The following is a 144,179-nucleotide window of genomic DNA, read 5'->3' as shown; positions in this document are numbered from 1 at the left end:
TACACTTTTGAGCTATTTTTTATACTAAAGCCCATGAAAACCTCGTTTTTCGGCGCATTGCAGCCCATACAAAATGTATGGAAAAAAATCGCCGATAGATCATTTTAAAACCTCACGACTATCAAAATATGGATCAACCACTGATCTCTAGCAAGAAAAAATCCGATGCACACTCGACCCCTACAATCGTCTGGTTCAGACATAGCGTGTGATGCTTTATCTTACTTTTTTTGATAGATCGCTGTAAAATATTAAGAATAACAATTCCATTCGAGTATATGTAAATATGAAAAAAAAAAGACGCAGAAATTATTGGTGTTAGGTTAAAGTACACTTATAATGATAAACAAATGTTTACATGAGCAGACGCAATTTTATATTATTTAAGAATGGCATGCAGTAATACGAAAATCATTAATTGGGTAAGAATCTACGATATGCAGACTCCATGTTGCTCCTGGAAGTTTATATATATGCTTATATAATTTATCTATATAAATAAAAATGGAATGGTGTTTGTATGTCACGAAATGGCTTGAGAACGGGCTATTGGATTTTGAAAGTTGTTCCATAGTCATGTTCCTGAAGTGTTCCGACGTGTTTGTATGTATGTATGTATGTATGTATGTATGTAGGTAGCCACCATCCTAGCTTGAGTCTTGCTCTGCATGCGGTTCCACTTAACAGTACAGTCATTTTTCATTATCAATCTGAATTCAACATTGTATGAAGGGCCAAAATGGGATGTGGCGGACCCGTAGGCAGAGACACTTACGCGAAACCCGCGGTAAATAGAGAATCTCCTTCCAATAATATGATCCAACGGAAAGTATAATGAAATTTGCAATACCTGTCAAGTTATCCACGGGATGGTTTGTTATAAGAAGGGCGCGTCAAATCCATTACAATTGTTGGGATAGAAGAACCCATCTACAAGGATGTTACGGTTACTTCAACCCTTGACTCCGGCTGGCGCTCCACTCCATTGTCCAGCTGTAACTTCAATGATGCCCTGATGCACCCTCCTAATATATCCCATGTTATATGATTCAATTAAATGATTGTTATGAAAGAAAATTTAATACAATAATTTAAAATATACAAAACATATAGTAAATCATGCTATAACTCGATGATTTGACCTAGAATCGATGAATGAAAGATGATTAATATTAAATACATAATAACAGATTGTTCCAACAAGCCTAAAAAAAATAAATTGACAATTTATGAATGTAGTTATACATACATAAATTTATATAGATAATTTAAATTCATAATACAGTTGTATGAAGGGCCAACAGGGGGTGTGGCGGACCCGTAAGTAGAAACACTCACGCGAAACCCGCGGAGAAACAGAGAATCTCCTTCCAACATAATAGTCTAATTAAAATCGCAATTCTTGTCCAGCTTTCCATGGGATGGTTTGCTATAAGATGGGCGAGTCACGGCGCATTCTCCTAGACTCCGGCTGGCACTCCACTCCATCGTCCAGCTGCAACTTCATTGATGCCCTGATGCTCCTTCCCAAAGCCCATCATATTGAATGAACAAAATTAATATCATGAGGTAAATCAAATTTTAGTTCATATACGGAAACGTTTATACAAATGAATGGAAATGTATGTGTATGTAATTAAATAGGAATAAAATTGCATAAAGAATCTGAAAAGGGTTCATTCAAATATTACGTAACGCAATTTTTTTCAATTTTGAACCCCCTCCCTCCCCCACGTAACAGCTTTTGTATGAGAAAATTTAAATTTTTGTATGGACCGTAACATCTTGCAAGACCCCCTCCCTCCCCCTGTTGCGTTACGTAATATTTGAACAATCCCAAATATGTAGTGCTGAAATACAAATGTGTATTACTGGTGCTCCTGAAAAAATAAAAATATACTCGTGTATTCTATAGCTACTAAAGACTGTAAAATTTACCAAAAAATTTAAATTAAATTGTCTGATTTGATGAAGTTGTTGATCCTGTCGTTTAATTTGTTTCTACTGTCATCTGTTGGTAGATTGCTGTCGGATGTGGAAAGCTGTATCGTAACTCATATTATTTAGTAAACTGAAAAATAATGTATGTCAAATAATAGAGGGTTATAAGTTTGTATAATGATAAGCAGAAAAAAATCCTGATATATTTTCTAACCTCCGTGGCGTGGCTTGCTGTAAAATATTGAGAATAACAATTCAATATACAAATATATATCTATTTATATACGCCCAATTGGTGTTGAGTCAGACTAGATTTGTAAAGATAAGTATAGGATTCAATTTAATTCACTTCAACCGATGTGACGAATACAACCTTATAAAGTCCATTCCAAAATAAGGACGAAATACCTTATGTAGAGAAGAACGACATGCTGGAAGATAAATAACTGTGTTTTAGTTAATATCTTTGATATGGAGATTCCATGATGTCGCTGGAAGTTAAAGAATGAAGTTAAATAATACACTATACATTAGTGTATTATTTCCGCTCCTATAACATAATACTTGAGCTAAATGAATATTGTTGTTGAACAGCGTATGTATATATATTTGGTTATTTAAAATAAATACTCGGATCCTAAGAATGATTTGTTTGCCGATCCACTTGGATGTCCTAATAAAGTCGCGAAACCGCTTGAAATTATTTAGAACATGGACAATAATCTGGTGCAGAACAACGTTTTTTTACAGAAGAAGATCCTGAAAAGGCAGAAGGTTATTCTGGAACACCTGAAATGAAACATTACATTACATAGTACAAGATTTAATAAAATAATACTGTCCAACCTTTATGAATCGATATTGGAAATATAATGTAGTGGAACAAAAATGCTTTGGAAAACTATTTCTGATAAAATTATGAAAACCTAAAACGCTTCATAGTACTAATAACCCCAATCGTGTCCCAATAGTTCCGATTGTACTCGAATGGTTGTCGTTTGGATGCCTTGTATTAAAATAAGTATAAGTATAATATAAAATAATATGATATAATATAATATAATACAATATGACACAATATAATATAGTAGGGGGATTAGGGGCATAATGAACACACGGGGCGAAATGGACACCCCCTGAGTCTCTGAGAATATGCATACTTCATCAAAAATTCACACACTGCATGAAATCTGTATTGGATTTGAAATATTTGACGGTATAAAAGTTTAATTTTTGCTTCCATTGTTCTTTGAAATTTGACTTAAAGTTTTTCTCAGTTTCAAATTGGCATATAAGCAAGGCCTTGGAAGAATCTGATTTTTGAGCAAAGTATCAAACCCAGAAAGATTATTTTTAGCTATTATGATTGAGGGAGAGCCTCTTTACATATCGGAACGATTGACGGTCATGAAATATATTGGAATCACTAAATTTCATGCAAGTGTTCATTTCGCCCCGATACCTTTTTACCACCGTTGTTTTTGACCCAATTTTCTATCTCGCTTTTCTGACATATGGTTTAATTTTTATTACCATGGATGAATATTCGCTCCCAATACGACAATTCGTCCGGTGGGGTGTGCTGCTGTCGTCATGATGATGGTTGACGAGAGCAATGTCAAACTCATTCATGGTTTCAAAACATTCGGAACAAAATATTTATTTTCACCGCTTACTTCACTTATGTATGAAATTGAATGAGATCGAATGGTAGAGAATTCATTTATCTACCCAATGGTATTTTTAGGGGTAGCGGAGAATGTCCCGAAGCGTGTTTTATTGAAGCGCAAAAATCGCTCAGGCGAAAGTTCTAACCTCACATATCCTGGTTTTCCAACCTCAAACTAGTATTCCAACCAGCCGGATCTCAATTTTTATGAAAGTAGTGCAATAATACAAAAAACAAACGTATGTAGAACATAGAGAATGGATATTCCTACCTTTTCCGCCTAACTGTTTCACTGTGAACCGTCTTATATCAGGAAAATAAACATTTTTCTCCACAGCGGCATGTGATGGATGCGTGAAAAATCAAATTTCTCATCATCTGACTAGTTGCGCTACCAAAGTATAGATGGCTAATTCTCCGAAGAACAACCTACTTCGAAAAGAAGGGTGAATTTATTATGAAAATGAGAGCCATAATATGCACAAAATTAGGATGTATTAAGGTGATTATATAACGAAGCCAAACATTGAATTTTCAAGTGCACAACACTGGAGAATCAGACAACAGTTCGCGTTGAAAATCAATCAAATTACTTGCTTGCTGGTGGGATAAACTTTCAACGCGGAGAGCTGTTTGGTTCTCAAGTCTTGTACTCTTGAAAATTTGAGGTGTAGCTTCGTTTTATAATCACCTTTAAGTCTTTTTTTGGACGCTGCTACTCACTTCTTTCACTCAGTTTTTTTAGGTGCAGGCCTTCCAGCATAAAGATCTTCTAAACGATTTTGTTTCGTAAACGATGGCAATAGAAGATCACCCTGATATTATCGCTGCAAGTGATGTTCTATGGAACCCGCAAAGACCAATATGATAGACAATCGTTCCGCTGTAGCATAGAAACGCTATTACACTCGTACATGTTAGAAAAACGGTGACCTCTGATCGCCGCTACAGCAAAAACTTTCGTTGGTTTGTGGGATCATTCAGCTGAATTTCGATAAAATAATCTCCAGAAATAGTCGTATTTGATTCCAGACGATGAATAAATGATAATGGATTCAAAGTGGTGAGTAGTTCCGCTAGAGACCTGACTGTTTTAGTACAATAAGATAAAAGAAGGAAAAATTTCTGATTAGAATGACAGCAAGATTAACTTCAAATTAATTCAGATTAATGCCTTAAGAATATCTTGCTTTAAAAAAACTTTTTTCTTATGAAAATATTAGTGAAGCTAGTCATCCAACGAAAATTTAAAAGAACAGCCTATTTAAGAAAGAAGGGCAAATTTCTGGTGAAATGCTTGCAGCTATTACGTTAATCACTATAACAACGTGATGCTATAGCACAATCTATATTCATAAGAAAAGAAAATCTTTGTTAAAATCAAAATTGAAAAATGAACGCCACCAAGAAGTTCTAATACCGGAGAGTACGCAGCTGTTCAGCAAGATCATATTGAGGGTATGGGTTTGAATTCCAACGGTGGTGAATCTGCATTGAAAATTTCCTTGACATCCCTGTGCATAGAGGTATATGTACAGGAATGGTAAATTGACAAGGAAAGCTCTCAATCAATGAAAGGATTGTTTTATTGGAAGCCCATTCACAAACTTCATAACGCTGGAGGGGGCAAAATGTTGTGGGTTGTTGTTCTCAAAATGTTACACCTCACACAAAATTTGTAGAATTTCCATATAAAAAGTGTTACGAGGGAGCGGGTAGGTTTAAAAAATAATAAGTTTTGGCGTTATTAAATTTGTGAATGATCCTTTGAACTACGAAAGTGCCCACTGAGCTGAGAAACAGGCACTGTCTCAGTAAGAAAAAAGAAGAAGATAGTTCTCAATCAAATATTTCGAAAGAATAGCTGACATATGAAAGAAGGGAAAATATATGATGAACATTTTAACAATGAATTTAATGCACCATTTATTTTTTATTTTATTTTTATTTACTTGTTCATATCAATGTAGCATAAGGAAAATTCCTTTTAAAGCGCTACAATTAGCTACCAGTTTACATAAGGGACGCATACATGAATGATCAATCCTTCATAAAAGTATGGTCAACATTTTGGCCCGCAAAACAAGTTACGGCACTGTATCTCATACTTTTCGGGGAAATGGCTCGTTCGGGGTAGTGGCGTTCGGGGTAATGACCTATTCAGGGTAATGGCTTTCGGGGTAGTGACCCATTCGGGGTAGTGGCGTTCGGGGTAATGGGATGGAGCCGTTTCTGGTTACCTCTTTGGGTGGTTCCTTTTAATTCTGCGTCACGTTTCGCAACGTTCCAATTCATTGAATTGCGTTCCATGTGCTCAGTGACGTTTGAACTCTTTTTAAATTGAACGATGTGCAAATTAGCGGGAGTCAAATTAAAAAGTGTTCAAGTTAAAAGCGGTCAACACAACGGTGGTACCCGGAAGATTTAGCGAAAGTTGGTTAATAGTTTGTAGAAAAGCTGTAATCTGAAAACGATAATGCATTTATGCCGTAAATTGAGTTTTACGCAACTCGAACGAGCCATGCAGCAGTAAAAGTTCGTTCCCACGGTCTGCTCGGTCAGAACCGAAATCATTTTGCTCAAGTGTGCAATGAATTGCTAAATTTTCCTTTCAGAGCATCCTATTCAAATTTACACTTGAACCGTGTCGCAAAGTGCGTTCAAAATTCGAATGCAATTCAGAAAATACCTGTGTTGCACTCCAAAATCACCCCGGGGAATCACCAGAGCACACATTCCGAACTAGGATCTCTGGTTTGCTTGGGACCCCCTGAGGTGGCGATTTTGTCACCGCGCCCAGCACGGTGTCCATCGGGGACCTTACCCAAATGGCTCAAAAAAATCCAAAAGTTAATGTGCAATACGCTTTTGTGTGCTCACTTCTGGTATCTGACTCTGAAAGGACCTCAATGAAGAATGCCCAGACTGAAAGGCGACTCTGAATGGAGTTCGGCCCATGCATGAATGAACTGTGGAGGAGTTCTACCTGTGCTGATTCGAACTCGAGCGAAAAAAGGACGATCCATGAAAAACGATCGACACAGAAAGAAAAAAACATGAAAAAGTACAATTCATTCATAACAAACACTTGGAAGCATTGAAATAGCAGAAGCAGAAGCGGTAGACAAGCTGGCAGACAGTCTCAGCTGGAAAATAATACGCTCATTATAGGGAATTGGGATCGATATCGGTTCGCTTCGAGGGTCGATCTTGCCGACAAAGCCTTTGAATTATGATAATAAATTAACTTCTATTCTATGCCTTACACAAAACACAAATTATAACAAAGTTTTTCTACAATCCAAAGTTTCGCTCTGAACAACCCAAAGGTGCAAAAGAAGCACGAAAATCGCTGCCAGACAGTTTGGAACCTTTTGATCGGGGCTTTGTTTACCATCGAATTTTGGTTAGCGTTCTCGGGAAAAAAGGGAAAAATTCCGTCTTTTCTATTCGCTGGAATTAAAAGTGACTCTCGAGCTGGAAATAAATCGGACAGGTCTTTATCGGGTCGTTTTGGTCGTGTTGAACTTAATGGGGATTAGATATTTTGTTTACTTTTCGGACCCTGGCACCGCACAATGGCGAACAACTGTCGTCGGCAGCGGATTTGTGGACACACGGGAGGACCGGTTAATGCGAGAACATTAATCTAATTGATGATCTGTTTACAGAAAATTAATTTATGTTTTTTTTTTCTACATTTCGTAGAGTTTTGAGAGAACTATGAATATATTGTGTACTCAAACCGTTATAGATCACGCTATTTTGTATGTTGATACTCAAGGGCTTAGCGAAATATTGTCAGTAGAATAGGTTCCTGAAGCCCTATCTCAATAATGTTTGTTCCTAACAAAACCTTCAACCGGTTTACATCCAGCAAATCGCAAAAAAATCAAATGCTGCTATTTATCAAGATTGTCACAACTTGTGAAACATTACCGATCATAGAGCGATACAGAGGAGAAGTTTTTCTTCGCTTGCTTTGATTGTGCTTCTAAATCGAATGAGAACGAATTCTTCAATGTATGTTAGCACTATATTCCCGATTTTGCGGAATATATGATTCCGCGTGCTTATTGATTACCTGGGTCGATATCACCTCAACTCGTATTTTTGATACGCAATTCAATTTGTCCAAATTGTGAAAATCGTGTTGACTAACACGGTACATCAAGATATAAAAAATCAATATTAGAACACTACCGTGTTATTGACACTCTTTTCTTGTTGATTCATGACGTCAAATAGTAAGAAAAAATATGTATAAATTTACGTCATATATGCCCGATATATTGAAGGTTGAAAACTGACATAAATTTGTGACATGAGTAACGTAATTTTTCTTCATATTGGCCTTAGTTATATACGGATCACAACATGGATGTAATTTCACTAGAATGGCGTATTTTTTAGTGCAATTTTGTCATGGATTTTTTTCATCTAGTTTTCTGCTTAACTTGAAATTTACATCATGTGTAAATAATAGTTATTTCATAGTGTGCAGAAACAAGAAGAATCTTCCAAGAATTTGTCATCATGTAGGTACCACCAATAGAGCGATAATGGCATGCCAAGTATTCCGAAGGCAGAATCCCGCACGTTCTCGGGCAACCAACGCCAACGTCAGAAGAATTATCTGCAAAACGTGCAACAATTGCATTCAACAGCTCCTTCTTCAGATCACCATTAGAACTTCGAAACACAATCGACCCACAGACAATGACGGATTCTCGACCGCCATAATATGCGCGGATGGCATCTCCGATCAGATTCACAGCGCAAGCTCGCTCCGAGACTCCGCGACGGCCTGGCGATGAATATTAATTAGCTTCCTCCGTTCGTTTGGTTTGGATTAACTTCCAAACCACCATTTTGATAATAGACTGTTGAGCAGTATTATGTGTACATGTGTGTGCTATTAACCCGTCATGTTTGAAATAATATTTTCATTATTAGCACAAAGCAAGTATTAACCCTTTCAGGACGGGTGGAGCATATTAACCCAGCTTAAGTGTTTTAGTTCTTCATTACCATTATTCCAAACATAACTTTAATTTCTTATGGGGACACGGGAGACCGTGTTATTTTCCCTCTCTTTCGTCTCACTCTAACAATAATCATCAAAACTTTGTGGAAGCAAATCTCGAGTTTTAGTGAACCGATGAAGCTGAGAATTTATCGGGTTGTGCACTACATATATAGAATCATAATGATACATTTTCGCATCGATATATGGAGTGGTTCTTGGGATTTGCTTCTTGAAATGGATAGGGTGATTATGATGACGTCCCGTGCGGCCTTATATTTATGTGTTCTGTGTTAGAAAACACTATCATACTTATTTGATAAAACTAAATTAAGCCTTTATTGACATTCTGTTAACAACACATTTCATTTTATTTACCGTAGCAGTTTAGAATTCCCACAGGTGAGTTAATTTCACCTGCTTATATAAAGCATTGATCGTGGCAATACAAGTTTGCTATGATTTTTGTCTAAAATTATTAATAATTTTATTCGACGTTTTTTTAAATGTTGCAACATTGGATATTCTATGTAACTCATTTGTACTATACCAGGGAGCAGTCTTCAAAAAATCCCTTTCCAAGAGCTGCTGAGATTAAAAATCACCAGAGCAAGATTTGTTTCGCGCGCATTTTTGGGTTAAATCCAGGCATGCAATGAATCATGCCACGTGTATGGGAGGATTGAATCCCAGGATTCAATCCTTGATCAATTGTTTGATGGTAATAGAAATCGAGTCAGCATTGATATTTCTGACAATAGTAACTGAAAATTACTGCCTGACAGGACGATTGGGATGAGTCTATCGTCAATTTTTGACAGCCTTCTGACCTTTGCTTTTAATCAGAGAATATGAATAAAATGCTATTAGAATTCTAGAATTGACTTCCTCAAGAGTATGTCTGAATTTACCAATCATAATGCTGTGACGGTCAAATATTTGACTTAATACACTTTACCAAGGCTGGTAATGACTGTCAGTAAGGCCAACCAGTAGGGTGGTTTTAATGCTTTCTTTACTACTGCGCTTCTCGTTCCATAAGTTTGGTTCTTCTCAATCTCCATTGAAACGTCGAATAATCATATTAGACACAAGGAATATGTTGTACTATTTCACTCGGGGAGCATGCTGTATTCTTATATCTATTCAATTGATCTCCAGTGTACTTCAATGATTCAATCCTGAGATTGAATCCTGACACAAATTCCGCACGCTTAGATTGAAAAAATCAGGATTCAAAACGATCCCGCTCATTGAGCTGAATTCAAAGCATGCTTGTTTGAATCTTGGAGCAGAAGGATGATCTTAGAAGACTGCCAGGGAGGGAGCTCAAGAATAATTTGGAAATTTTTATTTTGAATCTTCTGCAGAGCTCGCCTTCTGGTATTACACCAGCTAGCCCATATAGGTACAGGAAAATTTGTTTGAAGATCAAAAGCTTGGATTTCCTGTTAATAAGTGGATAAGGACATTTTACATACCTGTTACATTTGGCTTGAATGCCCTCAATGTGATTTTTTAAAGTGATTTTTTTACTCTAGCACGAGCCCTAGATACTTAAATTAATCTGACCAAATCATTGGAAACCCTCTCATCGTGACAACATGTTTAATTGAGGGTTTCAAAGAAAGAGCTGTTGGTTGCATTTTTGCAAGTATAAAGAAAAATATCCAAACTTTTTTGCAATCGACTACAGATGACACGCAGGCTTCGTCCTTTGGCGGAGAGGCCTGTGTCATCCGCAAACAAGGTTTTTTGACATCCCTGAGGTAGCTCAGGTAAGTCAGGTGTGAAAATATTGCATAATATTGGTTTCAAAATGTTGTCTTGAGGAACACCAGCTCTTACAGTAAGTCTTTCAGACCTGGAGGTCTGATAATTAACCTGAGGAGCTTCGTGGCCGTGCGGTTAGTGTCGTCAGGCAATGAGCGCATCGTGTCATGGAGAGCGGGTTTGAATCCCGCTGCAGCCATTGAAACTTTTCGTCAGGAAAGCTTTCGGCTGTAAGGAGCAAGCTTGTCCGTTGTCTAGTGTTAAGTTACAGTCTGTGCAGCTGCATCATTACGAGACAAACCAACTGCGATCAGCCTGAACCACACAATAGCTGCAGATCAGCCAGGAAGGCTATAGATAGCAGTGGAAAGAGACCAGACAAGCTGATGGTAAACAACCATTCGTGGCTACCTGCCTTGCTGGATGACCACTGCCATAGCTTGCGAGATAGCTGATGATAGCATGTGAGATCGTTGGAGAGCTGTCCATTTGATATCGCAGTGGTGGATATGCTTCAGGAGATGCCTCTCTCATGTTACGACTCTCATCTCCGAATTCGATCATTTGAGATCCCTACAGCAGGTTTAGGAATGACCTTTTGGTGTCGTAGAAATCAGTTTTAGATTGAACCTTCCCTCCGATAGCAGGCGCGCCGGTTAGAGGCCTACGCACGGCCGTATCTGAATGTTACGTGTTTAAGTTTAAGAAATCGATGTTAGAATAAGTCCAATAAATGTAGTCCGTTGTAGTTTTGTGTGTTTTTTAGAACAAATATAGTGTTTTAATTGTACCGCGAGTTCTTTATTGCCAAGGAAGAAGAATGCTCAGTGTTCGCTTAAAGGAAGCCTTCTACCGCAAAGGATAATTGTTGCCCACCCAATCCAACCACATACACTGGTCGAGTGCTGAGGAGCCATCCCACCCAGTCGAAGGAGGTGATTCCCCGGTTCCCCAACACCAATTTTACCAAAACAAGAACGTTTAAGTAGGCTTTAATCGCGCTTATCCTTAGGGTGCTCATCTTGCCCCGCTTGACCCTATCTTGACTTCTTACTAAGGCGGCTGATGGTCGGCTCAGGTGATCAGCTACTTAACACCTTTTCTTCACATTTGACACGTGCACTTCTCGTTTACTCCGGTTATCAGGAGCCAAAATTCCACGACCTAGCCGTTGTGACGATCCGCACTCTACTGCTCCTTCGACGCTTTCTCCTCTCCTCTTTTTCTCCTTCTCCTGGTCCTCTCATTTTCGCCCCGGATATGGGGTTACCCTCGTCGAATTTGCCTCCATAGGCGTTATGCGTTAGTGAGACATCATTGGCGATGGGCACTACATGCATAGTTTCACAATTGGGGGTGTTAGTCTTAATTGGGTCATTTGTACATGCAGGCCAGTTGATCCATTGTTACTGTAAACGGTAACATACGGAAGGCTGTGCTGGAAGTAGGTGCTACGAATGGCCATATTCTTGGAGGCGGCAAAATCAATTAGTCGTAGGCCGTTTTCGTTCGTCAGCCGGTGGGCGCTGAACTTTCCAATCATCGGTCTGAATTCCTCCTCCTGGCCAACCTGAGCGTTTAGATCTCCTATGATGATTTTGACGTCGTAGCTTGGGCAACTGTCGTACTCGCGTTCAAGCTGCGCGTAAAAAGCGTCTTTATCGTCATCAGTGCTTCCGGAGTGAGGGCTGTGCACGTTTATTATGCTGAAGTTGAAGAACCGGCCTTTGATCCTCAACTTGCACATTCTCTCATTGATCGGCCACCACCCGATCACGCTCCTCTGCATATCACCCATCACTATAAAAGCTGTTCCCAGCTCATGTGTATTGCCGCAACTCTGGTAGATGGTATGGTTACCTCTAAACGTTCGCACCATTGATCCCTTCCAACACACTTCCTGCAACGCTACGATGCCGAATCCACGGTTCTTCAGCACGTCGGCGAGTATGCGTGTGCTCCCGATGAAGTTGAGAGATTTACAGTTCCACGTACCGAGCTCCCAATCGCTAGTCCCTTTACGTCGCTGTGGTCTTCGCCGATTGTCCCGGTTCGTATTCTCTCGTTGATTATTCGTTGCTTGATTTTTTTACGGCTGGCTTGAAGGGGCTGACACCAACCCCCTAGATTTCCGGAGTACCATTCCCCCTAAATGTTCGGAGGACCATAGTGCGCAGTTTAGCTTAGAGTCCTTCTCTGGCACTCGGACGATGATCAGCCGCCCCTGACATGGGGAACAGACGCTGTTGTGAGCCGCTCCTAACATGGAGTACAGACGCTCAAGGTTTGCAGAAGCAAAAGCAAAAGCAAACCCCCCCTTCCCTGTCAGCATACGACCAAAGTTCCCACCGGGGGTTGGTTACCCGATCTTCCCTAAGGTTACTCGTACCCCGGCCAGTACCGCGAGGAGGTAGGGATAGGAGTTGCTGGGCAAGAGGCTAAGGACCGCACAAAGGGGTCTATTTTATTCCTTCAGGTACGCGAGGTACCAATGGTACGCCATGCCCAGCCATTTACCAAGCCATTTACCAACTGCTATATGTATGTAATTAGCTTTTAGAAAATCAAACAGCTCGTTCTCGGTACCATTCAAAGAACGAGAATTTTAATTTAAAACATTTAAAAAAAATTGAATCCATTCAAACGTAATTCGATAACAATTTTGTTAGTAAATTTTAAACCAACTTGGACTGCTTCAGCTATTGTGGTGGTTTTGAACATTGCATCAATCATTTGATTCAATTGTAAATCAAAATCAGAGGCAGACCTTTCACTTTAAGTAGGCATAGCACTTTCTGATGTTTTTTTTTTGGGATTATCTGTTAATGAAGAGGAGGGATAAGAGTTTCCTGCGGCAGCAGGGTTCTTCCATATTTTTTAAAACAATTAGAACGGTTATCCATAGGAAGAGAAATTGGAGAGGAGGAGTTGAAACTGCCTGCTACAATAAAGGCATACGAGTTTCTACTAAACAGCTCAAAGATGTATTATCATACGAGTTTCGTTGGGTATATCCATTCGAAATTGAAAGATTCGAACGGCTACCCGACGGAAGAAAATTATCATGTGAATGAGCATGATTAAAATTAACCTGATGGGTATGATTCTTAAGCAAGCGATTGTTTCTGAAAAATTAACATTATTGGAGATTTTACCTGGGGATTTCCGGAAACGAAAAACGCTACCGTTCATCTGCTTGATACGATCCTCGACGACTCGCGTACGCAAAAGTCTTATGGTTACCCCCGCAATTTGCGCATACAATCTTTTTGTTATCTTCCTCCACAGGACAAACGTATTTAGCGTGAGAAGAACCTTCGCAAATCGTGAATTTGGCATCCTTCCAGGATTGCTTTAGAAGTTCTTTCGGAAATATATTTATGAATTTTGCCAGGGAATCCTCTATGAAGTTCGCTAATGATTTCTTTGGTGATTCCTCCATGGATTATTCAAGAAATTGTTTTTTTGAATTTTTCATAAATTTTTCAAATAATTCTTCCAGGTTACTTCAAGATTTCAACCTGGAGGCATGCAGAGAAATGCTTTGTTCAATCCTCTGAATAAATATCAGTGCAATCTCTGGACGAAAAGTCTTTTGAAATTTTGTAGAAGCTTTCTGAAGGAATATTTAGAGTATAAAAAGAAATATTTTTTTTATTTCTTCGTGGAATTGCTGGCAGATTCTCTCGTGGAAATATTGGTGGGTTTTCAGAAAACAAATCTTGTAAACTCTTTGGACATTTTTTGCTTAATTCCTTGGAGGAATTTCTGATAACACTGAATTAATTCAAAGAAAAGAATTCATAGTAAAACCTTTAAAGTATTTTTTGCTAGAACCTCTAAATGATTTTCCTGGTGGAAATTCCAGCGAAACTCTGGTGATTTTAGTTGGATTCCTTTGAGAAAATTCAAGCAGAATTTTTTGAAGGAATTACTGAAGAAATTCTTAGGGTAATCTCTAATAGAATTTCTTTTTTGGATCCCAGGAGGAACTCTTGATACTGGTAGATTACCAAATTACTGGTAAAATCGTAATGAAAAATTTCTTGTTCAAAATCCTGGAAGAATTCCGTATAACTCCCACGAATCCCTGGAAATATTCTACGAGAAATTGCTGTAAAAAATCCTGGAGGAATCCCTTGAGGAATTCTGGAATTAATTCCTTAAGAAATCCCAGATGAATTCCGCAAGGAATTCCTTGAAAATTTCCGGTGAAATCCGTATAAGAAATTTTTGGTAAAATCCCTGGAGGAGTTCTTGGGATGCATTGGAGATATTCCGGGAAGAATTCCGAGAGGAATCCCTTAAGGAATTCCGAGAGGAATCCCTTAAGGAATTCAGAGATTAATTCCTTGAGAAATTCAGAGATTAATCCCTTGAGGAATTTCGGGAGGCATCTCTTCATTAATTCCGGGAGAAATTCCAATTTCTGGAGTAATCACTTGAAGAGTTCCTCAGAGAAGAACTTCTGACGAAATCCCAGAAGGTGTTCATGATGGAATTGCATGAGCATTTCAGAAGTATTCCTAATGAAATCTTAGAAGTATTCCTAATGGAAAAACTTCTAATGAAATCCCTGCAGAAACATCTAATGAAATCTATAGAAGAACTACTAATGAAATCGCTAGAGAAATTTCTATTGGAATCTTTGAAAGAACTTCTGGTGTAATCCCTGGAGAAATTGCTGATGGGATCCTTACGGGAACTCTTGATTGAATTCCTGTAGTAATTCCAGGTAGAATCTCTGGAGGAACTTTTTATAGGATCCCTGGAGGAACACCTGATAAAATTTCTAGAACAAATCCTATTGGAATCCCTAGAGAAACTTCTGCTGTAATCCCAAGAAGAACTTCTGATGTAATCCCTGGAGGAACTCCTATTGGAATCCCTAGGAAAACTCCCAATGAATAAAATCCCAAGAAGAAATACTGATGGAATTCCTTGAGGGACCCCTCTAGAGGGATTCCAGGCGAAATATCTGTAGTTACTCCTTATGTAAACCCTAGAGGAACTTCTGAAAGAGCTCCTGTAGGAATTCCAGGCGAAATCTCTTTAGGAACTCCTGTTGGAATCCCTAGAAGACTTCTGATGTTATCGCTGGAGGAACTCCCAATGGAATCCCTGGAGGAACTTCTGATGAAAGACCTGGAGGAACTCGCAATGGAATCCCTATAGGAACTCCTGATGTAATCCCCAGAAGAATTATAATCCCTGAAGGAGCTCCAGGTGGAATCTCTAAAATCCCCAGAAGAACTCTGATGGAAGTCCTAATGGCACTCCAGATAGAATCCCTATAGGAACACCTGATGGAATCCTCGGAGGAACTCCTGACTGCATTCTTGGAGAAGTTCATAAATACATTCTTGAAGGAACTCCTGATTCATTGGAGCAACTTTTTATGTGATCACTTGAAAATCTTCTGATGGAATCCCTAGAGAAACTCTTGAGAAAATCCCTGGAGGAATTCTAAGTGGAATATTTGAAGGAACTCCTAATAAATCCGCTAATCCGCTGGAGGAATTCCAGGAGGAATGTCTGATGGAATTCGAGAAACTTCTGATGTAAACCCTAGAAGAACTTCTGATGTAATCCATGGAGGAGTTCCAGGTAGAATCTCTGAAGGAACTTCTGATGGAATCTCTAGAAGCACTCCTGATGTAATCTCTAAAGGAACTCCTTATGAAATCCCTTGAGGAATTCCTGACAAGATTCCTGATGGAACTCCTGATGGAATCCCTAGAGGAATCCCCATGTAGAAAACCTGATGGAATTTTTTGAGGAACCCCTGATGTGATCTCTTTAGCAACGCCTGTTAATCTCTGGAGGAATTCCAGGTGAAATCTCTGAAGGAACTCATGATGGAATCCTTGGAGGAACTACAGATGAAATCTCCAGAAGAACTCTGAAGGAACCCTACTGGTACTTTTAAAAGAATCCCTATTGGAACGCCTGATGGAATCCCTGGAGGAACTCCTTATGGAATCCTTGGAGGAATTCCTGAATATATTCTTGAAGAAACTCCTGATGGAATTATTGAAGAAATTTCTTATGTAATCTTTAGAAAATCTCCAGATGGAATCCCTAGAGGAACTCCTGATGAAGCCCTATAGGTACTCCAGATAGAATCCTGTTGGAATGTTTCATTTCAACTTTGCCGAAATAATTAAAATTGTAGCGCCTAACGATGGGGTGTATTAAAAAACATTTTTTGTGATTTTTCGAAACCTCGCCTCCCCTCCATGTATGATTTTTTGTATGAAACATTATTTTGTTCTATATGGCAAGAAATATTTTTTCAAACCCGGCCAATCTCCCCGCTCTCCCCTCCCTTATATTCTTACGTAATTAATTATCGAACTCTAAAATGCAATTTCTACATCTACATACGACGACTAATTAGCTCCAATCGTGAAAACAATGCTTCAGTTTGACTGAAAATTTATGAAATCCATCACACACATTATTACTCATTATTGGAAAATTACGTTATTTTTATGGAAAGTTTAACTTAAATATTGGAATTTTCTACAACATGTTCATGAATTGATTGTCATTTAGAATTGCTCAGTTGGGTTTGTTTATTGCAACTTTGCATTTACTGCTATTGCTCTTTTTGATTTTTTGAATGGAAATTTTTGATTTATTGTGGGCGAATTATTATTTATTTATTGCAAATTTTGGCTTTTTTTGTGGAAAATTTATAATTATTTCTTGCTTTTTGTGAAGAAAATAGGGACATTTTGAGGTTTTTAAATGTAAAATTCGATATTTTTAGTGAGATGATTGTCGATTCTACTGCACTTTTGAATCTATTTATTGCTCAAAATTGTTTTATTTATGGAAAATTTTGTTTTTTCTATGCACTTCTCTATTTTTTTATGTAAATTTTTAACTTTTCTGTTGATTTTACCCTTGTTTCTTTACTGGCAAATTTTGCATTTTTTATGGAAATTTTATATTTTTTTAAGGGACGTTAATATTTTAGCCCTTTGTTCTTATTATTTGATAGTGTTGCTTGGGCATGGGCTATAACATCCCAAAAAATCCGTGTTGCTTTTTCTATAATATTTATAAAATATCTAGATAGAGAAACTGAAATCCGTACGTTAAGTGAGATTAGGAAAAAGTAGTCCTGAAAGGGTTAACTGCGCTTCCCCTTTTTCGGTATCTCTCCAGAGGAAGATGGCTAATGCAAATGTCAAACGCACAAACAACTGCTGCGGTATAGTCACATGCCTTCATAACTAGCTTGTTAACGATGTTGCAGCCAAATTTGAATATAAACCACAGGCAGCTTGCAGCTAGGAAAAAAAATCCATTCACCTCATTAGAACGGCCAAAGAGTTTGTTACCCACGGGCGCTGTTTGCACGCAAAATAAATTTAATTTCCAAGTGTCTACCAACTTTCAAGTACCTTTTTAATAGCAACAGTATGCGAATGGATTCGGGACTCGTTTTTCATTGAATAAATTTATGAACTCATCCCTTTTTTCCTTCGGTTCAATAGGCAGAGTTTTATTAGGGGATGAGCACGTCGGATCTATCATGGCGTCCTTATATGTACTTCCATCCCCTAGTCTCATCCAAGGACAACCCCATTTTGCTGCATTCTATATGTACAAACGGCCCTTACTAACAAATCTTGGGAACATATGCGTCGATTACCGAACGAGCACTCGTTCCCGGGACTGTTGATGAAAGGTAATAATGTTTGAGTAGTTTCCATCCCTTTGCGAGCATCGGACACAATTATTTTAATTTGAAAAGTATCCCGAAAACATTATCTGCTGCGCAAAGCAGGAGTTTTTGTAGACAGAAAGTCGCAACGCAAACGGACGACTCTCGAAACGGTGAATCGGAACCATTGCATTTGGCAAACAAGCGTATAAATTTCGAATCCATAAACTGTTGTTTCGGTTGCAATGGAATATACAATCCTGGGGTGATGTATAATGTTGTAGAGTGGAGGGAAACGTATCGTTGAAAAATAATAAATAAATTATCTCCGTAGGGAATGTACCCTACAACCTTAACGAATATAACTACGCCCAAAGTAGGAACGCTATTGAAATCAATGAAAATTACCGTTAATTTGACAAATTGTTTAGTATTTTTTCGCTACAGATAGCGTCCAGCTGCCATGCGCTAAGCATTTTAACCAAAACTTCAGTGACTTTGATTTCGTATACCGTCAAGTCACCAGTTGCCGTGTACATATGCCGACAGAATGTTTACATCATTTTTACAAACCTTATTACAAATTCAGTAATTATGTTTGATAGTTAATGTCGAAATTTCAAATCGATTGCTGATTATCAATCATGTGTCATATTAATTACTGAAAACCGGTAGAACTGATGGTCGTGACTAGTATTCAGCAGGTTAGATTGTTGAATTCCAGTAAACAATTCTAGAAATGTTGTACATCGGTAAAATTATTAAATACTGAAATGGTTTCAGCAAATTGAATCGTATTGTTTCATATGAAAACCAGCAACAAGTTATACTTGTCAACTGCAAGTGTTATAACGCACTTATTTCACTTGCCAATCAGCATGGAGTATTAAACAAAAAAATAACAAACATTCATATTTTATTGTATCTTTTTCGAAATATCGTAAATAATACTTATCAAAAAATATGAATACAAAAAAAATCAAATTAACTAAAGTAGTAATGCCTATTATGACTTAAACCAGCTTATGGTATTTTGAAAAACCTGAAGTTCGTATAGTATGTTTTATTGGTTGGGAATAAGAGTAAAAAACCTAAAAGTTAATACCATTAATTTCTATGAATAATACCGGCAAAACAAAAAACTCAAGTATTTCATTAATGAGTGCATAACAAAACGTTATATAACGTTTTTAACCAAACCATATTATATAAGTGGTATTTAATTTATTACATTGTTGAGTTGGGAATATTATCTTAGTGGTAAGGGCCAAAATAAAGATAGGTTTGAGAGTTTTAAACCTATAGGAGAAGAATTTTTTTGTCGCTCCTACAAGCGTTCCCTCATTCAAAAAAAAAAGGTTTTTAATAATAAACCAAGCTAGGGTAGAAGCACAGGTTTTGGCAATACGCCAGTTGTAGCCATAGTGGATTACACACCGTTTCACATAGCCAATCAGCATGAAACCTTTTGTGTTCAGTAGATCACATCACAGATTGACAGCGCTACATTCATTTACTCATCCGAATTGATTCAAAACATAAGCAAAACAACTAATTTTCCTTATAATTTTAACTCCCATACACCTTATTTGGCCAGGGTGATCCTAATTTGGCCACTCTTATAGGAAATCTATGTGATTAGCCAATTTAGGAACCGAAGTTAAATCTCTGGTCGAAACTGATTCTGGTGGCCTAAATTGACCAACGAGATTTTCAAAGCCGAAAAATAGTTTAAGCTCAGTTTCGATATTTTACATTCATAAAATGGATTGAAAGCTTGCATTTGATATATTTGTAGTATAAATATAGCTTCCCATATCATTTTTATTGACATTCTTTCTTAGGCTGGCCAAAACCGGTGCTTTTACCCTACTTGTGATAATTTTATTGTGAACGTCAAAAAAAAAGGACGCCCTCTAGGCTATATAACCGCCCCCAAAAAGTATGACGACTAAGTACCCAAATGAAGATAAAATATTTTTCAATACTTTATGTAAGGGCGTGTCTAGGCCTATCATAAGGATGCTTTGACGTGTATTAGTTTTTCCATAAATAGTTGGAATCAATTTTCGGCCCATAGCGGGGCAAAAGCTCGAGTCTGCGAGGCAAACGTTCGACCCATGTATAGAGCAAGGTGGGGCAAAAGTTCGACCTTAGTGGTATAATCAAAGTTTCCAAGAAAACAATAGCAGTTGAAACAGAATAAATACCATACAGCGAACTTTCAACATATAAGCTACAATTTTGCTGAACAAACTTGTGTCAAAATATTTACCCATTTTTTGTTATAATAGTTTCAAAATTGATCGTCTTATTCGAACTTTTGCCCCACTGCTGGGGCAAGAGTTCGAATCTAGTGTAGGGCAAAAGTTCGCTGGCTAAAACACAAAATATCGATACTTTCATGACAAGCATACTTTATACCAGCTGTAAACTTAAGTTTGCTGAAAAATACACACTAAATTTTCATCAAAAGGTTGCCCAAAACAGGGTTAATTGTAATATATTCAAAAATAGCAGTTTTTCGCAAAACTAAGTGGAAATGTAAAATTTTGATGACATTTTTCGCACGATCAGGCAAATTTAGCTAGATTTGAAAATAATGGGTGGATTTTGGGCAATTTGCATTTTTTCCGTGAGTTTATACATGGGTCGAACTTTTGCCCCGCTGATTCGAACTTTTGCCCCGCTATGGGCCAAAAATTGTTTCCAAGAATTTATGCAAAAACTAATACACCTCAAAGCATCCTTATGATAGGCCTAGAAACGCCCTTACATAAAATATTGAAAAAGATTTTATCTTTATTTGGTTCCATGCAACGAAAGTAAGACCGAAAATTACAATATTCACGTCGAAAAACAACAAATAGCCATAACTTTTCTAAATCACAATCAATTTTCATGATATTTGGATTGTAAGTCTCTTACTTGAATAGAATTCAAACCACCATGACATTTATAAGTTTTGCTTTGCATTGAGCTAGAAATCTTAAAAAGAAACTCTTGCCCCACTAGAACTTTTGCCTCACTCGAACTTTTGCCCCACTTTACTCTAAACCCACGGAAAATTAGTCAAATTTCCTGAAATCCACATATTTTCTTCAAATTTAGCGAAATTTGCCTGATCGTGCAAAAAATGTCACAAACATTTTACATTTCCACTTAGTTTTGCGAAAAACTGCTATTTTTTGGGTGTATTACAATTAACCCTGTTTTGGGCATTTTTTGATGAAAATTTAGTGTGTATTTTTCAGCAAACATAAGTTTACGGCTGGTATAAAGTATGCCTGGCATACTTTATACCAGCCAAAAGTTCGTTCAAGACAATCAATTTTGAAACTGTTATTACTAAAAATGGGTAAATATTTTGACACAAGTTTGTTCAGCAAAGTTATAGCCAATATGTTGAAGGTTCGCTGTATGGTATTTGTTTTGTTTCATCTGCTATTATTTTCCTGGAAACTTTGATTATACCTCTAAGGTCGAACTTTTGCTCCACCTTATTCTAAGTGATAAATTATTATGAATTTACATTAAACTTGTTCAACATACGATGATTAACGCTTTACAGGAGACTTGACTGTATATCTTTATTTTGCTGGGAATAACACATATTCACATGTTTATCAATAGCATGACCAATCATACGATTCATATGAAACGAATCTATGACAAAAGGTCGAAAGGACAGAAGGTCGAAAGACAAAAGGTCGAAAGGACAAAAGGCCGAAGAACAAAAAAGTAGGGACAAAAGGTCGAAAATCTTTTTTCAAAGAAGGAAAAATTTTCCACCATGCAAACCGTTTTCGACCTTTTGTCCTTTCAACCTTTAGTCTTTCGACCTTTTGTCCTTTCGACCTTTTGTCTTTCGACCTTTTGTCCATAAACCGTGCTAGTCAATCCGATGATCATGATTCGAATCTGGTTTGCACCCTTTCGGTTATTTTTTTGCGTTTTTTCCATAATTCCAATACATGACTAAAAAGACATGTGTGGAAGTTTTATTTTTTAATACATGTGTTGGTGATGCACGCACATGAAAAAAAATACAGATGCGATAACACTCAGGATCGATCCATGGTCATGAGCGTGAGAGCCGAATACTATACCACAGCCCTAAACCCGCTTGTTGGTATGCGAGGTGCAAAAAGCATATCAAGTTGCCCATTTGTACCGCAAAAACTGCTCGGCTCAATGACCGGATTATCTGCCTATCAATAGACGCTCAAAAACGTCATGTTGCTCAGAAGAACACAAATCCGGCATCAATAGACGCGTAAAACGTTTATAATGACGGTTTCAACTTTTGGGTGTGGAAAGCCAGTAAAAACGCGCTACAATTTTACTAACTAAGTCAGTAATGTTCATCAATCAAAACATGTTATGGTTTACTGGTTTTTTTTTCGGTTATCGTAAAAATTACCGAAAAATCCGTAGTTCCGTAAAATTTTACTAGGGTCGGTAATCTTAATTGGCAGTGTACTATTACCGCATGAGCCTGAAGATCAAATGATAATATATTTATTTATGATTTTTACAAAATATGATTGTAATGTGAATTGTCATCGTAGTTCGATCGCTTCTAAGTAAGGGACTTGCATTCAAAAAGAGAATTTAAAAATGATTGAGATTTCTGTCTTTAAATTGTAATTTTTGATCTCTAGAAGAAAAGTAAGACCTTATTAGATTTTATCTGACATAAGGCCTGAACTCGGAAAAAATGCACCATTTTTATCCGTGTGTATCTTTTTTGTCCGTGAGTAAAAATTGATGAAAGTCTGAGTATAACTAGATTAGAGTGTATTGTTTACATGTGAAAAATAACAATCATAACAATCGTTTCAGTGATTATTGAGATGGCATCAAAACAAGAAGAAAATCACCGAAGAATTTTGTGCGCCGTCATGGAAAATCCGACTGCGAGCATGAGATGGATCGGAAGACAACTGGGAATTAGGACAATATGGGCCTAAATGCCCTTTTAAGGATTTGTGTCGTTTTCTTCTAATAAGATCCACATTTCAAGGCCATTCGATGTCTTAACAGTAACTTTACAATATTTGCTAGCTATCACAATGAACACATTTCCCAAATGTGAGTTTTTTACGGGTTTAACTCGTGTCGAAAAGTTGGTTAAAAAATGGGGGTGGTTCAAAATGACCAAATGGGTGGGGTAGAATGCCATTTAGTATGGAGTTCGAAGAGTCAGCAACCATGCTTCCCCATTGCTCTGTGGCATGGAAACGCTTATTCGTTGATAAAGTCAACGGAAAACCTAAATATTTAGGCAAACAAGTGAAAAGTGTTGAATATCACCGGGAAATTAAGGAAAAATCTATGAGTTTATGTCCATGGATTGTAGCAGCACTTCTTGGGTACCTACCGTAATCCGCGGTAACATTGATCATTTTTCTCAATGCTTCTTCAATATTTCGTTTGAAACTGCAAATGTTGCAGGTTTTATATTTTTAAAACAAGTACTGCCACCATACTGTATTTTGTTTATTGAAAGATTTATGCATGTTAAAAAAAAATGTTTTAGGCGATTTTTTTATTTAGTTGATATGGGGTAACATTGATCACCTATATAAACAACGTTCGGTAATACTGAATATGTCGTTACTTACTTAAATCATGGCCTCTGAAGCTGAATATGAAGACCAAACGCTTACAAGTAATTTACTTTTTGAGTTATTTTAAAATTAAAAACATTTCGAACCACGGAATATGCCTAAAAGTAGGCAATTTCCTAAGGGAATTTTACATTCTTAACAGTAATTCGGTAATGTTGCCTAATTGAGCATACTTATAAAAGTTTTGACAATGGAATCGTTTTCGGCGACGTTATTTTTAGTGAAAATCACATTTTTCTTGCTTATATCGTTTGCAGAACTTATGTGAGACATGAACCTAACCAATTAAAATCATTATATAGAAAAGTTGACAAATTTACGCATAAGGTAAACGCAATTTTCACAAAAATATTACCATTTATTAGCTCATGAATATAAGAAAGAGAAGCACCATTCACGATTTGGAAATGTTTCATCAATAAATGATAATACGGACTTTATATGAGGTGAGTCATTCCGATCAATGTTACCCCGCTGATCAATGATACCCCGAATTACGGTAAACGTATTTGAACGTCGTTTGGCAAATTATACAGATTGAAACATTCTAGGAATGATTCAATGAATTGGACCATCTGTGCGTATTGGGCCATTTTCTCCTATCCATACAACTGTCTCTCGGGTGGTAAAATCTTTTAAGGAATCCCAGACGACCGAGCGGCGGGCTGGAAGTGGAAAAAATTGGAAGACAGCTAACCCTGTGATGGCCCGGAAGGTGTTGGATTATTTCAAGCGTAATCCGAACCTTTTGATTCGCGACGCGGCTCTGAAGGTCAAGTGTGCCGCCTGGTTTGTTCAGCCAACCATGAAACGAGCTGGGCTTCGTGTATTCAAGGTCCGGAAGGCACCGAACCGGCGTGATCAACAAAACACGGCGGCCAAATCCCGCGCAAGGAAGCTGTATCGAGAGTGATTAACGAAACCGAAATGTGTGGTTATGGATGACGAATCCTATATTAAGGCATACGTAAAGCACGTTGCCAAATCACGGTTTGATGTTTCAGAAGACATAAGGAACAAAAAAATGGACAAATTCGCCAAAAAATCTTTGCTCAGGCAGGCCATATGCCAATGCGGTAAACTGAGTAAACTGTACATTACAACGGGTACCATCAACAGTGAAATTTACCGCTCCGAATGCCTCCAGAAGCGTATGTTGCCCTTCCTGCGGTCTCACGGAGGCGAGATATTATTTTGGTCGGATCTGGCATCATGCCATTACGCGCGATCGATGTTGGATTGGTACTATGAAATTAACGTTGTTTTTGCACCAAAAACTGTCAACTCCCCGAATTCACCAGAAATTCGTCCGGTGGAAAGATTTTGGGCTATAATGAAGGCCAAAGAAAATCGTCCAAGGTGTTTAAAAACGAGCTGGAATTGAAGAAAACATGAATGAAAGTGACCAAAAAGGTTTGCTCCACCATTGCACAAAATGTAATGAGGGGTCTTAAAGGCAAGGTGCAGGCATTCAGCGAAAGAAAGGACATTGAATAAAGTAATTATGCTGAAACATAATCCATATGTATTAGTTCATTCCTTGAAAGTTTCAAGAAAATCCGACTTTAAATAAATTTTTGGCGAACACTTTTGTCTGGTGCACTGTATTTACAGGCCTTATGTCGCATTGATATTTCTCAGGAATTAACCCTGCGATTTCTATAGGCATGACTCGAATATGTTTTCTCAAAATTTTTCCAAATATTCAATATTCATTTTCATTTTTCATATATTTTCTTAAGGACGTCATCCAATTTACAATCATTTGTCTATGAAAACCTCTTTGAACTTTACATAATTTTTTTTTGTATGGTATTCAGTTGGAGCTGCCTGACAGCTTAACTTGTCAAGGCTGAACCCTCGGTCTGGCTTTTGCCAAGTTTCCCCTCTACCAGGACCAATACTCAGACGGACTAGGCAATGGCGCCCACATGAACACTGTTTTTTATTAGTATTGTGACGTGGTAGTTTTTGAAAAGTACCCATATTCCCTTGCTTCTGAAAAAAGGAAGCATTGTGAAAATCAGCAGCTCCATCAGAATTTGTTTAAAATAGAAGTGTAGTAGTGTCATTACTAATACTGTCTAGTCGAAATGGTTTTGAATAATTTGTCATTCAAGTGCTATTCTGATTACTCCTGTCTTTTACGTAAGATTAGAGTCTTATATGTCAATTGTCGTCAAGTCTTAACAAAATTAGGCTGTTTAGTAGTAGTTCTAGTTAATTTAATTTTTGTTGTTAAAAGTATTTATTGGTCATTACGTTCATATATCCTTAAAGAAAAAAAAGTCGCTTTCCTTGTCTGTTCAACAATTTTTCGAAACTAGCATGCCCTCCCATCGCGGCAAGGTCGCATAACCAAGGGGAGGGATCTTTGAACTCTACATAAAATTCACATGCAAATTTCAAAGGAGGTTTCAAAAAATTTTATATCTTCAATTTCCCCAACTACTGCTGAAGAAATTCCAGAGGCGTCGCGTCCACATGTGCAACATGTGCACTGCACAGGTAGCAACTCGTTCATCCTAACCACCTACAATATGTACTATTTTTGAAGTAGGATTCTATAATTATCTCAATAAAATTAACTGCCCATACTCGCATAACAGTCCCATATTATATGGGATTTCATATATAATGAGACTGTTATGCGAGTATGGGCAGTTAAGCCCATTTCAATTATCTCTATTACTGATAGCTTGCAACGCAATTTTCACCTATCAAAATATTTGCTGTTAATTTTTGCTATGCAAATTAAATGAAAAACATGTTTGATGCGGCGCGAGATCTGAGACCTAATATTCTCTACGTGCTCAGCGCCATGCATGCTACGCAACACTTTGTCCACGCTACACGTTGCTGCTGTGATGATGAAACCCAACGTGTGCACTCTCATCGAGAAACGCGCTGCCTTATATTGTACACGCAATTCTGAATATGTGGTAGAATGCTTTTTGAACTACAGATGCTAGTGTGTAAGTAGCTAAAGCGTCAACTCTGGCCGGTGCACAGTCTTGATACATCATCCATCAGTGCGAGCGTGCGGATAGGGAGACAAGAGAGAGAAATCAATCCACGAGAGAGATCCATTTTGTTCGCTGCCTTCGCGCTTTCAGCATCACCACGCTTGTGGTGTGAAGCACTGGCACGATTTTTCAGACGACTGACGGTAAGAAGTTTCTGTAAGTTTGGAACTCAGTATTCGCGATGTTTTTGTACAATACTGGTTAAAAACCTCGCTTTCAATATACAGTATTAGCGCGGTGGTACATGTGATGGTCAATAAGAAAACTAATTCAAAAACGGTGGCGCCCTCCGTCCCGTCATCGCCAGCATTTTCACGCTTGTGGTGTGGTTTAAAAGCGAGCATTTTTTATGATACGTGTACAAAGTACACGATGTGACCGATTTTGTATTAATTCTATGTAAGGATATGTGGGCTATGATCCCAACCCTGTATTGCAATATTAGCTAGAATCCAGTGTTTTATAAATTAAAACTGATTACTCGCAAAATTCGAATTATTTTCATACCGTTTTGATTCATATTACGGACACTTAAGGCTTCAGTGAAGTACCGTCAAACGGGGTGACTTGCAACACTTTTCAACTTCAATCAACCAAAACCATGATCTAAACGTCATCAAAAAATTTAAATTCCTCGTAGAACTTTGAATGGCGCCTACAGAATGGAATGACAGAAGATTGAATCGAATTATTTTGTCATATCAGAAGTCATCAAAAAGGTGGAATTTTTAATGTCCTTGTGCGGGGTGACTTGCAACACTTAATGCTAATTTAGTTTTTGCCAACAAAATGTTGATATTTTTTATTGGTCACACTTGCTAAGTATTGTTATTCATGTATTTAAAGCATTCGAACCAGTACAAGACCATTCTGAATACCTTTTTGTAAGAAAATAATTGAGCTTTTTTGTATGGGAAAAAGAGGCGTTAAATCATCAAGGTCCAATATCTTAACTGAACAATATTTTTGACGAGTATTTGTAGTTGATTGATGAATTTTAACTCTTTTAATTATAAAGAAGACTTAACAAAAGTTTTTAACATTTATAAAACTCTAAATTGCTTAGAAATAAAGTGTTGCAAGTCACCCCGTATAGGTACATTTATATAAAAATGATTTTTATTGAAAAGTTACTGCTACAATTTCGTAAAATAAAATTAGTCATAATTTCACTTATTAGTTATAGAAACACCATGTAGATTATTACTTTCGTAAATTAAATCTAACTCATGTTTTTAGGTCACGATTTTGAACCTCCATCAAGTATCAGTTTTCAAGACATTTAAAAGAATTATGTTTAATGTATAAACATATTTATAATAACAGCTTTAATCGTGGCCGTTACTTGAATTGTGAGTCAAACGTATTGAAGCACCGATTTAAAACAAATTTTCTTATGAAATTTGGGTTTTATAGTGAAGTTAAGTTGTAAATTACAATGTGTTGCAAGTCACCCCGCCGTTGCAAGTCACCCCGTTTGACGGTACAACTTATCACTACACATATTGATTGAATCGTTCTATACACAACTTTTGCGTAATCAGGCTTTGAGAACACTTAAATTTCGGATGGTGGGTGAAGATTTGGATTCCACTTCTTTAATTCACTCTAATCAATAAAAATGTTCGGCCTCTTCATGATTTTTATTCCGGACACATCCACACTTTCGCTTCATATTCCAGACACTTTGATTCGAATTCCGGACAGCTCTTGAAAAACACAATCAAAATAATCGAATCATTATTTAAACGTACTAAGCCGTTAGAAAGACGTCAAAACTAGTTGAACATTGTAAATTTTCATGGATTGCTATGTAAATTGTTTATAAAAACCATCTTACAAATTGGTAACTTTTTGGCGGCGCATATTGAAACATTTCGAGTGAAATCTTTCCCATACAAAGTAGAGTGTCCGGAATTTGAAGCTGTCCGGGATTCGAATCAAAACGGTATTCAATTTTACAATTTGCTCATAATAATGACTAATCGTTAAAATTGAAAAAGTGAATTGCGGGGTAAAGCCAGCTGAATTCTTCAAGAAAAAAATCTGGAAATTTTGAGAATTACTTGATAGAATTCATGTTAAATTTATGGCAGATTACCGGAACAATTATTTGAGGAAATTTCTGAAAAAAAAATATTTAATATATCATAAAAAATGTGGGTCGAAATTTTGAAAAATAATCTATGAAAAACATAAAATGATCTTGAAAATGCTTATGAGCCTCTTATGAGCAATTTCGTAGTTATCAATTTGAAGTTTTCTTTGCCAAAGTAAACATTTTCGCATTCGTATATAGTGTGGCAGGCACGATGATACTCTATGCCCAAGGAGGTCAAGGAAAGTTCCATTACGAAAAGATCTTGGACCGACCGGGAATCGAACCCAGACACCTTCAGCATGGCTTTGCTTTGTTGCCGCGGACTCTAACCACTCGGCTAAGGAAGGTCCCCATATGCTTACACCCTGTACTGCATAAATCAAACAAAATCGAAAAAAAACTAATGACGATTGGCAATACGCTTCGATCCCCACTTGAATCAAAGATCCTGAACTGAAAGCTGCTTCAATTTAATGCTCGGAAGTTTTGACTCAAGTATCGATTTGATTGTTTCAACACAATTTTCATCATTATCCATTTTAACTATGCACAAAACCATCAGCCCGGCGCAGTATGTCAATGAACGAATTTTCCTTGCAACTGGACTGTCAAGTATTATGACTCGTTTGAATCTGAAACGATGCTGTGGGATTATCGTTGAAGGGCTTTGAAAATGTTAATAAACGAAAGGTCGAGACAATCGAAAGCGGAACAGGGCTTATTTTTCTTTCAATTGAGTTCATTTACAACGGATTATTATAATCATACAATTTTTATTTGAGCCTCTTTTCGCATTCAATATATGAACAATATTTTATGGATAACCTTCAATATATGTTTTCTAGCAAAGTCTTCAAAGTTTTAGCACGATAATGATCTATTTACATTCACATTTTGATTGTACAACATATCTACAAATCACTGGGAAACCCAAAACCCTTCCCTTTTTCGTCCTCTAATGGAAACCTTTACTAAAATCCCACGCATGCTGCTGAAGTAACTGCACTTGTTCAATTGATGGCTTCCGATCAACCTCCGGCTGGCAGTCGCTTTCAACGTTCACGTCTTCACTGTCCGATCCACCTCCACAAGAAGATCCATGGCAGCAGCACTTTTGGGCGTTCTGCTGCTGCGATCGGCTAGGCGAAGACCCGTCGGCAGGAGCCATACTCGGACAGATGGGAGCATCGCCCTTCTTGCGCTTCACCCGTCGGTTCTGGAACCAGATTTTGACCTGCTTCTCGGACAAACGAAGGCGAGTGGCGATCTCGATCCGGCGCAGTCTTGTGAGGTACATGTTGCTGGAGAACTCACGTTCAAGCTCCAAAAGTTGGGTGCTTGTGAAGGCCGTACGGATCCGTTTGCTGGAGAGCTCATCGTCGATTGCGAAGGCCAGAGTATCCACGGGAGTTGGCGATGGAGTTGACGTTTTCACGGTGGGGTGTTTGGCGGTATTCAGTGGAGATGAAGGATAAGGCGAGAAACGTTCGGGAGTCTTCTCGCATCGGTACAACTTGCGGTAGTATTCCTCTTTGGGTGAAAGCCTTGGCGGTTGAACGTCGGTTGGCTGATACAGCTTAGGCGACAAATCCAGCGAAAGGTTGTGTGCTGGCGGCAGATAATGAGGATGAGGCAAATGCATCTGTTGTTGTTGCTGCTGCTGCTGTTGTAATCCAAGTGAGAACAGATAACTTCCTACGTAGCACGCGGAGTAAGGTAAAGTCGCCGGCGGAGTCACTGGTAGCTGAGTAAACTGACTGTAGTCGAACGGATTACTTTTCACTGGAGTTGATTTATCGCTGATCAGCGAATCCACTAAAAACGATCGCGACATTTTGTATACTTGATCGATTAGCAAAAGTAAGGCACGAAGTAAGGTATGCTTCTTGGCGAAGAGCAAAACGTGAACTGTTTCAAGGATGAGGGAAGGGATCGATTTTATAGCGAAAATTCATCCCCTCCGGATTTTCTTGTGTGCTTTCTCTTCACAAGGAAAGGTAACCAAAACGGAGGGTGTAAAAATATCCTTTTCATGAGGTGCATCAACGAACATTAAAAGGTAGCATAGAAAAGAGGATGAAGGATAATGAAAGAAGGGTGCAAGTCGTTATGCAGTATTGCCAGTGAGATTTATCTGTTAGCATATTGAAACGTGTTTTCCTTGATTGGAAATAATAATAATTATTTTTTTTACCCTAAACCACAATTCAATAAAGGAGTTTGGATAAAATTGTGTCTATATACATTGGTCAATAGAACGAAAATAAGTCTCGTATAATTTAGGATAACTTCCTGGAAGCCATTGGAAGCCACGTGTGTAGCACTTCGATGAAGTGAAGATCATTCTCTATCTACCAATGCACTATGGTCCAGAAAGCAGTTTTACGCGGAAAGACGCATTTTGAGCTTTAGAATTGAACATTAGACGAAAACGGTCTTCTACAAAGTTGTTTGTATTAGTTGAGCACTTTTTTGGTGATATTGAAAATTAGGGTGGACCACATTTTCATAGAAATTGTGTAACTAACTTTCTTATTTGTAGTAATTATATTATACATGCTTCAGCAAAGTTGTAGACCATTCAAATTCAAGCAATTTTGCAAAAAAAAAGTATTTTTGAATCTCTTAAATTGACCGATTTAGAGCTTTTTTCCTACGGTGACATAGAGTGGTCCTTAACAAAACTGGGTTTCTGGCTCTAGCGTTTTCAATTCAAATATCTCATCAAAGTAGTCTATGAAAAACTTTTAGAGTTTTGAAAAATGCGTAATTTGGAGAGTTAAGAAACTTGTTATCTCCTTTCGCTTGGGAGTTATTGTTGTTTTTCTCACAAAAACATGCCTACTTGAATTGTGAATATCTCTGATTGGGGCAAACCAATAAAAATATCTTTTGATGGCATTCAAAAAACAAAATTAAATGTATATTATATCAAAAAATTGCAGATGTGTTATTTTTGTAACTCTAATAAAATGCCTTGAAAAACAAATGATTTTTATCACAAAAACTTTAATAACCTTTGAACAAAAATAGATATCAACAATCTTTTTGCATGAAAGTTTGCGTTTTGTTAAGTTCTAAAAGCCGTTCATAGACTACTTTGACGAGAAGTTAATATTAAATAAACTAGAGTTGAAAAACTTGTTTTTGTTAGACCACCCTGCGACGATTGGGGAAAAATGTTCTAGATTGGTCAAATTTTGAGCTACAGAAAAACTTTTTTTGGCAAAGTTGATCAAAATTTGAAGTACTACTACTTTGCTTAAGAGTATATACCAGAGTATTTTTGCAAATAAAAAAGTTGAATATATTATTTATGTGATAATGTGGACCACCCTAGTTTTAAATAACACAGTATTGAAGCCTTCATTTTTATTCACAATTTTGTGGAAGATCATTTTTGTCTAAAATTTCATTTTCATGCTCAAAATGCAAAATTTAAAAAAAAAACATACGATGAAAATTTTTGAAATAGTTTTATAGCCCTATCTTTATTATTTCTGATTTCTCGTCAAATTAGTCTATGAATGACTTTAAGAACTTAACAAAACTCAAAAATGTTGATGATATCTATTTTTTTTTTCAAAAGTTATTGAAGTTTTTCTACTAAAAATCCTTTGTTCTTCAGGGCTTTTCATTAGAGTTACAAAAATAACACATCTGTAATTTTCTGATATAATACACAGTTTTATTTTGTTTTTTGAATGCCGTCAAAAGATATTTTTTATGTTTGCCCCAATCAGAGATATTCACAATAAAAGTAGGCACGTTTTTGTGAGAAAACCAACAATAACTCTCAAACGGAATGAGATAACGAGTTTCTTCACTCACCAATTTACGCATTTTTCAAAGCCCTAAAAGTTTTTCAGTATAAATACATCATTCATTGCAAAAGAGCTACAAAAAGGTCATCAAGTAGATTCCATCTATACGGACTTCTCGGCAGCTTTTGATACATTTAATCATCAGATAATTTTTGCCAAGTTTACTGCCCATAAACGCATACCTGCCCCATAGGAATTTAAGCAAACATGAGACTGATATGTGGTTATGGGCAGTTTAGTCGTCTCGGTTTCTGCGGATCTTTTCTTGATTGGCTGAAATCCTACTTGAGTGGTAGGAAAATGGCCATCAAAATTGGAGATTGCACTTCGCCATACCTCTGGAGTGCCACAAGGCAGTCATTTAGGGCCATTGATTTTTTTAGTGTACCTCAATAATGTGCATTCGTTACTTAAGTCGTTCAAGCTTTTATTTGCCGATGATTTATCGCTGTATTGTATCGTCGACGATGTCAACAACGCTCGATTCCTTCAATCCCAGCTTGATGCGTTTACAGGTTGGTGTAAAACGAACCGCATGGACATGCTGACAAATCCTCAGTAATATCATTTTCCCGCAAACGCTCTACGTTTAACCCTCTAATACCCAAATTTTAATTTTCGATCTAAACATCATTTTGAGTTATTTAAAATCGTTCTAAACACGTTTTGGACAATGATTTATTTTTATTCGAAAATTTATGAATTTTGGTTTTTGATTTTTATAATTTTTATTTTTGAACATCCCTATCCTTTATCATTTTTTCTTGAAGCCTCTTCTAGTTATTGATTTTTTGCAATAATAAAAATTCAAGTTTTTACAATACTTTTAAAAATATTAAATTTTAAATTTTTTTCTGAGATGTTTTTTTATTTTCCGTGTAATTAACGTAAAAGCAGGTTTGAAATTATTTTGATATCACCAGGCTCTTCTTCTGTGATAGGTTGATCGCAGAAAAATATAAAAGGTACGATTTTTTATTTTACACGTTAAATGAACCCCAGGCATTTTTAGGGTATATAAGAATACAATTTTTCAAACGATTTTAAAAAATACAAAAAAAGTTTCAAAAGTCATAAAAAACTTTTCTAATATGCGTGTTATGAGTCAAGATTTAAGGCAAAAATAAAATCATTTTGATTTCCGAGCTACGAAAAAATACACAAAATTCCAAAGTGTACCCCGTCTAAAGGCGGGGTTGGGTATTAGAGGGTTAATTCTGACTACAAGGTTGGATGTACTGTCCTTTGGAGAGAATCGGTGGTTAAAGATCTGGGTGTGTTATTGAACTCTAAGTTGTTCTTCAAAGAACACGTTGCTTTCGTAGCCTCCAAAGCATCTAAAACACTCGGTTTCATATCTCGTGTTGCGAAGCAGTTAAAAAACATTCAATGTTTAAAGACTTTGTTTTTTTCGCTAGTGAGGTCAATATTAGAATACTCGTCAGTAGTCTGGGCGCCCTATTATAAAAACAGTTTATTCAGCGCAGATTTGTACGCTTTGCCTTGCGCCATCTGCCATGGAACAATCCAACTAACTTACCCATTTACGAAGACCGTTGTAAACTGATTGGTTTAGAGTTGTTAAGCATCCGCCGTGAAATTTCAAAATGTTTGTTTGTATCTGATCTTTTGCAATTGAAAATTGATTGTCCACATTTGCTGTCGCTTCTCAATTTCAACGTACCTCATCGTCCTCTTCGTTCTAGTACTTTCATATTTCTTCATGGTGCTCGTACTAACTACGGATACGAACCGTTTTCCGCTGTGTATCGTTCCTTCATCGTTGCTCACATGAATTCGATTTTCATATCCCCCGTACTACGCTCCGAACAAAATTCTCTCAGATTATTTCAGAGTCTCATCAAAATTCTTGTTGACCTCCTTTTAAGGTGAAACAGTTTGGAATCAATTTCTAAGATTGCACTAAAACTTCAAAGGCACAAATCTAACGAAAAAACCATCCAACAACCGTACACTTCTTATTTTAGCTTTGTGCACTAGCAGAAAGCTTAAGGGGGCAGAATCCATCATGGATTCCTGAATTTTCAAAAGCAGTTTTTTCGTTCAAAATCAATAAAATTTACAGGAAAATGTGTTCACTGTATTCTATTCTACAACAGAAACACAGAGAACACATTTTCATCGAAAATTTGTTAGTGTTGAACAGAAAAAACTGCTTTTGAAGTTTCGATGATTACGATGACGGAGCGTTTGAACGTTAAAATAAGAAGATCAGAAACGTTTTCCAACTATTCCTCCTGTTTAGTGCCTTTGAAAACATGAGTAGGGACTCAAGTCGGCCATTGTGCCGACCATCTTTGGATTCCGAAATGTTTCACCTTAAGGCTAGCAAATTAAATCGTTTTTATGTTAATATTAAGAAAATAAGTGTATAGTATTAAGTTAAATTGTATCATTTGGATTGTATGTTTTTTTTGTTGGTACCGTAAAACGGGGTAACTTTGATAGTTTTTTCGAAGAAAACTTGAATATTTATGCATGCTGTTTCAAAGAATAATAATTTATATTTTTAAAACAAGTACTGGCATCCTAGCTATCGATTGCAGTTGATAGATTTCCAAAAGATTTATTATGAATGGATATATAATTTTTCATATAATCCAAAGTTGGTTTTCTGTTTTGGGGTAACTTTGATAATGGAGTATGAATCGAACAAAATTGAATGAATAACGAACATTTGTAGGGCATTGCATACCTCTAGGCGTTTAACGTTATATGGAAATTTCTGACTTAGATTACAAAAATGGTCCCAGTTTGTGAAAATGCTATTCGCTAAGAGATTTGAGACCGTATTCAAGTTCTATGATAACTAGGCTGTCAAAGATTAGTGGCCAACTATTCAAAACTACATCAAATAGTGATCGTAGAACAGATTGTTTGTAAGCGTTTCGAAAATGCTAAAATTGTGTCAATTTTTAATATTCGTGTAAAAAGCCTCAAATGCACTTGATTCCAATGAAATCAGCTTTAACATGAAGTGTCATACTAATACTCTTTACTTTTGCATTTGTTTTGCTTAACTGATTTACAGAAACTTTGTTATTTCGTTTAATATGTTGTGGGTCTCGCACTATCAAAGTTACCCGCATTATCAAAGTTACCCCGTTTTACGGTACCAAAAGATGAAAAGGATTTGCGCCCGTTTGAGGTAGAGCTGAGTTGCTGAACTCAAACGGGGTTTTCCCTGCTCCAAATAATATTATTATTAATATCCAATAATTCAAATATACATGAGTTGAAAGCGAAAAACCATTTTTTGGTAATAGATATCTTGAAGACCAATTGTTGCGTTATGGATTTCTTACATATCGGTTAACGTATCGATAATGTTGATTCGATAATATCGATATTTGCACAGCCCTGACCACGACCCACAAATGCTTATCGTTTCATTAATTTCCCATAGAATGCATTTAATCCACCATCGTTGACGATATGGCTTAATTCGATTTCATCTGGGATTAATTCATATTTGCACAGCACTTCGATACTCTTAGCCTTGATTTACTACTTTGGTCTATAATGATAGTACCGTAAAACGAGGTAATTTTGATAATACTGAACCCATAACATACTAAACAAAAATAAAAAAATAAAATTTATGTTTCCCAGTGAAGCAAACCGAAGGCATAAGTAAAGAGCATTAGTATGACACTTCATGTTAGAGTTATTTAGGTTGGAATCGAAAACATATTGGAAATTGATGAGATTTTAGCATATTTGAAATGCTTTCAAGCAATCTGTTCTACAATCATTATTTGATGATTTTTTGGAAGTTTGTCAAATATCCTCGATAGCCTAGTTATACTGGAACTTGAATTTGGTCTCGAATCTCTTAGCGAACAGCATTTTTTTTTTTTTAATTTAAGGCAATTTTTGTAATCAGAGTCAAAATTTCTTATAAAGCGTTGAACGCATGCAAGTATGCAACCCTTCATACACTTCTGGGAATTCATTCAATTTTGTTCGAAATTTACTTAGTTATATTCTAAAAACCACTGTTTTATACTGAAATTTTATTAAAAAAAATGTCAAGACATTAGAATCAATCGATTGAATGTCAAAAAAACAATTTTTCAGGTTTATAATGGTGTCTGACATGTTTGTTTAAATTGGAAAAACCTTTGTGGGTGATTTCTTCTATAATTATGTATTTTAAAGCATGAAATTTAATTCACATACGCTATTAACATTCTACAATCCAGTTTTAACATGCCACACAGTAGTATGATTGATTACCGGAAAGCGACTTTCGACATTATTTAAAATTATAAGGACTGTTAAATTTAAAAAGTGGACACTTCGTGCATGCTGTATCTTTTTAATTTATCAATGAAATTTCAATCGGTTTTCTGCACATCGTTCGATTAGTATTGTACAATGTTGTGATAAAAAAAATTCTCCAAAATAATTGCATTTTACACGAATATGGAACAACGATTTGAACGGTCGATTTTTAGATGTTATTAAAATTGATGATTGTCAGAAATTGGCTGGAAAATTCGACAATTTATGTTTTTTTATTTTAAAAAAAGGCTTGTTCTCCGAAAGCATCATCAATCAAAAGTCTGATGGAAAAAATCAAGTTATTATTGGAACAACAATTTTACAGATATAATAAAATTATTTTTCTCCTATATTTTTTAGAGGAAACTATTTTAATTTTTAAGGGAACTGATATGAGTAGAGTTTTTTGGTTAAAAGTATGTCCTGACGGAAGTCCTAATAAAGTATTAATATGAAAAATAACTTACACCTTCAAAGAGTTACTTATTTAGTACCCACGTCACATTTGAAGCACGATAGAAACACAATTGCTTTATTCTTAGAAGACCTTTCAAAGTATATTGACAGTCATCAAAATTGGCAACACTGCTGTAATAAAATCAATTTAATTTTCCAAATATTATTTATATATTATATTATTATTCTGAGATTACCAATTGAAATATTTGGAGAAAACCATTAACAATTTGCTGTAGATCGATTAATATGCGTACACGATTTTAAAAGTATGAGACTTTTTAGTAAAAACTACAATAAACAGAAAAATTTATACTTAAGAATATGGTTTAAACGCACGAATTAGCTCTCGTTTGTAAAAATATAGATTTTTTTTAGTAAACCAAACTAGTTTTGAACATGCTTTTTACTTTTCTCTTTTGCTGGGAGTGCACTATGGCTTATCAGGTGGCCAATAATAAAAAAAAAGTGATGTGCCCCAAATTTCAATTCTTGTTCGCCATTTCATTGTAAACATGTCTGCCAAGAAATCCCCAAAATATTAGGGCTTGATTTGCATTGCACACTCAGATATGAGGTGCCAAAGTTGAGCCTATGGAGAAAAACTTGTTTTTATTAACAAAAACTATGGTTTACTCAAATGAATATAACTTTTTTTCTATAATACTTACGTAAAATGTTTCTATACCATTTGAAAGCTTACAAAAAGCTTACAAAAAATAAAAAAAAGCTTCAAAATAGTGGCTTTTATGATGTTTTTTTTTAAACGCGGTTAAAAAAAATCGAATAAGCTTATAGTTAACACATCGAGTACTTTTTTGTCCCAAGTTGTCCCAGGTTTAAATTCAGTTCCAAGGGTACTTTGAGATGTAAACTAAAGGATCGTGAAGAATTTAGCTGCACAAATTTGCACTTTTTTAATTTAAGGCTTTTTTGAATTTTTCCAATATGTTTAACCATTTTCTATTGAAAACAGCGAAAAACTAAATCAGAAAATAACTGAATTTCGCTAAATCATTCAAATCATAATTTCTATGTAAGTTTTAATATTTATAATGGTTTGCACAACGTTAATTGCATAAATGGCTTATATGCATTATAAGTAACAAAGTTTAATATTTCGCAATAGGCCCTATTTAAAAGTTAGTCTCGAAAACTTGTTTTTGAAAATAAAACATCAAATTTGTATCATAAAGCTCATAAATACGACATGAGATGGAAAAAATATTTTTGGCCGCCAGTCTGTATGGAAACCGCCCATAGTGGAGTGAAAGGATGGTGTATCAGCAAAATTTGGCCATAAATAGGAAAATCGCTAAAGTTACCTAATGTCAGAGAATGGTGGAATATAATTGATTCTTTTAAAGCTATACCTTTAGTAGAATAGTAAAGAATACAAACATACTACCATCAGTGTACCAGTATCCGCTCATGTTCCAGTAGCCCGCTCACACTGAAAAAAGATAAGTTTACACAAAGTAAATTTGAAAACTATAGCCGCTATACGGTTCAAATCGACAAATTGAATTATACTGTGGACATATTTTCTGTTTATTTACTCATATTACCTTACTTTTTAAACTCGTGAGCGGGCTACTGGAACATGAGCGGGTACTGGTACGTTGGCGGTATTTGTTCATAAAAATTAGGATTTTTATTTGTGAAAAATAATTTTAACCTTTGGCGAACAGTTTATTTTAGGAGTTTTTGGATAAACTATTTAGCTCTTCAACCAAAAGCCGTTTTCTAAGATCTTATATTTTTAACGCATTGTAGAATAATAGTTGAACGATGCACACAAAACCGGTTTCGATTTTATCAATAAATAAAAAAGATATAGCATAAACATAGTGTCCACTTTATAAAATGAACAGTCCTTAAGTGCATTCAACAAAAACTGTTATGCAACCTTTCCACTGCAATCGATAACTAAGTGTTCAGGAGCAGCCCCACCCATTTCTAGCAACGCCAATGTAAATTGTAGGAATTTCTCTCTCTCTCTCTCTCTCTCTCTCTCTCTCTCTCTCTCTCTCTCTCTCTCTCTCTCTCTCTCTCTCTCTCTCTCTCTCTCTCTCTCTCTCTCTCTCTCTTATTAAAACCAAAGGAATCCAAAGTCTAGGCTAGTCAGTCGGTTCTCTGTTGCTTATAGGAAAGGTCGAGGATAGCCTACAACTCAACATGTGAAAATTTCGTGCCTTGGACAAGATCCCCCTTTCTTGGATGGAATAAAGGAAACGTACCTGCTTGGAATCTTCCAACTCCAAAGGACCCCTTCTCCGGCAGTGCTCCCCAATGAAACCCCAATCGATGTTGGTAAGGGTCCGGTAATCCAACACTAAGATACCAGTACCGTAATCCGGGGTAACATTGATCATTTTTTTTTAATATTTCTTGAATATTTCGTTATGAAATGCAAATGTTGCAAATTTTATATTTTTTAAACAAGTACTGGCACCCACCGCTCCTAGCTTTGTACTTTATTTTGTTTTTCGAAAGATTTAAACATGTTTAAATAAATGTTTTAAGTGATTTTTTGATTCAGCTGATATGGGGTAACATTGATCACCTATGTAAACAACGTTCGGTAATATTGAAAATGTCGTTACTTACTTGAATCATGGCCCCCGAAGCCAAATATGAAGCCCAAACGCTTACAAGTCATTTAATTTTTGAGATATTTTAAAATTAAAAACACTTCAAACCACGGAATACGCCTAAAGGAAGGCAATTTGCTAATGGAATTCTATGTTCTTAACAGTAATTCGTTAATGTCGCCTAAATGAACATAATTATAAAATTTTTGACAACGGAATCGATGATGCCATTTTTAGTAAGAACCGCATTTTCCTTGCTCATAACGTTTGCAGAACGTATGTGAGACATGAATCTTCGGTAGTGTCATCATTACCCATAGAAATCATTTTTTCGAAAAGTTAAGGTAAGGTAAGCGTAAGGTAAGCGCAATTTTCGCAAAAATGTTCACTTTCATTAGCTTATGAATATAAGAAAAAGAGGCACCATTAATAATTTGGAAATGTTCCATCAACAAACGATAATTCGAACTTTTTACGAGGTGAGTCATTCCGATCAATTTTACCCCGCTGATCAATGATACCCCGGATTACGGTACTTGTTTTCAAAATATTATATAAAAAATTTCAAAACAGAATACAGAAATAATTAAAGTACTTTCCAAAAATCTATCAAAGTTACTCCATTTTACGGTAAATTACGGTAAAAAGTAGTGTAACAGTATCCAAATTTGCCTCATTATTAGATAATGTTTTGATGACATTCTTGATAAATTAAAGTAAACTGATTTGACAAAATTGCCTTGCTTATTGAGCTTTACTGAATTCTAAGACGATTGTGACCTTCACTTGTTTAGTTTTGTTTAAAAATAACAGGTTACAAAAAATCAATTTAAGACAAGAATAAGTTGTTTTTAGAATAAATCCGGTTGGTAGTAAACAACGTTTCGAAATTTCATCCAAATAAAAATGGTCTTCTTTCAAAATCAACATTATATTTTGAATTTTTTTGTGTTTGTCACATATACGACAATTTTTATATGGAATTCCCGATTATTTAAAGAAAAATGTTTAGACAAAATTTACTCACTTATTGAGCTTTATTGACAAAGTTTTTATTTTTCCTTAAAAGTGCCCATCTCGCTATGTATGGACGGTTGGTATTAAATATTGTTACCTATTTGGAGACAAAATTATATTGAAATAAAATATGGCCATTTTTTTTAATTTTGAGAATCATTTATTTTTGTCAATGTGTTTGGATTGGATTTTTTAGTATTTTTTTAACATTAAGATAATTTCAAATAACACAAAATTTTATTGGTACGACGAGATTATTTTTAAAAACAAAAATATCGGGTGAAAAAAGTTCAGATCAATTTTTGAAAAAACTAGTGGCTTATTTTTTCAAGGTCTTCATCCAGAAAATTTCATTGAAATCTGAAAGAGTGCTGCCAGCTTAGAATACGATTGAGCGTAAAATGCGTTTTTTGAATGATTTTTTTTGTTGGATTCTCCTCATATTTTACCCATTTCAAAGAAAAACTCTCAAATTTTTTCACATAATGATCAATTCTTTTATGATTCAAGTCCTTAACATTTAAAAATTGTAAAAATTACAATTGTTTCCTTTTGAAATTGCCACTGTTCGGAGTCATGTTTGGAATTTGAGAGGATAAAACTTAAATAGGTATATGCAAGAATCGTAATCTTCCCATAATTTTTGAAGCTGCAAATCTTTAAAGTTGAAAAATGCCAAAAGATGCCCAGTCTGACGGTAATCAAATTTTGAGTAAAAGAAAGTAAGTATACATATTTCTAGACAAACATTTGAAGAACATGTTACAAAATTTGCAAAAAGAAGCTTCCTTCTTCCTGATGCAGAGGTTGATAAATTTTATAAACTTACCTCGCTAACAATCAAGGAGGAGTGTCCAATATCTGTTAGGGGGCCGTCCATAAAGCAAGTGGTCATCTAAGGTGGGGGTCTGGTCAATGATCACGGTCCATACAAATTTTAATCTTTTTGTATGGGGAAAAGACCACGACAGGAGATGTCACAAATTCAAGAAATGACCTTGTGAAAAGTATAACCGACTCCCGTCTTGTCTAGGCGACATGAACAGCGCCGCTCTGATGAGTTAAAAGCTAACTAATACGTAACGCTCTCCTAGTGGCCACCAGATGTCGAACCGTTCGTTTATAACATTCACGATTTGAAAAAGTTACACAGCTCACACGGGGTAGCTCGATATTGCCAATCATCTCTGAAAGTCATAAAATGTATAAAAGAATAAAAAGAAACCTTTATAGGAGAGATTTTTAAGCAGGTGAAAAAAATTACGCACTCTTTATCATCATTTTTCAAATGCACGGTGATTTAAATTTACCAGAAAATAATGATTACGCGCTTTTTACTCCACAGATTTCAGTAGTGTTACTTGAATAGCGTGTCGTCGGCAAAATACATGGCAAAATAAAGAGTCGTTCATCTTTTTCCTTTTAACCATCTTTGGTATTATGCACAAACCCTAATGATAAAAAATTCAAATATTTACAAATGCATCTGTAGTGAACGTAAGAAGCTGTGGATTCTCAAGGATGTAACGTCATTCTTAAATGTTTGTCTAGTTTTCATTTTTCGAATTTGAATGGTAGAACGGATTAAAAGAGATTACAATAATCTGATTACTTTCAATCCAATCGTCTTTAGTGGTTTGTTCGATGGTTTATTCAAAACTGTTGTATCTTGCAGCAAATTCTGGAACATGTTAAAAGAAACACTTCCCATACAAAGTAAGGTGTCCGGAATTCGAATAGGAACGGTAAATGATTTTTCATTTCAACCAGGGCCAGATTTACAAATGTGGGGGCCGGGGGCCATTGCCTTGTGGGGGTATTTTTCTTAAAAAAAAAACATTTTGATACTTTAGCATAGACTAGATATTTGTGATGTTTTTATAAGGTTTCTATTACCAGAGTCATACTATTTTATAACGTTAAAAAATACTTCAAATCCCCTATGAACGTAAACCAATTTGAAATTAATTTAGGTAATGTTTTTTCATTCAAGTTGTTGAACAAACAAATTTAATTAACAGTTTTGAAGAAATTGCTGTCGGGCTGATAGCAGCTAATTTTCTAGAGACTTCCCAACAAACATTTTCATGGCATTCCGAGATGAACCGGCCTAGTCTCTGAATAGTCTCTATTTTTAATGGAAGATCTCTAAGGTCTCTATTTTAATCAAAATGCTCTCATGAGTCTCTTTATCCCTCATTATGATTTCAGTGAAACCTGATGCAAAATTTTACGGACTCCAGAGAAAAAAATCAAATACATTAATTCAGCTTTTCAGCAGGTTCTTTGAGAATTTCCTCTTACATGTCTCGTGGAAAAACTTCAAGAGATCTTCTAGTGATTTTCTACAGATTTCATTTGAAATACTTCCAGGGACTCATACTGGGATTCCTCTAGAATTTTTTCTAGAGATTCCTCTACCAATACTCCCAAAAATTCTTCCAGCGATTTTCTGGTCCATTTTTACAAGCTAGTGTTCTCTATAGTTGGGGCCTTCCTTAGCCGAATGGTAAGAGTCCGCGGCTACAAAGCACAGCCATGCTGAAGGTGTCTGGGTTCGATGCCCGGTCGGTCCAGGATCTTTTCGTAATGGCAATTTCCTTGACTCCCCTGGGCATATAGCATCATCGTACCTGCCATACGATATACGAATGCAAAAATGGCAATTTGGCAAAGAAAGCTCTTAGTTAGTAACAGTGGAAGTGCTCATTGGACACTAGGCTGAGAAGCAGGCTCTGTATCAGTGAGGACGTGATGCCAAGAAGAAGAAGAAGAAGATATATAAGTTGATTAGAAAACGCCTAGTCAGCTCAATGAGTCCGAAAAACTCTCCGATTTTAAGTACATTTTAACTGTAAGAAAAAAAATCGAGATCATTCATCCATGAGCGTGAACTGGCAACACTGCAGATTTCTCTAGTGCCTTTTGGACTCATTTAGACACAGTTTAGCAACAATTAGAATGTCCCACTCTTCCCGTTTTCGTTTTTTTTTTCGAGTGGCTCCGAGTGAACATCAAGAGCAAAGCATGATCCAGTGCCCACATATCGGTGGCATTACCTATTCATTGCATTGTTGGTGTTCGGTGCACCCTTCTCGCATTCGAAAAAAAGCGTATCAACCCCGCCCAGTTTTTCCCACTTCCAAATTATCTTCTTCCCCTGATCCAGCCTGTTGCACTTTTGTTAGGGGATATTATTACCAGACTAGCGACCTACAGGCATTTCGGATCGGATGCTATTCTAGACGAGATGTCTGCGCTTCGGGTCTATAGGTGAGTGATAGTAGTCTATCACTAGCACGGTGATATCTTGTTGCCTTAATTTGTGATTTTTTGTATAAAAACTGAAAGTGTGCCGATATTATTGGGAAGTTATTGTTCTATATTTGAATACTATAAAACGGGGTATCTTTGATAGGGAAAAGGGAATCTGGTAATAAGGTACTCCGGGCAAGTGAGAATCCGGGGTATGTGGGACCTTTCGTTATAGCTCATATAGGAAAAGTTTTTCAAAGGGGTATTCTTCTAGAAAGCTTAAGATACAATAATATGGAATGTATTTAGTTCAAAAAATATTGAGTAGATGAGAAAAAACAAATTTATTGGTATACCATTTAATTCCACAACTCTGGTGGAATTAAATGGAATAGTACTAAATTCGTTTTTTCCATCTACTATAGGTATTCCACTGACCAGATCGAAGATTTATTATCATAAAATATTGTTTTTTTTTTACCATGTGCTTCATGAAACAGTTGTTAATTCAGCACTATTTTCAACTTGCATTATAAATTTTCACTCGCTCTCGTCTTGCATCGGCCCGCAAAAAAATGTGTATGATTGTTTGGTTGACTTCAAAAATTGTTCAATAAACTTATCATGGCGCAATTATACAGAAGCTTTGAAAAAATAATAGACAAAAGATTACTTAAGTAGCGGTTTGTATCCATCAACCGTTGGGTGGTAAAAAATCTATAAATATTATTGAAAGAATTTGTTATTATAGTGAGACTAATTTTTACAGTGAGGGAACACCGCATTGTCACTTGCTGACAAGATTCCCATAAAATGACAAATTTCTGATGCGTCGTGCTGCCCTGCTACAAAGATGAGTTCATTCAATGAATATTAAACGCATAAATAAAATCTGAGCACGTCCTATCGTCCTTTGCATTTATCATCAACAATAAATCTCTCTCCATAGGGATATATCGAACATTCAAATTTTCATATAGGGTAGATGTTACTATTTCTATCCTAGATCAGGTATTTGGGTGGTTTAAGAGATGTATCTTTTCCGTTTCCGCATATGTTCCTCCATTAGGAGTCTACATATCACAAAATTCGGCAGACTAATAGACCTACGACTCCAAAACACGAAACCGGGAGGCCTCCCAAATCGGATTGATGTTTATTGGGGCTTACGATATAGTCAGTGGAACAATTTATCGCTCACTTGATAGGCACATTTTCCCCCACTCAATACATTCAAGTGGATGGAAATTGCTTTTGGATGAGACAGAAAGGTGACAGCCGCAAACCATTTTCTTGACCGTTGGTGTTGGAGAGCAATTGACTGTGAAATAAATTGAATTCGCTGGCGGGAAGCTAGTCTCTTTGTGACGCTTATGCTCTCTTCGTGAATGTCTCAAGTATTGCCCATTCATTAAAGTCAAAGTTTGTTAATGGACGATTTGATGATTGCATGATAAGAACATTTAAAAGAAGTTTACCTAGTTCTAGAAGAAGAGATGTCGTAGATAAAAATCGATTGTTGAATTGCGTACGGACAACACTTAGCGGCAGTTATATTACTGCTAGCAATATATCTTCCTAATAACCTTGAATTTCAGTTTACTGAAGGAAAAAAAGGCCTATTCACTGCCATCAATCACCGCTGGCAATGTTAACGACCTTTTCCCAAACCCAAGTAATGAAACGTATAATTTTACAAGGACAAACAAGCTCAAATTACCAACCTTTCTTCTTCCACATGGACTCTCATGACTCTTTGCTGTTTTTTTGCTCATTTACTGTCCGTTTCCTGTAATCAAGAAAACCCCTAACTACCCACCCACATATAGTCACGCGTCAATGGATTACAGGTTCCGGAAGGCACCCAGATAGCCGTAGCGGTAAACGCGCAGCTATTCAGCAAGACCAAGCTGAGGGTCGTGGGTTCGAATCCCATCGGTCGAGGATCTTTTCGGGTTGGAAATTTTCTCGACTTCCCAGGGCATAGAGTATCTTCGTACCTGCCACACGATATACACATGCAAAAATGGTCATTGGCATAGTAAGCTCTCAGTTAATAACTGTGGAAGTGCTCATAAGAACACTAAGCTGAGAAGCAGGCTCTGTCCCAGTGGGGACGTAACGCCAGAAAGAAGAAGAAGGTGACATGGAATCCCAATAACCCATATTGATGCCGTTTTGATCTTTAACTCTTCTACCGGCAGCTTCATTTTTTACCGCAATAAAAATATTCAAACCTCGATAACTTTTTTGTTTCTGGATATTTTTATACCATTTTTTCACAAGTTCTTGTTCGAGAATCCATGTCGATATTAGTCATTTGTGGTCTGGTTTTAAAGATATTCAGATGTTCCTTGGGGGACCGACATTCTTCATATAAAATATCTTTGGTTGCTGTTTTGTTTTACGTTAATTTATCAGACAAATAAAATGTGGGCTTTACAAAGCTATGTAAAGGAGCTACTCTGAAAAAATTGTAAAAATCGGTTATGTATTCTAGGAGATATCTGAAAATTATATGATGATATGATGATTTTTGAAGTTTTCAAGATCTTTATTTGGCCAGCGTGGTACCAGACACATGAATGCTCGTAACTCAAAGACGGCTACACCAAATCGCTTCATTTTTTTCACAACATACTCTCATTAATGTATTGTTCCGAAGAGTGAATATTCCAATACGATAAAAATTCTGTACCCTGAGATATTTACGTAGGTTATAGCAACGCGTCGGCCAAGGAATTTCCGAATATCTCAGGATAGAGTTGACCAATGATCAGTATCAACACAGATTCTAAGACAAGAAGAGTTTTTTGAGAACTTGTGAAAAAAGGGGCAAAAATATCAAGAGACAAAAACGTTATCGCGGATAGAATATTTTTATTGAGGTAAAAAATGAAGCGGTGGATGGGTTAAACAAGAGATTTACGAGCAGATAAGACTTGACTACCCTACTGCTCAGTTTTATTTGCATATATGAAAGGCAACATATTTTATGAAATAATCGATTTTTCAAACTTTTAATTTTCAAACCGTTTTGGAAGAAGAAAGACATCTCCCTGTACCGGACAGCTAAACCGTTAAGTTCAAATGGTTTTATGCGATCTTACTATCCATGACCTTGTGTTTAACTGACAGTCCTATTTGTTGACATCGTTATTTAGATCATACCATATCATGATTAATTTGGTTCTAACCCTGGATTTTCACATAAAGCATGGGCAGGACTTTCACATATAGGAAGTATTCTTACAGAGTTATTCGTATGATTCAACAGAAAATATTGCAGGATTACTGAGCAGGTGTTCTCACAAATTTCCAAATTTTTGACAGCTTGTTGGAACACACTTAAATTATTTTACGGATTCCTGTGAAATCTCAACAGCTGAACAGTTCAGTAAAATAAATTAACGGAGTACGGTAAATTTTTACAGTATTCGGTAAAAATTCACCGGAATCCGTAAATATCCTACGAAATTACGGTGTTTTATTTCACCAAACTGTTCTGCTGTTGCGATTATGGTGAAATTCACCGATTTCCGGTAAAATGAGCTTAGTGTGAAAGGATATAAAAAAATTGACAGCTTTCTCCAGATTCCAAAACAGAATTGAATCTTAAGTCAGATTTTGACTAAAATCATGAGACAATTCGCAGACAACCCGGGGCAAGATGCAATCGTGTCAAGACAGTGTTTGGATTTAGATCCGAATAATCTAGAGAAATTCTCAAATATCCCTGTAAACACGGAGAATATACATCCAAGTCCAGTCTAAAAAATGAGGGATTTAATGGGCAATTTAGATTTCCACTCAAGTGAATGATCCTAAGGTAGTGTCGCTTGCACTTGCGGGGGTGAGCAGAAGAAGCAGAATTAATCGTATTACGCGTCGTTGTTTGAGCAAGCTTAGTCTTGAAGAAACGAGCATCGTTGATTTTAGTGTTTTATTTCTATTGTACTAATAACAAGTTCTCTTTCAGAGAAGTGATCGAGTAAATCCAAAATCAATACATATTATTATTTCCATTACCAAAAATGCTCTAAATTGTCAAATTGGGCTGATCCTTCTATACACCCTACCCTACTAACACAACATCCCTATCTCGTGACGTCGTGAGATAGTTTAGGTTCCCTGTATAAGCCATTTTACGAAGCCTGGTCAAATGACAGGAGACCTGGGATTTTTCAATCATCGGCGTCAGTTTTCGCGATGATGATGGTTGATGACTGTGCGCATTTCTAGCGTAGCTTTTCATCCAGGCGAAAACTTAAATGGAGAAAAATTATTAAAATATTTCTGATCACAAAAGTGCTTTTTTATGTGCAATATGGGTAACAAAGAGGTAGCTGATACAATAACTAGGTGTAAAGTTGCAGTAACAAACATTTTTGGATCTCTTTTTTGTCATTTTCTTTATGTCCTCGTTTGATAAGATGAGGCGTTGTTAAAAATCACGCTGGATTTAATCCCAGGTCTCCTGTCAATTGACGCCGTTTTGGCGATCAGCTGTTCCGAAACGTCTCGTAAAATGGCTCATTGTTGTAACGGGGCGGAATCCCAAGGACGAGACGGTGAACAGCAAGAACGCGGAACGCACAATTTCTATTTCGGACGAGTTAACACTTGTCCGCCTAAGATATTCGTCACTTACACGGACGACTAAGCCTCAAAATCAGTTGGAACGCTAAATTCAACCCACTATATCTCGGCTGTCCTAAGTCCGATTTACAAAATTTTGGCACCTACAGAAATGTATGGGCTTCTTAATTCATGGCAGATTTTTGAAATATTTTTGGAAACTACTGTTTGATTTGTAGTACTTAAAACACCGGAGCAAGTCCTAAAAAAATTTTTAAACCGCCAGTAATTTGTAGATAACTTAGAATTTATCGCGATAACCTATAGATTTTTTTATTGTATGAGGATCGTATTAGTGTAACCAAACAATTGGAATTGAATTTTTGATTGTTAGCTGTTCAAAGAACTACAATATATTCACAAAACTACGTAGAATACAGAAAAAATACATTTTCAACTATAACTTGAAATTTATCGTGATGACCCAAACATTTTATGATCTTAAAATATACTCATATTTAAGGCCATCAAATTTGCAGAACACTGATAACAAATTTCTGTTGGAAAAACTACAATATTTTCACAAAACATTGAAAAATACAGTAAAATACAGGTTTTCTACAGTAATTTCTTATTTATCGCAATGACTCATCAGTTTTATAATTTTAAACTCTTTGTATGTTCATGAGAAACAAATTTCCTGAACATCGTTGATCGCTGTTTGTTTAAAGAACTACAATATATTCACAAAACTGCGTAGAATACAGAAAAAATACATTTTCAATTATAACTTGAAATTTATCGCGATGACCCAAACATTTTATGATCTTAAAATAGACTCATATTTAAGGTCATCAAATTTTCAGAACACTAATAATGAATTTCTGTTGGAAAAACTACAATATTTTCACAAAATAGTGAAAAATTCAGGAAAATACAGATTTTCTACAGTAATTTCATATTTATCGCAATGACTCATCAGTTTTATAATTTTAAACTCTTCTTTATATGTTCATGAGAAACAAATTTCCTGAACATCGTTGATCGCCGTTTGTTCAAAGAACTACAATACTTTCACAAAATCTTGTATAATACAGAAAATTCTGAAATTTCTTCTGCAATTTATTGATTGTCTCTAGACCTTATCAATTTAAAGACAATGCTTCAATTGTTAGAGATAAAAATAAACATATTTTAAAACATTTTTTATGTTTTTCAAAGAACTACAACATTTTCACAAAACTGCGAATAATACAGGAGAAATACGATCCTAACAACAGTTTGAATTTTTTTTTGCAATGATCCATGTGATCTATGTTTTGTGATTTTAAAATATTCTCATATCACTTGTCCGCCTAAGATATTCGTCACTTACACGGACGACGAAGCCTCAAAATCAGTTGGAACGCTAAATTCAACTTACTATATCTCGGCTGTCCAAAGTCCGATTTACAAAATGTTGGCACCTACAGAATTGTATGGACTTCTAGATTCATGTCAGGTTTTTGAAAATTTTTTGGAAACTACTGTTTGATTTCTTGTACTTAAAACACCGGAGCAAATCCCTAAAAAAACGAAATTTTGCCAATGCCTGTACACAACTTGAAATTTATCGCGATAACCTATAGATTTTTTAATGTATGATGATTGTATTAGTGTGACCAAACAATTGGCATTGAATTTTTGATTGTTAGCCGTTTCAAATAACTGCAATATATTGACAAAACTGCGTAGAATACAGAAAAAAATACATTTTCAACTAAACTTGAAATTTATAGCGATGACCCAAACATTTTATGATCTTAAAATAAACTCATATTTAAGGCCATCAAATATGCAGAACACTGATAATAAATTTCTGCACGGAAAACTACAATATTTTCACAAAACAGTAAAAAATACAGATAAATATAGGTTTTCTACAGTAATTTCTTATTTATCGCAATGACTCATCAGTTTTATAATTTTAAACTCTTCGTATGTTCATAAGAAACAAATTTGCTGAACATCGTTGATAGCTGCTTGTTCAAAGAACTACAATATATTCACAAAATCTTGTATAATACAGAAAATTCTTGAATTTCTTCTGTAATTTATTGATTGCCTCTAGATCAATTAAAAGATTTGAAGTTTTTTAAGTTATAAAAATAAATATATTTACAGAACATTTTTGATGTTTTTTAAAGAACTACAACAGTTTCACAAAACTATGAATAATTCAGGGAAATTACGATCCTAACAACAGTTTGAAATTTATTGCAATGATACATGGATTTTGTGATTTTTAAAATTTTGTCATAATGCATCATCGGAATGAATATCAAACTACAATAGACATGACAAAATTTATAAATTGTAAAATTCATGGGTAATAGCGATTATTTTTAACTATAGCTCAAACTATTTTTTTTCTGCCATATGCTACGCAGTTTATAATATATGTTGTGATTCGTTAAATGTACAAATTACTATGAAAAATGTTTGGTAATATAAATTCGAACTTCATTGTTAGATAAATTTCAAGTTATGTACAAACAAACGCTTAATTTTTTTAGACTAGCTTCAGTGTTTGTAGTACTACAAATCAAACCCTAGATTCCAAGCACATTTCTATAACCGCACATGAATCTACAAATAAGGACAAACTAGGGTTGAAGCGATCCACTTTTTTTTAACACCGTCATCCATGTAAGTAAAATATCATTAATTGCGTTATTATTAGTAAATTGAAAAATGATGTCATTGCAACAATAATGGATTAGCAACAACTTGTAGTTGTAAGTCTCAAATATGAGAATAGTTTAACACCACAAAATCTATGGGTCGTTGCGGTAAATATGAAGTAAGATTGTTGATTTATGGTTTATGATAGGAAAAAATATAATAAAATCATGAAAATGATAACTCTTTGTCACAATTATTATACTGCAACGGAAATCTGATATATTTCTATTATAATAAATAATAATAATTAGATATGATTTGTGCAAATATTATCAATAAATAGAAATTGTTATATTACCAATTTTGTAAACTGCTTGTCGTGCTTTGAAACAGAATTTATAACTGCTCTATTTTTTATATATATTACGTTGAGAAAATTTCAAATCGTAAACACAACTACTATGAAAACGCAACCATAGTCAGAGACTGTTCTGTAAAATTCGTGATTTTGTGAAAATATTGTAGTTTTTAGAGCAAATAGCCATTATAATTGTTGAGAAAGTTTGTTTTTTTTCTTTCAAAACTTAATAACGGTTTTGAAAAATAAAATCAATTAGTCATCTTGATAAATATGAAACAAGAGCAGAAATAGTATATTTCTACATGGTATTTTGTGAAAATATTGAAGTTTTTTTAACGAAACTTCATCGGTTAATTTACACAAGCTTGTCAACTCTAAATGATAACATTTTATTTAACATTTTCAAATTATAAAATCCATGGAACATTGTGGTCAATTGCAGGCTGGTATTACGATCTAACTTTTCTGGTATTTTCCACAGTTTTGTGTAGATGTTTTAGTTCTTTAAAAATCTCCAAAAATGTTCTGTAGATATATTTACTTTTATATATGAGTATGCTCCAAACCCTTAAAATGATATGGTCTGGAGGCAATCAGTGATTTGCACTTGGCTGACAAAACGTCGAAAGGTGGGAATTGGAAAAGAACGAAATGATTTAAGAAGAATTATTCTCTTCCGAAAGAATAAATAATTCGATATTTTTTTCATTTCGATGTGTTATTCCTTTCGACGTTTTGTCATTCAACGTTTGTTGTGTTTTGATACGTTCTGTCAATTTATATGTGAATCTGAAAAATTTTAAACTGTGGAGATTGTAAGCCAATGCGGCAATTTCAAAATTACAGGAGAAATTTTAAATGTAACTGTATTATACATGATTTTCGAGCACACTTATTTTTCTTGAAAATTTACAACAATTTAGAAAATTATACGGATGGTAAAATGTCCAAACTTCGGTAGCAACAGAACATTTTTGTATTATACGGTAATTTGTGAAAATATTGTAGTTCTTTCAATAAAATTTCATCGATCCTGTTGTGCAAACTTGACAACCCTAAATATGAGAATATTTTAAAATCACAAAACCCATGGATCATTGCAAAAAAAAAAATCAAACTGTTTTTAGGATCGTATTTCTCCTGTATTATTCATAGTTTTGTGAAAATGTTGTAGTTCTTTAAAAAACATAAAAAATGTTTTAAAATATGTTAATTTTTATATCTAACAATTGAAGCATTGTCTTTAAATTGATAAGGTCTAGAGACAATCGATAAATTGCAGAAGAAATTTCAGAATTTTCTGTATTATACAAGAATTTGTGAAAGTATTGTAGTTCTTTGAACAAACAGCGATCAACGATGTTCAGGAAATTTGTTTCTCATGAACATATAAAGAAGAGTTTAAAATTACACAACTGATGAGTCATTGCGATAAATATGAAATTACTGTAGAAAATCTGTATTTTCCTGAATTTTTCACTATTTTGTGAAAATATTGTAGTTTTTCCAACAGAAATTCTTTATCAGTGTTCTTAAAACTTGATGATCTTATATTTTAAGATCATAAAATGTTTGGGTCATCGCAATAAATTGCAAGTTATAATTGAAAATGTATTTTTTCTGTATTCTACGCAGTTTTGTGAATATATTGTAGTTCTTTGAACAAACAGCGATCAACGATGGTCAGGAAATTTGTTTCTCATGAACATACAAAGAGATTAATATTACAAAACTGGTGAGTTATTGCGATTAATATGAAATTACTGTAGAAAATTTGTATTTTCCTGAATTTTTCACTATTTTGTGAAAATATTGTAGTTTTTCCAACAGAAATTCTTTATCAGTGTTCTGAAAATTTGATGATCTTATATATGAGTCTATTTTAAGATCATAAAATGTTTGGGTCATCGCGATAAATTTCAAGTTATAGTTGAAAATGTACTTTTTCTGTATTCTACGCAGTTTTGTGAATATATTGTAGTTCTTTAAACAAACAGCGATCAACGATGTTCGGGAAATTTGTTTCTCATGAACATACAAAGAGTTTAAAATTATAAAACTGATGAGTCATTGCGATAAATAAGAAATTATTGTAGAAAACCTGTATTTTCCTGTATTTTTCAATATTTTGTGAAAATATTGTAGTTTTTTCAACAGAAATTTATTATCAGTGTTCTGCAAATTTGATGGCCTTAAATATGAGTATATTTTAAGATCATAAAATGTTTGGGTCATCGCGATAAATTTCAAGTTATAGTTGAAAATGCATTTTTTCTGTATTCTACGTAGTTTTGTGAATATATTGTAGTTCTTTGAACGGCTAACAATCAAAAATTCAATTCCAATTGTTTAGTTACGCTAATACGATCATCATACATTAAAAAAATCTATAGGTTATCGCGATAAATTCTAAGTTATCTACAAATTACTGCCGGTTAGAAATTTTTTTAGGACTTGCTCCGGTGTTTTAAGTACTACAAATCAAACAGTAGTTCTCAAAAATATTTCAAAAATCTGACATGAATCTAGAAGCCCATACATTTCTGTAGGTGCCAAAATTTTGTAAATCGGACTTAGGACAGCTGAGATATAGTGGGTTGAATTTAGCGTTCCAACTGATTTTGAGGCTTCGTCTTCGGTGTGTTAAAACACGTTTGAACTCTCCGTTCGTCTATTTATTTATGACATTTCAATACAAAGTAATGTTATTATAAAGGTAAGCACATATTTGAATTTCAAGGTGAATTAATTGAAGGTGTGCTAATGAAGGTATAACATCTCTCCCATCTGTGAAAAATGCAAAAATTGATACAATGCGAAAAATATTAAAATTTTTTTGACCATCGTCAGCGTTGGTTGTGTTCCTACGAGCTCCTGCGTTGGGTGATTCCAGTGGAACAAAATCTGAAACTCCACACTTCTCAGCTTAGTGATTTTATGAGCACTTCCACAGTTTTAAACTGAGAGCTTTCTTTGCCAAAGTTGTCATTTTCGCATTCGTTTATCGTGTGGCAGGTACGATGATACTCTATGCCCAGGGAAGTCAAGGAAATTTCCATTTCGAAAAGATCCTGGACCGACCGGGAATCGAACCCAGACACATTCAGCATGGCTTTCCTTTGTAGCCGCGGACTCTAACCACTCGGATAAGGAAGGCCCCTATCGCAGGCCCTTATTCTCGCTGAAAATCTTCGAAATCGCCTAGTTATCGGTTATCAGTAATCAGCACGAATTTCCGACACACCGTACATCAAACTGGTAGGTCGGTACCTGGGAGGGAGAAACCAATACAAAATTTCTGTACGTCATAGTGAGCCGAGATTCCGCTGTCACGAACTGTCACTGTGAGCCCAGATCTCAAACATTGGACTAACATGAAAAAAGCGCGTAACTAATTAAAACACATTTTTGTATTTCTTCAAAAGTGATAAAAATCGAATGAAAATCAATTCATGCACATAACGCAAGCAATGTCATTTAATGCCTCATTTAATCTGATTGAACATAAAGCATTGAAAAACGCATCGTTCTACTTTTTCCAATGAAAATGAATATTTAGTGCATAGAAAACTGTGGCCCTTTTTTCATGTTTGTCAGGAAAGATCAAAGGTGCACAACAAAAGGAAACTACCGATTTTCTCGAAGCCTGCCTTGATTGTTGTTGGCAAGCTGGAGTTATCTTGCAGTTCAAAATAACGTTGTCTTATATTTCGTGTGTAGTATCGGTGCCTCCCTCCCAGGTCGGTACAGCCCACGATGCGTGTTTAGCGTGAGCATCTCGCGATCCTCTTCAGCAACTTCCATCTGGAGATACGCCTGAAAAAGGTCAATATTGGTGAACTACTGACCGCCCACAAGTGATGCGAACCTATGCGAACAACTCGTCTATCGTTGGTAAGGGATGCTGATCAACTGTCGGGCGAGGATTCACTGTCTGCTTATAATCCCCACAAATTCGTACACGGTTGTCAGATTTTTCACTGGCACGATCGGGGTCGCCCAGCTACTGTGACTCACTTTCGTTAGAAGGGTTTTGTTCTACTTCGTCGCAAGCGCTACTATTCGTCGTATCAAACATTAAATGTTCCACTACGGCGGATATTCAAACTTACCTGCAACATAGATTCATTATCCAAGTTTAATTTTGTGAAAGCTGTTATGGTTTCTACACTTGTACACCAAAAATGCAATAAAACTACTGTATTTCGGTAAATAACTTCAGTTCAATTATCCACTTTGTACTTTTTCACCGAAATCGCATGGACGAACGCGATTTGAGAGAAATGCTAGAAGCTAGAAGCATCTGCAGGATTTTTGTCTGGTTTTAAAATTGGAACAACCTTAGCATTTTTCCATTTGTCAGGAAAATATGCTAATTGAAAACATTTGTTGAATATATCAACTAAAAATGATAAGCTACTTTCTGGAAGTTTCTTGATGAGGATGTAGAAAATTCCATCATCGCCAGGAGCTTTCATATTTTTGAATTTTTTAATTATAGTTCTCACTTCTTCCAAATCAGTTTCACAGGCATTTTCGAAAACGCTCTCTCGATTGAGAATATTTTCGAAGTCCTGAGTAACTTGATTTTCAATTGGACTAGTAAGTCCTAAATCAAAATTGTGCGCGCTTTCAAACTGCATAGCAAGTTTTTGAGCTTTTTCGCAATTGGTTAGTAATAATTTGTTTTCCTCTTTCAATGCCGGTATTGGCTTCTGAGGTTTTATTCAAAATTTTAGATAATTTCCAAAAGGGCTTAGAGCCAGAGTCCAATTGAGCTATCTTATTTTCAAAATTTTTGTTTCTTAATTGTGCAAAACGTTTCTGGATTTCTTTCTGCAAATCCTGCCATATAATTTTCATAGCAGGATCGCGAGTGCGTTGAAATTGCCTTCTCCTCACGTTTTTAAGACGGATCAAGAGCTTAAGATCATCGTCTATAATCACGGATTCAAATTTTACTTCACATTTTGGAATTGCAATGCTCCTGGCTTCAACAATGGAATTTGTTAAAGTTTCAAGAGCCTTGTCAATATCAAGTTTTGTTTGAAATGAAATATTAACATCAAGATTAGAGTCAATATACGTTTCATATATATTCCAGTCGGATCGAAAATAATTGAAAGTGGAGCTGATAGGATTGCGAATCGCTTCATGGGATATTTGAAATGTAACAGGGACATGATCAGAATCAAAATCAGCATGAGTAATCAGTTGGCTACAAAGATGACTAGAGTCGGTCAATTGTAGATGGATTTCTAGAAGAGGAAAAACATGTAGGGCTATCAGGGTATTGAATTGAGAAATATCCTGAAGAGCACTCATCAAATAGAATTCTGCCGTTGGAATTACTTTGAGAATTATTCCATGAGCGATGTTTGGCATTAAAGTCACCAATGACAAAAAAATTTGACTTATTGCGAGTCAATTTTCATTTCGGACGAGTTAAAACACGTTTGTACTCTCCGCTTGTATATTTACTTATGACAGTTCAATACAAAGTAATGTTATTATAAAGCTATGCACATATTTGGATTTCAAGGTGAATGTAATTAAAGGTGTGCTAATAAAGGTATAACATGTATCTTCTCGAGTATACGTTGAACTAACATTCCTTCCTTCCCCTAGCGATTATGAGAACGTGGCCAGGTGTACAATGTGATGCTTGTTTTGTTTTTTTTTTTCTATTATGTATTCCAGACGTTTTTTGCGACACTACATATAGATTTCTCAAAACCAATAGAGTTGAGCATTGTACAGCCACCCACGATTTGTACAGTCGTTAATGCTATGCTATACAATCATAATTTAAATTTCCACTCAAGTAGCAACCTTATGGTCGAGCTGTTGTCACAAAGTGCCAATAATAATGTCACTTATGAATAAAAAACTTATTCAGACATTTATATTCACCATTCATTAAAGCAACACGCTGGCACTTAAAACGTACTTTAGTTTGAATTCGAGTTTGTCTTCCAGGATAATCTGAAACAATAAATTCTGGGAGTTGAGAAATTTCGGGATTTTCCGTTTCCCACATTGAGATTTCTTAAGACAAGCTTCAATTTTTATTTTGAGTCCCGGGACAAAGCCAGGCGATGGACACTCTTGTTTCAATTCTTATAGAGCTTTTCAGAATATTTTTTCTAGTCTGGATATCTGTTCTCTGTGCTGAAAAGAAAGTTCAAGAGCAATCGAAAGATTTGCAGAATTGAGGATGAGAATACACTATAATCTTAATTTACGATCTAGATCATAAATAGAGTTGAATCAGTTCGTAAAACCAGGAACGTAATACAGTCGCCTCTCCACATCTCGATATCGAAGGGACCATCGAGATAGGAAGAGATCGAGACAAAGAAGATTAATTTAATGAACACTAGATTGAAAATCATTCCGTTACTAGGAAAATAATAAACAAACAAATTTCATTTCGAGTTTTCAAATTGTTCTGAACCTCTAAAAACTGGTCTAGTAACCTTTGATTATGTTCATATCGACATATGGAGAGAAAATTGGGAACATGAAATCGACAGGAACACATCGAGATATGGAGATATCGAGATAAGGAGGATATCGAGATGTGGAGAGAGAAATTGTATGCAGAATGAAGGGACCGAAGCAATCATCGACATAGGGAGAGATATCGAGATGTAGAACATCGAGATGTGGAGAGTCGACTGTAGTAGTTTACGGAACAAGTTGCAGAATGATGATTTTTACAGCACGAATCGTAAACTTATCCTACGAGGCTTGCCGAGTAGGATAATTACGACGAGTGCTGTAAGAATCGAGTTCTGCAACGAGTTGCGTACAACATTTTTTGCAACTTTGTAAAAGTTCACTTGAGGGTATCAGAAATTATATCGGAATGCATTCACCATTCTTTTACAATTTCTGAAAAATTGTTGTGTTATGATTCATTACGCAAGTCAAAACAGTTGCGTAATGAGACAGCATTGCGCAATGAATCATTAGAACACTGATTTCAGTTCAACGTATCTCTCAAAATTCATGATTTGGACAGTATTTTTTAAGGTGAACGATACAAAACGATGTTTTTTTTTATGAACGGATAATCTAGACTCCAGAATTTTATACATTGCTCAAAAGTTTAGTAAAGTACTTTATAGTATAGTCATACTATAGTAATTTATAGAGTTCTGTTTGATCTATCGACCTTGACGCTTGCTCCTACGGGGGCGAGCGACGGAGGCAGGATCAAACATGTCGCGCGTCGGTCTAGTAAGTGAAAAAGTGGCGTGATCAGTTAGAGTAAATGAAAAGTGCCACGATCGGCTAGTTCTGTCTGATCTTTCGACCTTGATGCTTGCCCCCGTAGGAGGGGCCAGCGACGAGGGCAGGATCAAACATGTCGCGCGTCGGTCTAATAAGTGAAAAAGTGGCGTGTGGCGTGGGCAGTGCGTCAAGAAAGCCAAGTCTTTTTTTTCGTTTTCGGGTCGCGCGCCTTTTTTTTCTGAGTGCTTTTTTATAGCCGAGCAAACGAGTGAGGCTGAGAGTGGATTGTGGCTGCACAGTGAAGGATAAAGGATCAATTGGTGAGCTCGTTTCATGCTACCATTTCTAATCTATAAAATATGTATGACTGCACATTTAATCGTTACAATTGTGGGACGTAAATATGAATTTTCAACAAACTATGAATTGTTCGTCACTGTGAGTGTCGACACAAACTCTGATTCATGAATTATTTATGTTTCACATTTTTTTTATTTTCAGAACACCCCTTTTTACCTTTATTTTTGTAATTAAAAAAAAAAAAAAACTTTGAATGGTTCGACACTACAAGTGTAGACTTGCGAAAAGTTCACTTTATTCAACAAACTTTGGATGGTTCGCCACTGTAAGTGTCGGCATAAGAATAAGAGTGTTCTATGATGTTCCAACCAATCAAGTTTTTTGTTTCTTTTCAAATGAGTAAAATATAATAACACATGCTTTCGTCCTGACAGCTGTAGGAATGTTACATTTAGGTATTTGTTCAACAAACTTTGAATGGTTCGTCACCTCAAGTGTCGGCATAATTTTCCGCTACATAGAAATTGTTCATATCAAATGAAAATATTATATTTACAAATAAGCATGTATATATCCCACAAATCATTATTTATCATGGTCTAATCGCTTATCAAAGTGAATCCTGTGACCCAACGATCCTTCCCATTAACAAACATCCCTCCCAGTAACCTTTGTGGAGATGCAGAGGCAAACACGGTCTCCAAATAGCAAAGGTTACACACTAACATTCCTTCCCCCAATCCCACCTGACTGCAAGGACGTGGCCGGTGCCGTTATTGACCCTGTATAAATAGAGGCACTGAATTATGCACATTGAAGAAGATTATGGCCAATCCCAGCCAAACTTCTAGTTGATTCTTTGTGCAGCTCTAACGACAAACAACACGGTATTTGAACGGTCCAAGAGGGCCATCGCTCTTGCAGCAACATGATTTCAAAACCTCACCACGCGCGCTAATCATAGATATATCGAGCATCCGATAAACTGTTTGTCGTAGGACAAAAGGTTTGTCGGATATTGTAACAAGTTGCGATTAATGCGAATCAATTTAAAATTCACGGATAAACTTTCTCACATTCCATGCACGATTGACTTTAGGATCAAAAATGGTATGCTAGAAGTCATATCGCAGAGTGAAAGCGTGAAAATCTTCCAAAATTTATGAATTCGGTTTGCGAACAATTGATCGTTAGCACACATGCCGAGCGATTCATTTTTTGCGGAGCGAAGTTTGTTGTGATGGCTTGACGACTAAGGGTTTATCGTTGTTGCTATGATCGCATGACAAAGAACAACCACGATGCATCATTTGTTTTATCATGATCACTAGATTTCCATCCTTGGCACTGTCACACATTCGTTCACCCGTTGACGGAGGTGACGAATAAAGTCGTTGAACTCATGTAGTTCGTCAAAGACCGCGATCAGGAGCAAGCTGACGAGCATCAAATCCTCTGTTAATGCTGCCTTGAACGAGCAAAAAGCGCTGAGGATGAGAGCAGAGCTTGCCGAAAAGGTATTAAAAAAAGGTTACGGAGCAAGCAGCGGCTGGCAAGCTTAGGATTCCGAAGGAACGAGGTGACAAACCTGCGAAGAAGCTAAACGGAGAGTCGCCAGGAGAAGAGGATGTCCCAAAAAAGCAGCGCAAAATCAACCAGTCTCAACTTTAAAAGAAGTTAAACATGCCACTTAACTGATCAAGAACAATAAATCAGCTGACTACGATTCAGATCTTTACGATAAATTCTTTAAAACTTCTTTGAATGTCAGGCTAGGTCCCAACCTGATAATGTGCAAAATTGTGTGAATATTGCAATGGATCATTGAAGGTAGTTTTTGTCAGTGCTCACCGCATCAAAACCAAGGCGCCACTGTATATAGGATTTAACATTGTGACTGCATTGCTGTTCTGTCAAACACACAAGGCTACGGTGGCGCTATTTATGCTTTCCATAGTGGTTATCACGCCCAATAGAATGGGTGCCCTATTGTAGATATGGTTGTGAGCCTTAGAAGAAAACAATATGCACTGTGTCTCGAAAAACACCCAGAGACCGGGTGTAAATTTTTCAAATTGGGTAATATTTCCATATGCATTTTGATGAGTCTGGAAAGCGTGTGCAAGTTTCTTTGAGGAAAACAAAAACAAACTGTGTATGACCAGCGTATGCTAGTCTACGTGTGTTCAAATCAACCTCCTGAAGGAAGCGCTAGTTCTTGAAGCCCCCACCATCTGTGTGGCGCTAGTGCTGAGTAAACAAATTTTAGGCTTTGCCCTTATCAAAACCTGCGCGGAAGCGATAAATGTCGTATGTGAAAAAAATTATACTATTGATAATCGTTTATTATTGTGCCTAATAAAATGTGGTCAAATTATCTAGCAGTTACAGAAAATTAGATAAAGTACTACGCTTTTTTTACCAGAATGATAAGTAAAATATGAATGTCGCATTCCAAAACTAGTGTGTCTCGTGCATAAAACGGTATTTTTGAACGAGCTGTCAAATCAGCTCCTTCTTCAGCATCAAATTTTTGGCTTCACTCCAGTTGTTCATGGATGACAGCCATTTCAGTCCTGTGTTCAAATGTCACTAAGCTCTATAGCGGCCGTTTTGATTACTTTAATGATTCATTCGATTAAATCTCGCCGGGTCTGTGGAGACCCGACAAACTTTTTTTTTACAAATCCAGTTAATTTGTTTGCTTTGCGAATGATATGGATATCGACGGCCGACTTCACTGAAAAGATAAAAGACCTGTACACCGTCTGAAACGCGAGGCTGTAAAAGTCTGGCTGGTGGGGAATGCATCAGAGACAAAGTACATTGACAGGTATACGTTTGGTGTTGTCGATGAGTATCCTTGTATCCTTGCTGACAGCTAATAATAACATTAGTTGTGAAATGCAGATGAAATGCGCATTGCATTTAAAAGCTACTTGTCATCAACGAATAGTAAACTTACACATCCGCCACTATCTAATAGGAAAAGGCTCAATTTAGCTGTTTACGTTTGGTTCATTTAACTTCCAAAAATAATCGCCGTCTAAGCGGGTGGTAAAGTCATCCCAGCTTTTGCGCCATAAGAGAGTCAAAGCAATAACATCCCTCAGGCAAAAAGCAGTACGGCACTATTACCGTCTAATGTACAAACTTAGTCCATGGCCACAACGCCATATCCTCCGAAAAAAGTATCGCCTTTCAATTTAATTTAAATACAAATGATCAATAAAACAATTAAACGATTTTCTTGATGCTCTCCCTCAATTTTATCGTTCCGCGAAGCTTCGAACACTCGATCCAAACCAAACGCAACCAATCATCGTCTCGTCATCATTGCAATCGACATCAGCGGGCATAGAAGCAGCCGCATCATCATCATCGGTCATCTTCGGCGGGCTACTAACTTACTACGCTCAGTATCAACAGGCGTTCCCAACGTTCTTAATGTGTGACATTATAACATGAAATGGTTGAAAATTTCAACATCCATAGCATAGCAAAGACTGACATGTCAATAATGATCGGAACAGGTAAGAATTTCACTTCGATCCAAATGAATAAGGGATGAGACTTTCCGCTTACTCTTGTAGTAAACAATTTAGCACCTTTCATGTTATTGATCAATAATGGCACCGGATATCTACATCCTCATCAAGAAACTTCCAGAAAGTAGCTTATCGTTCTTAGTTGATATATTTAACAAATGTTTTCAATTAGCATATTTTCCTGACAATGGAAAAATGTTAAGGTTGTACCTTAACATTAAAACCAGACAAAAATCCTGCAGAAGCTTCTTAGCTATCGTCCAATCAGTTTGCTTTCCTCCATCAGTAAACTGATTGAAAAGGCAATTTTGAACAGAATGATGGCCCACATCAACGAAAATTCAATTTTTGCCAATGAACAGTTCGGATTCCGCCATGGACATTCGACCACTCATCAACTTTTACGTGTAACAAATTTGATCCGTTCCAACAAATCTGATGGCCATTCTACTGATCTTGCTCTTCTAGACATAGAAAAAGCATTTAAAAAACTTTGATTTTCCAACATATATTGTTAGAATAATTCAAAGTTATGTCAAATCGTACACTTTAGGTTAATTATCAGAACTCCAGGTCTGAAAGACTTCCTGTAAGAGCTGGTACTTCTCAAAGCAGCATTTTGGGACCAATATCATACAATATTTTCACATCTGACTTACCTGAGTTACCTCAGGGGTGTCAAAAATCCTTGTTTGCAGATGATACATGCCTCTCCGCCAAAAGGCGAAGTATGCGTGTCATCTGCAGTCGATTGCAACAAGTTTGGATATTTTATCTTCATACTTGCAAAAATGGAAGATTTCTCCTAATGCTTCCAAAACTCAACTAATAATATTCCCACATAAACCAAAAGCTCTTTATTTGAAACTTTCATGTAGACATGTTGTCACGTTGAGAGGGGTTCCAATAAATTGGGCAGATGAAGTTAAGTATGTAGGGCTCAAGTTAGACGAAAATTTAACTTTCAAAAATCACATTGAGGGCATTCAAGCCAAATGTTATATATATATATATATATATATATATATATATATATACATATATACATATATACATAAAATGTCCCGGTATCCCCTTTTTTTTTTTTTTTTTTTTTTTTATTAGTATCATTCCAAACATTACATTCATTTCTTATATCTAGGTGTTCTGTGTTATTTGACAACACTATCATCCTAATTTGGTAAAACAAATTTAAGATTTTATTAACATTTTGTTAACAACATATTACATTTAATTTGCCGTAGCAGTTCAGTTTTTTTACAGGTGAGTTGATTTCACCTGCTTATAAGAGAAAAAAACGTTTTTAATATACTTAACCTAACTTAACCTAAACATATAACGCATTAATCGTGGCAATAGAAGATTGTAACGATTTTCGCCTGAAATTATTAATGATTGTATTTGACATTTGTTCCAATGTTTCAACATTGGATATTCTATGTAACTCATTGGTACTATACCAGGGAGGAAGCTTCAGAATCATTTTCAAAATTTTATTTTGAATTCTCTGCAGAGCTTTCTTCCTGGTATTACAACAGCTAGTCCATATTGGTACAGCATACAACATGGCTGGCCTGAAAATTTGTTTGAATATCAACAGCTTGTTCTTAAGACAAAGTTTTGATTTTCTATTAATAAGGGGATAGAGACATTTTACATATTTATTACATTTGGCTTGAATGCCCTCAATGTGATTTTTGAAAGTTAAATTCTTATCTAGCATGAGCCCTAGATACTTAACTTCATCTGACCAATTTATTGCAACCCCTCTCATCGTGACAACATGTCTACTTGAAGGTTTCAAATAAAGAGCTTTTGGTTTATGTGGGAATATTATTAGTTGAGTTTTGGAAGCATTAGGAGAAATCTTCCATTTTTGTAAGTATGAAGAAAAAATATCCAAACTTTTTTGCAATCGACTACAGATGACACGCAGGCTTCGTCCTTTGGCGGAGAGGCCTGTGTCATCCGCAAACAAAGATTTTTGACATCCCTGAGGTAGCTCAGGTAAGTCAGATGTGAAAATATTGTATAATATTGGTCCCAAAATGCTGCCTTGAGGAACACCAGCTCTTACAGGAAGTCTTTCAGATCTGGAGTTCTGATAATTAACCTGAAGTGTACGATTTGACAGATAACTTTGAATTATTCTAACAATGTATGTTGGAAAATTAAAGTTTTTTAATTTTACAATCAAACCTTCATGCCAAACACTGTCGAATGCTTTTTCTATGTCTAGAAGAGCAAGACCAGTAGAATAGCCTTCAGATTTGTTGGAACGGATCAAATTTGTTACACGTAAAAGTTGATGAGTGGTCGAATGTCCATGGCGGAATCCGAACTGTTCATTGGCAAAAATTGAATTTTCGTTGATGTGGGCCATCATTCTGTTCAAAATAACCTTTTCAAAAAGTTTACTGATGGAGGAAAGCAAACTGATTGGACGATAGCTAGAAGCTTCTGCAGGATTTTTGTCTGGTTTTAAAATTGGAACAACCTTAGCATTTTTCCATTTGTCAGGAAAATATGCTAATTGAAAACATTTGTTAAATATATCAACTAAAAATGATAAGCTACTTTCTGGAAGTTTCTTGATGAGGATGTAGAAAATTCCATCATCGCCAGGAGCTTTCATGTTTTTGAATTTTTTAATAATAGTTCTCACTTCTTCCAAATCAGTCTCCCAGGCATTTTCGAAAACGTTCTCTTGATTGAGAATATTTTCGAACTCCTGAGTAACTTCATTTTCAATTGGACTAGTAAGTCCTAAATTAAAATTGTGCGCACTTTCAAACTGCATAGCAAGTTTTTGAGCTTTTTCGCAATTAGTTAGTAATAATTTGTTTTCCTCTTTCAATGCCGGTATTGGCTTCTGAGGTTTTTTCAAGATTTTCGATAATTTCCAAAAGGGCTTAGAGCCAGGGTCCAATTGAGAAATTTTATTTTCAAAATTTTGGTTTCTTAATTGAGCAAAACGTTTCTTGATTTCTTTCTGCAAATCCTGCCATATAATTTTCATAGCAGGATCGCGAGTGCGTTGAAATTGCCTTCTCCTCACGTTTTTAAGACGGATCAAGAGTTTAAGATCATCGTCTATAATCACGGATTCAAATTTTACTTCACATTTTGGAATTGCAATGCTCCGGGCTTCAATAATGGAATTTGTTAAAGTTTCAAGAGCATTGTCAATATCAAGTTTAGTTTCTAAAGAAATGTTAACATCAAGATTGGAGTCAACATACGTTTTATATATATTCCAGTCGGCTCGTAAATAATTGAAAGTGGAGCTGATAGGATTGAGAATCGCTTCTTGGGATATTTGAAATGTAACAGGGACATGATCAGAATCAAAATCAGCATGAGTAATCAGTTGGCTACAAAGATGACTAGAGTCGGTTAAGACCAAATCAATCGTAGATGGATTTCTAGAAGAGGAAAAACATGTGGGGCTATCAGGGTATTGAATTGAGAAATATCCTGAAGAGCACTCATCAAATAAAATTCTGCCGTTGGAATTACTTTGAGAATTATTCCATGACCGATGTTTGGCATTAAAGTCACCAATGACAAAAAATTTTGACTTATTGCGAGTCAATTTTCGCAAGTCAGTTTGGAGCAGATTAACTTGCTGTCCAGAGCATTGAAAAGGCAAATAGGCAGCTATGAAAGTATATTTACCAAACTGTGTTTCAACAGAAACACCTAAAGTTTCAAAAACTTTAGTTTCAAATGATGAAAACAGTTGATGTTTTATACGCCTATGAATGATGATTGCAACTCCCCCACATGCCCCATCAAGTCGATCATTACGATAAACAAAAAAGTTAGGATCTCTTTTGAGTTTAGATCCAGGTTTTAAATACGTTTCGGTAATAACTGCTATATGCACGTTATTAACCGTAAGAAAATTTAACAGCTCGTCCTCTTTACCATTCAGAGAACGAGCATTCCAATTTAAAATATTTAAATTATTATTTAGATCCATTAGAAAAACGTAATCCAATAACAATTTGATTTGTAAATTTTACACCCACTTGGACTGCTTCAGTCATAGTGGTGGCTTTGAACATTGCATCAATCATTAGATTCAATTGTTCAGTTAGAAAATTAAAATCAGAGGCAGACATGTCATGTGATTTCCCATTGGAATTTCCGGTAGACGAAGAAGCGGAGTTACCTGTGGCGGTAGGGTTTTTTCCATTTGATTTGAAACAAGTAGAATGGGTACCCATGGATCGAACAGAAGAGGAGTTCGAATTTCCTGCTACGATATCGGCAAAGGATTTACCGTGGGTAGATACATTCGAAATAGAAAGATTCGAACGGCTACCCGACGGATTAAAATTAGTTTGTGAATGAGCATGATTATGATCTTCCTGATGGGTATGATTCATGATCAAGCGATCGTTAACTGAAAAATGTGCATTGTTCGATACTCTACCAGGCAAATTCCGGAAACGACCGTTATCGTAACGGATATTATCTTTCATCTGCCTGGCACGAGCCTCAATGACCTTTTTGCGTGAAGGACAATTCCAAAAATTGGACTTATGGTTAGCCCCGCAATTACAACATATGAATTTGGTGGTATCTTCCTTCACTGGACAGACGTCTTTGGCGTGAGAAGAACCTCCGCAAATCATGCATTTAGCATCCATGCGACAATTTTTTGTACCATGACCCCACTTTTGGCACCGACGGCACTGAGTGGGGTTCTGGTAATTTCCTCCAGGTTTCTGGAAATGTTCCCATGTCACACGGACATCAAACAAAAGTTTTGCTTTTTCTAAAGCTTTAATATTATTAAGTTCTTTTTTGTTAAAGTGAACTAAATAAAATTCTTGAGAAAGCCCTTTCCGAACAATGCCAGATTGGGTTCTCTTTTTCATAATGATTACTTGGACTGGGGAAAATCCAAGTAAATCATTTATTCCATTTTTGATCTCTTCAGGTGATTTATAGTCACTTGAGAGACCTTTCAAGACAACTTTGAACAAACGTTCAGTTTTGTCGTCATAAGTAAAAAATTTGTGCTTCTTCTCTTCAAGATGTCTGAGAAGAAGCTCACGATCTTTAAGAGTTTCCGGCAAAACGCGACAGTCTCCTTTCTTTGCGATTTGGAAGGAAACCTTGATCCCCCTAATGGAGTTCAAGATCTCCTGCCTAAATCCCCCAAATTCGGAACAACTGACCACGATAGGCGGCACTCTTTGCTTCCTCACTTGAATCAAAGAGCCTGGACTAGAGGCTGCTTCGATTTGGTGTTCGGAGTCCCGGTATCCCCTTATTTATGGAAAATCAAAGCCATGTTGTATGCTGTATCAATATGAACTAGCTGTTCTAATACCAGGAAGAAAGCTCTGCAGAGGATTCAAAATAAAATTTTGAGAATGGTTCTGAAGCTTCCTCCCTGGTATAGTACTAATGAGTTACATAGAATTTCCAATGTTGAAACATTGGAGCAAATGTAAAATAAAATAATTGATTATTTTAGACAATAATCGTTGCAATCTTCTATTGCCTTAATTAATGCGTTATTTGTTTAGGTTAAGTTAGGTTAAGTAAATTGATAACTCTTAGCAGGTGAAATCAACGATCTGGAAAAATTCTGAACTGCTACGGTCAATGAAATGTAATGTGTTGTTGATCAAATGTTAATAAAAGCTTGATTTTATTATACCAATTAAGGATGATAGTGTTGTCTAACACAGAACAACTAGACATAAGAAATAAATGTAATTTTTGGAATAGTACTAATAAAGAATTTTTGAAATTTATCATCGTAATAGGCTGTTTTTCATCCCGCCAATCTGTCAAGAAACGGCCTACTTTTCTACACTGAATGTTGCAGTGCGGTAATAGTCATTATGCAACTGAAACCAGTGCTGTAATGATCCATTACGCAACGCTTTCTCATTACGCAACTATTTTGAGTTGCGCCATGAATCGTTACACAACATTTCTTCAGAAATTGTAAACTAATGGTGACTGCTTTCCGATACGATTTCTGATATCCTCAAGTGGTCTGCTACGAAATTACAAAAAATGTTTAACGCAACTCGTTGCAGAATTCTATTTTAACAGCACTCATCGTAATTATCCAACTCGGCAAGCCTCGTACGTACGACTCGTACTGTAAAAATTGTCATTCTGTAACTTGTTGTGTAAAGTACTATAAAAAAGAGGAGCTAAATTTTTGTGAAAACCTTATTATTCATATAACTTTTTGATCAGATGAAAGGATGAATTTCGGAAAACCTATAATCCTAGAGGCAATTTTTGCAACAAAAGGTCGTTTTTATCAAAAATATACTTCCTAATCCATACCAATTTGAAATATGAATTAAGCCACTTTTCAAAGAAACCCTGATGGTTACTGTAGAAGTGTTAATAAGAACACTTAGTTGAGAGACAGGTAATATCCAAGTTTTGAAGTAACGCCAGACCGAAGTAGAAAAAGAAAATTTACAAATAATCCTGTTTTAAGGCCCGAGCTTTGAAAACATCTCACCTGATCGCCAATAACACAATTTGAGAACCACCATCCTACCCTGTTGCTTCTCGCCATCCCCAATAGACGCCCCAGTGCCATAAGTCTCCCGTCATTACGCCTAACCGTTTTGGGGCGGTGGGATGTGGGTGGATAAAATTCTTTAGCTTTCCTTGCGGCTTGTTTAGTTTGGTTTTGAAAGCGCGCGAGTTCGGTTCGGTTCAATCCAGCGCGCGGAACGTGTTCCGATTCCTTCGTCTGGAGGCGTAAAGGACAAAACCGTCGTCCAATTCGCAGTCCATTCCGGCGGCTTCTCGAGTGCAGCAAGTGTGCAGGATTAACTTTTCCTCAAGACCAGAATTAATTGCTGTGAAGTGACATACGATGAGGGCGGTTAATTTCTAGGAAAAACCCGGCACGTGTCGAATGTTTTGGATACGTAAATTTGGCCCTATTTCGATTCTCAGGATCTTATCAAGGATCAGTGTTAATTGAAACAAATGAAGAAGTAATTTCCAGAAGAAGATTAATTGCCAGTTTGGTGCAAGTGATACATAAACGGTCAGTGCCCACAGCAAAAGAGTGAAAATGGCCGATTTTCCGTTGAATAACTCGCTGGCCGAGTTTTTGGTGTTGTCAACGTCTTCGGGTGATTCGAACAATGGGAGCCTCGTCGTTGAAGATCAAGCCGCTGGAAACCTTACGAAGGAAGTCACACGTTCACTGATAAGGCCCAGCTATTACATCATTGTGATAGCACTGTCGTACCTGTTTGGATGTGTCGGAAATCTTATAGCGCTAATCTATCTATGGAACAGGAAGAACGTCCGGAATACTAAGCATTCCCTAATGCTGAAGTGAGTCTTTTTCGAATGTTGTTTTTGGAAATGGGACATAGATCAATTTACGGCGCTAGTCTTTTCCGTTAAAGTATTATAAACACATAACAGTTCTTTATTGTGAATACACGTCTTGGACGAAACGTTACAATATGAGGCTTTCAAACCTAAAAAAAAACAAAAAATTAATCTAGACCATCATATGGAAACGCTACATTTTATGGATGTAACCAGGGTTTACATCAGGCAAGGGGTTTGGTTTGTCCGAGGGGCCTCAGAAGTTCATTCACAAATTTAGCGCAAAAACGATCAATAAACACAGTGCCATTTTTTTGTATGAAACGTTAAACCAAGCAGATCGGCCATTTCAGCCTGGCCACAATATATAATTACCTCATACGTTTTCTTCAAGATTTTCCCAAAGTACATTTCACCAGCATGACTTCCATGAATAACTCCCAAATTTCTACAGACATCCAGGTAGTATTCCTTTCAAAAATCCGACAGGAAAAAAAGTTTTCCCAAGACTTTTTCTCTGGAAACTCTTAGTTAAAGTCAACCAAGAATGTTGTCAAAAGTTTTTTTTTCACAGTTAACTCTAAATAAACTTTAAAATAGTTATTTATGCAACAAGTTGTAAAATGATAATTTTTGCAGCACAAGTCGTATATTTATCCGACTAGGCTTGCCGAGTTAAAAAAATATTTTTAAAAATTTATAGCTTTTGAACCGCTTGACCGATTTTCAATTTTTTGTACGAAATGAAAGCTAAAGATTTTGACTTTTCAAGAAAAAAATATAAAATTTCACAAAAATTGCATTTTTTTTACATGAAAAAAAAAATCAATAATTTCCGTTTTTCGTGTTTTGAACGCCTCGGGCAAAAGGGTCTGTTGCTGTTTTTATTTTTTCTTGAAAGTTCAGAAAATTTTATGTTCACTCAAATTTTCAGCGATGTATGTTTTTTAGTTTTTGAGGTATATTTTTTGAAAATAAAAAATCAGTCATTATTCATCGGCACACACTGTAGGTCTCAGCGCATTAGATTTTTGTTTTAAAAAAAATCATAACTTTTGAACAGCTCATCCGATTTCCAATCCTTTCTTTATGGAATGAAAGCTTAAGATTCCAAATTTTCAGAAAAAATATAAAACCCTGAAATTTTTTTTTACATGAAAATATATTTAAATTTCAAAAAAAAAAGAACTAGAAATTTTTATATTTTCCGGAGTATTTGTAAAAATGATTATTTCACGAAAAATCATCATAGACCACCGTGATTTTTTTTCCCAAAGATATAAGAATTCAAAGCAGAAGAACATAGCAGACTATTCGCAATATTCATGGACATGAGTGGCCACTAAGCTAGCCTCCGGGAGATCCGGAACATCCGTGAAATTGGTCATTTCACGAAAATCATATTATATCACCATGATCGTTTCGTGAAAACAATTCTTGATTACTGAGATTTTTTTCAAAGATATCAGAATTGGAAGTAATAAAACATAACAGATGATTTGGATTGCCCATGGACATTAGTTGGCACTAAGATGACCCCCGGAAGATCCGGAACATCCGCAAAAATAATCATTTGATGTATCTTAGATCAACGTGATTTTTTCCTATTCTATCAGAATTCATAATTATAAAACATAACGGATGATTTAGATTATTCATGGGCATAAGTGGCCACTGAAATGGGTTTCGGAAAACGCGGTACATCTGGAACATCCGTCACGGTGTTTTTGTGGAGTAACTTTATTACAAAAAAATAGGTAAGTCCGAAATTTCAAACTAAAAACAATTAGACTTTGCTCTTTCATTTGCGACCAAAATCAAAAAAAATCGGTCGAGGGGTCCAGAACATTTTTTTTTATTTTGTGTGAAGTATTTATGGATATGTGTTTTCGTACCCGAGCAGAAGAAAATAACTACTGAATACCAAATTGAGGTATTCCATACCAGATAATTTCCAATACTTACAACCTGAATGAGGTATGAATGAGCCCTGCATAAGAGGTAAAATACCTCAAATAATATCTCAAGCATATTCTACGAACACCAAACTGATAACTAGATCAGGTATTGTAATACCTCAATAATACTTGATGCATTTTCATATAAAAGTGAAATTTTTCAATAATAATTCAATACCTCCAGCAGACCTCATTAGCTGTTTAATACCTCAATGAAGTATTTTTAATTGTTGAAAAAAAAAAATAATTCAATACCATTATGATACCAAATTGAGGTTTTGACAACTGAACAATACCTAATTTTGGTATGATACCAAAATATGGTATGCATAAGTTATTGGGGAGTTATTTGTTCCTCCTCGGGTACCGACGCACATTGCGTTGAACGTATGGAGATACGGGACAAACTGCAAGATCAAACCACACCTTGACATGGAAGGTAAAGTTGTTCTAGGGCACAAGAGATGTAATAGGCATAAATGACATATGATGTACGCATAATCGCAAAACTCTCTCAAGCGTCATTTTAATTATTTTCCACGAAAAACCTTGAAAATCGTACTTAACCCCTCTACCGGCAGCTTCATTTTCTCCGATAAAAAAATATTCAAATCGCGATAACTTTTTTATTTCCACATACTTTTGCACCATGTTTTCACAAGCTCTCAAAAACTCTTTTTATTTTAGAATATGTGTCGATATTGTTAATGGGTCATCCAGATCCAAAGATATTCCTAAATTCCTTGGGGGACCGATGCGTAGCCATAACCCACGTAAATATCTCAGGCTACAGAATTTTTCGGATATTCACTCCTCGAAATAATACATTAATGCGAGTATGTTGTGAAAAAAATGAAGCAATTTGGTGCAACCGTCTTTGAATAACGAGCATTTATGTTTCTGGTACCGCACTGGATAAATCAAGATCTTGAAAACTTAAGAAAAAAACTCATATCGTGAATTTCAGAGTTCTCCAAGAATACTGAACCAATTTGTATGATTTTTTCAGAGTAACTCTTTATTACCTGAGATTGTATAGTACACATTTTATTTATTTGGTAAATTGGCTAAAACCAAAAAGGCCGCCAAAAACCTTTTATATGGAGAATGTCGGTCCCCCAAGGAACTTCGGAATAACTTCAAAACTAGTTCACCAATGATTAATATCGACACGGATTCTTAAACTAGAAGTAATTTTTGAGGTCTTGTGAAAAAATGGTGCAAAATATTGAGAAACACAAAAGTTATAGTGATTTCAATATTTTTTTAGCTGTAAAAATGAAGCTGCCGGTAGAGGGTTTAAATTGATCATAATGATGTAAGAAGTTATTAGGATATGTTTCTCGTAAAACTTATGATCTCGTCCTAAGGTGAAGATGCATCGAAGTCAAACCTCTAATTTTCAGGAGCACAAATCTAGAAAACCTGACAACCTTTTGCGTTGAACATTTTATTGAATGGTCGCCACCAGCGAGTGACCAGTGAGTTACCGGTTGTCTGCTTCTCTAGACTTGTGCTTTTGAAAATTCGAGGTTTAGCTTCGATGTATCTTCGTCCTAAAAACCATTGATAACCGAGTGTGTCGCTCGTTTTTATTAAGCAGATAAACTGACCAAAATAAAAACTATCACCGCTGGGAGACAGAGGAAGATCTTCTCTTCGTCGTACCATTTTGAAAAAAAGTGTAAATCCATTCGTTTGCTCAGTAATAACAAGCTACACACTTGGTCACCTATTGCTTTTAGGACGAGATAATAAATTATGCGAGATTTCTCTTTTTACTCGTAGAGACAAAAGTGACTTATCCGCCTTTCAAACAACACAATTACAGTTATTCGAATTGGCTAGTAGAGAGCTTCGTATGTGATAAACCTTGTTATAAGGCATATAACATACTTGCCCCATGGTGCTAAAAAATACGCTATTTTGGATGGTAGTTGAGAAGCTTCAAATATATTTTTTTTTTGTTATTTTCTTAATAGCACAGTGCTTATGAAAAGATTAGAAACTAACATCATGAGGCTTAAATGGGTTTTGGATTTGTTCCCACCAGGTGGCGCTAGTGAGCATGAAACTTTTGTTTTGCGGATATATTAGGATCCTGACTACATAGACATGGCGTCTTTTGCAAAGTTGACCTACTCAACAAGTTTACCGAAGACTCCATCTTTCTTAGTGGTCAGGATCCTGAGATATCCGCAAAACGAAAGTTTCATACTCACTAGCGCCACCGGGTGCAACATTTTCAATCTCATGGCTTTTATAATGATAGCGCTTGACCTACTGGACAACTTTGCCGAAGACGCCATCTTTCTAAGGGATCAGAATCCTGAGATATTCGCAAAAAAAATCATGCTCACTAGCGCCGCCTGGTGGCAAAATTTTATACCTTATAACTTTTATAATGATACACTAAAAACATTCTACAAGCTGGATCAATGTGTTTCACACGTAAATTTTCACTAATTGTAAAACTCATCAAACGATGGTGTAAAACCAGTCGCTATCGGCTCAAAATTCAAATTTAAAACAATTTATCGTAAACTTTGCAGTAGGATTTATTAGCGATTGCTTGATTTTTATTTTATTTTTATAATTTCTTTATTAGTATCATTCCAAACATCACATTCATTTCTTATATCTAGGTGTTCTGTGTTATTAGACAACACTATCATCCTAATTTGGTAAAACAAATTTAAGATTTTATTAACATTTTGTTAACAACATACTACATTTCATTTGCCGTAGCAGTTCAGATTTTTTACAGGTGAGTTGATTTCACCTGCCTATAAGAGAAAAAAAAACGCTTTGAATATGTTAAGTATATTCAAAGCGTTTTTTTTTCTCTAATTTAACCCAAACATATAACGCATTAATCGTGACAATAAAAGATTGTAACGATTTTTGCCTGAAATTATTAATTATTTTATTTGACATTTGTTCCAATGTTTCAACATTGGATTTTCTATGTAGCTCATTGGTACTATACCAGGGAGGAAGCTTCAGAATCATTTTCGAAATTTTATTGCTTGATTTTCTGATTCCAGGCACCCATTACGGGCACCCGGTATCTCCAAAAATAACATGTCCTGTCACGCGTGAACGGCAAATGTGAGTCCTTGTCATGATAGGAAAACTAGTTCTACTAGTGATGGATATCGCCATTGTAAAAAACGTTCAAATAATGTGTAAAAGACTTTGCTATCGAACCAAAGTCAATCCTTCACAGAATCACAAGTTTTACACGTCATTTCACCTTGCAATTCGACACGACAGATCCATGTTTAAAATAATTAGGATCAAACGTGTGGATTATTTTCAGTGTAGCGCTTGAGCTACTGAACGACTTTGCCGAAGGCGCCATCTTTTTAAGTGGCCAGGATCCTGAGATATCCGCAAAACAAAAGTTTCATGCTCACTAGCGCCGCCTGGTGGCAAAATTTTGAACCTCATAGCATTTATAATGATAGTCCTTGAGCTAATGAACAACTTTGCCGAAGGCGCCATCATTCTAAATGGTCAGGATCCTGAGCTATCCGCAAAATAAATGTTTTATGCTCACTAGCGCCGCCTGGTGGCAAAATTTCGAATCTCATAACTTTTATAATCATAACGTTTGAGCTACTGAGCAACTCTGCCGAAGGCGCCATCTTTCTAAGTGGCCAGGATCCTAAGATAACCGCAAAACAAATGTTTCATGCTCACAAGTGTCCCCTGGTGGCAACATTTTGAATCTCTTGGCTAGAATAATGATAGTCCTTGAGCTACTGAACAACTTTGCCTAAGACACCATCTTTCTAAGTGGCCAGGATCCTGAGCTATCCGCAAAACAAAAATTCTATGCTCACTAGCGCCGCCTGGTGGCAAAATCTCGAATCTCTTGGCTAGAATTATGATGGTCCTTGAGCTACTGAACAACTTTGCCGAAGACGCCATCTTTCTAAGTGGTCAGGATCCTGAGCTATCCGGAAAACAAAAATTATATGCTCACTAGCGCTGCCTGGTGGCAAAATCTCGAATCTCTTGGCTAGAATTATGATAGTCCTTGAGCTACTGAACAACTTTACCAAAGACGCCATCTTTCTAAATGGCCAGGATCCTGAGATATCCGCAAAACAATAGTTGCATGCACACTTGTACTGCCTGGTAGCGCAATTTCACTTAAGCAGTGTTGCCAGCTACGAAAAAAAATTTGAACCCTTCATGAAAAACTGGATTACAAGCATTACTAAGCATTATATTTTTCTGTTCCGCTCAAGTTTGATGGTTATGATCTCTACTTTATCCTTTTAAACAGTGTTACCAGCCACATGAACATTTGTGATTCGGCCGATTGTATGGCACGCAACACTTCCTTCGACTTAGGTGAACATTCGGTATCGTTATCTTTAAATTTTTTTGGTATTTGCAAATCACACCCCCATAAATTTGGCTCTTTTGATAACAATCGAGCAGTGTTGCCATCTTTTACCAAAATATGAAAACATTTTGGAAAGTTCTCAACCCATGCTTCAACTTTGCCGAAGATCTCGAATCAGTATTTCCGCATCTAGACGTTGCATTTTTCAACAACATAATTATAACCCTGATTTTTTTACGACCGATTTTTCTTACGACCCCCCGATAACGGTCGTTAAAAGAGGTTGGGGTGTATTATGGTTTGAAGAATGAGTTTAAACAATGGAATAATAAGTTTGTACTTACATTATAAAACAAGCGTGTTTGGAACATATCTCAAATTTTCTTCATAGTAATTACTATATAAACCCACATTGTTTTTGGGACACCTTTAAATCACCACCTAGAAAGCAAACGTTTTGTATTCCGTCCGCTAACTGCTTGTCATAATAATCTATGGAAAAGAGAACAAACTTTTCTCATGTGAAATTTTTCCAGCTACAACTAATTAATTAAGGATAATTTGTTATTATTGGTAATAAAGTCTAAATCATGCTGAGATGATCATTCCATTACTTTCAGAGCAGCACTGTCTTTTTGCTGTAGAACATAGTAGCCTGGATTACTTTGATCTATTCTTCCCGCCAGGAGCTCCACTGTTGCCTGCCGAACTGTAGATGAAGCATGTAAAATGCAAACCCACTTTATGATGATGAATAACAATGTATCCAGACGTCCAATCAAATTGTGGTCTTCTGTAAAGTTGTAGCTGGAAGGATTTCATATGAGAACAGTTTGTTCACTTTTCCATAAAATATTATGATGTACAGATAGAGGGCTGAACTCAAAATGTTGGCGATTTCCATAGTCATCTCCATATAAACATATGTCGTGTGCATAGTGAAATTTTATCCAAATCATTTCAAACTTTGGGAGACTGCTTTTTACCATAAGAGAAATCGTTTAAGCATGTGGGGAGCCAAAATTTCAAAATTTGCTTCACTCTAATGAACATCAAGTGGGGCCTTCCTTAGCCGAGTGGTTAGAGTCCGCGGCTACAAAGTAAAGCCATGCTGAAGATAATGGAAATTTCCTTGACTTCCCTGGGCATTGAGTATCATCGTACCTGCCACACGATATACGAATGCGAAAATGGCAACTTTGGAAAAGAAAGCTCTCAGTTAATAACTGTAGAAGTTCTCATTGAACACTAAACTGAGTAGCCGGCTCTGTCCCAGTGGGGACGTTAATGCCAAGAAGAAGAAGAAGCAGACACTGGGGCGAAATTAATCACAAAGCAAGTTTATGAATTAAAATTTTCCGTATCTACTAAATTTGGGTCTCCTGAGTCTAAAAATAATATCAAAATTCAATTTTATCATTTTGTTTGCAAAACTAATCTCTGAAAATCTGCATAACACGCCTAAATGTAGGCAATTTCCCTTGAAATAAGCACGTTATTTGAGAAAAAAAAACACTTTTATGGGCAAAAAATTATGCTTGTAATGTTGTAAGATTTCACAAATGAGTTCAGTATTTTACACTCTAGCTTACACAACATTTGAAACACTCCATGAACTTAGCACAAGAGGAATGTTTAGTACCCAGATTTCCAATAGTATTGCTTACACCTTCATAGACTGTGAAAATTTCTATGCAAAACTGGGTTTAATAAAAATTAAATAGTTCAAAATGATCATTAAATATCTATAAACTAGAAACATGGTTAACGAATCATTGAACATCCTTGGGAGGAAATGTAGTTTGGTACTGACCTGATCAAATTCGCCCCGATGATGAATTTGCTCCCGTATTACGGTACCTTCGAGAGATCATTAGTTACGCTTGTAGATCTGACGGCCTGGTTCGCTCGGAGTTTTTGGCTGACCTAGATAACTAAGGCAAATTAGTGTATATTCCAGCTAAGATTGAAAACAAAATTATAAGAAATTTTGTTACCTGGTTTCCATCATTTGATAACTGATTTTGTTATCATCTTGGCTGAATTAACAGCCAACATAACAAAAATGAGAACACAAATTTGTTCGTCAAATAACAAAGTAACAATAAATTTTGTTATCACTGAGTTCAAGTTGATAACTAAATCAGTATTATCATATATTTGTTAAAATAATGAACATAAATCATGGAAAATTTTGAAGAGATGAGTGTTCTGGCTTAAACTTACGCTCCAAACAATTTTACATTTTGTATAATGAAGACTCTACTTTGTTTATTAACAAACATTTTATAAATATGTTATGGAATAGATTATCAAACATGACTGTCACGGATACACTGATAACAAATTTTGTTATCATTCAGTTATCATTGATAACAGAATATCAAAATGATAACAGCGATAATGAAAATTGTTATCAACTTGATATCATCCAGTTATTCGACTTTGCTTTATACAGGTTCGTCAAGAAAGTATTGCTTACAATTATCTGATCGTTATTTAAGAAACTGTATACAAACTAAATTAAATTTCGCGGGCCATTTACGCACAAACATTAATTTTACGTAATGACTTCATCCATGTAGTCTTCCTCCGACCCACTATGTAAAAAGAGGTTTCGGTGTACATTGCAGGTTAAACAACGAATTTGAAGTCCGATTATCTCTTAAAAAATATATTGCAACTACAAAACCTGCAAATTATTTCCCTATCATCGTTTGGCTAAATGTTCATGAGAACAGTTTTATGGCGGAGCTCTTCATCACTATTTCGAATTCATGCAGATTTTTGTCATATATTCAGATCTACAGTAAATCGAATTGATGTAATGTGTTTATTGTGGTGGAATCTTATGTTTATCCTGCTGTTCGTTTCAAGCCACATCAAAACTATGAATCCGGCCTCAGCCTCATTAATAAACAATCCAACCCTTCATCGGAGCGGAAATGATTTATACTTCAGACACGGCGCACGCCCTTATCACAGGCCAGGCGGACAATGGACCATCATTAATATTTCTCCAATAGGACAACGATAACAGCAAACGTCCGCTGACGAGAGGATGAGCTAAACAAAAAATCCTCTATGCCAAATGGGTCCCACCCTCGCTGACTTGGGAATGGTTGACATTATCATTCATCTCAGTTTTCAATCTGCCGGACAGTGCCGTGATCTTCGAGCAGAAGCATTCGAGAATGCTAAAAAGATCATCAAAATTGAGGAGCGAGTCAAGACTATGGGCAAGGTGGTGGTGAACCTCAAAAGTAGCTGAAAATTATTCTGCTATTCGATTGTGGCGCACTGCCAAATCCAAAAACGTTGAAAGTAAGTTCGATAGACGTGACCGGTATGGATAAGACGTTCAAATGGTTCTAGTAATGGTAGTACGCTGTTGGTGGCAGACGTGTTACTTTTGCGCATCGGAATGATTAATTTTGCTCTGCATTTTATATTGTTTGAGATATGTGCATAATGTAGCGTGCCAGCTTTGTAATTATCGTCAGTTGTATACATATGAATGCTAATATAGTAGAAGAAAGGTGTGTAGGTTGGGCATAGTTTTGATTTTTGATCATAAATACCGAATAAGTATTGATATATTTAGTGTCCAAGTGTCCATACTAAGTATCCACAAAAAAGTACAAACGTGTAATGGACCATCACTGATTTCAACCAAATTTTAATCAATTATGTTAAAACTCTAAATTTCTCAATTCATCTGAGTCAAATTTTCAACATTTTTCTAAAATTATTAAAATCATTTCCGTTCATCATCCCACAAACAATATGTAATTCATAAGTAGATGAAAAAACCGAATTTACTATACCATTTAATTCCACTAGAGTTTGTATCCTTTGTTAGAAAATACGCGTATTTCGACCTCAACTGTAAGGCCGTCTTCAGTGTCGTGTACTAGACTCGACTTGAAGAAAACCATCGTATGCACACATTATATATTAACACTAGGTATAAACGTATTTCCCTACCCATTATTATTTTTTAACTTAAAATTTATGAGCTTTAGGTACATTCCATCCCTCTTTTGTTGAAACTTTAAATGCTGAAAGGTACATCACGGGAACGATTAGTAGGTACCAAGTTGAATAGCCATGTATTGCCGTTGCCGTTGTCTCTGTTGAGTAGCGTCGTAGGTACCTGTTTGCAAATTTCCAGACTCTCCGCCACATCCAGTTTCCAAGGAGAAGAAACATTTCTCAAAATTGTGATATCGGCCGTCGTAATTGTATGTCCTTCTGAAAAGATATGTTCTGCCACCTTAGATTTGAAATCGTATGTCATCCCCTTGTCTATCGTCTTCTGAGCTTTTCCTATTTCCGCTAAGTGTTCCTTGAATCTAACCTCGAGAGACCGCTTTGTTTGACCAACGTAGACCTTGCTGCAGTGGGAACAGCTGATTTTGTAAACACCAGCCTTGTTTAGTATGTCGTCGACATATCTCCACCATTTATCCGGTAAAACTCCTTGTTTCTTTAAATTTTCCTCAAAATTCGCCATGAATAGTTCGCACAAAAACGGGGAGAGAGGGTTTCCCATGGGGGCTCCTTTCGTCTGTTTGTAGAAATTTCCTCGAAATTGAAAGTAGTTTTCGTCCATGCACAATCTTGCCAACCTCATGTATGTCCTGACCTTTCCTTTCCATGCTACATCCGTCCTTTGGGGTAATAACCAGTCCTCGAGAAGATTTAGGGAATCCTTTACTGGAACGCTGGGGAAAAGAGCCGCTACGTCGAAAGAAACCATCATCTCGTCATCCTCGATGTGTCCTGACTCTAATAGTTTCTGGGAGAACTCCTGGGTGTTTTTAACTGACCTAGTGGGGAATGGATTCGGCATACTCTGGAATTCCTTGACTAACCATTTCGCCAGTTTATGAGTGGGGGATCCGTCGGCCGAGATGATTTCTCGCATTTCCTTTCCTGGTTTGTGAATCTTCGGTAGTCCTTTAATCCGTGGAAGAATGGGGTTTGACTCTTTCAAACGAGCCTCGCCAATAATTGCCTTGCTCGTTTGAAAGAGGCTCGTTTGAAAGAGTCAAACCCCATTCTTCCACGGATTAAAGGACTACCGAAGATTCACAAACCAGGAAAGGAAATGCGAGAAATCATCTCGGCCGACGGATCCCCCACTCATAAACTGGCGAAATGGTTAGTCAAGGAATTCCAGAGTATGCCGAATCCATTCCCCACTAGGTCAGTTAAAAACACCCAGGAGTTCTCCCAGAAACTATTAGAGTCAGGACACATCGAGGATGACGAGATGATGGTTTCTTTCGACGTAGCGGCTCTTTTCCCCAGCGTTCCAGTAAAGGATTCCCTAAATCTTCTCGAGGACTGGTTATTACCATTGGCGTAGCTAGGATATTTTTCTGGAGGGGGCCTAGGGGGGGCCTAGAAAATACTTGTTTCTTAGAAGTAATGTCGGTCACAATAATCACGATATTCCCAAATTTCGTAGTTTTACCAGAATTGTATTGATTTTATTTGTTTATTATTTTGTCTCATTTCACGGCACATCAGCAATATTTGTAAATTTCAATCTTCGCTACTGGATTCTTTTTTGTAATCCAATCAAAAATTCTTCAAGAATTCTAGCAAAAAAAAAAACTTACAACGAATGTCCTTTGTGGTACTTCCACAAACTATTCAGGTATTCAACCATGTGCTTTAAAGAGATTCCTTCTTGGAGAAGAAATTCCTTCCTCAATTATGTTCGTACTTTTTAGTGCTTTCTCCAAGAATTCCTTTGCCGGTTTCCACTGAGCTCATCCTGAGATTCTCATGAAAAATCATTCCTAGACTTATTGATCACCAGGAAATTTCTCTATCAAATATCTAAAAAATAAAAAAAACACTTGAAGAATTTCTCCAGAGAATGCATTAAAAATTCTTTTAATAAATTCTCCTGGAAGGCCCTCTACATACTTATTACATATAAATTCCAATTGTTAGTTAAAAGTATCCTCCAGTTGTCCATTAAAAATTTTATTAGAATGTTTAGGAATAACTGATAATTTCTTCAAAAAATAGTACAAAAAAATTCTATGACTCTCACTAAAAATGTCTTCAAGATCAACAAGCAAGGATTCATTCCACGAATTATTCAGATAGTTCATCAACAGTTCTTCCCACTTTGCTTTCGAAGTTCTTCCTAAATGTCTCTGCAGGATTGTTAAAAAACCGCACTAAAAATTATCCGGACTTCCTGCAAAACAATCAAATGATTATTTCAGGTGTTGCTCTAAGAATTCCTCGTAATATTTCACAAGAATTTCATGAGCAAAACAAATACAATTGAGAAAATTTTATTCATGATTTTTAGGAGAAATTCTCCGCATTTGTATGTGCATTATTTTCACAGATATTTTTTTAGATTCCCTAAGATTCTTCCGAAAAATTCACCAGAGATTCATCCGAATATTTTCCAGAGATTTTTTTGTTTAAACCGCACTAACGATGCTTTTCGTAATTTTTGAAGAAATTTTTCATCAGATTTACTAATATTTTGCAATTTATTCTTGAACTTTTTAAAAATTCTCTAGAAATTCCATCAAATATTCTTTCAGGGTCTAGAATTTTTGGCAATGGTAATCTCAGGATTTTTCCATGAATAAAATTCAAAAAAATATCCATTCTCAATTTTTTGGTTCAAAAACTACTCCGGGAATATCACAATATTTTTAGGGATTGCTCTACATATTCCCCTACAAATCACTCCATATCAGATTTCTAGAGAAACACATACAAAAAAAGGTTTGAAAGTACTTTGTTGGTAATCTTTTGAATAAACATTATTCGAAAAAAAAACAGAATTCCTGTCGTAAAATTCAAGAATTGACAATGTACCTCATAGAAAAGTTAAGTGGTCCTTGTAGGATTTCCTCGTCTCTTATAATAGAAAATTATTGGTGTTTCTACTTAAAGCATTTGTAACTTAAATCTGAGATAAAATTTTGTATCAACTCCGAAGTTTTATGATACTCTGGTGAACATATTGATGTAGAATTTTTATTACGTTCAGAATTTCAAAACAAACGTTTTTGAAGGGACTATTGTTCTGTAATACTGTAAGTGTTTAACGCGAAAACATTGTCAGTATGTTTTTAGGTCATAACCGTACGTAACCGTATAAAAATTCAAAACTCCTATAATTCACCTGTTTTAAATTCTTTAAAATATTGCATTTTTTTGGAGTACGGACAGATTTTTGTACGAAGTTCCTCAAAGCGTCATGCGAAGGAAGGAGAAACAAAAGCAGGTTGAAAGGTTGAAGCAGGTAGAGCAATTGATGGTTAATGGTAAAATGAAAGTCAAGTGATTATTTATCTTATTTCTAGAGGTAAATTGCAGGATAGTTAAAACATCTCTAATTAATTGACAAATAAAATAAATTTCTCAAGAAGTTGCATCAGAATCTTCTTTAGAAATTATTCTGAAAAATATCCTTCCTTGACTTCCGGTTTTCTAGAATTCTTCCAGCGAGCCTATAGAAATTCCGCCCTAGTGTATTCTGCTAATAATTGATAACATTATTTCCAAAGAAGTGTTTCAAGGAAGATCAATACAAATTTCTTTACTCTTCTACTTCTCAGTTATTTTGCTACATATTTCTCTACAGATTCCTGAACCGCTATGCCAATTTCGAAAGCAAAACTTTTTCTGGGGTTTTCAACAAATTTCCTCTGAAAAATTCGCAGGCAAGCGACATCTAAAAACTGTTTTTTTTTTCAATTCTAGAATAATCCGGGGATTTGAAGAGAAATTTCTCGAAAAAGAAAACATAGAAGAATGTTTGACGCATTTTTTTATGTATTTGGAAATATTTGTTAAGGACTTTTATGAACTTTGCGGAAGAATTTGTAATAAAATTTATGGAAAAAATATTCAAAGGGATTCGCAAAGAATTTCTAGAAGAACATTCAGCAAAATATCTCAGTATTAGATTTGACAGAATCAAATTTTTGAGGAATTGCGATTAAAAACTGAACTTGTGAAAGATTCACTAACATTTTTTAGGTAAATCCGGGAACATATTCCGAAATCAATTTGCTAATGAAAAATAGACAAACAACCCGAGGAAGAAAGAATAACTCGCAATAACTTATGCATACCATATTTTGGTATCATACCATAATTAGGTATTGTTCAGTTTTCAATACCTCGTTTTGGTATTATAAAGGTATTTAAAAAAAAATGTTTCAAGCAATTAATAATACTTCATTTTGGTATTCGAAAGGGATTGAGGACTGCCGGAGGTGAACTATTATTGAAAAAAAAATCACTTTTATATGAAAACCTATCAAGTATTATTTAGGTATTACAATACCTGATCTAATTATCAGCTTGGCATTTGTAGAATATGCAGAAGGTATTATTTGAGGTATTTTACCTCTTATGCAGGGCTCATTCATACCTCATTCAGGTTGTAAGTATTGAAAATTATCTGGTGTGGAATACCTCAATTTGGTATTCAGTAATTATTTTCTTCTGCTAGGTAAGGAATGAATGTCAACAAGGAGGAATTCACTATGAAAATATGAATAAGTCCCACAATATTATGTGACTTATTTACAAGACATTTTCAAAAGTTCTGAAGCCACCCTTCTAAACCCTATCTAAAGAAAATTTGGATACGCCAAAATTCCATGAAAGTAATGTCTTAATTTTCAACAAGAATTTTCGCTATTTATTGTCTTAGAAATTCCTTTAGAAATTCTGTCTATATTTTTCAATTATTTTTTTCGGACACTATACGAGTTGGAGTTAGTGTATGGATTTCTTTAGTGAATTCTCATTACCGAACATCTCGAGCAGGGTATCCTCCAAAAACATAATAAATCAGAATGCAGGGAATATGCTGCTTTATGCTGAAACAGTATTAATTGGATTTGGAACGAATTTTGGGAATCGAATTTCCAGGATATTGACGCTTTTATTGTCGAGAAATTGGGCTTATCGCATACAACAAAAAGTTATTTCTAACAGTAACCATTCGATCGACAGCAACGGTTAAATTATCGGTTGTTGCGCGATTCACCGAAGTCAGAACCACCACGCTGCTGCTATGTGAGACAAGCTAAGTTTCCTCACTTCAGCTGTTTAACATAAGAAAACGTAACTACTGAAGAGATTTTTGTCAATAACCATGACTCTTGTTATTGACAAAAATCTCTTAAGTAGTTACATTGATTCAGAAGATTCTGCTACGTGTTAATTTGTTGTGTTTTTTTTATTATCATCAAAAATTCTGGGGGGGGCCTGGATGATTCTGGAGGGGGCCAGGCCCCCCTGGCCCCCCCTGTTCCTACGCCAATGGTTATTACCCCAAAGGACGGATGTAGCATGGAAAGGAAAGGTCAGGACATACATGAGGTTGGCAAGATTGTGCATGGACGAAAACTACTTTCAATTTCGAGGAAATTTCTACAAACAGACGAAAGGAGCCCCCATGGGAAACCCTCTCTCCCCGTTTTTGTGCGAACTATTCATGGAGAATTTTGAGGAAAATTTAAAGAAACAAGGAGTTTTACCGGATAAATGGTGGAGATATGTCGACGACATTTTCAGCGTTATCAAGCGGAACGATCTGGCTAATATTTTGGATACAATCAACAGCGTACACAAGGATATCAAGTTCACCCACGAGGAGGAGAAGGATGGAAAACTATCATTTTTGGATCTACTTGTCACCAGGGAAGAAAGTTCAACTTACAATTTCGAAATCTACAGGAAGCCTACAAACACCCAGCGAGTTATCCCTTACACATCGAATCATTCGTTCCAGCATAAGATGGCAGCGTTTCACCACATGATCCACAGGATGCAGACTCTACCTCTCAGCGAACACGGAAAGACCAAGGAACTGGAATATATCTACGAGACGGCAAGAATCAACGGATACAAGGAAAGGACGATAAAAGCTATCATCGACAAAAAGGAAAGACAGCGAATTCGGAATGCTTTGACGACACTAACCCCTATCACCGAACCCATGAAGAGAGTATCCATCCCATACGACGTACACATCAGCAAACAGCTCCGCCCAAAGCTAAGGAATTTCGGAATCGATTTGGTATTTTCCAGCAGAGACAACCAACTTAGAACTTCGTTAGGCTCTACCAAGGATCCGGTAAACACACTAAACAAGGCTGGTGTTTACAAAATCAGCTGTTCCCACTGCAGCAAGGTCTACGTTGGTCAAACAAAGCGGTCTCTCGAGGTTAGATTCAAGGAACACTTAGCGGAAATAGGAAAAGCTCAGAAGACGATAGACAAGGGGATGACATACGATTTCAAATCTAAGGTGGCAGAACATATCTTTTCAGAAGGACATACAATTACGATGGCCGATATCAAAATTTTGAGAAATGTTTCTTCTCCTTGGAAACTGGATGTGGCGGAGAGTCTGGAAATTTGCAAACAGGTACCTACGACGCTACTCAACAGAGACAACGGCAACGGCAATACATGGCTATTCAACTTGGTACCTACTAATCGTTCCCGTGATGTACCTTTCAGCATTTAAAGTTTCAACAAAAGAGGGATGGAATGTACCTAAAGCTCATAAATTTTAAGTTAAAAAATAATAATGGGTAGGGAAATACGTTTATACCAAGTGTTAATATATAATGTGTGCATACGATGGTTTTCTTCAAGTCGAGTCTAGTACACGACACTGAAGACGGCCTTACAGTTGAGGTCGAAATACGCGTATCTGTCAAAGGATACAAACTCTAGTGGAATTAAATGGTATAGTACTAAATTCGGTTTTTTCATCTACTTATAGGTATTCTACTAAACAGCTCGAAGATTTATTATCATGTAATTCATGATTAATATCTAAACAATCACAGAGATCGAAATAATGGGACAGATATGCTTTTGCTAGCAACTAATTGCATCGATAGTATTCAAATGTAGTTTCTCCGTTATCTTTATCTATCTTCTATCTTCTATATAAATAAAAATGGAGTGGTGTTTGTATGTCACGAAATGGCTTGCGAACGGGCCACCAGGTTTTGACAATTCTTTCACTGAAGACCCGCGGTTTCGACATCGTAGCGCTGCAGGAGGTGTGCTGGACAGGAGCATTGGTGCGAACGTTTAGAGGTAATCATACCATCTACCAGAGCTGCGGCAACACACGCGAGCTGGGAACAGCTTTCATAGTGATGGGTGATATGCAAAGGCGCGTGATCAGGTGGTGGCCGATCAATGAACGAATGTGCAAGTTAAGAATCAAAGGCCGATTCTTTAACTTCAGCATAATCAACGTACATAGCCCACACTCCGGAAGCACTGATGATGACAAGGACACATTCTACGCGCAGCTCGAACGCGAGTACGACCGCTGCCCAAGCCACGACGTCAAGATCATCATAGGAGATTTGAACGCTCAAGTTGGCCAGGAGGAGGACTTCAGACCGACGATTGGAAAGTTCAGCGCCCACCGGCTGACGAACGAGAACGGCCTACGACTGATAGATTTTGCCGCCTCCATGAATATGGCCATTCGTAGCACCTATTTCCAGCACAGCCTCCCGTATCGGTACACCTGGAGATCACCTCAGCAGACAGAATCGCAAATCGACCACGTTTTGATCGATGGACGGCACTTCTCCGACATATCCGACGTCAGAACCTATCGTGACGCTAACATTGACTCCGACCACTACCTGGTGATGGTGTAACTGCGCCCAAAACTATCCGTCATCAACGGTCATGTACGGTACCGACGCCGCCCCGGTACAATCTCGAGCGGCTGAAACAACCGGATGTCGCCAATGCGTACGCGCAGCATCTTGAGACAGCGTTTCCGGATGAGGGCGAGCTCGATAGGGCCCGTCTTGAGGACTGTTGAAGGACAGTCAAAGCAGCCATTAACGACGCTGCCGAAAGCGTTGTCGGATATGTAGAACGGAGCTCAAGAAACGATTGGTTCGACGAGGAGTGCCAGGAGGTTTTAGAGGAGAAGAATGCAGCGCGGGCTGCAATGCTGCAGCATGGTACACGGCAAAACGTGGAACGATACAGACTGAAGCGGAAACAGCAAACCCCCTATTCCGGGACAAAAAGCGCCGCCTGGAAGAGATGGAATGCCAAGAGATGGAGTTGCTGTACCGTTCTCAAGAAACGCGGAAGTTCTATCAGAAGCTCAACACATCCCGCAAAGGCTTCGTGCCGCGAGCTGAGATGTGCCGGGATAAGGGGTCATGCACAAATTACCTCACACTCCAAGGGGGGGGGAGGGGGTCAAGCCAAGCGTGACAAGCCTTGCAAAATTTTCGAGGGACTCATACAAAAAACGTGAAAAAAGGGGTGGGGGAGGGGGTCGAAAAAGTCGAAATTTAGCGTGACATAATTTGTGTACCATCCCTAAGGATGGGAGCATCTTGACGGACGGACGCGAGGTGATCGAAAGGTGGAAGCAGCACTACGATGAACACCTTAATGGCGCAGAGAACACAGGCACAGAAGGTCAGGACAACGAAGGCGATGGCTACGTCAGCACAGCGGACAGCGGAAATCAACCAGCTCCCACGATGGGGGAAGTTAAGGATGCCATCAACAATCAATATGAAACTATCGATTTTTTCGGGAGAACGGTTGGTAGAGTGTGAACGACCCCGGTACCCACGCCGCGATTTGACGTTTTCATAATCTCATAATTTTTCTTCGCCCCCTTTTCTCAGTTTCGCGTTTTGTTTTTGTTTACATCAACAGTTTTGAACTTTTTTTTCTTCGAACTTTTCCTCGGTCATGTTTGTTTTGGCGATGTAGCTGGAGTCCGCGTTCGCGTTTTTCTCCTGTGCTTTTCCGCGTTTTCTGTGATTTCTGTCGTGAAAATATTACGAAAAGTAAGTTCTTAAATACATTTGCAGTTGTGTAGCGATCCTTCGGCCTATCCGAGAAACTCGTGTATTGACTAATTCCTGTTTTTTTTCAGGCAGAATAAAACGGCCCGATTCCCAAAGGAGGCAGTTATCGTCGAGTACCACAAACGTCTAGTGCACCAGCTTCCGATCTGGCTCATCCAAAGGATTTCCTCATTTATATAATGAAGCAGCAGATTTTGTGCTCCGGCTTCCGAGTTTGCCGGTTTCTGGGATGTGGGACAAGAGCTTCAGCCTGTATCCATCCATCCCATTCGAAACATCACGCCAAACGGAGGAAACAGACCTATTCATCGAACGGAACCAATAGGTCGAGTACCATTAATCGGGTAACTACATATATTGAATGTTCTGCCTTTCACTTCGAACATTTTTGAACTTGAAGAAAACCTGTAATTCTCAGGGAGTTTCGGTTCAAATCAAGGAATTATTTTGATTCACTACTGGACTACGAAGCTTCCAGTGCGAAAATGCGAATACAAGTGCGGGATTTTATTGAATCATGTTGGTGCCTTCAGAGCACTTATTCTTTGGATTGGGAAGAATAAGTCCGCTAAGGACACCGAGTCAATTTATTGTGATCGCGCTCTTTTCTGTTTCCGCACTTGTAAGAACTCCTGCGATAGTCCAGTTGTAAAAGAAATGCGCAATTGAACATAGCATAATATGTCCATTTTCTAATCTAATCTAAGCGCTTGCACAGCTAATGTTGAAAAGCATCAAATGTATTAACAAATAATTAAGATTAATAATTATAATAATTAACATTGTCCAACACATCTTCTGTATGATTCAAAAAAGTCTCAGATCTCCCATAATCTCTGGGTATCAATAATTATTCAAAATTATCACAGAATATTTCGTCCCTGGGCTTGGGATTATATTTTCCAGGGAACGATGAGTTTTGATAATTTATCGCTGTTAGTAGCTTTGATCAGATGTTGGGTGAATTTCAAAGCAATGGCAACCTTTTTATTATAAAATTTAGATTTTGTCTTCTGACCTAAAGATTCTTGTTAAACTACTGCATAGTACGGCTATCACTCATCAAAATTAATTTCACTTCGGGAAAATATAATTTCAAACTGGCGAGAAGATTACAAACTGAGGGTGGGTTAGGAGCACAGTCAGACCCTTGAATGTGCAATGTGGGGTAGTAATTGGAAATGCCATTGTAATCTTCTGTGATGTTTTCGAAAACCAACAGGGCGCGTGCACCGGGTTGCGGATAGCAAAGGAAGATCAATGGCATCTACTTAAAATAATAAAGCAAAAAGCCGTTCTATGATTAGGTAATGTTTAGCGATCTTCTATGGTGTTCTGGTACTATAAAATTCATCACTCACTGGGAATTCTGGCCTTGATAATATCAATAGTGATAAAAACATAAAATAATACCTAATACTCAATAAGTACAATGTAGCTTCAATGTAGTAATAAATGAAATAAAATCAATTTTCTATACTTGACAAGGTTTTGAAGACAATCAATGAGTGAAAGAACTACCTATTAGAAAAGCCACATCAGCTAAGGCTATACGCATACAAATGTTGGTCATAAGGTCATGGCGAGCATTCGGTATGTATGTCTATGACTGGTTCTGATCTAATAGGGGCACTAGAAAACCACGCGGACAATTTCGAAACAAATTATTTTTATACATCGGTCTTATGATCCGAAAGGCTCAGCTATGCTGTAATGTCAGCTATTCATTAGTGCTGTTTAATAGTTTATTATTCTAACAAAACTACATAATTACTCATTACTAATCACTTTTCCTATATTCTCTCTTTCTCACCTTCTTATCTGTTGCATGATTATGATCATTACTAATATAATGCATGAGCATGCACAATAAGAATAATTTCATAATTGTAAGCAGTCAATGGATAACTGGATAGAATAGCTTCGAAAAGGATGCTCAAAACAGAATAATTCTGGTCAGGGAAGTATTAGCATCATGAGTAAGTAACACATTTCATTTTAATAATTACAAATATTTTTATATAAATCAGCACCGCCAATCAGTGAACTGAATTATAATTTTATATCTGTACATGATAAAAACAGATAAAGTTTGTAAAGTTGTCACCATCGATTGAATTGCGTTCTTTATAGTAATGTTCAATCATTATCGAAAGCTCCCAAAGCGTCGCATCGTGCCATCAGCAGTTCTTAGCATCACTTTCATATTGTTATTACTTTGTTGTTTATTAAATTTCTATAAAGCGATCAGCTCATTCTTTCTTACTTGTACAATTGTTTGGAATTTTAATAAATCAAACCAAACTTCAAAACTCAAATTAAATTGCTCTCAGCACATGTACATTTTCCAGCATTAATAGCATTACTGTGTCGAGTCTTCTCCAATTTCCTATACCCTACCCCAACCCTTCCTATCATTTCCGATGGTGTTCAAGCGGTTCGCATAGACTATTACGGCCATTACCTATCCCTGCCCCCGGCTTTGGACTGACTTGCGCTCTTATTGCCCCACCAAACGCTGCAAAATGAAAATGAAAATTATCACAGAATATTTCGTATTTTTTCTATATTTTTTTCTGGAGTTTTGCGCAAAAATAATTTCAGCTTATAATTGGAGGCAGTCCGTCTAAAAATATACACGACCTCATTCATTTATATTTAGAGTCTCTATGAATCAAAGAACCTCAACTACATGATTTTCGTCACCCACGGCTACGGCACCTTACTTTAAAAAAAAATGCAAATCATTGTGATTATTTTATTTATTTCTTATTTTTCCAGATCATAACAAATGGTTCCGATATATGTATCGAACACATCGCATTCTCTAGGTCATGGTCCAGCCAGGGGACTGATTCGGCATTTCATTCGTATGAGTATAGAGCATATAAGTTTCATAATTATTGAATATCAAATGTGATACGTTATAATATGTTCAAATAAATTATTTAGTGCTGTGTAAAATCACAGGTATTGAGCAGTCGTATAGAACATCATTGAGATCCTTAAAAAATCCTAGAAGGGTTCTTGGATTCCCGCCAAGCTTATAGGTTAGAAGATGTAAGATTTTCATTCAAGTTCATGGTAAATTATTGATGGAACCAAGAATCCTTCCGGTAATCGAAATTGAACCAGTTTTGAAAAACAGCTGACAAGGTACTTAATGGATTGCCAAAAAGATTTTCAGTGGAATCCATAAAAGATACTTGACGTTTTTCGTAAAGGTCTTACCACATTTCTAGTCGTCGACCTTTGCCACAAATTTCTTGGAAGTCCTTAAGTGTTTTCTAGTCAAGTTCTGGACAGATTCAATAAATATCTTGTTTGGCGTTTTCTCGAAGATATATACTGCCCATAAACGCACAATTGTCTCATGTGAATAGGAAATCCAGCAAACATGGGATTGACATGCATTTATGGGCAGTATACTGAACATTTTTGTTGAAGCCTTCCACAGTGGGGCAGATCGCTGTTGTCGACGCCAGAAACTTCTAGTACTCTGGATATGCATCCTAGAGGTTTGGTGTCTTCAACAAAGTATTTTGGAATAATTTGTACTGTATTTTGACCCCTTCGGATTTGATCTATATAATTCAAAACCCAGTAACCCCCCCGAAATAACTCCGACCACACATTCCCGAGATCTTTTAGCCACTAACTAGAAACTAGATATATGGACGAATATACTGCCGTGAATCGCAAGTCAGTCCCATCTGCATTTTGGTCAAAATTGAGTTGAGTTCAGTTTCCAATATACCTTCCAATGCTCTTTCAGCTGCACTAATAAGATAATATGATTTGTTCAGAAAAACTCGAAAAAAACAGCAAGTTAAATTGTCCCATAATGAAATGTAATCGCATATCAGTCCCACTACAGATTTCCGCACCGTGTCACACAAAAATCAATCTTGTTTGGGTCATCTTTATATTTTTCTCGGAAAGATATCGTAGTGAAAAGCAAATTGTGAAAGTTTCATTAAGATATGAACATATTTCAATTCTCTGGAATTTTTTGAATATTCGTATGGAAAACGAGTTTTAAAACTTCACAGGCCATTTTCTCAATGCCTACTTTTTACAGATGGGAGTGACTTGCGATCCACGGCAGTATACTAACAAAAAATAATTAAAATCCGTTAAGTATTCGCTGAGCGGTCAGAGTTTTAGTATTTTCACTCAGGCCTATACGGGTTAATACAGGATGTTGAAAGAGCATTGAGTAGACTTGTCGGACTGTGGACTGATTAACATATACTTTTATTCTTTATTTACAGGATATAAAAATAGCGAAGATGAAAATTAATGTTGTCTTCTCTCAATTATTATTTACAAATATTTTTATCATTATTTAAACCTTAAGTCTGATAACAATATTTAAAACATATACAGAAATTTTTCAGTTTCCTCAAGCATTCGTATACAAATTGTATAAAATAATGCTGGTACATGCTGATTCCTCATGGCTTCGATTACAAGAATGATTCTTCCAGGAGATCTTCGACGATTTAATTCTTATGAGAATATATACGGAGATTGTTATAAGAATTCCTCCATTTTTTTTCAGGGAATCTGAGTGGTATTATTGTAAGGATATTATTTGATATTCTTAAATAATCTTAATTATTCTCAAATATTCTTGAACATCAAAACTTTTAAAATATTATTATTATTATTGTCTTTATTAAAAAGATTTTCTCAAACATGATCAATTATTCTTAAATGTTCCTCAATGTTTCTAAATAATCTGATCTATTATTAAATATTCTCAAACATCTTATACACTTTTAACCCTCTAATACCCAAATTTTTATTTTCGACCTAAATATAATTTTTAGCTATTCAAAATTGTTCTAAACACGTTTTGGGCAATGATTTATTTTAATTCGCAAATCTATGAGTTTTGGTTTTTGATTTTAATAATTTTTATTTTTGAACTTCTCTAGCCTTTACCATTTTTTCTTGAAGCCTCTTCTAATTACAGTGGGATTCCGTTTTTGGCAACAAAGTTGAAATTTTCAGTTGCCAAAAACGGAACCGTGCCAAAATCGGAACCCATTTTTTAATTTCAAGAATATCATTTGAACGTTGTTACATTATCATTATGGAACCAATGAATGAATTAATGAATTTTCTTTATTAAAGAGACTTTCAGCCCTTGGCTGGTTCGTCTCTAAGGTTATGGAACCAAATGATGGCCAAACTTCCCTAAGGTCGATTTTGTAGCAGATTTCCGTAGGATAGAGCTATGCTATAAACATATAGACCCGTCATATTAATCGTGACTGACGTTCTACACACTTTTCCTTGTTGAAGTATCTTCAGTAAGTTTTATATGCTTTATGTATTCCATTTTTTTACATAGGCCATGTAAAACACAAATCGCATAAGTGACCTTTAGTCAAGAACTGGTAATTCCTAAAAAGAGTGTGAGAATACAGATATACAATACAGATTTCATTTACGAAAAAAGTTGCGGAAACTGAATGATTTTTCTAATTTATTGAACATAGACAATATTGGGAAATTATGAGGTTATCGTTTAGAATTGCAACAATGCTGAAAATCCTCAAGACTCCGATGGAAAATTTCAAAAGTATAAAATAGCTTTCTAGATTAGTACTAGCAATCTCCAAATTCTGCCGGAAACCGTTTTTTTTTAATTTCTTTATTAGTATCAATCCAAACAATACATTCATTTCTTATATCTAGGTGTTCTTTGTTATTAGACAACACTATCATCCTAATTTGGTAAAACAAATTTAAGATTTTATTAACATTTTGTTAACAACATATTACATTTCATTTGCCGTAGCAGTTCAGATTTTTTACATGTGAGTTGATTTCACCTGCGTATAAGAGAACAAAAAACACGTTTTCAATTTGCTTAACCTAACTTAACCTAAATATATAACGCATTCATCGTGGCAATAGAAGATTGTAACGATTTTTGCCTGAAATTATTAATGATTTTATTTGACATTTGTTCCAATGTTTCAACATTGGATATTCTATGTAACTCATTGGTACTATACCAGAAAGGAAGCTTCACAATCATTTTCAAATTTTTATTTTGAATTCTCTGCAGAGCTTTCTTCCTGGTATTACAACAGCTAGTCCATATTGGTACAGCATACAACATGGCTGGCCTGAAAATTTGTTTGAATATCAAAAGCTTGTTCTTAAGACAAAGTTTTGATTGTCTATTAATAAGAGGATAGAGACTTTTTACATATTTGTAACATTTGGCTTGAATGCCCTCAATGTGATTTTTGAAAGTTAAATTCTTATCTAGCATGAGCCCTAGATACTTAACTTCATCTGACCAATTTATTGAAACCCCTCTCATCGTGACAACATGTCTACTTGAAGGTTTCAAATAAAGAGCTTTTGGTTTATGTGGGAATATTATTAGTTGAGTTTTGGAAGCATTAGGAGAAATCTTCCATTTTTGCAAGTATGAAGAAAAAATATCCAAACTTTTTTGCAATCGACTTCAGATGACTCGTAGGCTTCTTCCTTTGGCGGAGAGGCCTGTGTCATCCGCAAACAAAGATTTTTGACATCCCTGAGGTAACTCAGGTAAGTCTGATGTGAAAATATTGTATAATATTGGTCTCAAAACGCTGCCTTGGGGAACACCAGCTCTTACAGGAAGTCTTTCAGATCTGGAGTTCTGATAATTAACCCGAAGTGTACGATTTGACAGATAACTTTGAATTATTCTAACAATGTATGTTGGAAAAATAAAGTTTTTTAATTTTACGATCAAACCTTCATGCCAAACACTGTCGAATGCTTTTTCTATGTCTAGAAGAGCAAGACCAGTAGAATAGCCTTCAGATTTGTTGGAACGGATCAAATTTGTTACACGTAAAAGTTGATGTGTGGTCGAATGTTCATGGCGGAATCCGAACTGTTCATTGGCAAAAATTGAATTTTCGTTGATGTGGGCCATCATTCTGTTCAAAATGACCTTTTCAAAAAGTTTACTGATGGAGGAAAGCAAACTGATTGGACGATAGCTAGAAGCTTCTGCAGGATTTTTGTCTGGTTTTAAAATTGGAACAACCTTAGCATTTTTCCATTTGTCAGGAAAATATGCTAATTGAAAACATTTGTTGAATATATCAACTAAAAATGAAAAGCTACTTTCTGGAAGTTTCTTGATGAGGATGTAGAAAATTCCATCATCGCCAGGAGCTTTCATATTTTTGATTTTTTTTATTAATAGTTCTCACTTCTTCCAAATCAGTCTCACAGGCATTTTCGAAAACGTTCTCTTGATTGAGAATATTTTCGAAGTCCCGAGTAACTTGATTTTCAATTGGACTAGTAAGTCCTAAACTAAAATTGTGCGCACTTTCAAACTGCACAGCAAGTGTTTGAGCTTTTTCGCAATTAGTTAGTAATAATTTGTTTTCCTCTATCAATGCCGGTATTGGCTTCTGAGGTTTTTTCAAAATTTTAGATAATTTCCAAAAGGGCTTAGAGCCAGGGTCCAATTGAGAAATCTTATTTTTAACATTTTTGTTTCTTAATTTCTTTCTGCAAATCCTGCCATATAATTTTCATTGCAGGATCACGAGTGCGTTGAAATTGCCTTCTCCTCACGTTTTTAAGACGGATCAAGAGTTTAAGATCATCGTCTATAATCACGGATTCAAATTTTACTTCACATTTTGGAATTGCAATGCTCCTGGCTTCAACAATGGAATTTGTTAAAGTTTCAAGAGCATTGTCAATATCAAGTTTAGTTTGTAATGAAATGTTAACATTGAGATTAGAGTCAATATACGTTTCATATATATTCCAGTCGGCTCGTAAATAATTGAAAGTGGAGCTGTTTGGATTGAGAATCGCTTCATGGGATATTTGAAATGTAACAGGGACATGATCAGAATCAAAATCAGTATGAGTAACTAATTGGCTACAAAGATGACTAGAGTCGGTTAAGACCAAGTCAATCGTAGATGGATTTCTAGAAGAGGAAAAACATGTAGGGCTATCAGGGTATTGAATTGAGAAATATCATGAAGAGCACTCATCAAATAAAATTCTGCCGTTTGAATTATTTTGAGAATTATTCCATGATCGATGTTTGGCATTAAAGTCACCAATGACAAAAAATTGTGACTTATTGCGAGTCGATTTTCGCAAATCAGTTTGGAGCAAATTAACTAGCTGCCATTGAGAAGGCAAATAGAAATCTTTTCGATTCTCCGGAAAAATCATTTTGATTCTTCGAAGGAATTGTTTCGATTCCCCGGAGAAACCGTTTCGCTTCCCCGGATGAACCGTTTTCCTTCCCCGGAGAAATCAATTCAATTCGTTTTTGCTGCATCTGCTTGGTGGGTCCTCTACGCAGGGGAAGAACTGGCTGTTTCGGTTTCGGATCAACGGTCGGACATTCGTCCCGAAGCAACATGTTGGCGTACTTGTCGTTGGGATCCATTTGGAGGGCATTCGGATGGTACGCCAGGTAGGTTTCGATTTGGTCTAGGATGTCCTGTTCGAGGAAGCGCTGCTTCCGTAGCCTCTGGGGGCGGGCTTAAACTAGAAAAAGCGTTCACCAAATTGTACCTTGGCCTTATCGGCAGTGCTGGCGAACTCCATGGCACCGGATCTGGTGTCGAACTTGACCGCACAGGTTACTGTACTCTTTTGGATGAACTTGACGTGTTTCTCGAAGAACAGTTCACTGTAGATCCGTTCGTTCTTCATCCTGGTGGCCTGCAGACTTCGACTGGGATCGAAATAGACCGATTCCCGCCCGGGGAACACATTCAACGGGTACACCTTGTAGATCTCTCGGTGACACTTCCGGATCGCAAAATCCGCATCCCGTTCCGAAACGAAGTATACCAACATGTCGTAGATTCCAGCCTTGGATTGGAAGTCCAGGTGGTACTCGTCGATATTCCGGAACCACAAGCGCACATGAAGTCCCTTCCAGGCAAAGTACTCCCGGACGCTATCGAACTCGTCCGAACGATTCTCGCGATCTTAAATGTATAGAAAAAAAAATTGATTCTGAATATAATAATAAACTAACTAATTTTGATGCAAATCAAATTTTCAGCCGCGGACAAGTCTTTGACGAGAAAAAGAAAACAAATTTCGAAGCAAACCGACGACGAACTGTCAAAACAAGAAACGTCAATCTGGAAATTCGATATGCACGGAAAAAAAACTACACGGAAAATGGTTTTACTGGGTACCCGACTGGTCCCCCAAAAATTAAACGCGTTTCTTCGACAGTTCAATGTCTTACTTTTTAAGTCTATGATGCCATTCAACAGCTCAAGAACAACAAGGCCGCTGGCAAGGATGGTATCGGAGCCGAACTCATCAAGATGGACCCGGACAGGTTGGCCGCTTGTCTGCATCGGCTGATAGTCAGAATCTGGGAAACGGAACAACTACCGGAGGAGTGGAAGCAAGGCGTTATATGCCCTATTTACAAAAAGGGCGACAAACTGGAGTGTGAAAATTATCGTGCAATCACCATCCTAAACGCCGCCTACAAAGTGCTATCCCAGATTCTCTTCCATCGTCTATCACCTATAGCAAACGAGTTCGTGGCAAGTTATCAAGCAGGTTTCATCGACGGCCGCTCGACAACGGACCAGATCTTTTCCGTGCGGCAAATCCTCCAGAAATGCCGCGAGTACCAGGTCCCTACGCACCATTTGTTCATCGATTACAAGGCGGCATTACGATAGTATCGATCGCGTAGAGCTATGGAAATGGACGAAAACAGCTTTCCCGGGAAGCTCACAAGATTGATCAGAGCAACGATGGACGGTGTGCGAAACTGCGTGAAGATCTCGGGCGAACATTCCAGTACGTTCGAGTCTCGGCGGGGACTACGACAGGGCGATGGACTTTCGTGCCTGTTGTTCAATATTGCGCTTGAAGATGTTATGCGGAGAGCCGGACTTAACAGTCGAGGCACGATTTTCACGAGATCCGGACAATTTGTTTGCTTCGCGGATGACATGGATATTATTGGGAGAAAATTTGAAACGGTGGCAGATTTGTTCACCCGCCTAAAACGCGAAGCAACAAGAGTCGGGCTAATGGTGGATACGTCGAAAACAAAGTACATGCTGGTTGGCGGAACTGAGCGCGACAGGACCCGCCTAGGAAGCAGTGTTACGATAGACGGAGATACCTTCGAGGTGGACGAGTTTGTCGGATCCTTGTTGACGGCTGACAACAATGTTAGTCGAGAAATACGAAGGCGCATCATCAGCGGAAGTCGTGCATACTATGGGCTCCAGAAGAAACTACGGTCAAGAAAGATTCACCCCCGCACCAAATGTACGATGTACAAAACGCTCATAAGAACGGTAGTCCTCTATGGGCATGAGGCGTGGACTATGCTCGAGGAGGACTTGCAAGCTCTTGGGGTTTTCGAACGCCGAGTGCCAGTGATGCCACATACACAGATTTTTTCCTATTCTTGCCTACAGATGTCTGTGATCACAGATCGCCGATTTTTGAGATAAAAAAGATTTTCAAGATTTTGGGATATTTCACGAATTAAGGACACGGTTTTGGAAGATTCAAATCAGAAATGCTATTACTCTGTTTAGTTTTCCTAAAAACTTAAGTATTTTAAATTTTTTAGAAACAATTACCATGACCCCACAGTTATGGATCAAATAGTGTGGAGTCCAACCTATAAAATTCAATAAAACAACATGGAAAACGTAAAATGGTAATTTAAAAGCACGAATCGAATCGTTTCAAATTGAAACTTCGGTTAGTAAACTATTTCGAGTATAATATTTACAAAGGATTGCATAAAAATTAAATATTGTATCGGTTTCTGGAAACCATATTATGGATCAACGTTCATATTATGGATCAAATTGTGACATATTACGGATCAGTGCGCAAAATCAAGAGATTTTCAACTCAATGTATATGTATTGCATGTTTTGACGAAAGTTAACAATGCGTCATATATTACTGCAAAAAATAGCAGTGTTCGAGCTGGAAACAAGGGTAAAATGCCTTTTGTTTGTGATGCTGCATTGTTATAGCTGAGACATGAACTGTTTTCGCTCCACACCAAGTTTTTCACCCATTTTTGTCGGCTAAAAAATGAAATTTACAAACCTTGATGTTTTATTAGTTTTATCATTAGTGCTATTGTCTGAAAATGTCGAATCCAATGCCTAATTTGGCAGAAATCTAGATTCTTTGGAAGTGATCCATAACCGTGGTAAACAATCATTTCCTGATCCATATTATGGATCACTAGTTAAAAGTGCTAATATTCGATATTTAGAATCAACAATCGAGAAAAATGTTTTCCAAAGATGAATTCATACTCAATCGAAACGAATGAGTATGTTTTAAGCTATAACATTTGAATTTTACTACCTGTACACAGCTGTGGGAACTTATGAATGCTGACGGCCCTTCTTACAGAAAACGAACATATAATGATAGCTGTGTGGTACCAACTAAACATTTGTCAAATACACCGCTATTTAGCGGTTGAACGTAGTGCTTAACACTACAAATGGTAGAAGACAAATACCGTTTTGATTCATATTACGGACAGCTTCAAATTCCGGACACTCTCGTTTGTATGGGAAACATTTCACACGAAATGTTTCAATTTTCGCCGTCCAAAAGTTCTCATTTTCGTGGCTCGTTTTATTAGGTTTTTTCCATAAATATCATTGCAAATTTATAATGCCCAACTACCTTAGACGTCTCTTAAGTGGTTGAACGATTTCAATTGATGATTTGACTGTTCCATTAATGATTATCATGAGCTGTCCGTAATTCGAATCAAAGCGTCCGGAATATGAGGCAAAAGTGAGGGAGCGTCCGGAATAAGAATCATGAAAAGGCCACACGTTTTGATTTATTTAAAATTATTCAAGTTGCGGACGCGTATTCTTTACCCACCATCCGAAAGTTAAGGGCTTCCGACGCTCCATAACGCTAAAAAATCATTCAGAATGATTTATTTTGTATGGTCCATGCTGGGTTGTACTTCACTGAGGCCTTAAGTGTCCGTAATATGAATCAAAACGGTAGTATAACATGGGAAAAATATGTTTTACGTCAACTTTTATGTTTTGAGCGAGTTATCAGATGTTGAACGCCAAAGTGATCCGTCACTGTGGGTGATCCGTAACTGTGTGGGCATGGTATGCATATTAATTTTACATCTAGAAGAATAAGTTCCAATTAAAAATTGTTGACATGCCAAGAACAGCCGAAATACGTTTGCAAAGGTTCTTTTTGATCTAAAAACATTAAAAATTTGAATTTTTTACAACACAGATTTTTACCAAGATTTTTGGAGCTTGACTTAAGATAAAAAAGATTTTTTCAGCCAAAGACACAGATGAGAGTTGGAAAAAATGTGGCAACACTGCCGAGTGCTAAGGACGATCTTCGGCGGCGTACAGGAGAACGGCGTGTGGCGGCGAAGGATGAACCACGAGCTCGCTCAACTCTACGGTGAACCCAGTATCGTGATACGCTGGGCAGGGCATGTTGCAAGAATGCAGGACAAAAACCCTGTAAAGATGGTGTTCGCTACGAATCCGGTCGGAACAAGAAGGCGTGGAGCGCAGCGAGCTAGGTGGATTGACCAGGTGCACCAGGACCTGGAGAGCGTGGGTCACAGTCGAGGATGGAGAGAAGCGGCCATGAACCGAGTGAATTGGCGAATAATTGTTGGCGAGGCTTTATCAAGATAATTGATGTAAAGCCAAATAAATCAAAATCACGTTGCTAAGGATTTTCATCACAGTAAGCATGGAACAAATTTTCAGAAAAATGTCAATCTTGCATTCATTTCTGACGAGAAAAGAAGTAGTGCAACACATCGTTAAGCAAATTGAAGCTTTAGATAGGTATGTTGACTGCATTAGATGTAATGAGCATGATGAATGTGGTAATGTAGATATTTTCAGAGATAGGGTTTTTTTTTTTTCAAATGACTTATAGAGGAATTCGGAGTAAAACCGACTCCCTAAGCTTATTGATAAAATTTGTGTACATTTGCTTGTTAAACGAACCTAAAATTGTTGTAGAATCGCATATTGGTTATAAATCTATCAATCCTTTCGATCGATGGATGATATATTAAGGTTATATAGCGATTTAAATACAATTGATATTTCATAATTTTTAGGTGAGGCAATTGAGAGTGCGGGTAAGATCGACACCCTTTTGGGCTAAAACCGACACATGCACTTTGAGTAGAATTTATACGTTGTGAACATCACCATCACATGGCATATTGAAAAGAATGTTTTAAACATGACTTTCGTTTTTTATGACCCCTTCCTCTGAAGGTATAATCCATATACCGTAAAGTATTGAGGAGAGGCCAAATATATAAGGTACCGTGGGGTAAGTGGATACAGAAAAATCAATAGTCAACTTCATGGTTATGTACAGCTAAGGGATCATTCAAATATTACGTAACGCATCAGGGGGAGGGAGGGGCACGGTGCTCCCCTGACTGTTATTATCAGAAAAAAAATCTCCATCAAATCTGTGCTCACCAATCGATTTCTATAGCTATGCTGCATGTCTGGGCAAAATTTGAAAAAAATGGTAGGGCCCATTTTGAAGTTACGCCCTTTTGAATGTGTAAGTCTACTAATTCAAAGGAAATCTGAGATATTTAAACGAGTTTTCATTGGCCGTGATTATCAGAATAGCTATAATATTAAAATTTGAATCAAAATTGGTTTATAGAGTTATTTGTAACTTCTAGGAGGAGTTTTGAATGAGAAGATAGACGAAATTTGGAGTTACGTCCTTTTGGAAGCGTAACCATTGAAAACACTAATTTCCAATAGATTAATTAGGCATTCTTATACCTTTGAGCATATTCAAATGTTTTCAATGGTACATTACACTTATATGCCGCCGAAGTATTTCACAATCAACTGATTTTCCATAGGCTCAAGTGATTTAAGGCATCAGGAGCTAATTTCATCATGTAACCAAATTAGTTCTTGTAGCACAATATTCTGGCTAGCTTGGTGAACCCACGTACTCACGATTCAGATTATTTTACATGTAATTGGTTGCTAACAGTTGTACATCGAAGCGAAGTATACGTCAAGGAATACTTTATGAGTTAAGTTTTCGGCAATGGGTAGCAATGTGTGGAATAAAATAAAAATAAAAATGTAGAAAGCAGCGATACAAAATGGAAGTAAAAAAATGCAAAGTTTAGAGCATCCGTTGTTATTTTGTTAAATGGAATTCAAAATTGTAGCATTTACAGAGCTTGATTTGGAATGTTTGTCTTTGTCAATTTGGAATACTCAGTGAAGCTACTAAAATATGTTTTTTTATCGTTTGTACTTTTGAGTCATAGCAGCTAGTGAGTCTTTACTTCACAAGCACAGTCTGCGATCGAAAACAATTAAAAGTTTACCGTTTTGATTCATATTACGGACAGCTTCAAATTCCGGACACTCTCGTTTATATGGGAAACATTTCACACGAAATGTTTCAATTTTCGCCGTCCAAAAGTTCTCATTTTCGTGGCTCGTTTTATTAGGTTTTTTCCATAAATATCATTGCAAATTTATAATACCCAACTACCTTAGACGTCTCTTAAGTGGTTGAACGATTTCAATTGATGATTTGACTGTTCCATTAATGATTATCATGAGCTGTCCGTAATTCGAATCAAAGCGTCCGGAATATGAGGCAAAAGTGAGGGAGCGTCCGGAATAAGAATCATGAAAAGGCCACACGTTTTGATTTATTTAAAATTATTCAAGTTGCGGACGCGTATTCTTTACTCACCAACCGAAAGTTAAGGGCTTCCGACGCTCGATAACGCTGAAAAATCATACAGAATGATTTATTTTGTATGGTCCAAGCTGGGTTATACTTCACTGAGGCCTTAAGTGTCCGTAATATGAATCAAAACGGTACATGAAAATCCTCAGTTTGTGTAGAATTGAAACATATTCTTTTATGTAGACCAGCAGGTTATCAACAGGGCCACAGAACAATTTACGATTCTCCAGTAATCAAAACTAAAATTTACGTAAAATCCATGAACAATTGTTAACTCTGTTTTAACCATGTTTTATATATATTTTCAAAATTATACCCCTTGACTTTGAATTCCATTACCCGGATACCCGAAGACCATCTCCGTAAGTTCCAGTTTCTAGAATGGCATTACTTCGAGTTCCATTATCACAGGACAATGTCATGCAAGGTAATTATATATCTGGGACAATAACTTTCAGTGAAATAGTGCGTTCAGGGTGATGACACTCGGGTTCATGAAATTCGGAGTTAAGGTATAGAATCTTCTCAAGACAGTTTGATTTTCAAGAGAGACATGTAACATAAAGCTCTGAAAGTGTTATGATTTTAAATTCAATGAAACCAAATAATAACGAATGTTTCTTACTCTTCTTAAGCATATTTCAAGTACTGAGGCTATTCACGTGTTAGCACGAGAATGGATTGATTGATTTATACAATTCTTTCACTATTGTATTTGAACAATTTATATTGTACTGTTATGGGGCCTAGATAGCCGTAGCGGTAAACACGCAGCTATTCAGCATGACCATGCTGAGGGTCGTGGGTTCGGAGGATCTTTACGTAAAGGAAATTTTCTCGATTCCCAAGGCAGATACTCGTACCTGCCACACGATATACACATGCAAACATGGTCAATCGGCAAAGAAAGCTCTCAGTTAATAACTGTGGAAGTGTTCATAAGAACACTAATCTGAGAAGCAGGCTGGGACGTAAAGCCAGAAAGGAGAAGAAGAAGATTGTAATGTAGTAATGTATGCTACAAATTATCACAAAAGTATTGACAGTGGTTTTCAGTTCTTTAGTTTGGCCAATTGTGCATTACTCAGCAATTTAAGTTTATGTTCTGATGTAGTACAAAATTAGCCGCAATAGTCGGTAGCTTCTGTTTCTTCTTATTGGCATTACGTTCTCACTGGAACAGAGCCTGCTTCTCAGAGTAGTGTTCTTATGAGCACTTCCACAGTTATTAACTGAGAGAGCTTTCTTTGCCAAAGCTGCCATTTTCGCATTCACATATCGTATGGCAGGTACGAACATACTCTATGCCCAGAGAAGTCAAGGAAATTTCCATTATGAAGAGATCCTGGAACGACCAAGAATTGAACCCAAACACCTCCAGCATGTCTTTGCTTTGTAGCCGTGGGCTCTAGCCACTCGGCTAAGGAAGGCCCAAGAACAATATTTTATAAATAATAATAATAATGACACGAAAATTGCTCCGTAATACCTTACAGCGCTTGAGCCTTTGAAAAAATAATCAATTGTGAAAGAATTTGGTGACATATAAGTGCAATGTGTCATTGAAAACATTTGAACATGCTTAACGGAATGCCTGCTTAAAAGAATGCCTTATTAATCTATTGGAAATTAGTGTTTTCAATGGTTACGCTTCCAAAAGGGCGTAACTCCAAGTTTCGTATATCTTCTCATTCAAAACTTCTCCCAGAAGTTACAAGTAACTATATAAACCAATTTTGATTCAAATTTTAATATTATATCTAGTCTGAAAACCAATGAAAACTTGTTCAAATATCTCAGATTTCCTTTGAATTAGTGGACTTACCCATTCAAAAGGGCGTAACTTCAAAACGGGCCCTACGATTCTTTTAAAATTTTGCCCAGACATGCAGCATAGCTATAGAAATCGACTGGTGAGCACAGATTTGATGGAGATTTTTTTTTCTGATAATAACGGTCAGGGGAGCACCGTGAGGGGGTCTTACATAGTGTAACGGTCCATACAAAAATTTAAAAATTTTCCATACAAAAGCTGTTACGTTGGGGAGGGAGGGGGTCTAAAATTGTATAAATTTGCGTTACGTAATATTTGAATGAACCCTAATGTGAACAATTTAATTCAAACTTTTTTCTGTGGATAACAAATAAGGGACAAATATACTTCAAATCGTCATTTATTTCGTTTTTTCAGATTGTTCTGTATTGAGTACGAGAGACTAGGAAATTTGCGCCAAATGATCCACTAGCTCCACCATGGATGAGTAAGTGGATCACCAATAAAAAAAAATCTGTTCTCAAAACAAATATGGTGTGATTATGTATAGTAAGAATGATATTACTCTCGTTCTTATTATTATTGCTAGTAATGTTACATTTTAATTCTTTTAAATTAAAAAGTATCTTTATTTAATCAAAATATTATGAAAAATCTGCATAATAAGGTGCAAAACTATGCTTTCAATTGCAAAATTAATATATTTTGCTCTTTTGCAACTCAGCTTAGATAAACCACGAATGGTGTCCTGAAGACTGGACCAAGTGTTTTTAATGATTCCAGGAAAATGTACCCAAGATATTCGTAATGCTGAAATGTCTGCATTATTAGCTGTTATAATGGAACTTATCTATTTGATAATATATCTGTACCAAAATAGCATCGAAACAATCATAAATGATGGAGTCCTTAACGTCAAAATATCATCTAGTCCGGTCTGTGTAAACACCGACCATAGTACAATTAAAAAACCTGAAAATAATCAAATATTATTTTTCTTCGATTCTTGAGGTTTTATTAAACGTCATGGCATGTCATGGTATAAATGAAAGTATGGTAAACATTTAAGTCTACAATTTGATCCAGAAAATTTTTAAAAATCATCATCACCATATTCCAAGTACAAAAGAGACGTTTTGAAGATCATTGAAAGTGCTGTAGTGTATCATACTTGAAGTTAATTATTGTAATTTAGAGATCCAGATTGGCTTACATTTTTGATAATTACAAATATTGTAATGAAACGCAATAAAAGAAAAATCGCTTTTACTAATTTGGTAGTTTAGTCTTTTTATGAAAATAACTAGTGGTCCCGGCAAACTTCGTCTTGCCATCAAGTAGGCTGTTGAAAAACGCTTTTGATCGTCCCATATGAAATGACAGTTTCGTTCGCGCTTGTTTTTTCAACTTTCCCGGTGAATATCCTGGGATTTTTATACACACAAACACGTCGGAACCCTTGACGAACAAAACTGAGTAAGAATCATTCAGATCCGTTGACCCGTTCGTAAGCCATTTCGTGACATACAAACACCATTCCATTTTTATTTATATAGATTACCTTTTTATTTTCTCTCCTTTATGATTCTTTTATATTTTATCGAATAAAGTTTGAGTCTGATAAAATATAAATGTTTTGTATTAATATATACTGGTTTATATCAAATTTTACATTCATCTCGGGAAATCCCGGGATTCCCGGGACGGCATCATCAATATCCCGGAAAACGGGAAATCCCGAAATTTCTCAAATCCCGGGATATCTTGTCCCGGGATGGACACTCTAATATTTATGCATGTACATTGTCTCTATCCGATGAATTCGTCATATTTATCTATGAAAATGTGAAATTTCGCTTCAGGTTGTATGCTCATTTTGAAATTATATTAGTAACCTCCTATGAAATATATGGTAGCATTGAAAAGAACAGTAGTGATTGAGGCTTGTTCATCATGCTGAAGCAAAATCTAAGTAATTCTAATTAAAGAATATTTAACAGCAATGTGTCTATAGGGAGTTATTCGAGGATTATAATGAAAGCTTCAGTCATCGCTTTGTTGATCTTATGGTTTGAGAGAAATATTATTCATTGCTTGGCAATGCGATAAATAAAGTCAGAAATATTACTCTGTTAACTCTCTTACGCACATTTGGTGGCCCTGAAAAGAGCCAAAGGCTTTGTTAGCTCGGATGCTGTCATAGATGAATCGCACTACAGGATGTTATCAGTTGATTGCCATGGTTAAACGAAGAATCCCCAACGCAAGTGTATAAATTTGTATAAGTTCTCTGCCTATAAGACGAACCAGCTGAATGTTTCGTGGTGTGGATGGCACACATCAGCAACAGGTATTAGATCACATGGCTGCAGTCGAAATCTTGAGCGATACCACAAGCCGGACGCTCGATTTGCCTAATGGTAATGATGCCTAACGGGCTTGATTCTTGACTGCACCACAGATGAGTTTATCACAAGCCGAAATCTGTAAGCGCAGGTCAATCCAAAAATCTTGAGCGATTTCACAAACCAGAAGCTGATCAACAGCTCAACAGGCTTCTGACTGCGAGGTGCTCCTCGCTAGGCAGGTTCGGAGGAGCTCTTACCAGCTCGAAAGCGAAAATGGAATGAAACCGAATCAGGCGAAGGAAGCATGTTTTAAACACTTAGATTAGCAGATGATGCTCCTCCCTTTCGTGCTCTTCTACTCTAATCGACCAATCTGGAAAATGGGTATGTGCCAATAATGTGTTGTACTAATTCTTTGACAATACTGAATCAACCAAGAACTTCTAGACAGTGTTCTGTAAGAGTTTTATAGGAATTACTCTGAAAATCTTCAAGAGATTCAGCACTGCTGTGAAATCTATCAAGAGGTATCGCACTTTCAGAAATCGCAAGCATCATCACACTCACGTGCTGTTGATAACACGGTGGTATTAGACTGGTATTAGATTAAGGAATAAAATAGACCCCTCTGTGCGGTCCTTAGCCTCTTGCCCAGCAACTCCTATCCCTACCTCCTCGCGGTATTGGCCGGGGTACGAGTAACCTTAGGGAAGATCGGGTAACCAACCCCCGGTGGGAACTTTGGTCGTATGCTGACAGGGCAGGGGGGGTTTGCTTTTGCTTTTTGCTTCTGCAAACCTTGAGCGTCTGTACTCCATGTTAAGAGCGGCTCACAACAGCGTCTGTTCCACATGTCAGGGGCGGCTGATCATCGTCCGAGTTGCAGAGGACTCTAAGCTAAACTGTGCACTATGGTCCTCCGAACATTTAGGGGGAATGGTCCTCCGGAAATCAAGGGGGTTGGTGTCAGGCCCTGCAAGCCAGCCGTAAAAAACATCAAGCAACGAATAATCAACGAGAGAATACGAACCGGGACAATCGGCGAAGACCACAGCGACGTAAAGGGACTAGCGATTGGAAGCTCGGTACGTGGAACTGCAAATCTCTCAACATCATCGGGAGCACACGCATACTCGCCGACGTGCTGAAGGACCGCGGATTCGGCATCGTAGCGTTGCAGGAAGTGTGTTGGAAGGGATCAATGGTGCGAACGTTTAGAGGTAACCATACCATCTACCAGAGCTGCAGCAACACACACGAGCTGGGAACAGCTTTTATAGTGATGGGTGATATGCAGAGGCGCGTGATCGGGTGGTGACCGATCAATGAGAGAATGTGCAAGTTGAGGATCAAAGGCCGGTTCTTCAACTTCAGCATAATAAACGTGCACAGCCCTCACTCCGGAAGCACTGATGATGATAAAGACGCTTTTTACGCGCAGCTCGAACGCGAGTACGACAGCTGCCCAAGCCATGACGTCAAAATCATCATAGGAGATCTAAACGCTCAGATTGGCCAGGAGGAGGAATTCAGACCGACGATTGGAAAGTTCAGCGCCCACCGGCTGACGAACGAAAACGGCCTACGACTAATTGATTTCGCCGCCTCCAAGAATATGGCCATTCGTAGCACCTACTTCCAGCACAGCCTTCCATACCGATACACCTGGAGATCACCACAGCAGACAGAATCGCAAATCGACCACGTTCTGATTGATGGTCGGCACTTCTCCGACATTATCGACGTCAGGACCTATCGTGGCGCTAACATCGACTCTGACCACTATCTGGTGATGGTCAAACTGCGCCCAAAACTCTCCGTCGTTAACAACGTACGGTACCGACGGCCGCCCTGGTATGACCTAGAGCGGCTCAAGCAACCGGATGTCGCAGCGGCATACGCGCAGCACCTCGAGGCTGCATTACCGGAAGAGGGTGAGCTGGACGAAGCCCCTCTTGAGGACTGCTGGAGAAGAGTAAAAGCAGCCATCAACGATGCAGCTGAGAGCAACATCGGGTACGTGGGACGGAGTCGACGGAACGATTGGTTCGACGAGGAGTGCCAGGAGGTTTTGGAGGAGAAGAATGCAGCGCGGGCGGTCATGCTGCAGCAAGGGACCCGGCAGAACGTGGAACGCTATAAACGGAAACGGCAACAGCAGACCCGCCTCTTTCGGGAGAAAAAACGCCGCCTGGAGGAGACGGAGTGCGAGGAGATGGAACAGCTGTGCCGGTCTCAGGAAACGCGTAGGTTCTATCAGAAGCTCAACGCATCCCGCAACGGCTTCGTGCCGCGAGCCGAGATGTGCAGGGATAAGGATGGGAGCATTCTGACGGACGAGCGTGAGGTGATCGAAAGGTGGAAGCAGCACTTCGACGAGCACCTGAATGGTGCTGAGAGCACAGGCAATGAAGGACGGGACAACGGAGGAAATGCCTTCGTCAGTACTGCGGAAGATGGAAACCAACCAGCCCCCACTTTGAGGGAGGTTAAGGATGCCATTCACCAGCTCAAGAACAATAAAGCTGCTGGTAAGGATGGTATCGGAGCTGAACTCATAAAGATGGGTCCGGAGAGGCTGGCCATATGTCTGCATCAGCTGATAGGCACAATCTGGGAAACAGAACAGCTACCGGAGGAGTGGAAGGAAGGGGTAATATGCCCCATCTACAAGAAAGGCGACAAGTTAGATTGTGAGAACTTCCGAGCGATCACCATTCTAAATGCGGCCTACAAAGTATTATCCCAGATCATCTTCCGTCGTCTGTCACCTGTAGTAAACGAGTTCGTGGGAAGTTATCAAGCCGACTTCGTTGACGGCCGATCGACAACGGACCAGATCTTTACTGTACGGCAAATCCTCCAAAAATGCCGTGAAAACCAGGTCCCAACGCATCACCTTTTCATCGATTTCAAGGCGGCATACGACAGTATCGACCGCGTAGAGCTATGGAAAATCATGGACGAAAACAGCTTTCCCGGGAAGCTCACGAGACTGATAAGAGCGACGATGGAAGGTGTGCAAAATTGTGTGAAGGTTTCAGGCGAACACTCCAGTTCGTTTGGATCCCACCGGGGACTACGACAAGGTGATGGACTTTCGTGCCTGTTGTTCAACATTGCGCTAGAAGGTGTTATGCGGAGAGCCGGGCTTAACAGCCGGGGTACGATTTTTACGAGATCCAGTCAATTTGTTTGCTTCGCGGATGATATGGACATCGTCGGCCGAACATTTGAAAAGGTGGCAGACCTGTACACCCGCCTGAAACGCGAGGCAGCAAAAGTTGGACTGGTGGTGAATGCGGCCAAGACAAAGTACATGCTAGCTGGTGGGGCCGAGCGCGACAGGGCTCGCCTAGGTAGCAGTGTTACGATAGACGGGGATACTTTCGAGGTGGTCGACGAGTTCGTCTACCTTGGATCCTTGCTGACGGCTGACAATAACGTTAGCCGTGAAATACGGAGGCGCATCATCAGTGGAAGTCGGGCCTACTATGGCCTCCAGAAGAAGCTGCGGTCGAAAAAGATTCACGCCCGCACCAAATGTACCATGTACAAAACGCTCATAAGGCCGGTAGTCATCTACGGGCATGAAACGTGGACGATGCTCGAGGAGGACCTGCAAGCACTTGGAGTCTTCGAACGTCGGGTGCTTAGGACGATCTTCGACGGTGTGCACGAGAACGGTGTGTGGCGGCGAAGGATGAACCACGAGCTCGCCCAACTCTACGGCGAACCCAGTATCCAGAAGGTGGCCAAAGCTGGAAGAATACGATGGGCAGGGCATGTTGCAAGAATGCCGGACAGCAACCCTGCAAAGATGGTGTTCGCGTCGGATCCGGTTGGTACAAGAAGGCGTGGAGCGCAGCGAGCTAGGTGGGCGGATCAAGTGCGTATCGATTTGGCGAGCGTGGGGCAGAACCGAGGATGGAGAGATGCGGCCACGAACCGAGTATTGTGGCGTGAAATTGTTGTTTCAGTGTTATCTGTGTAGATGTTAACTAAATAAATGAAATAGATTAACCCATTACTTCATTCAAAGATTCTTCAATAATCTTCTGATAATTATCTATGAACGTTCCAGAAATTTCTCAAATTTACTTCCAGGAATACTCACGGCAATTTTTCCCAGAACATATACAAGAGTATTTAATACATCTTCGGCCAATACATTTAAGAAACCATTTATTGATTTTTACAGTTATTTTTTGTGATTTTCATTACAGATATTTTCAATTATTCTTCTCACGAGTCGGAACTTTTGGGGGTCATGTACAAACCATGTCATACTTTATTAGGCATACAATACAATGATCGTGTTTCTGCTGATCTAGTGTTTTGTTTTGTTGAATCGTGGGTAGGACAATCCTTTGACTGCCCTACCCAGGTGATTTCGTGCGTAGTACATGTCCTACCCACTTCCTGCGCCCCTAACCTCAAGGAACCGTAATCCGGAACTACCGGTACCGGTTCCATTGTGGCCAGATCCTCAAAAGGCAAATCCAACATTTTGGTCAAAAATCCACTCTGATCACAGCGTTTTGAGATAAGAATATCTAAGATAAACAACTGGAATTCGAAAAAAAAACCTCGTGTTCACGCTTTTTGCGTTACCCAGAAAAGAGGGAAGAGTTCAGGGGGATGTCCCACTTAAGGATTGTACGATCAACTTATCGCATTAACTTTAAAGTTTGATGCTTTTTAATGCTGTGTTGTCTCCAAATTGTTGCCATTTGAAAATTGAAAGCACGTCCTGGGATTTTAAGTAACCTTTCAATTCTCTGGCTTTGGCTCTTTTTATAGCACACTAGTGGTACCGGCAAACTTCGTCTTGCCATCAAGTAGGCTGTTGAAAATCGCTGTGGATCATCCCATACAAAATGACAGTTTCGTTCACTCTCATTTTCCCTACTTTTCCGGTGAATATCCTAGGATTTTTATACATACAAACACGTCGGAACCTTTGAGGAACAAAACGGAGAAATTATCATTCAAATGCGTTGATCCGTTTGTAAGCCATTTCGTGACATACAAACAACACTCCATTTTTATTTATATAGATAGATAATCTTTTACGTAACATCGCCTTTGGTAATGTAAACACTGCTGTGGTTCGTGCACTATGCGTCGTTTTCACTAGTCAGTTGATCAATTGTCCTAACCTGAATTATTTTTCATATATTTTTTAAACGGGTGCAAACATTTTATAATTCTTAGTTTGAATTCCTTCAACAAAACAAAAAACAATTTGTCATCAGTATCTCGAGACTCCAAATTTCTCAGGTGTGCAGATTTTTTTTTCTTTTTAAAGAATTAAATAAAATCGCATTAATACAAATATCCTGTTTCAGTTGTGATTCAACAAACATGAAATCAGGTAACCTAAATTACTCTAAGTGGAATTTTGACGAAGTAATAAACTTAAGAATTTAGCTTAGAATAACTCTTAATTGTGAAGCTAATAAGGAATTGCTGAAATTACAGTGATTGTAGTTCTGCTTCAATGAAATTCGGTGCGAATGATTTTATTTTACAGTCTACAATTGATAGAGGGTGTGTCATGCTTTCTACCGTACTTAAGGGACTGGACTACTATAAGAGATTCGCTTGACATCCATAGATTTTTACATTCTGCGTGAGCATCGGACGTACCAGAGTAACAAAAATATATTTCATTATGTCGCGTAAAACGTCACAAAAGATGAAATGCAGCTAGCCTCCTACATCCAATATATCTGTCGAATCATTCCATAAACAATGTTGTTTATTTCGCCGTAAAACTTTTCCCATGAATAGGTACCTTGCCTATTTCGATTTATTGCGTGCTTAGACTGACAAATTTCCATCACAAGGGGATGTTTGTCTGTCGCGCAACAAAAAGACGTGAAGGGACAGCGCCAGAGAAATTCCCAAACCATTATTCGTCAATTATGCGCGTCCGAAATAATCTCCTCCATTAACTGTATGATGGGCTAGGGTGATTCAAATATCCTCGTTGATGCTAAAATACAGTACCGTAAGGACGCCATTCACCGCTCATTTAACAGCATTTCAACACATTAAATTCTGTCAAAAATCGGTTTTTCGATCTTTTTTGCAACTTTTTGCGCTAGACGCAAGATAAAACATTTGTTTTTGTAGGAAAGAAGTTGATATGTGAACAACGTTTAATGGTACCGAATAACATGTATGCCAATGATACATGTGTAGGGCGCCATTCACCGCTCATCCTAAGTATGAGGCTCTATATACACAACTATTTGGAATTAATTTACTTTCATTAGCTGGTTGGTATCTTTGTACTATAGTACAACAACATATTAAAGCGTGGCAGCTAACAAGCATTTTTCGATCTACCATAGTAAATCATTGTTCAACTCATGTTTACCGCCTTAAACAGCCTAAAATTATTTTCTATAAATACTATATAATATTAAATCATATGAATTTCATTCTGATACAATCCATTCTGGTATACTAATGCATGTTGATGACTTTTATTGCGAAAATTTGTTCAGATTTTTCAAAATAATTCAATGAGCGGTGAATGGAGCATGAGCGGTGAATGGCGTCCTTACGGTACAACAACTCATTACATCGATTTTCCCTATATGGTACTAAAAAAGTCCAGAAAAAATATCAATATCTCATCTCCTATACGACGGATCGTTCTATTCTCTTTAGCATCTTTCTACTCAAAGGTTTGACAAACAAGCTTAGACTTCGATATGCTAAGTTTGTACAGCGTATGTTTCTAAATTTCTCCATAGTTATTTCCAAACAAACCTACATATATCATCTTTGGGCCACCTCTAAATTACCACTGAAATGCCTGACAAATTTGACAGAACTCTAGTTTTATCATTAAGATTGCAAGAAAGTTGTGGTAGATAGAATTTTCAGATTTGAGATTCAAACCACCCTAATAATTGGTCCGGCCTAATCCGTACTGTAGCTGTCTACAACTTCAATAATCCGCATCTATTTCCGTTCGTTTCATTCTGCTTCTTTCAGATGTTTACTCACAAACGACCTAATTGGACTGACGGGCATGTTCGTCCAGATGTACTTGCATCGATACCTACCGCAGGAAATCGTCGAAGCTAACATGCACCACTTCTGCATCTTCCGGGTGATTTGGCGCGTGTTCGGGATCAGTTCCGGCTGTGTCGCGTTTGTCATGGCTCTGGAGCGGTACATCGCACTGACGAAGCCGTTCTTCTATCATAAGGTAACGGCTAGGCTAGTACCGACCACTTTGCACAATTAGCTAACGATTTGTTGGCGAGACAAGCGACTGGATGGTCGCTCTTGTTCGATAAAAAGGATTAGTAAGTTGACGGCGGTAATCGATTTTCCTTACGTACAGTGGTTCCACATGCTCCATCCAGTCAATTATAACGATAAACAAAAAAGTTCGAATCCCTTTTGAGTTTGGATCCAGGTTTCAAATAAGATTTAGTAATAACTGCCATATGTTATTAGCTGTTAGAAAATTAATCAGCTTGTCATCTTTACCATTCAAAGAACAAGTATTCCAATTCAAAATATTTGGTTCATTAGATAAACGTAATCCAATAACAATTTTATTAGTAAATTTTACACCAACTTGGACTACTTCAGTCCCTACTTCAGTGATATTTGAACATTGAATCAAGCATTTGGTTCAACTGTTCAGTTTAAAAAAAATCAAAATCAGAAGGAACATGTGACTAGAAGTAGGTACATTATCTGATGATTTTACGTGTTTCAATTTGAAACAATTCCATCGTCCACCCATAGGAAAAAAAGGGAAGCAAAGTAAATTTACTGCGACAACATCCCAAGTAACATTGGATGCTGAACAACAAGAACAACAAGCTGGAAAATAGTTGGTTAATGGTGTACATAGCTGAACAACATGGTAGCTGATTATTAACCTTTATACGTATCTAATGGGCTGATAAATACTGCATTCAACCAAACTGTACAGCCATCAAATTTAAGCATGAAACATATTTTCTATGATGCACTAAATTACTGAATGTGCACCAACATAAAAGTTCTAACACTCATTGTATTCATCATCACTCACTAGCAATAGACATTGTTGCGATATAGCAAAATACTTTTGGATATGAAAAATCAACTCACCCCAAATTTCTGACTACAACTCAAACCATTTCATGAATAAAAATATGTTGAAATTTTGTATCACGAACTCCATACTTACGAGTCCATAAGATGTGCGAACTGGCGCCTTAACAAGAAAACTTCCGCGTTCCTACTTGGGGGAAAACTCCTGTTGTTCCTTTTTAGGGGAATAGTAGAATCAAATGGTTTTCACTTTTACATTCACCAATTATTTTCGAAAAATCAAATGAATCAGCAGTTGTGCTATCATGGACACGTTAATTCAGAATTTTGCCTAATTTTTACTTTCTAATGTTTCATAGAAAATAACAATCACACGTACTATGAAAACCAAAACAACATTTTGACAGCTGCTCATACAAGTGATTGGTGTAGTTCTAGCATCGCAACCTTAGTTCATTTAGACAAAAGTTAAGGTTATGCCTTTGCTTCTTGTAAATTATTAACTATCTCTATTGGAGCAGATGGTAAGTCTTAAAAATACATAATTATTCATCACAAAACTTCAATTTCAGCAGGAGCACTTATGAACATTGGAATTTAGTAACGCAGTTTAATATCATCGATACTGTGAATACAGAAATATTTTTGATTACGTTTTGATTTATTGCTGAATAAAAGATGGTTAAGTGATTGTTAAGCTTTGTATGATTGCTTTTTGTTCTAAAAATAGATTTACCTACAACAGGCACAGTTTTGTATAAGTGCATATTCAACCTTAATTCAGCCTTTTAAAGCACTTAACTAAGCTGAAAGCTGGATAAAATCGCCAAAATTAGATGTTTAGGAGCTGAATAATCGGGTGTATATGCTTTGCACAGCTTTTGTTCAAACAAAGGCTGATTTGAATTAGTTAGAGAAACGTTTAAGCAGCAACAAATTGTTACATGGGATTAGCATAGAAACTATTTCGAGTATTTATCTTTAAATTGGACAGATTTGAACGGGTACCGGTGACACCAACCGCACGGCTACAAAGCCCAATTAGCGCATACAAACTTTTTGACATCTTCCTTCATAGGATAGACGTCCCACAGTGGCGGACCTTCATACAAAGGTCGGACAAAACCTCAAACACGTCCCAAATCGCTTGATAATGGTAATCTATAAACTATCTTGGATACCTGATATCACCCCGTTGGAAATAACTGTCAAATTGAAAATTCGATTTTCTAGTGAAATTTGACCAAATAGTTTTTTTTGATCTAATGGAATAAAAAAGGCTATTATTACAAAAATATTGGTTGTAATGCAAACATTTGTGTATAAACATAAACTGGAGATACATATTTGAGTACCTTGTAATAATACGACATATTAATTAATAATTGGCATCACTGCTTTTGATGTATGTTATGCAAACTGCTTACGGTCGTGATTTTTTTCTCGTTTTTGTGTGTTTTCATAATCGTAAAATCATCGTTTTGCGTTCTCGTGTTAAAAGATTGACATTGTGATCGTTTCGATACATAAGTTGATGTTTAGTGTCGTGTCGTAGTGAAATAATATCAATTAGCTAGAGTGAATTGTTTTTCTCTACCACGTCACCCGCTACAAAAGCCTGCTACGTCGTTTTATTTTTTCGACTGAAGCGACCTCTGCTGGAATAAATCAGAATCGCTACTTGCATGCAAATAATCTCCTGTGCTTTTATCAACGTAAGCCTTGGACGCAAACTTGGAGGCTACATTCAGGCGCTACATCATGGCAACACAGTGTGGAACATGCATGGAACCGATCACTGGTATGGATGTTGTGGTATGTCGTGGCTATTGCGGTGGCTCTTTCCATATGAATGGATGTACAAGCGTCACTCGAGCCATGCAGTCGTATTTTACAACCCATAAAAAAAATCTGTTTTGGATGTGTGATAGATGTGCTGAGTTGTTTGAAAATTCTCATTTTCGCACAATCTCGTGCAATGCTGACGAAAAATCGCCCCTTAGCATGCTCACGTCTGCGATCACCGAGTTGCGGACTGAAATAAAACACTTAAATTCGAAGCCCACAGTATCGTTTCCCCCAGCAACTAATGTTGATTGGCCTGCGATCGATCAGCGTAGAAGCGCTAAACGCCGTAGAGAGACTGAATCAGTCGTACGCGCCAGTGGAAACTGCCGCACTGGTAGCAAAAAAACGCAGGATGATGTTATATCTGTTCCCATTTTCAATGAGGAAGTGGATGAAAAATTCTGGCTTTACCTATCGAAAATTCGTCCAGATGTGACTGTCGAAGCCGTATCAGCCATGATAAAAGCCAACCTCGATTTAACTAGCGATCCTACTGTGGTGAAACTCGTACCGAGAGACAAGGATATCAGCACATTATCCTTTGTTTCTTTCAAAGTAGGACTCGACCCGTCTCTTAAAAATAAAGCTTTGGATCCTGAAACATGGCCACAAGGACTACTATTTCGTGAGTTCGAGTTTTTCGGAGCCCCAAAATTTCGGAAATTACTGCCCAAAAAACTAGCTACACCGTTATTACAACCGCAAGCTTCATCATCACCAATCACGCCCATCATGGACCTGAGCTAAATTTCGACAATTCGGGATGCAATAATTCAAGTATTTTGGAAGCCCCTTCGTCCCCCAGCACAGTCCTGCCAATCCAGCCTGCGCTCATCAGTCGTCCCGGCCCTGGGTGTGGTGATGGGGTCTTCCACAATGTTGCAACAGGCGAGTACTCTTCATTCAAACACAATCGTATGACAGTTACTTCAGGAGGTTCTATACATTCACATGTGCGTCGTTTGGACTCTTGTCGCCGTAATATCTCTTCGTCTTCAAACATCGAATCATCTGTGCGTAATTCATCACCGGGATGCATGCCTGCTAGCCTTACGGAAACTCCCAATCCACTCGTCACAGTCGAGCCATTCCTGCCAGCGACCAGCAGTCATCCCGGTCCTGTGTATGAGAAGGGAGAGGGGGTCTTCCAACCCGTTAATGCAGGCAAGTACGATTGTATTAAGAACACATCACTCCCGTCAACATTCATCACTTTCAGCAAAGGAAAACAGAAAAGTTCTTGTTCGAATCAACATCAGTTCTCTGCTCACCGTCATTCATCATCTTCAACCGATCGATTACTTTCACGTCATTCACCACTGGGATGCACGCCTGCTAGCTTCATGGAAGCCCCTGAGCCGATCGTCACAGTCGAGCCAATCCTGCCAGCGACCAACAGTCATCCCGGTTCTGTGTTCGATACTGGTGAAGGGGTCTTCCAACCCGTAGATGCAGGCAAGTACGAATCCAATTCGAGCAATCACCTCCCCTCATCGTCCATCACTTTCAGTCGTGACAATGCCAACGATATCTGGATCTACTACCAAAATGTGCGTGGGCTGAGGACGAAAATTGACAGCCTGTTACTAACAGCCACCGATTGCAACTTTGACGTTATCATGATGACCGAAACTGGACTGGACAACTGCATCACCTCACAACAGCTATTTGGTGCAGGCTTCAATGTTTTTCGGTGTGATCGAAGCCCTGCCAATAGTAGCAAGTCCCGCTTTGGTGGTGTTTTGATTGCTGTAGCACAACGATATAGCAGCCGTGTTGTTCACACTGAAAGTGGACAAAATTTGGAGCAAATATGTGTATCTGCGATGATCAAAGGTAGGAAGATTATGATGTGCGTAATATATGTTCCACCGGACAAAAGCAATGACGTAAACGTGATCAACGGACATGTTTCCGCAATGGAGGAACTCTGTGCGAAATGCACGACTGGTGATGCTGTCCTCATATGTGGTGATTATAACCAACCACGTATGCGCTGGTGTTTCGTTGATAGCGTCATTCAATGCGACGGTTCTCAACTCCCATTGTCCAGTAGCACTCTTCTGGATGGTATGAATTTTCTGTGCCTTGGTCAAAAGAATCTCGTCCGGAATTCACTTGATCGCATTCTTGATTTGGTTTTTTGCCTGTCGGATTGTGAAGCGGAAGTAAATTCTTGTTCCATGCCATTGCTTCCCGTTGTTTCTCACCACCCCCCGCTGGAGATCTCTCTACCATCCCGCATGGTGCATGACGTTGCGCAGATGCGCACTGGAAATGAACGACCGCTTAACTTCCGTATGATTGATTTCGATGCTCTTTTGGCATATTTGTCAACAATTGATTGGAATGTCATTGTAACCACCGTTGATGTTGATGAAATGGCAGAATCTTTTTGTTCCATTCTGAATGACTGGTTTGCCTCGAATGTCCCTCGAAGTCGGCCAGCAGTTTCACCTCCGTGGAGCACGAGTCGTTTGAGGGAGCTAAAACGTGTACGCAATGCCTGTCAACGGAAAGTGCGTCGTCATCGAACATCATTCAATAAGCGGAATTTCCATCAAGCCAGTAATGCGTACCGACTCTTGAATGTCACTCTTTACAAGTCTTACGTTTTGCGCGTACAATCGAGTTTAAGAAGGAATCCACGTGATTTTTGGCGCTTCGTGAATTCTAAACGTAAAGATTCAGTGATACCAGCCAATGTATATTTGAATGAAGCGACGGCTGCTTCTGCGATAGAATCAAGCAAGTTGTTTGCAAGGCACTTTGAGTCAATTTTCGTGGCAAGTTCAGCAACAAATTTGGAAATAGAAGAAGCCATACGTGATGTTCCTTGTGATTTAGCTGTCATAAGAACGTTCATGATAACTCCAGAAATGGTTTCACAGGCTGCGAAAAAGATAAAGAAGTCGTTTGTTCCGGGTCCTGATGGTTTACCTGCAGTCGTTATTTGCCGCTGCATTGCAGCTTTAGCACAACCGTTAAGTGATATCTTCAATCGTTCATTCCAACAAGCAAAATTTCCTCGGATCTGGAAACAATCGTATATGACGCCCGTTTTCAAGCGTGGTGACCGTCATAACGTTAGCAACTACCGTGGTATTACGAGCCTATCTGCTGTCTCGAAACTGTTCGAAACCATAGTATGTGGAGTTATGCTTGATGCAACCATATGCTACATATCCAAGGATCAACACGGATTCATGCCCGGCCGTTCAGTTACAACAAATATGCTGAACTTCACGTCAAAGTGTATTATGAGTATGGAGAATAAAGCGCAAGTCGATGTAATTTACACCGATTTGAAGGCTGCGTTCGATAAAATTGACCACATGATACTCCTGCGCAAACTATCTCGGCTTGGAACTTCTAATCAGCTCGTCTCTTGGCTGGAGTCGTACCTCACGGAACGGGAATTGCGGGTGAAGATTGATAGCTGCGTATCACCACCGTTCACGAACAAATCCGGCGTTCCGCAAGGTAGCAACCTTGGGCCGTTGCTGTTCGTACTGTTTTTTAACGATGCTGCTTCAGCTCTGGGCGATGGATACAAGCTTGTTTACGCTGACGATATGAAATTGTATATGGACCATTCCTTGCTGTGCGCTTGAACAAGACAGTTCAGTCTTTGGCAGACGGTAGTTTTTTTTTTTGGTTTTTTCTCCCACCGCCCGAGTGGGTTTTTACCAGTGCAGTTTACTTCTGTAGTGCTATAGACCGCGCACCGTGAAGGAAGCGAACCAGATTGGCAAAGGTCAACTGGTATCGTGCCACCTTTTGATTGATATTATCACCATCATCCCCCGGTGATTGGTTCCCCGCATACATCAGTGTAGCAGACCAGCAGCGGTCATCGAACGGGAACGGATAAGTATCAATTTGTATACCTACTCCACACCTATTGAATTGCTTTCGCATCTCCGAACAAACAGTGTTGAGTTCAAGGTTGTTTGTTGTTTCTCCTCTGTCTCTCTCCCGGTGCAATTTCGGCCGTATAGGGGAGTTGGGTACAAAATAGCCCACAGATTGGTTAAGTTTTTTTTTTTCTCGATTTTTTTTTTTTTAATTTATTCTGCCTATTTAGGGGAGGTGTGTACAAAATAGTCCACTGATAGGTTTTTTTTTTTTTTTTTTTTCTGCATTTTTTTGTTTTTTTTTTTTTTTATTATTATTTTTTTTTTATTATTTGGTTACGGTTGAATTCTTTTCCCAATGGACGAATCGGATGGAGGCGATACGCCTCCTAAAGATCTCGTTGCTCGAACGCGGTTTTATCAACCGTCTTCGGCTGGGCCTTGGGTTGTCTATTTCCGGCGCAAAAATAAGATTTTGAATGTGCTCTCGATCTCTAGAGAGCTGACGCGTAAATATCCTGGGACCGTTATTCACCAAGTGAAGCAATCCAAGCTGCGTGTAACTGCACCTAGTTACAAAGCAGCGAATGAGATTGCTCAGCATGAGGCTTTTACTGTGGAGTACTTTATCTACATACCCGCCAGAGAGGTCGAGGTGGAAGGGAAAATTATCGACGCGAGTCTGACATGTGAAGACATTAAGACTGGCAAAGGCATTTTTGAGAACCGGTCCATTCCTGATGTGGCTATACTGGATTGTAAACAATTGCAATCAGTTTCCATGGAAGGAAATAAGAAAGTGTTTTCGCCGTCAGCCTCGTTTCGTGTAACTTTTCCTGGTTCCGTTCTCCCGAAATTTGTTTGCATCGATAGTGTTTTTTACCCAGTGCGCCTATACGTGCCGAAGGTATTTAATTGTACCAACTGCAAACAGCTTGGTCATAGTGCTAGCTTTTGCGACAACAAGCCCCGTTGTGGCAAATGCAACCAAGCTCACTTGGAAGATGCTTGCACACAGGAAGCTGTAAAATGCAGCTACTGTCGTGAGGATCTTCATGACTTGCAGAAGTGCCCGGCATACAAAAGGCGCATTCGAAATGAGAGTCGCTCCATTGTGAAGCGCTCCAAGAAGACATATGCGGAAATGGTAAAATCTTTAAAAAAATCCGCAGAAGAGTCTTCATCAGCCATCCCAGTTGGTAACTCTTTTCAAGAGTTGTCTTCCGATGAAGCGAACGACGACGAAACCGATGGGGGAGATTCTTCGGAGGTACACGCACCCGGTAAAAGAAAGTCTCCATCTTCTCCGGGACTGCGCCGTAAGGTATTGAAATCTTCCCTCAGAAGTTTGCCTAATCCCAAAGGAGGTGGGGCAAATTTAAAAATCCCGAAGAAACAGGTCTTTGATGCTTCCGTTCCGTGTTGCAGCAAAGATCTGCCGCCCCCGCCTCCACCGACTAAATACACTTCGAAAAGAAGCTCTAGACAAGATAGCAAGAAAAAAGCTACTGAAGTCCCTCGCTCTTCCTCGAAAACCCCCCGGGCTAAGCGAGGACTGTTAACTTTTACGGCCCTTGTGGATCGCATATGTAATGCTCTCGGAGTTTCAGACTCATTCAGAGGCATACTCGACCTTTTTCTCCCCGCAATAGAAGAGTATCTCAGGGAATTAACTATTTCGTGGCCCCTCCTTGCTTCGATCATATCTTTCGATGGCTAATTCATCAAGTGAGGTACAAGATATGATAACTGTGCTACAGTGGAACTGTCATAGTCTAAAACCTAAATTAGACACATTTAAGTTTTTGCTTCACAATTCCGATTGTGATATATTTGCACTCTGTGAAACATGGCTTTCTTCTGAAGATGATCTTAACTTCTACGACTTTAACATTATACGCCAGGATCGAGATGATAATTACGGGGGTGTGCTTTTAGGGATCAAAAAGTGCCATTCATTCTACAGAATCCCCATCCCGACTCATCCAGGCATAGAAATCGTTGCTTGCCAAATAAACGTAAAGGGTAAAGATCTTTGCGTAGCTTCTGTTTACATTCCTCCAAGAGTTTCAATAAACCGCCGTCTTCTTTGGAATGCAGTCTCCATGCTCTCATCTCCAGTTTTAATACTGGGTGATATGAACTCACATGGTACTGGATGGGGCGAATCTTATGACGATTATAGAGCGGCTATTTTCTATGACTTATGCGACGATTTCAACTTGAACATTTTGAACACAGGTGAAGCGACACGTATTTCATCCGACGGCAAAGAAAGCCGCATTGACCTATCTTTGGGTTCAAGTTCACTATCATTCGATTGCATGTGGAAGGTGATTGATGACCCCCATGGTAGTGATCACTTGCCCATAATAACCTCTATCAGAAATAATCTTGAAAGGTCAGAACAGTCAATTCAGGTTCCTTTTGACCTCACTAGGAATATCGATTGGCAAAAATTTGCATCAGCGGTAACTTTCGGTATCGAATCATTCAACACTCTCCCACCGTTGGATGAGTATCGATTCCTAACAGAATTGATTTATAAAAGTGCATTAGAATCCCAAAAACAACGAGTTCCAAGTGCATCCTTCAAAAGACGACCAGGCACGCCTGGTTGGGATGATGAATGCACTCAGTTGTATCGAGAAAAATCTAATGCCTTCAAAGCTTTTCGTAGATATGGTACCTCAGAACTTTATTTAGAGTACTCGAAGCTCGAAAAAAGACTGAAGAATCTTATTAAAGCGAAGAAGCGTAGCTATTGGCGTCGTTTTATCGATGGCCTCTCACGAGAAACTTCAATGACGACGCTTTGGAGAGTGGCTCGCAACATGCGAAACCGCTTATCCTCAAATGAGAGTGACGAATACTCCAACCGATGGATATTCAACTTCGCAAAAAAGGTCTGTCCTGACTCAGTTCCAGCTCATCCGCCTTTTTGGGAAACTCCAAGAGACGATTCTTTGGACAGACCATTCACTATGCTGGAATTTTCTATGGCTCTTCTTTCATCAAACAACTCCTCTCCGGGACGCGATATGATTAAGTTCAATCTTCTTAAAAATCTCCCCGATATCGCTAAAAGACGGTTGCTTGACCTGTTCAACTCATTCATGGAGCACAACATTGTTCCACCTGAATGGAGACAGGTCAAAGTAATAGCTATTCAAAAGCCTGGGAAACCAGCGTCTGATCATAATTCGTACCGCCCGATCGCTATGTTATCATGTTTAAGGAAATTGTTAGAAAAAATGATCCTATCCCGACTCGATCACTGGGTCGAATCAAACAACATGCTTTCCAGTACACAATTTGGCTTTCGCAAGGGCAAAGGAACAAACGATTGTCTAGCGTTGCTTTCATCAGATATTCAACTAGCCTTTGCGGACAAGGAGCAATTGGCTTCGGTTTTCTTGGATATTAAGGGCGCTTTTGATTCAGTTTCCATAGAAATATTGTCAGAAAATTTGCACAATAGTGGACTACCTGGAATATTGAATAATTTCTTGTACAATCTGTTGTCAGAAAAACACATGAGCTTCACTCTCGGTCAACTGACAACTTCCAGAATTAGCTATATGGGCCTTCCCCAAGGCTCATGTCTGAGTCCCTTGCTTTATAATTTTTATGTTAAAGATATTGACAACTGTTTGGAAGAACCATGCACGCTAAGACAACTTGCAGATGATGCTGTGGTTTCTATGAAGGGCCCACGAGCGGAAATCTTGCAAAGACCATTGCAAAATTCCCTTGATAATCTATCCACTTGGGCTAGAAATTTAGGGATCGAGTTTGCTCCGCAAAAAACTCAACTGGTCGTATTTTCACGGAAGCGGAATCCTGCCCAACTAAAGCTTAAGCTTTTGGGAACAGACATCGACCAGTCTTTGACTTCAAAATACCTTGGGGTCTGGTTTGATTCAAAAGGCACTTGGCGAACTCATATTAGGTATTTAACGGAAAAATGTCAACAAAGGATCAATTTTCTACGAACAATTACCGGAACATGGTGGGGTGCTCACCCGGAAGACCTCATAAAACTCTATAAAACAACCATTCTCTCTGTTCTAGAGTATGGCTCTTTCTGTTTTCTCTCAGCAGCAAACTGCCACTTGATTAAATTGGAACGAATTCAATATCGTTGTTTGCGTATCGCCTTAGGGTGTATGCACTCAACACATAATGGGAGCCTAGAGGTTCTGGCAGGGGTTTTACCGCTACAGAACCGATTCTGGGAGCTCTCGCTAAGAATACTTATTAAGTGTGGAGTGAGCAACACACTCGTCATCGAAAACTTTGAAGAATTGCTCAAACTGAACACTCAGTCAAAATTCATGAGAGTTTATCTCTACTACATGTCATCTGACATTAGCCTTCCATGTTATAACCCTCCACGTGTACGCTTCACCAATGACAGTTCCTCTGTTGAATATGATGTGTCCATGAAACAAGCTATTCATGGAATTCCAGATCAACTTCGATGTATAACTATTCCACGTATTTTCAACGCAAAGTTCCAGAATGTTGATTCCTACAGGAGATATTTCACTGACGGGTCTCGTATAAATGGATCCACTGGTTTCGGTGTCTTCAATGAAAATTCTTCCGCCTTCCGAAAACTTCAGGAACCTTGCACGGTTTATGTTGCTGAGCTGGCAGCAATCAACTTCGCTTTGGGGATGATCTCAAACATGCCCGCAGACCACTTCTTCATCTTTTCGGATAGTCTCAGTTCAATCGAGGCACTCCGATCGATGAAACCCGTAAAGCATGCATCTTACTTCCTTACAAAAATAAGAGAGCAGATGTGTGCACTGGTCGAAAGATCATACAAGATTACCTTTGTATGGGTCCCCTCACATTGCCTAATTTATGGCAATGAGAAGGCGGACTCTCTCGCAAAGGTGGGCGCTGAGGAAGGTGAGATTTATGATAGACGAATTTCACACGATGAATTTTTTCATTTAGTACGTCAAAGTTCTCTTCACGGTTGGCAAAGCGATTGGCTAAATGGCCAACTGGGACGGTGGTTACATTCCATAATTCCTAGAGTTTCCTTGCGAGCCTGGTGGAAAGGTTTGGACATAAGTCGAGATTTCATTCGCGTGATGTCAAGACTTATGTCCAACCATTACTCGCTAGATGCACATCTCCACAGGATTAACCTCGCGCTGAGCAATATTTGTAATAGGTGTGGTTCCGGTTATGATGACATCGATCACGTAGTTTGGCAGTGCCCGGATATGGACGCCTCCAGAGCGCAACTTTTGGATACCCTTGCGGCCCGAGGTAGACAACCCTATGTTCCAGTTAGAGATGTGTTGGGCACCCGCGATCTTATTTATATGGTCGCAATTTACGATTTTCTTCGCTCGTCTTGTATAAAAGTTTAATTCTCTTGTGTTCTCTTCCCCAGTTTCTTTTTTTTTTGTGTTTTGTCCACTTTGTGTTGGATTGAGGATCCTGACCATCCGGCAGTCGAATACCGGCAAGAAATCGCTACCAACGCCATGAAACAAGAATCAAGATGTCACGTTATACCTCCCGGATGAGCTGCTGAGAACCCTGATTCCAATCCCTACCAAGTCCTTCCTTCAAAAATTGTGACCACTAACCTCGAGCTGCCACGAGTACCCTGGCTCCATCCCATATTAATGTTGAAAAAGCCAATTAATTGTATGTAAAAAAAATACAAAAAATGAATTTCGGCTCCGTAAAGCGTTAAACGCATTTGAGCCTCAAATAAACGAACTAGATAAAAAAAAAAAAAAAGAAATTGTATATGGTAGTACGAACAGAAGACGATTGTTTGTGCCTGCAGCATTCACTGAATATGTTTGCTGACTGGTGCCGTAGAAGTAAACTGGTACTAAGCATCGAGAAATGTCAGGTGATTACTTTTCACCGTATTGTGAATCCAATCTTATTCGACTACCGTATTGAGGGCAATACTCTTAATAGAGTTTCCAGCGTGAACGATCTGGGGATTCAGCTAGACTCAAGATTGACATTCGACTTGCACCGTTCATTGATCATAACGAAGGCAACACGTCAGTTAGGATTCATCTCCAAAGTGGCGAGAGATTTTTCGAATCCTCATTGCTGGAAATCGCTATACTGTGCTCTTGTTCGTCCAATTCTTGAAAATGTGTCCGTTGTATGGAATCCGTATCAAGTAACGTGGAGTCTGAGGATTGAAAGAATTCAAAAACGATTCGTCCGCTCTGCCTTGAGGAACCTGCCGTGGAGAGATCCTGCCAACTTACCACCATATCCAGATAGGTGTAGGCTGCTTGGACTTGATACCCTGGAACATCGACGGAAAATCCAGCAATCGCTGCTTGTGGCCAAAGTGTTGACCGGTGAAATTGATAGCCCAGAACTGTTGTCGCTGATCAACTTTCGAGTACCGAACCGATCCCTCCAAAACACGACGTTGCTGCAGCCAATATTTCATAGGACCGCGTTCGGGTATAATGAGCCTATAACTACTTGTATTCGTGAGTTTACGGCTGTTGAAGATCTGTTCAATTTTGACGAATTAACTGAACGATTTGCAAATCGAATTAGGTCTGTAGTTACTTAGTATAGTTTTTTATTCATTAAGACGAAATATTGTCAGATGAATTATTTTAAATACAAATACAAATATTATTATTACGCATTCCACCTAAGGGGATATCCATTAATAACGTAAGGGTATATGGGGGGAGGGGGGTTTGAGATTTCTTACGCGCCATACAATTTATTTTTAATTTTCGTACAAAAAATCTTACCATGGAGGGAGGGGGGTTGAAAACCCCCGAAAATTGTCTTACGTAATTAATGGACCGCCCCTAATAGGAAGCCGATCAACGAGCGGATCTGCGTATTGAGAATCCGGGGCAAGTTCTTCAACTACAGCCCGATCAACGTCTATGCACCGACTAACGACAAACCCGATGACGTGAAGGACGCGTTTTACGAATGTCTCGACAAGACCTATGGCGAATGCCCAAAACACGACGTGAAAATTGTCATCGGCGACGCTAATGTACAGGTCGGAAGAGAGGACTTCTTCCGCACTATCATTGGTACAGAGAGCCTTCACTCTGTTGCCAACGACAACGGCCTACGTTTAGTAAACTTTGCTGCCACCAGGGGGATGGCCATTAGTAGCACCTATTTTGCACGCAAGGATGTCCGCAAGCACACCTGGCAACACCCAAATGGCGAACTTTGCGACCAAATCGACCATGTTCTGATAGACGGCCGACATTTTACCGATGTCATCGATGTTAAAACTTTCAGGGGCCCTAATATCGACTCAAACCACTACGTAAATAAGAGTGCGATTACCAACCGTTTCGAGTCTTAGAAATCGACAATCGTTGCGTTTCAATATCTAACGCCTGTCAGCAGATGGTGTAGCAGCGGACTTCCATCAAAAGCTCGACGAGCTGATTAGCGAAATCAACGAAAGCATCAACCTCAGCGATCTGTGGGAGTCAGTCTACGGAGCGGTGAGCGCAGTAGCGTGACAAGTCGTAAATACTGCTCATCGAAGACCAAGGAATTGTTGGTTCGACGAGGAGTGCCAGCGAATGACGAACGAGAAGAACTTGGCTAGAAGCAGGATGCTGGTGCCTGGTACCCGTCAGAGCAGAAAGCGGTACAAGGAAGCAAGGGCAGCCGAAAAACGGATTTACCACAGAAAGAAAAAGGAGCATGAAGAGGCAGTAATTTCTCAGGCGCAGGAAGCTATGGAACAGAACGACATGCGACAGTTCTACGAATCCGTCAATGGTGTGCTGAGAAAAACAGCGCCGTCACCCGTCATGTGCAACGACCGCCGTATCATTTCTAGGATATGGAAGGAAGAACAAATACCTACTAGTTGGTTAGAAAGTCTCATTTGCCCTTTGTACAAGAAAGGACATCGACTGGAGTGCGCCAATTACCGATGGATAACACTCCTTAATTCGGCGTACAAAATCATGTCTGGAATTCTGTTTAACAGATTGAGACCATATGAGGAGTCCTTTGTCAGCGAATACCAATCTGGTTTTCGAGAGGGCTGATCAACGACGGATCAAATGTTTACCCTGCGTCAAATCCTAGATACATTCCGGGAGTACAACTTCCGAACATCATCTATTTGTAGATTTCTTAGCAGCGTACGATTCGAAACGATACGATACGATGAAGAGAAACGAGTTGTGGCAAATTATGTCGAAATTAATTACGAGGCTTTCCGGCGAAGCTGATTTTACTGATTCGTGCAACGCTTGATGGATCGAAATCAAGTGAGCGGGTGGTGGACGAGATTTCGTCGACGTTCGTAACCTTAGGTGGATTGAAACAGGGTGACGCTCTTTCAAACTTGCTGTTTAAAATAGCGCATAGCTGTTAACATACCAGGAGATCCGATGTGCAGAGAAGCGGTACCATTATCACACGTTCTCATATGCTCCTTGGCTTTGCGGACGATATCGACATCATCGGGATTGACCGTCGAGCAGTGGAAGAGGCGTTCGTGCCTTTCAAGAGAGAGACAGCGAAGATCGGGCTCACGATCAACTCCACAAAAACAATGTACATGATAGCTGGTGGTCAACGTGGGTCCGGACGAAATGATGCTAGACGGTGAAAAGTTTGAAGTGGTGGAAGAATTCGTGTATCGTGAAACACTAGTGACATGCGATAATGATGTTAGCCGCGAGGTGAGAAGACGTATACCAGCTGCGAGTTGGGCTTTCTACGGACTCCGTAACCAGCTGAAGTCCCATAGCCTGCAAACGAAAACAAAACTCGCGTTATACAAGACACTAGTCCTTCCGGTTGTCCTTTATGGCCATGGATCATGGACATTGAAGGAAGCTGACCGGAGAGCTTCCGGGGTGTTTGAACGTAAAGTGCTGCGAATAACACTCGGTGGTAAACTAGAAAACGGAATCTGGCGGCGTCGCATGAATCACGAGTTGTACCAAGTGTATAAAGAGGTGGACATTGTCAAGCGCAAGAAACACGACAGGCTGCGTTGGGCTGGTCACGTTGCCCGTATGCCGGATGAACGACAGACAAATATAATGTTCATCAGAGAAACCGGACGAGGCCACTGACTTCGTGGTAGATCGCGCACACGATGGCTTTTTGCAGTTGAGGAGGACTTAAAGGCACTTAATGTTCAGGGCGACTGGAAACGGAAAGTTCAGGAAATGATTGATCCGCGACAACCGGAGTGATTACCGAAGTGCCCGGAATCGAGAGCGATCGCCAATAGCGATTCATCATTAGTACCTCCGGCCGTTTCCGGAAAGTTGAAACCCCGACCAACGGTTCGTGGCAACTCCGTGACCAGTATCGTCGACGAAGTTCCTTCACGTGGCCGAGTTACTCATCATAAGAAGAAGGCAGGACGAGCATTCTGTGCCGGAAAAACGAGTAGAGTGGTTTGGTGGCGAGCTCGAGGCTGGTGGCCGACAAGCTCCAATTTATTTTCGTGCCACACGTGGCGGAGAAGTGGCAACCGTAGTTGTGGAGGTAAGGACTGGTGTGAGGCCCGGTGAGATTACTTCCGCTCATAGGCAGCCCAACATCCAATGAGTTGCAACCCCACACACGAGTCTCTTGACGTAACCATAGGAATCGGACCCGACACCCCGAATTGTTCGGCGGATCACCCAGGAAAAGGGTACTTTATCACCGGTAGCCTGCTTCAAGAACCTATCAGCTAAGACGCAAGCCATCTTGGTCAACTTCCAAGACTTCCGCTTCTCATCAACCCATACAGCCGGTATTCTACTCATCAGTCAACAACCGAGGATCTCCACGAAGGGTGGATAGACGCGAGCCAGTGGGACCACGTGCCTGGATTCCGCGTCCACGCTCCTAGACTCATCGAGCGGCAAGTACCTCATGTACCTCAAGTACATGTTCTCTCTATTTCTCTCATGCATGCCCATGGGCCCCACCGCACCTCACCGCAAAACGGCCGCAATCTCTTACCCAGAGCTGTTAAATGTCATGAATATCACGTGACTTTGACAATTGAATATTGCTAATATTATTCTTTCCTGTGGAAAAAGTAATCGGAAAATGTTTTTCCCGGTGACCTTTTCCAAATAACTGTCGGTTGGCAATATTTGCTGATGAGATATGTCGTTTAGGAGGGTGCTATGAGCATTTTATTTTTTCCAACGTTTTGACATTTAACAACACTCTTATGGTGGTAAGCTCCATCGAAATTAATACGCGATTGGGGTATTAACTTCGATGGAGCTTACCACCATTAATATGTTCCATGGACCTATGCACGGGTTCACTATTTGACGTTTTAGCGGTGCCGTGTTATTTATGTGGTCATGGAAACCAGTGAATTCGGCACCGCTCAAACGTCAAATTAGTGAACTCGTGCATCGGTCCATTGTGTTGCGTTAATTCATTTCAAGTAAGGATGACTTGATTTTCCTGTGACGTCGTTAGTGGTTTCATTGGAAATGATGTTATGGGTCTTCTCTCAGTATGTGACTGCCGACCTTGGGATTAAGCCATAAGCTAGTCGCTTATTACAGGCCCCGCCGGGGTTGATTATCCTATCTTTCCTATGGTTACTCGTATTCCAGGCGGCACCGCGGGTGGTAGGGATATGAGTTACTGGACAAGAGGCTAAAGACCACAATAAGGCTATCCATGAGGACTTTTCGTGATAGGACTGACAACTAAAAGTGTGAATGCAACCGAAATGAAAGAGTAAACAAATCATGCGAGTGTCATCAGAGCTTTACATTTTCCTTTGTAATCGAAGGTCACTCCAATCGCGAAACGTCAAAAGCACATGGTAAACAAAAAAAAAACAACTGATCGCAGCTGTTTCGTGGATTGCCTTATTGGGGTTTATTTTATACCTGCAGGTACGCGTAGTACCAATGGTACGAAATGTCCAGTCATTTACCACCAAGTTTTTTTTCTAAAGCTTTAATATTATTTAGAACACTTTTCTAGGAGTGAACTTGATAATATTATTTAGTAAGCTCTTTCCGATGAATGCCAGATTGGGTTTTCTTTTTCATAATGATTAGCGTAGATGTACCAATAGTGGAGGTACTAAGCACGATTGAACTTCATTTAACCGCCTAAATTAAAGAAGCGCAATTAATGTACATTAGAGTGTCCATTTCCCGGCCATTTTGCTCGTCCAAAAAATTTTAGCTTGTCCCGGGATCCCGGGATTTATAAAATTTTCAATAAAACTAGGGTTAAGGCAACACGGGAAACCGTGTTATTTTCCCTATCTTTCGTCTCACTCTAGCAATAATTATCAAAACTTTGTGGAAGCAAATCTGGAGTTTTAGTGAACCGATGAAGCTAAAAATGTATTGGGTTGTGCACTACATATATAGAATCATAGTGATACATTTTCGCATCGATATATGGAGTGGTTCTTGGGATTTGCTTCTTGAAATGGATAGGGTGATTATGATGACGTCCCGTGCGGCCTTAAGGCGAAGTAGGCCGTCATTGAAATTTGTACGCGTCGTTGATGATTGTTGCTAATTCATCTCACGATTTCGAATCAAAGAAAATCAGTTGGTTTTGTACTGACACAGCTGAAAAAGTATCAGCATTTTTTATGTATGTAAGCGCGTACAGCGATACTTTTTCAAGGCAATATAAACTATCAAGACCGAGTTTTATCACTTTGAAATGTAAGCTGAAAAATCATCATTGTTGCCAAAACGAATGACGGGTTACTTAGCCTTAATGAGAAAAATAATTTCATCGCAGTAATCCTCGGCATGTCAGTGAAAAATAATACCTCCACTATTGATACACTGTTCCTTTAGTTGCGGTATATTTTTAATTCGTGTTCCTATGATTGCGGTATCCATTGTTTTCTTATGGGATCTTCCACTATAGGAACACTTTACCGCAACTACTCTTCAAGTTGTTTAAGAAAAATTTCGCGATCTTCAAGAGTTTCTGGCAAAACGCGACATTCTCCTTTCTTTGCGATTTGGAAGGAAACCTTGATTCCCCTTATGGATTTCATGATATCCTCCCCAAATCTTTCGAATTCAGAACAACTGACCACTAGACCTACTCAAATGTCTGGAAGTTCCTCAGTCAACCAATATTTTACTTTTTCATATCAAAATGAACTTCTGGTCAAAATTTCAGTCAATTTGGAGAAAATTTAGATGTGCTTCAAATCAATTATGTGCTTTTGCACTATTTTCAAGCTTTGAAAATTCTAAACTCCTGAACGGAACTTTAAAACTTATCGAAAATACCTCTACATAGTAGTTTATTCAATTCAACGCACTTTTGTCGAACACGGTTTTATGATTGGAGCAATTTTAAACATAGTTTGGTTGAGGCTTGTGTTTCAAGGTTCTAGAAAATTGCTATTTTTTGGGGAGTGTTCTCCCTGAAAAAAACATACCTGTATGAAAATTTTGGATTTTGAATTTCCAGAACATAATGACTATGCATTTCTGAAACTCAATCCCATTGCCAAGTTTATATGTTCTGATGACAAATCTAATCTTTTCATGCTACTCAACGACGTTATTCCCAACAAAGCAAAACTAGTCGGTTATGGTATCGGTAGGATTCCTGATATGAACTGTGAGACATGTGGAGTTCCGGAGAATAATTACCATCGAATTGTGGAATGCAGAAAAACAAATGAAGTACGCCTATGGGTTTCTGATATTATTCGAAACAGGCTTCATCTGGAGTTCGTAAACCTCGATGATATTTTACTATGGTTTGTCCCAGATAATAATCCAAGGATTAAAGCAGCAATGTGGCTGGCGGTGCACAGTATTAGTTTTATGATTAAGGTAAAAAATACAACAAGTTTGTACTGGTCCAAGAAAAGCATTAGAGAGATAAGATGGAATAACAGAAATTATTTCAAAAAACAGTTTGATATGTACCTGAATATATGTTAGAATGGAATATTTATCCCACATTTGTAAACACGACCCTTTTATCTTACGAGAATAATTTGTTATAAAGTAGGCAATTATAGGAAGCACATTCGTAAATCCGCTGTGGGTGAGCCAAGAACACTACCATGAGCTTCAAGGAATGTAAAAACGAACACGTTAGCACTGCTTTTTCTCAGTCGATGATAATGATTGTTTTCAAATCGTGCAAAAAGCAATGCTAACTTGTTCAATTCATTCATTTGACGGTGCATGTGTCATGAACGATTTAACTATCATCAGGTTGGGATGGCTTGGGCATTTTTTGTAACCTATTTCCTAAAGCAACATGTAATGGTTAATGATTTCATAGATTCATTATGTTTGTTTCCTGTTGACTAGGGCCTGGAAAAAAAAATGTCAATGTGTGTGTTTTTAATAGCATACATATTCAGAAAACCGTGATTTCTGGGCACCGTTGAGAACAAATCTCGATCAAACAATGTTTAAACTTAATTTAATCTTATTGGCGTGACAAACTTTACCAGAATAGAATTTGCTTTCAATAGGTGGTTTCTTCACTCAAAGAGCCTGGGATAGTGGCTGCTTCGATTTGATGTTAGGAAATAGTAGTATATGGAACAAGTTGCAGAATGATGATTTTTACTGCACGAGTCGTAAATTTATCCTACGAGGCTTGCCGAGTAAAAATCCAGTTCTGCAACGAGTTACGTACAACATTTTTTGAAATTTCGTTGAACATCACTTTAGGGCATCAGAAATTATATCGGAATGCATTACAGCACTGGTTTCGGTTGCGTAATGACTCTTCACGCACTGCATACTTCAGTGCAGGAAAGTGGGCCGTTTCATGACAGATTGGCGTGACGAAAAATAGCCTATTACGATGAGAAATTACAAAAAATAATGTAGAGCATCGAACTGATTGCTTATTTCGATGCAATTATCAGCATTAACCATTTCACATTTCACCCTTGGAAAAAACTGCGCATTTCGGAGAAACGTCCTAACCTGCATTTTTCCCGCATTTAGTTACAGTTTCTAAAACCCACGTTTTTGGATGAAAATTGTGAGTTCAGAAATTCACCATTCCTTTTGTTCGTGGTTGCAGTAAATAAATGAAAGAAGAAGTGACCTTCTAAGAGATTTTTTTTCCAAGACTGTGTCCTAGAATGATTACCATCGTTAGCTTTTGCTAACGGGTCCAACGAAAAATTTAAAGCACGAGTCCAAACAAGGGACAAAAAGATATTAATAGTTAGAAAAGGTAGCACTGCAAAGTACCGTATATGAAGCACTGAGAAGTGCTCTTTTATTGCCTTAGCTTTTAAAAACTTCCGAAGGCAGAAAGAATTCGTGTACGCATAGTACGAGGATACAATGCGCACTGTAGCATCAAGCTTTTTTTTTTTTTTTTTTTTTTTTTTTTATTAGTATCATTCCAAACATTACATTCATTTCTTATATCTAGGTGTTCTGTGTTATTAGACAACACTATCATCCTAATTTGGTAAAACTAATTTAAGATTTAATTAACATTTTGTTAACAACATATTACATTTCATTTGCCATAGCAGTTCAGTTTTTTTACAGGTGAGTTGATTTCACCTGCTTATAAGAGAAAAAAAAAACGTTTTTAATATACTTAACCTAACTTAACCTAAACATATAACGCATGAATCGTGGCAATAGAAGATTGTAACGATTTTTGCCTGAAATTATTAATGATTGTATTTGACATTTGTTCCAATGTTTCAACATTGGATATTCTATGTACTATACCAGGGAGGAAGCCTCAGAATCATTTTCAAAATTTTATTTTGAATTCTCTGCAGAGCTTTCTTCCTGGTATTACAACAGCTAGTCCATATTGGTACAGCATACAACATGGCTGGCCTGAAAATTTGTTTGAATATCAAAAGCTTGTTCTTAAGACACAGTTTTGATTTTCTATTAATAAGGGGATAGAGACATTTTACATATTTGTTACATTTGGCTTGAATGCCCTCAATGTGATTTTTGAAAGTTAAATTCTTATCTAGCATGAGCCCTAGATACTTAACTTCATCTGACCAATTTATTGGAACCCCTCTCATCGTGACAACATGTCTAGGGTAGATGTACCAATAGTGGAGGCACTAAGCACGATTGAACTTCTTTTAACCGCCTAAATTCAAGAAGCGCAATTAATGTACATGTTAATGTTGTAACGGGAAGTAACGACCATTGACTTAATGAGAAAATTGATTTCATCGCAGTAATCCACGGCATGTCAGTGAAAAATAATACCTCCACTATTGGTACACTGTTCCTTTAGTTGCGGTATTTTTTTAATTTGTGTTCCTATAGTTGCGGTATCCGTTGTTTTCTTATGGAATCCTCCACTATAGGAACACTTTACCGCAACTATTGGTACAAGTAAGAAAAGTTTTAGCAATTTTAGTGATATTTCATCAGTTTTGAAGCAATTCGAACGCTTTTTTCAACTATTCCGTGTGTCAACAAGCCAATACGTCGATTGGCAGTGTCAGTTCTGTGGCGAATATAATAAAATCAGTGAAAACGGCACTACCGCAACTATAGGAACACCCACAACTAAGGGAACACTTACCCTACTTGAAGGTTTCAAATAAAGAGCTTTTGGTTTATGTGGGAATATTATTAGTTGAGTTTTGGAACCATTAGGAGAAATCTTCCATTTTTGCAAGTATGAAGAAAAAATATACAAACTTTTTTGCAATCGACTACAGATGACACGCAGGCTTCGACCTTTGGCGGAGAGGCCTGTGTCATCCGCAAACAAAGATTTTTGACATCCCTGAGGTAACTCAGGTAAGTCAGATGTGAAAATATTGTATAATATTGGTCCCAAAATGCTGCCTTGGGGAACACCAGCTCTTACAGGAAGTCTTTCAGATCTGGAGTTCTGATAATTAACCTGAAGTGTACGATTTGATAGATAACTTTGAATTATTCTAACAATGTATGTTGGAAAATTAAAGTTTTTCAATTTTACAATCAAACCTTCATGCCAAACACTGTCAAATGCTTTTTCTATGTCTAGAAGAGCAAGACCAGTAGAATAGCCTTCAGATTTGTTGGAACGGATCAAATTTGTTACACGTAAAAGTGGATGAGTGGTCGAATGTCCATGGCGGAATCCGAACTGTTCATTGGCAAAAATTGAATTTTCGTTGATGTGGGCCATCATTCTGTTCAAAATAACCTTTTCAAAAAGTTTACTGATGGAGGAAAGCAAACTGATTGGACGATAGCTAGAAGCTTCTGCAGGATTTTTGTCTGGTTTTAAAATTGGAACAACCTTAGCATTTTTCCATTTGTCAGGAAAATATGCTTATTGAAAACATTTGTTAAATATATCAACTAAAAATGATAAGCTACTTTCTGGAAGTTTCTTGATGAGGATGTAGAAAATTCCATCATCGCCAGGAGCTTTCATGTTTTTGAATTTTTTAATAATAGTTCTCACTTCTTCCAAATCAGTCTCACAGGCATTTTCGAAAACGCTCTCTTGATTGAGAATATTTTCGAACTCCTGAGTAACTTCATTTTCAATTGGACTAGTAAGTCCTAAATTAAAATTGTGCGCACTTTCAAACTGCATAGCAAGTTTTTGAGCTTTTTCGCAATTAGTTAGTTATAATTTGTTTTCCTCTTTCAATGCCGGTATTGGCTTCTGAGGTTTTTTCAGGATTTTAGATAATTTCCAAAAGGGCTTAGAGCCAGGGTCCAATTGAGAAATTTTGTTTTCAAAATTTTTGTTTCTTAATTGTGCAAAACGTTTCTTGATTTCGTTCTGCAAATCCTGCCATATAATTTTCATAGCAGGATCGCGAGTGCGTAGAAATTGCCTTCTCCTCACGTTTTTAAGACGGATCAAAAGTTTAAGATCATCGTCTATAATCACGGATTCAAATTTTACTTCACATTTTGGAATTGCAATGCTCCGGGCTTCAACAATGGAATTTGTTAAAGTTTCAAGAGCATTGTCAATATCAAGTTTAGTTTCTAAAGAAATGTTAACATCAAGATTAGAGTCAACATACGTTGTATATATATTCCAGTCAGCTCGTAAATAATTGAAAGTGGAGCTGATAGGATTGAGAATCGCTTCTTGGGATATTTGAAATGTAACAGGGACATGATCAGAATCAAAATCAGCATGAGTAATCAGTTGGCTACAAAGATGACTAGAGTCGGTTAAGACCAAATCAATCGTAGATGGATTGTAGCATCAAGCTTAATTTTGATCACCTTTAGACCAATAGTATTAATACAAAAGTTGAGAACCACTGTCCGGGACTATTTCTTCGAGCGACCATCATCGTCTGTCGTCCGCGTACAAGTTGATTGATTTGATCACATTTTAACACTTTTCCCCTTTGTTTTTTTTCTTCTCTACTTTGCTCCCTCTCTCCCAGCATGTGTCTGATAAAATGATAAGGAGATCGATATTTCTGCTCTGGGCGGTGGGAGCATTCTTCACGTTTCTTCCTTTGTTCGGCTTCGGGATCTACTTCGACGAAAGGAAGCAGACGTGCATCCGATATCGGGACGCCACCGACCCAACCAACGTCGCATACGCCTATCTGTTCTTCAGTGTCGGTAAGTGAAAATTGAGAGTCCAGCAATGCACAGTTGTTCCATTTGTTGTACGAAGCGGCAAAAAAAAATATTTCTATATTATTGAGATCATTATGGATCCATGAAAAGCTAAGGGAGTGAAAATCAAAACAACTTATTTATAGAGTTTTGGTCTATGCCCGGTACCGCTGTGCAACGGCAGCGCGCGTCATCCACCCATCTATCCATGTGCTCGTCGTCGGGGTGGAAAGCCGGTAGTTAATTAATTTCCGATCCGGTCATAGTTCAGTCCCGAATTCGATGACTTTCGGCTATCTGATGCCTTACTGGAAGGTTGGAATATAAATTAGGAGAAGCCCGGCCCTACAAGTGGTTGCTAAAAAGAGTTAACGTAAAAATATCGATTATTCGTAAACGCGAAAAAGGCTTATACCGATTAAAATATAAAGCAAAAGTGAGCCTATCACGCGGTTCAGGAACAGGAACTCAAGGACTCTAGAGCGGCACGTGCCTTTGCATCTACTTTGGAGCTTTCGTTCCCGGTAATCGTCAAGTAAATCATCCGAAAACCACAAGGTCAATGTTTCTTTTGCATGGTGGGCAGTTGACTCGTGCTTGTCAATGTTTGGCCTCTAATTTTGGGCAACTAATGATACACGTTTGTTTCCAGTATAGTATAACAACTTCCTCTCTTATGGTTTGAAAATTGAGTTTTCACTATGAAATGATAAGTTTGTACTTAGTGTACTTACATTACAATACTACTGTGTTTAGAACATTTAATAAAATCTTCATAGTAATTTCCATAGAAATCTACTTCGTCTTTGGGCCATCTTAAAATCTCCACCGCAAAAGCTGAAAATTTCACAGAATCATATTTTTATGTTATGGATAGTAATGAAGATGAACAGCCCTAAAGGACAGTGGAGTGTGGTTGCCGCTGCACCAATCAAAGAGGGCAACTATTGTTGGAATCCCGGGTCGCATTAAATGTTGAATTGGTAAATGTGGGTATAGTGAGTACCTTCCGTAGAAATGGTGCATAATCGATTATCGACATGACGTTCTTGTCGGAGTAATAATAGTGTCACACCCCTCACATTGTAGTACACTGAAAAAGTATTGAGGTACCCCTTGAATCAGCTTGTTGGCGCGTTTTGTTTTTGGTTGTCATTGACTACTGTAGTTGGAAAGATCGCAGAATAAAGACATTTTTATGTTACACTTATCCGCAATACTAGTGTGTTTGATTGATCTTCTCAATACGCGAAATTCCCAAAAGTAATTCAGCTGCTGAACCTGGTCGAGGTTCCAACAGTTCTGTAGTCTTAACCATTTTGGCGCCATGAACTGGCGCATTGATGACGGTTATACTCATAGCGATGATCAATGGATTCGCTATAGTATAATAGTATAATACCAGGCGGGCGGAGGGCATCGCGATGTAACTCGACCCAAGCCCGAAGTTGGAAAACAGCGCGCTTTGACGGCGCCTTGAAACGCGAACGGAACACTCTGGGCCTAAACTGCGAAGAGCTAGTTGCTGTGATATCACGAGTGTGTGATACTTTCATGCCGAGAAAAGCCGAGAGAACAGGCCGCCGGTGTACTGGTGGTACGAATCAATTGCAAATCTTCGAGCAATCTGCCTGCGATTTAGACGAAGAATGACGCCCAGAAGCATAAAGAGAAGAACGCAGTGAAGCATTCAGATAGGCAAAGTTAGCTCCCAAAAAGGAAATCAAGAGTTGTAAACGGACATGCTTCGATAGTCTATGTCAGAGTGCCAACTCGAGTCCGAGGGGTGACGCCTACAGAGCGGTAATGGCTTAGAGCAAAGGTGCCATGACTCCCCAAAAGAAGTCGATCGAGCTGCTGCGATCGACAATCGATGTACTCTTCCCGCTTCATCCCACAATCCCATGGCCTGCAGCGTCGTATGCGTCAGATGAAGGGTAAGTGGCGAGGGTGACGAACGAATAGCTGGCCGGATGTATGGAAGCGACAGAAATTGGTGCTACTACCAAAGACGGAGAAACTATCAGGGGATCCGTTGGTGTTTAGACCTATCAGTCTACTAGATATGACAGGCAAGTTATTGGAGAGGTTATTGAGAGGTCGTGACAATCGAGCATAAAAAGAGTGGCATCCGTTACTGCGCGATTGTAATTCTGGATGTAAAGAATGTGTTCAACAGCGCGAGCTGGGAAGCGATAGCCTCAAAGTACCGGTGCAATTGTGTAAGCTTCTAGAAAGCTATTTTGATGGTAGGATTCTACTGTATGACACAGAGGAGGCACAGAAAGGCATTCGAATTACCGCGGGATTACCTCAAGGTTCAATCATGGGCCCACTGTTATGGAATGCGATGTACGATGACGTACTAAGGCTGACCTTTGCGACGGGTGTTAAGATTTTAGGCTTCGCCGACGATACACAAGTAGCGAATATCCCTCTAGTTTGAGGGCGTGGACAGAATTTTAGGGTTGGCCACATGATTCCGGAGTTATTCCGGATGTATCGCATTGGCCTCTTCCAAAGAAGTGAATTTGCAATGTGAAACCAGCTGTTTTTTTTTAATTATTAGCTCTATAACTATGGAGACGGATGTCTAGAAGGCCATCAAGATCACTGCATGCCGCGGATCACAATGTAAAAATAAAACTATTTTAATTCTTATTTTCAGGCATAATCCTATGCACGGGAATAGTGATATGCAATCTCAGCGTACGCAGGGTATTATATCAGTCCCATCACAAAATGCGAAGACAGTTCCGCTCAATCCAACCGATGCCGATGGTGGAAAGAGCCACCCTACGGAGCTCGCAGAAATCGGCAAGCTTTACTGACTCGTCCATCTTCCGGATGGTCGGCGAACCAACGACAGAGGAAATACGGTTCGCCAAACTGATGACGTTCCTGAGCATCAGTTTCCTCGCTTGTTGGCTTCCTCAGATGGTAAGTGTTCCATCGATTCAGGGACATATGATGATGGGATGAGATGGGATAGTTGATTGTATTTCAAAAATTGCCATCGTCCCTCTTTCAGGTCTCAATCCTTCTGGCGCAGCTGCTGAAACCGGACGTAAAGGCACGGTTTACCTGGTTCTTCGCTCTGTCCGACATACTGATCCTGCTGCACTTCATGCTCGATCCCTACATCTACGTGCTACTGCGACAGAGTGGCCGCAGCGACTTACGAACCATGATCCGGTACGTGTTCAGCCGGAGTCAGTTCAACATCATGGACACGGCCATCACGCCCATTCAGAAAATTCAGACCAACTCGTCGCCTCTGCCCTAAAGCCTCGAGAACCAAACTAACGAACCCAAAAAAGAATGACTTCTCACAAAACCTCCAACCAAAACCATCACCAAACAACCATGTAAGCTTGTTTTACACCCTTGTCTCCCTTATCCTAGGTTGGCGTGGCCAGCGCGAAAAGCTCCCGCGAGGGACAAAGGACGAGACACGGTTACCACGACGGATACGAGTGACTGAGACGGGGGATGCTTTCCTCTCGTCAGGATTGGGAATGTTGTGTCAAAGCTTAATCAAAAAAGCCTATCGCTGTACCAAAATACAGTAAAACAAATGCACACATACCTATTCTAGTACTGCAGGAAAAAAAATACTCAGGAATACATTTTTTTGGATGTTCCTGAGCGCCGAAACGCAATTTTATCAGTCTACCATCATCGCTTTGGTCAAAGTTCAAATAACTAGTGCATACGTAACAAACCAAGTTTGGATGTGATCAAACGTTGTCGAACAACATACATTATGTTACCAAATCAAGAGAAATATATTATCCATTGGATATGGTTAAAATACTATTAGTGTTTAAAATTTACAAAGTATCACAAACATGTAATTAAATAGTTTTTCAAGTAGGTAGGTTTCAGCAGCAGCTCATCTATATACAAATAGTGTCCCATACCCAGGCCTGTTATGCGATGGCCTGCTACATTTACAAACAGAACAAATAGAATAATGTGGGCCATACGTTTTATTTCAAGATTTTAAACTCATTCAAAACGAATGTTTTATTCATTCATTTATTTAGTTTACATCTAAACAGATAACACTGAATCAACAATTTCACGCCACAATACTCGATTCGTGACCGCATCTCTCCATCCTCGGTTCTACCCCACGTTCGCCATGCGCACTCACCTAGCTCGCTGCGCTCCAAGCCTCCAAGCGAACATCATCTTTGCAGGGCATTTTTGCAATATGTCCTGCCCATCGTTTTTTTCTAGCTTTAACCACCTTCTGGATACTGAGTTCGCAGTAGAGTTGCGCGAGTTCGTGGTTCATCCTTCGCCGCCACACACCGTTTCCCTGCACAGTGCACGCACACCGCCAAAGA

General features: G+C 37.8%; 2 protein-coding genes and 1 long non-coding RNA gene across 4 annotated transcripts; 2 read left to right on the top strand and 1 right to left on the bottom strand.

Moving 5' to 3' along the window:
- Nucleotides 1–29,611: 29,611 nt before the first annotated feature.
- Nucleotides 29,612–30,874, bottom strand: LOC5564180 (GS homeobox 1). The gene has a single exon (XM_001648444.2). The coding sequence runs from the start codon at nucleotides 30,679–30,681 to the stop codon at nucleotides 29,803–29,805; it is 879 nt and encodes a 292-aa protein (XP_001648494.1). The 5' UTR covers nucleotides 30,682–30,874; the 3' UTR covers nucleotides 29,612–29,802.
- A 38,779-nt stretch (nucleotides 30,875–69,653) lies between these two features.
- On the top strand, nucleotides 69,654–143,640 carry LOC5577951 (prostaglandin E2 receptor EP4 subtype). 2 transcript variants are annotated; one of them, XM_021850232.1, is made up of 6 exons: nucleotides 69,655–70,338; nucleotides 115,497–115,713; nucleotides 139,644–139,827; nucleotides 142,493–142,764; nucleotides 142,856–143,019; nucleotides 143,230–143,640. In XM_021850232.1, the coding sequence occupies exons 1-6, from the start codon at nucleotides 70,070–70,072 to the stop codon at nucleotides 143,306–143,308; spliced, it is 1,185 nt and encodes a 394-aa protein (XP_021705924.1). In that variant the 5' UTR covers nucleotides 69,655–70,069; the 3' UTR covers nucleotides 143,309–143,640. The 2 variants fall into 2 exon arrangements, with proteins under 2 accessions (XP_021705923.1, XP_021705924.1); XM_021850231.1 differs by having other exon boundaries at nucleotides 69,654–70,338; nucleotides 142,856–143,640.
- On the top strand, nucleotides 89,287–92,532 carry LOC5577952. Its single transcript, XR_002501363.1, has 3 exons — nucleotides 89,287–89,531; nucleotides 89,621–89,896; nucleotides 92,334–92,532. It is a non-coding gene; the product is annotated as an uncharacterized LOC5577952 (long non-coding RNA).
- Nucleotides 143,641–144,179: the final 539 nt, after the last annotated feature.

Source organism: Aedes aegypti, chromosome 3 (genome assembly GCF_002204515.2).
Source record: "Aedes aegypti strain LVP_AGWG chromosome 3, AaegL5.0 Primary Assembly, whole genome shotgun sequence".
NCBI classification, from domain to species: domain Eukaryota; kingdom Metazoa; phylum Arthropoda; class Insecta; order Diptera; family Culicidae; genus Aedes; species Aedes aegypti.
Note: the sequence above shows the minus strand (reverse complement) of the source record. Positions and strands in the feature narration are given on the sequence as shown.

What these genes read in the sequence shown, in the direction of transcription:
- LOC5564180 (XM_001648444.2), bottom strand. Translation starts at nt 30,681, where the DNA reads ATGTCGCGATCGTTTTTAGTGGATTCGCTGATCAGCGATAAATCAACT.
- LOC5577951 (XM_021850231.1), top strand. Translation starts at nt 70,070, where the DNA reads ATGGCCGATTTTCCGTTGAATAACTCGCTGGCCGAGTTTTTGGTGTTG. An exon ending in CTATCTGTTCTTCAGTGTCG is followed by an intron (nt 139,828 to 142,492) that starts GTAAGTGAAAAT and finishes TCTTATTTTCAG; the next exon opens with GCATAATCCTATGCACGGGA. An exon ending in CTTGTTGGCTTCCTCAGATG is followed by an intron (nt 142,765 to 142,855) that starts GTAAGTGTTCCA and finishes TCCCTCTTTCAG; the next exon opens with GTCTCAATCCTTCTGGCGCA.